This window comes from Sorghum bicolor, chromosome 7 (assembly GCF_000003195.3).
Source record: "Sorghum bicolor cultivar BTx623 chromosome 7, Sorghum_bicolor_NCBIv3, whole genome shotgun sequence".
Lineage (NCBI taxonomy): Eukaryota > Viridiplantae > Streptophyta > Magnoliopsida > Poales > Poaceae > Sorghum > Sorghum bicolor.
Window position 1 is genome coordinate 58,369,785 of NC_012876.2, and position 104,042 is coordinate 58,473,826.

Here is a 104,042-nt window from a genome sequence, read left to right on the forward strand (position 1 = left end):
CTAACCCTGCTTCCCTCTGCGACCCTTCTTCTTCTTCTTGGGGTCGCGTGAGCCCGAGGCTTCGGTGGCCTCGGCCTTCTATTTCCCCTTGGCTGCGTAGTCGGAGAAAATGGCGCCAACTGCCTCTTCGCCTGAGGCAAAGTTGGTGGCGATATCGAGCAGCTGGCTAGTGCTTGTGGGGGTCTTGCGTCCGAGCTCATGTACGAGCTCCTTGCAAGTGGTGTCAGAAATGAAGGCTCCGATAACGTCGGAGTCCGTAATGTTGGGGAGCTCGGTGCATTGTTTGGAGAATCGCCTGATGAAGTCTCGGAGGGACTCATCGGGCTTCTGCCGGCAGCTCCTGAGGTCCCAGAAGTTCCCAGGGCGCACGTATGTGCCCTGGAAGTTCCCGACAAAGATCCTGACCAGGTCAGCCTAGTCGTGGACCATGCGTTCAGGGAGGTGCTCGAGCCATGCCCTGGCCGTATCGGCCAGGTGCAGTGGGAGGTTGCGGATGATGAGCAGGTCGGCGTCCGCTCCACCTAGCTGGCATGCTAGGCGGTAATCCGCCAACCAGAGCTCAGGGTTGGTTTCCCCCAAGTACTTGGTGAGGTTGGCGGGCTGTCGGAATCGCGTCGGGAACTTGGCCCTGCGTATGGCCTCGCTGAAGACGCGGGGACCCGGAGGCTCTGGTGACGTGCTGCGGTCGTGATCGGGGTCGTACCTTCCGCCTCGGCGCGGTCGATAGCATCGAGACTCGGCCTCGTCCCTGTCACGCCGCCTGGCCTCGAGGGTGGCCCGAACGTCCGCGTCAGCCCCGACGCGTTCGTGGACTGAAGGGGCTCTGTTGCCCCCTTGCAGATTAGGGGGCGGCCGACCCTGCACCGTTGGTGCCTTGTGAGGGGGTCGGTCCTCTTGACGTCTCGAGCCGTGGGATTGTGATGCAGAACTCTCCGCGTTCTGCACCACAGCCTGCTCCAGAAGGCCTCGTAGCCCCTGGCGCACTCTCCTTCCCTCAGGGGTCAATGGCTCGGGCATCGCCCTGAGGAGGAGTGCGGCGGCAATCATGTTCTGGCTGGCCGTGCTGAAGACCGGGGCGTCACCCCCCTGGTCCTCGATAATACGGCGGTTGACGTCGCGGGCACGGCGTCTAGCCTCACCCCCGTCTCCGCGGCCGGATGGGTCTCGGACCAGGGCCTCGCGGAGTTGGCGGAGGCGTGTGCGTTCTTCTTCGAGTCTGGCCTCCAGCTCATTGAGCTGCTCGAGGTCAGGGCGGTGACCTCCTACAGGGGTTGATGCTACCCCGCGGGCTCCAGGGTCAATCCCGGGAGTAGGGTTGGGAGGTGGGGTCACATTCTCTTGCCTAGAGGGCCCTGCGTCCCCGTGGGCATTCTGTGGCGTGCCTCCGACTTCCAGGTTGAAGCATTCTCGTGACGGGTCGTAACTCCCATCGTTGGAGCCGGAGTAGCCGAGACAGTAGTTGCTAGCCTCCAAGAAGCGCATGAAGGTCTCCGGGTCGCCACATCCGGAAAAGTCAGCGCCGGTCCACTCGTCATCGCCCGAGGTGGGGTCCTCTGGATATGATGAGACAGGCGGTGTGGAGATGAGGTCCAGGGCAGACCTCAAGTGGTGCCCTGGAAGTTCCGTGTACGCACTTAATGTAGTGCTTACGGAAGAGGCGTAGGTAGTGGCAGCATTCCTGAGCCCGAAAGGGAACTCGGGAGATGCTGCTGTTTCTCCTTCATCCACAGGTGGTGGAGGAGGACGGGATGTTGATGCCCCTTTGTCCCCCTTGCGGGGGACGGGTGCAGGCCGTGCCTTCCCCTTCGATCGGGGCAGGACGGGAGGTCGCGATGATCCTCTGTTGGTCTGGGGAGCGGAGCTTGATGCCCCGCGAGCCCTTCCTCTAGCGCCTGCCGGGCCAGAGGAACGGGCGATCTGATGAGGAATATGCGGGGGGAAGGCCGGACGGATCCTGGCCTCGGCGGTAGGGTCAGAGATCCTGGACCTCTGACGCCCCTGCCGGGGGCCCTCCGTACGGTGTCCCGAACGGCTCCCACGCACTGTCTGTGGTAGGATCGGCTGGGGGCGAGGCTCGACATTGCCACGTGGCGGGAGGAGGACCATGTCGTAGCTGGAACCGAGGGACATGAACTCCAAAATCCCGAACACCATGATGGTGCCGTGGCGGAGTGGGTAAAATCCGTCTGCCATGCAAGCTTTCCCAGTAGGGATAGGTGAATGTCACGCAGAAGGCCCCTACCTGGCGCGCCAACTGTCGGCGTCTAGACTCATGGTCTAGGCACTAACGAGTGTAAGTCTGCGTAACTACCCAAGCTTGGATGGTGATGCAAGTGAGACACAGAGGGTTTATACTGGTTCGGGCCAAGAATGCCCTACGTCCAGTGTGATTGGGGGTTCTATATAACCTTGCACCCAAAGGTGCTTGTAGTAGGGGGTACAAGCAGGTTGCGAGAGAGGGCTAAGTCCAAGGTCTCGGCTTGGTGGTGGACAGAGTGCTGATCGCTGCTCTGCGAAGGAGTGTGGTGGTCGCGTGTGTGAACCTTCTGAACCTGTCCTTAGTTGTGAGCCCTGGCTCCCCTTTTATAGCCTCAAGGGAAGACAGGTATTTACATGAGTAGATTTCTTCTGTTGAATGGTGAAGCCACAGTCCTGACCCTGTTGAAGCTGGTCCACTTCGTCCTTGAGGGATGGTTGACAGCGTGGCTGCTCCTGTAGAGGGTTACCGAGCCCGGTTGGAGTCGTAGGGGTCGGGACGGCGATACTGCGGCCAGTCATGTTAACAGTGAGAGAAAACAGCAGATGGTGATGTTGATTAACCTCTCCCATTCCTCTTTTACTGTGAGGCTGTTCACCACAGTGAAGGAGGTAGGGCTGGACAGTGAAAGAGGTAAGGCTGCAGTGTCCAGGGTGGTTGGAATAGTCGACACCCTGCCCTGCTGCGGTATGGGAGTCATCGCGCCTGTCACGTCGTGGGTATGAGCGTCGTGTGGTGGAAGTCTTGCTGCCCAGGTGGAGTGGGGTCCGGCGCCCGAGCCTAGAAGGGGTCGGGCGAGACGGAACTTGCGTCCGAGACCCTGAGGTGTCGGGCGAGTCGGAACTTGCGTCCGAGGCCCTGGGGGGTCGGGCGAGTCGGAACTTGCGTCCGAGGCCCTTGGGGGTCGGGCGAGTCGGAACTTGCGTCCGAGGCCCTTGGGGGTCGGGCGAGTTGAATGAGCTGGGGCCCGTACCCCGGTGATTGTGGTTAGTATGCTTTGTCTTTTGTGTTTTTTATTGCTCTGATTTGGGTATCCCTTTTTATGGTACCCAACAAGCATCTCCTTGCTCTTCTCTGTCTTTCTGTAGTATTTTCCTGTATTTTTCCTTGTATTTGTCTGTACCGATTCACTGCCAAGAACTCCACGAATAGAACCATGACATACAGAAGAGCTCTAATGACCCCTGCTAATTTCTCTCTAACCATGCATGCGTGGGCCATAAGCATTAACTTCACCAAATAGTACATGCATGCATGCACTACCAGCCAAACAAATGCCCACGTGAAGCATCCATTCCTTAATCATCGTTAGCCTTTTTCGTATGATTAAAGTCTGGCCATTTCACAAATATCATATGCTAACTCTGATTTCAATAATTCTTTTTCCTAAATTCATCTAAAATTATGATCTACCTTTCATATTAATTTCATGATTTTTGGAGCTCATTTAAATTTATATGATTATTTATCTGTGCTTGTTGTCTTTGTCGGTCGTCGCGTATTTTAGCTGACGGAGTGAACGAGACGGAAAACGAGAACGTTGGAGACGAGTACCGCGAGTTTGACGCTGAGGACCCGGACTGTCAGCAGGAGTTTGCTGAGGACGCCGACGGAGGCAAGTCCAACCGATCCCCTTTGATGCATATTGATCCTATTTTTAAACACAACCCGTAGAAGCCGTTTTAAATATTGCATGTACGATATATGTACGAAGTATTTTTGCTGCTTAGTTAAAACCTGTTGAATAGCCATCCTTGAATTGATATTACCCGGTAATTGTCTTGTTCGAACCTAGAAACAAATAATATGCTATGACAGAAATATTATTATTTAGTATGCTTAGGACTTGTTACTCATCCTGGATACTCATCGCTATATTTTTTCAAATATAATAATTTTAAAAGTAAAAGGTGTGAGTGGTGAAAATAAATTGTGGGTATTATGAAAGGGTTAATGAACAAGTTATAGATGTGATTACTATAGAGATGGGGCGGATGGGATCTCTTTTGGGGATGCCCTGGTGTTGTGGCTTATACATTGCGAGGTTAAGCGTGAAGATATCCGTCTTGTCTCGATTAAGGACTGAGTTGATGATTCATCTTGCCTAACTCATTTATCGTACAACCACTCGCCTTGCATGGGAAAGGCTTAGTCTAGATCCCTCTAGTTAGTATGGCAATCACCTGGAGGCAGGTGTGCAACGGGACACTAAGTGATGTATGTGAAATTGTGGAAATGTATGAAAAGTTCTTTGTGAATTATTGTGGTATCATGAGATGCGGCCTTAGTGTTCCCATGGTGAGCGCCATTACTTAGCTATGGAGGGTAATGACTTTGATGGATCTGTGCTTGCACGACGGTGTAAGTTATGATATCCTACTTGTGGGAAAAGTGTACAACCTCTGCAGAGTGTAAATCTATCTGGATAGCCGTGTCCGCGGTCTCGGACGGGTTATGGTTTGGTTTCAACAACTAGATTGGTTGGGATGAGTGAAAACATGAGAGTGAGTGTGATTTTGGAAATAAATGGTTGACTGCCATTGTGTTGTGGGAACAAGGGTTCAACAACACTTAAAATTGTGATCAAACCCCCCATTTTCAGAAATACTATCATATGTGGAAAAGAGGTCTTTTACAACAGTATTTGTGAAATAAAACCTTGCATGTGTAAAAAGACAGCTTTATGCAAATGAAACTAAGCCTCGTCCTTGATTTATCCATATGCATATATATTGTTATTCCCTTCCGTAGGGTAAGGTTGGATTTGCTGAGTACTTTGTACTCACCCTTGCTTTATTAAACAAAGGAAGATCCGGACTTCGATCCCGAAGTGGCGTTCGAGTAAGGTCGTGTCTGCACCCAACTAAGCCTGTGGCATTGGGACTCGTCAGATGTTCGACTGTGATATCGTTTGTTTCTGGGTTCTTTGGACCTATGTTGTATTTTGGTGTCTTATTATTATAGCGTGCCTTCCTTGTCCACGCTTACTGAGACTACTGCGCTGAAACTTATCTGATGTAATAAATGTGTTACTAGCCTTCTGGGACTAGTATTGTATCACATTTGAGTTTCTGGTTTACCAAATTGCGAGACAAATTTTTTAAATTTAGTTACTCTATGATTGAATGTTTGTCAACTAAAAACGAAAGTACTACGGTGTTAAAATCTAAAAACTTTTTAGATGTTAACTTTTTTTTTCATCATTAAACGTAACCGCATAGTAGAGCAAAGGTACGCCCTTCGAGGTTTTGAGCTCAGTGCTGTTGTCAAACCTAAAAGGCCTTGGGCCGAAAATATGTGCCACACAGGCGGCGGACTACTAGTCTAGAATTTGGAGAAATTTTTTTTGCCGCTCAACGTCACAAAACGTGTCCACCGTCCCATACCGGAAAACAGATCTAATTCGATAGACGGAAATCTGAAAAAATTTATAAAACCTTTTAGGAACTAAACAAGGCCCTGGTGAAGAGATTTATAGTTCACCCCAAAAACCAAAAACTTTCTAAGATTCTCCGTCATATCGAATCTTGCGCCATATGTACGGAGTATTAAATATAGATGAAAATAAAAACTAATTACACAGTTTTGTCGAAATTAACGAGACGAATCTTTTAAGTCTAGTTAGTCTATAATTGAATAATTTTTTAAATACAAACGAAAGTGCTACAGTGTAGATTTTGCAAAATTTTTTAAACTAAACAAGGGCTTATAGAAACGAAAGCCGAAACTGCAAAAATCCTCCGATTTGATCGAGTTTGACCATCCAGGCCTTGTTTAGTTCACGATGGAAACTTGGTTTAAAAAATTTATCATAATTTATAAATAAATTATGTAATTAATTATTTAATTTAATGTCATGAAAAATCTTGAAAAAATTTATAAACTGAACAAGGCCTCACTTATCTCAGTGAACAAGTGAACCCCGGAAAAAAAGACAAGAGTAAAAATAACCCCCACACCGCGACTCTGTCTTCTAACGCCGGATCCTAATCCGCCATTAACGCCCTCCGCTCGAGAGCTCGGTTCCTATCGCAGAGGCGCGAGTTCCCCGTTCTGTTATAAACCCGCGCCGCGCCCTCCCGTCCTCTCCCCGGCTCCCCGCCCGTCCCCAGTCCCCCTCTCCGTCGCGGGATCCGAGGGCCGCGCGCTTGCGTCAGCCGTCAGGTCCGTGAGAGGCGATGCTCACGTGCATCGCGTGCTCCAAGCACCTCCCGGGCGGCGCGCCGCCGCTGCGCGAGCCGCCGGAAGAGGAGGAGGAGGAGGACGACGACGACCACCACGCCATCGCCGGAGGCGCCGGTGAATCGGCGACGACGCCCGGCACGAGGCACGCCGTCAAGTCGCTCACCGCCCAGGTTGGTCGCCGTGCTTGAGTTCTTGAAATGTTCCCCCTTTGGTGGCGAGAATTGAAATCCAGGGGGGTTGTTCTCGGTGCCTTTGTGATTTTCTGATCATGAAATGGACCAGGGTTCCAATCGCTGTTGGTTTAGGCGGAGTGGCAAAATTCGTGTTTTTTTGGTGTGTGTATCTGATCAAAATGTACCTTGCCTTGGTCTGGTAGAAGCACAAACTGGTACGAATTCGACATGCTTTGGGGGGTTTTGAGGCGTTGGAATGGTTGAATTTCTCCAAAATCTCATTGTTTTTTTGAACCTTTTGGTAGAAACTTTGTTTTGACGGTGTGGAGTGTGAGTTGGGCACTACGATTGATGGGAGATTTTCTTGGGTTTCAGATCAAGGACATGGCGCTGAAGGCGTCGGGCGCGTACCGGCACTGCAAGCCGTGCGCCGGGTCGTCGTCCCCGGCGGCGTCGCGGCGGCAGCAACCGTACTACCACGGCGCGTACGCGGAGTCCAGGTCCGACCGCTTCCACTACGCGTACCAGTGCGCCGGCAGCTCCGCAGCATCGACGCCGAGGCTGCGCACGGGGGGCGCGATGTCCAGCGGTGACGTCACGCCGTCGGTCAGCGCGCGCACTGACTTCCTCGCCGGCGATGAGGATGAAGAGGAAACGGCGGCTGGCAGCAGCGAGGAGGATGAGGCGAAGGAGTGGGTCGCCCAGGTGGAACCCGGGGTGCTCATCACCTTCCTCTCGCTGCCACGGGGCGGCAATGGTCTGAAGCGCATCCGATTCAGGTGAGGAGGCCTTGCTCTCATTTGTGCCAAACATTTGCTTATTGGTAGAACAACTTGGTTGATACTTGCAACAGATACTACTACTTCAAATTCAATAAATTTGCTTCAGATTTTTAGTTTACTGTCGTTGGATGTTGTGGGCATCACCTTCTCCATTGCCCAAGCAACTGGAGAACATAGGTTTGCATCTCTACGATGCAGAATTTTGTGCGTACTGGTTTGTTTATTTAAGGAAAGTTGTACAATTCATTTGGTTTGTTCCCTCTGTTCCTGAATGATTGTTCTTGAGCTCTAGGATCATTTCATAAGTTTCCATGTGTGAACAGAGGAAGCAAAATGAGTAAGAAAGGTACTGGTCCAGAAAAAAATGAAGCGTCTAATCCTGGGAAAATTTAAACTTTGATCTTGTTAGCTAAATTTGGAGTTCCAATGAACCTTCGATTGAGTATTGGTTTGATCTTTTTAGGTAAACGAGACAAGTATGTGCTTTATCTTGCTTTTCGCCTTTGTTGTTTTGTTCCTTTAGATCTTTTCCATCTTTGCTTTCATGAGAAGTTTGGAATTTGAAAGAGGAAAAGAAAAGGATTTTGTACACTAAGAATAAAATAGAGAAGGAAGGGATAAAGACATATCTACCATTCGAAGAGTTAAATAAAAACTCTGATTCATCATTGTTCTGAACAAGCATAGAAGACATTGCTTTGGGTACTCATATGATTGAGTTAGAATTAGAAGGAATTTTTTGAACAATGCAAAATAGATTTCTAAATTTGGGGGGAACTGTGTGAGAATCTCAACACCTGCAACTTCTGTGCATGAGCTCCAGTCCTTCTGCAATTCCAATATCTCTCTTTTCTAGACATAAGTTATTTGTGTACTTTTTATTCCAAAAAAAAATATTCTACTTGTCTCGGCCACGAAGAAAAGGGACATTTAAGATGTTTTGCCATCAGATTAGTGTTTAATCAGCGCAGGCAGTTATAAATCTGTGTGTTCAATATGGCTTGAACAGATGAGTTAAAGAGCACACAAAAATTTGTTATGTAATCTCTTATTTCTCAAAGCATCATGTGTTGATTTCTGACAAAATTTCCATTCTTCAAATGGTACACTGCATTTGAACTACATAGGTCTAAGGGCATGATTCCTACAAAGAGCATCTAGTTAGTCACTCACATGCCGCAACAGGACAATATCTGGATCTGTCTGCCAGAAAGCTAATAGATTTGTACTTCTAAATTATTCATCAGAGCAGCAATTAAATGTCACTTACATTTGAAACTTTACTAGGTAGAATAGCTCTGAAGCCAAGCTTGCACATTCATGCGTCTATGAGTCTGCCATACATTTCAGACTCAGCTTTTTTCTTCCTACTCTATGATGAGATTATTAGGTTAAGATCGTCTTAACCTAATAATCTCATCATAGAGCCGGAAGAGAAAAAGCGAGTCTGAAATGTAGAGGACCACCATCTAGTAGCCTTAATGGAACAAAATTAAAGGACAAAACTGCAAGTGGTTGTGTTCGTTCATTGTCCTTCTGTAATAAAGAAAGGGTAGCCTTGCTTTGGTATCTCATTATTCTAATGGGGTCCCTCCACCCCCTGCTTATGCGGGGAGCCAACCAACCTAGATAATTGGACTGGTGGCACTTCTTTGGCTATTTTATTTGAAGTAGTGCTGGCTTTCATGTAGATCTTGTAAATGACTCCTAGAAACTTGATACATACACTATCAAGGAAAAAAAGATACTTGTGAAATTTATTACGATATTCTGAACTTTTGAAATGGTTAAATATTTTTTTTTCAGATTGGAATGTATTTCCATACTAAGAATGTTATGAGAGAAGTTCCTTGTGGCACCCTTCTTTGATTACCTGCCACCAGTAATGTTAAAAGATTGTTATTCTATTTGGGAAGATGAACTGAATTTAGAACACTAATATGGTTCACTTGTAGCTTATTTTTGTGGTCTAAAAAAAATCACGAGATTTTCTCAGTGTTGGTGCGTTGTCTATAACATGAATTGTAAGAACAACCATTCTTGTCACATGTGTGGATTAGCTCAGCAGAACTCAGCCAATTATATTCTAAATGGAATACCCACCAATCATCCATTGACAGTTTGTGCAAAGCTGGACTCTGGTAGAGAGAACAATCTTTAGCTGTTTGCCAACAGGAGATTCTAATTCGTAGCTGGGAGAGCAAGTTGGCTAGTAATTTAGTTCTTTCCGTAGTTCATATAATTTGCAGGAATGGAGGGGTATATCTGTATATGAGCATTCTAGCATGGTTCAATATAAACAAAATGCTCACTTGCTCAGTATGGTTTAATATAACAAAAATATGTTGCTACACTAAATAAGAATTAGCTTGCATAAGTTTAATGATGTTGGGACAAAATAAGGAGACCAACAAGTTTATCTTCTGTTGGTCCAGTTCCAGTATGGTCCTTCCTCTTCCTTGCTATTTACTTTACTTTATGCTTGCTTCTTGTTTCAGGTGACAAAAGTACAAAACTAAGTGTTTTCTGTATGATAATGACAACTTACCAATTTCTGTTGTGTTCCTTCATGCATGGACTACCGCATAATAGCCGTGAAATGTTCAACAAATGGCAAGCACAAAGATGGTGGACTGAAAATTACGAGAAGGTCATGGAGCTTTACAACGTTCAGAAGTTTGACAGTCAAGCTGCTTCTCTGCCAAGCATTCCAAGGTCTGAAAATGAGGTAAGAGCCCCTTTGAATCACCTTTCATGATGTTCTGATTATTTGCAGCATGCCTTATTATGTTGTCCCCTGCTGTGTCATGGCTTGCACTTCATGCAGAGCTCCAAAGACGATAACTCAGCTACAGCTCCACTTAACAAGGGGCAACTACTAGATACTTTGCACAGACCACTAAAAGTTAGTGGAGCCATAGGATATTCATCTTCAGATTGTCTTCAGCACCAACCCAATCATCTTGGCAACATTTACCGCCAAGACCGCTACCTTGGGCACCAATGTTGTGATTCAGTTGGACTGGCATCAACGCCTAAGTTATCAAGCATTAGTGGAGCAAAGACAGAAACTTCTATTGATGCATCAGTGAGGACAAGCTCATCTCCTGAAGAGGTGGATCGATCAGGTGAACTTTCAGCCTCTGTTAGCAACGCAAGTGACCAAGAGAGGGAATGGGTAGAAGAGGACGAGCCTGGTGTGTATATTACTATTCGAGCTTTGCCTGGTGGCATCAGAGAACTACGTCGCGTCAGATTCAGGTTTGCTGTTTCTGCTTATGACCATGTTTTTTGGATAGGCTGGTCTTAGTGGGTTTGTGAATAGAACTATTATATCCCTGCAATTATTATGTGCTCATTGAGAACCTGGACAAGGATATTGGTACTCGATTTGCAAACTTTTAACTGGTATCAACAGTATATAGTATGAATGAGATTTTAGTTAACCTTATTCATCAGATTTTAGCTTACTTTTAAGAACATATTGGTTGATTATAAAATCAAGAACCTGTCCTCTTTTGATATGGTTGGAGAACTTACTCTTTTCTTGCTGTTCTTTGTGCAGCCGGGAGAGATTCAATGAGATGCATGCCAGGTTGTGGTGGGAAGAAAACCGAGCGAGGATACATGATCAATATCTCTGAGAGAAGACGTGTCAACTACATTTTACCATTTGCTACTTCTACTTCTACCATCATAGAAACACCTCTGTACATCGGGCACTAACATCGTATCATCAGGTTTGGTCCTTGCAGGCGCAACAATGACCCTGGGTAGCTAGGACTGTTTGCATTTGCATGTGTGACAGGACTGACAGTGGGCTTCGAGGCTTTTTCTTTTCTTTTCTTTTCTTTTCTTTTTTGTGTCTAACATTTGCTCTGTTTGTGTGATATTCACATATTTTCCTTTTCCTGCGGTGTCGTTAGTCAATCTGAGTAGACGGTTTATGTGAGAAAAAAAAGGAGAAATTGTACCTTTTTATCAGCCATAAGTTGCTGTTTTGGAAAACAAAACTGGACTGATGGCTTCATGATAATCACTGAATTGACGCATGAAAAATTTTAAAACTGATGGCTAGTACAAGCATGGGCACTAGTTTCGTGCCTCAAGAACATAAGAGAGATTGTTTATACTCCCTCTGTTCCTGAATAAATAGAATTCGAGCAAGTTTTGGAGAAATTAGTATGACAGAGAAAATACTTACTATACTATCCTTCATCAACTAGATTAGTTGCACACTGATTGGTGATTGTTCTGGTAGCACATACTTAGCATTTACTACACACATCTAATTGCAGAAACTCAACACTGGATTGGGAGATGGGAGAGGGTGCAATAAATGAGAGGAGACTTCAAGGACAACAAATGGGTTGGTGGACCATTCAACCCCTTGGAGATTGATTTATTTGTAGCCAAATTCTTGAGCTAGGAATCTATTTATTTAGGGATAGAGTTGGAGAGAGTATGCATTAGTATACATTAGTCTTAATTTGTATTGGATCTTATATGGTACTCTATTTGACCTAAAGCAACTGCACGTTTTGTTTTTTGAGGAGTGACTTTTTATTTAAAAAATTAACCAGGTATATAAAAAATTATATATATATATATAAGTTTACTATAAAGTATATTATGCTATGGATCTAACCGCCCGCTCTTGGATCAACATCCTGCAGTCTAGATTAGAGTTTGCACAGTTTGCACGGGAGATGAGTTTGCACTAGATCCGTTGCCTAATATCAAATGATACTTACGATAAATATTAATATTTTTATATATTTGGTGAAACATTAAAATGTTTGGCTCATCAAGAAGCAATATATGTGATTATTTTGTGAGAGAGTATAGTCCAAACTAGCATAAATGTATGCAATGTCTTTTGTTTGGTTGTTTTGCACAAACAAACTATATTTGGTAAGGTTGTGTCTGATTACCTATATTGTGTTGCATGTAGTCACCAATCTCTACAACTTAAAATTATGGAGAGGACCCATCTACCACATCCACGGTGAAGCCACAACTCCCCTTTTTACTATGTCATGATAGGTTATCCCATCAACTCAGGCCCCACTCACCCATGCATGCAAAATTGTTTTAGCGAATTAAAAAAAGTCATAACTCTTAAACCGAAAATATAAATTAAATTTCGATTGCACCATTAAATTTCTTATAACAAATCCTTCAAAAGAAGATCACACATGGATATATTTAGATAAAATTTTATTAATGAATATTTATCTTATCAACTAAAAATTATGGAGAGGACCCGTCCACAACTCCCATCTCTTTGGTGGTCTTTTTTACTGCACGATGACACGCTATACTTGAAAATAAGATCACACATGGATATATTTAGATAAAATTTTATTAATAAATATTTATCTCTACAACTAAAAATTATGGAGAGGACCTGTCCATAACTCTCATTTCTTTGGTGGTCTTTTTTACTGCGCGATGACACACTATCCCATCAACTAGGCCTCACTCACCTATGCATGCAAAATTGTTTTAGCGAATTTAAAAAAGTCATAACTCATAAACCAAAGATATAAATTAAATTCCGATTGCACCATTAAATTTCTTATAACAAATCCTTCAAAACAAGATCACACATGGATATATTTAGATAAAATTTTATTAATGAATATTTATCTTATAAAAATAAAATATTTTCTTTTATTAAGTAGAGACAGTATTCTAGGTTCAACAGACAATGTTCTGTCTTTGTAAAAAAATGTTATTGATTGAGAAGAATAGTATTTTGGTTTTAGGTTTATGAAACTGATATTACAATATACATAAAAATACATAAATACATGACATAGATAATAATAATAATAAATTCTAGAGTAAAAAGCATAAGAAAAAATAAAAACACAAAATAAAAAAAATTCAAATAATGTCAAAGGGTTACTTATCAAATATCGTAAATATATTTATAGGACATTAACATCACCAAATACATCATAGAACATCATTAAATATATTATAGAACATCACATCTATTATAGATTACATGTATACTAAGTGAACACTATAAAAAACATCATAGAACATTATATGTATACTACGTAAATATGACATAACGCAACATAGAACACTAAATATATACTACATAAACATCGCATATATATAGAAAATAAAAATAAAAAATAAAATTACTAAGAAGAAAAATATAAAAACAAACATGATTAACAAATGATAAAAAGTGTATAGAGCAAAGAAAATAAATGAATAATTTAAATAAGGATAAAAAGAAGATTAAAAGGAATTAAAATATAAAATAAGAATGAAGAAACATAGAAAACTTGAAAAGAAAAAAGAAAAACAAATAGAAGCAAGGAAGAACAATAAAACTAAAACCAAAAGAAAAAGAAAATAAAAGGTAAAATTAAAACAAGAAAAGAATAAGGAAAGGACTTGAAATAAAATAAAATCGAAAAACGAAAACTCAAAAGAAAATAAAAAAAGAAGAATATAGACAGAAAAAATAAAATAACAATGAAGAAACATAGAGTATGTGGATTTTAAAACCCGTAACAACGTACGGGCATTAACCTAGTATGTTCTAAGAGTAAAATCCACCGCCGGTCCTTGAACTTGGTCGGTGATGTCATCTAGATCCCTAAACTTCTAAAGTGATATATGTGAGTTTGTAAACTTGGCAAGCTGTGTTATCTAGATCCCTGAACTTGGCCGATGATGTTATTTTAGTCCCTAAACTTTCAAAGTGATCACCACATGTCTTTAAACTTAGCAAGCGGTATCATCCCTATCCAAACATAGTCTAACCTACTCTATAAGCTAACCTAAATCCAACATGTGTCAATTAATCAATCTTTATTTATCTCATATTTATCGTGAAAATATAAATTATACAAAATAATTTACATCAACAAAAAACAAATTAAAGTATTAAAATACTTTACAGTAAAAAAATATATTAGGTTTAAACTAAAGTATAAATATAGTAAAATTAATAAAATATTTATGTATCATTGATAGTATTACAAAATAATATTAAAATTCCTATAGTATTAAATTTTTCTCTATTAAAAGTTACTTCTAATTTTAGTATTATTTTAAAACTTTTAAAAATGTTATTATAGAAGGATTAGTAGTAAAATTATGTGTGCAAATAGTTCAACAAGAGATAAACTTAAAAGATACGTATATAAAGATTTGCTAATAATATTTGAGCTATCTCAGACTGCGAATGTTCTGAGCACATTAAAAAAACAGAAAGAATACAATGTTTTAAGAAAGGAGTGTTTTGGAAAAAATATTGGGTGACTATGTAGCAGTACACCGTGGATGATTATGTATGAACACGTGGCACGAATCAATGGTGGGTGTCATGGGTCCCCACCCATTTTTTTCCATTTTAGAAGGCAGCATCTACGAATTGATGGCCTTTTCAATAAAAAAAAAAACTATTGATGGCTTCATGAAAAATAAAAAGAAAACGAAGCCAACCATCTTCAATTTGTGTGCTACCTGCCTACCTCGATACTCTTAAGCCTTCTCACTACCGGCTGCTATACCAGATCTGGAAAAACCGATGAAGCGGAAAAGGGCGAAACCAGTGTGCCCATCCCAATCAGGGGGCGTAGGAGAGAATTTACTTTGGGCAGATTAATCATACTCTAGACCAGCGGATGTCCATCTCTTTGTCAGTGTCATGCACCAGGAAACAAAGATTGTAACCATATGATTGCATTTACTGTTTCTGAGCCATGAAAATTTTCCAGTGTGGCACCTTTCGATTCAGAAGTAGTATAATGTTCTGAAGACAATTCAGAACCAGAGGCCATATGTAAAGATAAGCATTAAGCAGTTTTGCATTGCCAGAATTCATCATCAACAAGATCGTAAATGAGGGACAGCCAAACATCAAATCAGAATTCTAGTCAAGGTATAAGCAGCTGACATGAACAAGACCAAAAATTTGCAATACCTAGGCCTTGTTTAGTTCCCAGAAAATTTTGCAAAATTTTTCAGATTCCCCGTCACATCGAATCTTTAGACGCATGCATGGAGTATTAAATATAGACGAAAATAAAAACTAATTGCACAGTTTGGTCGAAATTGACGAGACGAATCTTTTGACCCTAGTTAATCCATGATTGGACAATATTTGTCAAATACAAACGAAAGTGTCACTATTTATATTTTACAAAAAATTTTGGAAGTAAACATGCTCCTGTTTTCTAATTATACAAACTCTCCTCCAATCACAGCATATGCTATTACAAACCTGATCAGACATGCATAACTTACCAAAACTCAATCAGTGAGGACTGACGACCAAACAAAGAACCACGCCCCAAGCTACAATTTACCTCCAAGTCTATTTGCGCACAAAATGACATTTTACACAAACGTTCCCACGCTGAAAATCCTTTTCTTCTCTCGTCCCGCTTATGGCCGTGATATCTCCATCGGCGCCGCTTCGCCGAACACACGCCCGGAGCCGCCTTTCGCTGTCTCGACGTCGTCGTTCTCTTCGCCGTCGTCATCATCATCATCTTCTTCTCCATGGTCGTTTCCCCTAACCTGCGGCACGTACCGCGGCTCCTCCTTGTAGAGGCTGCACATCCGGTGGTAGAGCGCGACGACGAGCACGACGGTGGCGGACAGGTACCAGCTGAACTGCAGGTTGACGAGCGCCTTGGCGCGGGCGAGCGCGCCGTCGTCGTCGCGGCACCGCGCTACGTCGTGCCCGTCCTCGTGGCTCAGGACGCAACCCTTGGGCAGGAGCGCGGGCGTCCACAGCATGACACCCATGGCCACGAACCAGACGCCCTGAAGCAGCAGGCTCGCCGACCGCACCAGGCTCACCGCGAAGCTCCGGGGCGCGGCGACGCCGAGGACCGTCGTGGCGAGCGTGACGGCGACGACGCCCTGCAGGAGGAGGTGGTACTGGCCCTCCACGCCCACGTGGTCCGCCGAGTGCAGGTGGAACAGCATCAGCTCCTGCGCGAACGCCGCGGCGGCGGCGAGCTGGGACACCGCGTCCCCGGCCCGGCACGGCGGCGCCCGGTGCCGGGCGGCGCAGGCGCCGTCGAGGAGGATGGCGGACGCGGCGTAGACAAGCAGCGCGAGCGAGATGGACGCGTGCTCGAAGTTGTGGAGGTGGTCGGAGGGAACCGTGCCGTCGGAGTCGAACGGCTGGTGCCTCGCTGGGCCGACGACGAGCTCCATGAGGATGGACGCGACGGCGCCGGCGATGACGAGGCTGAGCTCCAGGTGGCGCGCGCCGCGCACGGGGAACCATACGGGCGCGACGTAGGAGGCGGGGCGCAGGAGGAAGAGCCTGATGTGGCTGTAGAGGTGCCATAGGCCGACGACGATGAAGCACACGCCCGGTGCGACGTGGCCGACGAGCGTGCCCATGACGCGCGCCGGCGTTGAGTTGGGTCTCTCTGCTTATTCTCCGGTGTGGGCGCGCGTGTAAGAGAGCAAGGCAGCAGCAAGCGATGGTGTGGCCGTCTTGTGTTTGAGGTCTCCGGGGTTTTAAGAGTCCACTACGGCTTGGAAGGTTTTACACGAGCTTCTTCCGTGGACTTGGACTTGAGGGTTTGGATTTTGTGTATGTGCCGCACTCTTCTCTCCAGAACATTTTTCACCAAATTTTTGTTTAAGCGTTCTTGTGTGGTGTTACGTATAACGCTAATCTAAAAAGTTGTCAAGTACCATTATAAAGACATGTACTTTGCTGGTGAACATTGTAAAGAATATGGACCCTGACAAGAGTGGTGATTTTGATAGTTAATTATGAACTAATAATTTGGACTAACAACGTGTGCTAGTATATAAGGTACATTAGTCCATAGGTTATAAAGATGGACTTGAGCTAGACTAACGTGAAGATCTCAAACAATCATTATTTAGGAACCCAGTATAGGTGCTCACACAATTTCTGCTAGTTAAAGTGCCGATGGACAGCAAGTAACATAACATTTAATATCTTTGTTAAGATATTAAGATTTTCAGCTCAATTTCTCGGAGATGTTTATATGAATATGTAGCTCGACTAAACTTTCAAATTATATGGTTATTAAAAAAAAACAGAACTTTGGATCGATATACAATTATATGGTTATTCCTGCTACGAAGCATGTTTGGCGCAAAGGTTTCAGCTTGGTAAATTCCTATGGATTGGCTTCTTACGTTACTAATTCCATAATTAATAAAAACCTATTTATCATAGCTCAGTTTCACTAGTAAAGTTTTTTTTTTACTTTACAAGTAGCTTTTTCATTAAAGTTGTTTCCCATTTAGCAAAACACCTTCACATGATGGACAAAAAGAATAAAATCACTCCCTCTACTTTTCTTTTGTTCTACTTTTTTCTCACGTCACGGTCTTTTTTCGGTAATGAGATACTTATCATACGTCCGAACAGACGGACGTTGTTCTCATCCGCTCATTCTTCGCTTCTTTCCCTCCTGCGATATCTCCACACCACGCCCGCGACGTTCCTCTGCGGAGCCATGCCCCTGCACCCCCACCCCATGCGCGTCACACGAGCAGATGCGGCCGCTGCTTCCGTCTCCCTCCTCCAGTAGTGCGGCGGCGTCCCTAGCGCGAGTCTCTGGTGACCTCCTTCCTCGTAGCCACCTTCGGCGACCCTTCCTCTTCTCCGACCAGCCACCCCCGGCCTCAACTCCGGTGTGGGGATAGGCAGCGGGCGTAGATCCAGCACGGGCACAGATCCAGCGCGGGCGCATAGCCTAGCTCCGGCAAAAGACGCATAGCTCCAGTACGGGCGACCAACGCAGCCTCCTGCTCCCCTATGTTTCTCGACCTCCGGTGGTTCCTTCCCCCACCTCAGCGTCCTTCCTCCCCTACCCTAGCGACACCCTCCCCCCACACCGACGTCCTCCCCCACTGGGAGCCCCCAATCTCCGTAGATCTGGCGGCCATGGCACTCCCTGCGCTAGGATCTCTCTGCCCACCCTATGTTGCAATTGTATATTTCAATTGTTTCAGAAGGTTCAAAGGTGTGTTGCAATTGAATCAAATGGATGTTGCAAAAGTAGATCGGAGAATGTTGTACATGTTGCCTTTCAATTGTTTTAAAGGCATGTTGTAATAGTATGTTTTTGAATGTTTTAGATGTTTCAGTGGTATGTTTTGTCTGTGTTTTTTCCATAGATGTATGTTTCAATTGTGTTTATTTGGATATTGAATATGTTGTACACATATGTTGTATGTGTTTTATTATGATGTTTGCATATAGTTGCAATGGCTTTCAAGTGTGTTTCAGGTGTGTTTTTCAAGTATTTCATAAGTATGTTTTCAAGTGTTTCAACTGCCTTTAGTCGTAGGTTGCAACTGTTGTTTTTGGATGTTTCAAAAGCAGATCGAGTGTTGTGTCTTCCTTCTCGCTTTTCTGCTGCCTTGCCTTGGTGTCTCCTCCTCTTTGGCGCTGGCATCTACCGTGCCCCAGCCTCTATCTCTCGATGCGGGTGATGTTTGGTGTGGTGCTAGCCCCACGTGGGTGCACATACACAGGCGGGGTAGGTGACTCGGATCGGTCCTCCCCTCATGTGCATATGGGCATGTGAAAGGAAGCGGACTATGCGGGTGCTGCGTCTGGATGGAGCAGGTTTGGGTAGTCCCTATGTATGCTTGAGTGTGGGCAAGCGAACTATGCGGATGTGCAGAGGTGGCGTGGGAGCGGGTGTCCAGACAGGACGTCTGTCCGGACGTCAGGGTGCTAGTACTACCATTTTTCCTCTGCTCGTTTCTTACTGAGGCAGCATTGTCTTCATCCTCTGCGTGTGTCCTTGTCAGCTGCATCCATAGCATCTGCGCACCTGCCCACCCCCTCCTCTTTTCCTCTCCCCCCACGACGAGATGCACCCTCGACAGCCATGCACCCCGGCGATCGTGCTCCCCGGCAGGCCGCGCCTAGGCGAGCGGCGGCACCCCCGGGGATGCCCCCCAACTAGCCACGCCCCTCGGCGGCCGCACCACCTGACTGGCCACGCCCTGCGCGCTCCCTCACCTATGGGCACATGAAGTCCTTTACGCGCAGGTGGGATCCACTTGTTTGAGATCATCTCAACTTATCCCTATGTGAGGAGAAGAAACAACATATTCCATAAAGTTGTTTTGAAAAGAGATATTTAGCAAAAAAAAAACTCACAATAGCTCGTGACGTTGTTGGTAAAGCTATACCAGATAGAGCAGCATAAGCTCAAACCTGTCTTGTTGTTTTTCCTAGGGAAAGTGAAATGCGTCTCTCTGTCTCTCTCCCCCACGTTCATCTCACTTGACAAGTAGAACTTTCCGACGAACAGAATAGCTCGCTGTAATAGCATATTAAAGTCAGATTAAATTCTACATAGATACAGGCAGCGCCCACAGAATTATATACATATATATACACACACGTAGCGATTAGCAATGTCTCCAATGGCGGTGTTGAAGTCATTTGCTCTCTTGATCAAACCAATAACGGTCAAATGAACTAGCCTATATTAGAGCAAATTAAAGTCAGAGGAAACATGGCCAAACAATTGACTTGTGAAATTAGTTTGTTTTCTTATGATAAAATTTATATATGTTCAAGTTCTTGACTACAAGTATCAAATTTAATTACTTTTTTTAGAATTACACATTATAGGCGCTCGGAACGCACACACACTCACCCTTATGAACAAACCCACACAAACTTTACCCCTACTCCCTCCAATTTTCTAAAGAATGTTGTTTTGAGGTTTGTCTTAAGTCAAGCATTTTAAACTTTGACTACAAATAAAATTTTTTGGGTTGAGTTTGAAAATATGAAAGTGACATAAGTAGATTTATCTTGAAATGTAGTTTCATAATATTATATATTGACTATATTTTATAACAAAAAGTAATTGGTCAAAATTATTTTTTGGAGAACGTGTCATTATCTAAAACGATATTCTTCGGTAGATCGGAGAAAGTATGAGCTTCTTCGAAGATTGGGTCGTCAAACCCTCGAGATTGATAAAATCATCATAAATATCTTATTGTTAAGGAAACATCATTTACCGCAGTATATTGAAAGCACAATGGACGACATTATCTTTTTAGTGGTAGACGACGTGCCTTGACCGCAAGGCTTATATGGTGATTCTGTTAATTTTGAGATATGTCAGCTCTATCTTTTAAAGGTAGGTATTAGTGTCTATGTGTGTGATTCGTTAAAAAAATGACTTCTTGGATTGAACGTCTAGAGAGGCCAGGCTCCGTGGGAGAAAAGATCAGGATGCCCGCATACACGGAGCCAATGGGGCTAGGGGGCTCCAACCGTTTACCGCTGCTGGAACAGTGGAGTTTTTAGTGTTTTTTTTTCTAATTTTAAACACAAATATATAAGATAGGATGAGCTGAGATATTTTTTATAATATATTTTTTGAATTTTATTCTCGATTGATGTTTTCAATATAAAACTACTTCGAGCTATTATGTTTTTTATTTTGAGGGATTATAATAATGCTAAGTCGATGTAGCACTTTTGTTCAGCTTTATTTATTTTTTTTATGGCTTTGTCTCTGGATGCCCGCACTTACTAAATAGTATAGTTATATTAATCCTTTTTTACAAGGCCTTTATTTAAAAAAAAACACTTGGTATAAGATTCCTATGTGCTGCCCGAACGAGAGACCACGGTTTCGGTCATCATGACTTTTATTTCCTACCCTACTAGGCTACTACCATCCGCTGCTTTCGCAAGAAAAGGCTCTTTCAAAGTTCAAATTTGGCGTCCGATGGTCTAGCTTGTACCATAGAACATTAAGACCTTGTTTAGTTTCCAAAATTTCTTAAATTTTTTTTAAAATTTTCTATCACATCGAATCTTTGAATGCATGTATAAAATGTTAAATATAGATAAAACAAATAACTAATTGCATAGTTTATCTGTAATTTGTGAGACGAATCTTTTAAACCTATTTAGTCCATAATTAAATAATAATTGTCAAATACAAACGAAAATACTACAGTAGCCAAACCCAAATTTGTCACCACTAAATAAGGCGTCCTGTTTAGATTTGAAATTTTTTGGCCAAAGTGGTAAATATTTTTGTGGTCAGAACACGAGAAAAAATTTAGATGTTTAGTTTGGCAAATTTTTTTAACTTGGGCTGCATGCATTTGCAGTTGTTATTGGTGGGCTTCTATAGGAGTGCGTGCACAGTAGCAGCCCAAAATTTTTGCCCCAAAATTTTTAGCCCCGTTTAGTTTCCAGGCCCCAATTCCACAAAATTTTTTCTCTGTAAGCAAAAAAAATTTAAATCTAAACAGGCCTATATAAATCGGCTTCTTAGTATCGGTTCTAAACTATCAGTTTTCAAATTAGCAGTGAACAAGAGACCATGATAATAGTGTGAGGTAACTCCGAATCCATCACTCCTCAGAGCAACTCCAACAGCTTTGCTATTCTTATTGTGGAAGCCTTTTAGAATTTTTATAGTAGAAAAATAGACTCCAACAGATGTGCTATTTGGTTTTGTAAAATAGAAAGTTTGCTATCTCTTGATTTTCGTTGGCCATATATAACCAACCACTGGCACTAGCTATCTGATAGCAAGGCTGTTGTGAACCTCTTTTTTTAAGAAGTTATCTATTTTGCAAAATGGCTAAACATTAGAATTTAGCTACTAATTTTAGCCAAGCTCTTGGAGATGCTCTCATAAACCCTGTTACCGCAGCCGTCGCTAGGGTCTTTGACTAGGCGCCGCCGCCACGGCCACTCCTATCTCTACTATTACTGGTCTTCCTCCTTCCCTCCTTTAGCATATCACTAGATGTAGAAAGTGAGGATCCATCGTTTTTAATAAGTTTTCCTAGTAGATCTAGTCTTTAAGATTATGGTCTTTTTATGTAAAATTTCTTGGTTTTGAAGATTTTTTTTCTCCTCTTCGGCGACGGCGAGAGAGTAGGGTGGAATCATTTTCTTTTTGGCGGCTCTATTGAAAATGCGGGCAATAACTACGGAGTCAGCATCCTTACTGGTTTGACAATATGGAGACTTTTGTTTTCAAACGACGACATCAAGGTGGAGATGGTGTCGCCATCATGGAATAGTTTTTTCCTGGTCTCTTCTCTATTTTAGGCCTTGTTTAGTTCGCAAAAATTTTCAAGATTCTCCGTCACATCGAATCTTTGGTCACATGCATGGAGCATTAAATATAGACAAAAATAAAAACTAATTCCACAGTTTACCTGTAATTTGTGAGATAAACCTTTTGAGCCTAGTTACTCTATGATTGGATAATGTTTGTCAAATAAAAACGAAAGTGCTACAGTAGCCAAAAACCAAAAAATTTGTGAACTAAACAAGGCCTTATTGTGGTCAGATCTGGCCACAATGAAGAACTAGAGAGAATAAATTTCAGATTAGTTTTCCTTGTTTTTTTTGGTGGCAGAAACGAGAAGGAAGACACCAAAAAGAAGAAGTTTCTCAACTCCGTCTACATGAATGATAGGGTCGTTCGTTGGGCATCTATTCTCAGTCCTTTTGCCGAGTGTTTACCTATGCAGTCATCTATACAACAAAACGTCGTATAAGTTTGATTTTGAGATCTAGAGCTATTCACAATATGGGTATAATTTAGATTAATTTTTCTAGATATTTATGTAATTCAGAGTGCTTGTAACATGTTCATGTATCCAGCTATTATTTAATATAATTCTTAAAAAAGATAATAGTGTGAGAAAAATGGCATTCACACTACCACAAAATTGATTTCAGGCCACAATCTCTTTAATAAACAAAGACGGTCATAATTATTAACCGCCTCCATAAATGATCAGGTGGTCTCCAAGCAAATACTAGTTTACTAACCGTCATCTTTATGTTGCTAGTACGAAATACACGTGCATAATATACGTCGCATACGCGACCAGAATATGTCACACTACCTCCAACATTTTTACTTCTGGTACAACACTAATTTTACTTCTTCGTGGAACATTTTTTTTTGGTTATGCTAGAATACATATGTAGCGGTTCCCTCAGCTCTCGGGTGGTGGGACTTTTTTTATTCAGGCGGGACTTATTGTTGGTCGAACATAAAGATGTCGTAACAATAGATAAATTGTTTCCAAAAAGAAAACATTCTATTCTAAAAGGAGAAATATGCTCGGAAGGGGTGCAAATATACATATTCTTTTTCTCAAATACGCAAGAGCACTGCATATCATTATATTAAAAAGAGAGAATGTCAAATAAAATACAAGAGTGGCAGTTTCCGACCCGACCGATATGACAACCTAGAGCCTCAACATCAACAGTCGAGAGGTTGTCCTTGAAGTAGGACTCGTAGGAACGCTTGGCCGCAGAGGCAGGCGGTGCCGAAAGTTCGAGAAGCCTAAACTTTTTTTTGAGCAGAACTTCGCCGCGCTTGGACACCGAGATGTGGTCCATCTTCTAAGCAGCGATCCGTCTACTTTGAAGGGGAAAGGTCCGCTTGGAGGGTGTCTTATGCTTGGGAGAGGAGCTGAAAGGTTCTAATATGGCTAGAGGAGGGTGAATAATCTATTTAAAAAATCTATAAATTCACTAGAGAAAAAAATTAGTATAACAAAAAGCATAAAGCAAATTTGCTCTACCTCTATAAGGGTTGCAAGCCACCTATCCAACAATTTTAGTTGCTAAGATCACTAGACACACAATGTCTATGTTACTACAAGCTACACTAGTGAACTAAACTACACAAGGCAAAACTAGCAATTAATACTAATTACACTATTTTGAAAGAATGAAAGTAGAGCAGATGTGATCTTTATACCACTGTGTAGACACAAGTGAACCAATCAATAAGATGTAGACCAATCTCCAGGAGAAATCCAATCGATCACAAGAGATGGACATAAATTTTTCTCCCGAGGTTCACGTGCTTGCTGTCATGCTAGTCTCTGTTGTGTCGACCAACACCTCGTGGTTCGGCGGCTAATTGGGGATCCACACCCAAGCTCTCTAAGAGCACCGCAAGAACCTTCCGCAAGTGAGGTAGCTCAATGACATGAGAAATTTACTAGAGTTGCCTTTGGCACTCCGCTGGGAAAGGCACAAGACCCCTCACAATCACCAGAAGATGGCCACGAACAATCATCGACTCGTGCCAATGCTCCGCTGCTCCAAGCCGTCTAGGTAGACGTAACCACTAGGAGTAACAAGAAAACCGCAGCTCAAACGATTTCCAAGTGCCACTAGATGCAATCACTCAAGCAAATACACTTAGAACCACTCTTAATCTCACAAAGATGGTTAATCTATGAGGAAGATGAGTGAGAGGTGTTTGCTTAGGCTCACAAGAATATCAAGTATGTCAAACTGCCAAGAGAGATGTCCTTGAGCCGACCAACTAGTATTTATAAGCATCCCCAATGAATAGAGTCGTTATGCTCTGGGAGCTGCCTCTGTTGGGGGCGTCGGACGCTCCGACGCTGCCCTGACAGCGACCCTTGATCACGCCATGTGTCCTCAGTTAAAAGTGAGTCGTTGATCTCCAACGATCACTTAAACATTGAAGTTCATAGTAAACCGGCATCGGACGCGTCAAGTGCTACGCACAGGACGCTACTCAGGAAGGTCTATAAACTCACAGAGTCATCGGACACGTCCGATGGTTGGCCACCGAACGCTATCAGCGTCCGACATGCACAACTCAGAAACCCTAGCTCCCGGCGAAGGCTGACGTCACACTGCACCGGATGCGAGAACAGTACTCGGCTGGTGTCCGACGCGCACTCCTTGGACGCTCCGACGCACTGCTCAAAAATGTGTCACTCGACCACAATGCACCGAACGTTGGGCCAGCGTCCAACGCATCCTCCGCCAGCGTCCGGTGACACTCCCGTGACTTCTCTGAAACTTTTTTCTAGCGCAATAGAAAATATGCATGACCGGTAGCTAGGAGCCTGTGGTGCCCTGGGACGGGTGACGAGTACGGCAGCAAGTTCATCCAATATCGGGTCGACCAAGACAAGCAAAGCGGGGGCACTAGCATGCTCACAGAGCGCCTCCACTTGAGGGTCAGGCTTGAGGAAGCAAGTTGAAGCACTGGCAACATCGGTGGAGGCGGGTGACTCATCCCCGGTGATGATCGCAGTTGGCTTACTACCAAAACAGCGGCGTTCGCTACGGCGATGGGTCGCCGCGGGACCCCCCCCTGACCCCATCTTCGTCCCATGTGCAGTTGGTGTACTACTGAGGGACGCTTGCTGGGAGGGTGGACGGTGGCTGGCACGAGCGTGGCGAGGCCGCCACCGCCATTTAGTGTTGCCTTGGGCCAACAACAGTCCCTAGCAAGGTGGCCAAGGCCACAATAGCGTAGACAACTGAGGTACCTAGCAAGTCGCCACGCGGCGCGAAAGGGAGAGGCAGTTGAAGCATCTGCCGTGGAAATGTGCAGGAATCTTCTGAGCTTGCATGCGTGGGAGTCATGGTGAGGTTCAACCGAGGCTGATGCAGATCTTCCTCCTGCCGGGATAGAATCTCACGCCACGCATCGGTGCTGGGGGCAGAAACCCGCCTCCGCACGCCAAGGCGCTGGCGGGCGGGTGCCTGACCGTCCATTGGCCAGGCTAGCAGACCGTGCACCAGTTAGAGGCGCGGCCGACTGCGCCTCCTTTGCTGTTGCGCATGCATGTGCCCGGTGTCCACCCCGCAGCGCCCTAGAGCCGTTGCCGGACGAATTTGGGCGCGCACGGGGGACGCAACGATCGGCCATGCCGGTCGATGAGCAGCCTCTAGGTCAGTTGAGGGACGTTCACCGTGAGACTCGTCGTTGCCATTGTCAGTCTGCTTCGTGCGCCCACCCGGGGATGGGAAGAATGGGTCCACGGAATGAGATAGCGCGATCGCGTCGGGCAGTGGCGTCAATGGCCGGTGAGGCGCCCTAGGGGTCGCTGCGGTGGCGGGCTCCGGTGGCAGAGGCGCGCTAGACCTGGCACCCGTGGACGGCTACGTGGAGAGCAGTGGACAGGACTTGTATAAATTTTGGCCCATAACAGAGGCCCGTCTCATGGGCATCAGTGGCGAATCTAGGATTTTGTCTAAGGGTATGCCGCCAAAAAATTTCATATAGAACTTGGTAAATCTATTTCAACAATTCAGTAATAATTATAAAATTGACAACATAATTCGGTATATATGCACTATATAACACAATAAGGCTTAAATTCATGGATTAATTGAAACCATGCACTTAGTATAAATAGTTCAAAAGTCACAATGATAATTGAAATATTGGCTAAAGAGAATCAGAGACTTACAATGCTATTTTCTGACAATTTTATTCGATGCTTTCGAAGGGACATAAATGTCTTGATTATATCACCTTCCTCAACTTCAAAGAAAATATCTCGCTCAATGAAAATGACTAGACAATCATCCAAAAGACTATCTCCCATTTTATTTCTTAACTTTGTTTTCGCTAAAAGAATTGCGGAACCGTTGGCAGTGAAGATGGTTGTGGCGGTGGCGGTGGCGGTGGCGGTGGCATAGGGTTTGCAATTTCCTCAATTTTCTCATGAGTTTGCTCTTTGACCAAAGGTTCAACCGGATTCAGGGGAATGATTAGAAGCAGCAGCAGACGCCTTTTTGGTTTCATGCTTTTGAAAAAGAGATGCAATATTCGAGTTTCTCTTCGTAACTACGTACATAAATATTAAACAATTTGTTATTTGTGATGTTAGCAAATAGCTATAAAATTAGATAATAATTTTCTAAAAAAAACGAAGAACATAGGATTAAATTTTACCTAAGAAAAATAGCCGTGACTGGATAGTCGTGCAAATTATGCAAACTGTAGATATACGAGATCGGAGAAGGGAAGGTAGCAAGGCATAGGCCAGAGGGCGCCGGCCACCAGGACCAGGGCGTCACCGTCCGGCGTCCCTCACGCCTCACCGCGTCGGAGTCGGAGTCCGCGTCGGCGGCGGGGGCGTGAGTACGTGACTCCTCAGCCCCGATGAAGGCCGTGTTTAGTTTCTGATGGAAAAAATTTCACGACACTATAACACTTTCGTTTATTTGTGTTAATTATTGTCCAATTATGGACTAATTAGGTTAAAAAAAATTATCTTGTCAATTTTGACCAAACTGTGTAATTAGTATTTATTTTTATCTATATTTAAGACTTTATGTATATGTCTAAAGATTCGATGTGACGGAGAAATTTTGAAAAAATTTGGATTTTTGGGTGGAAGTAAACATGGCCGAAATGAACGGATCCTGATTATATAGAACTATAAAAGTGGAGTATCGTGTTGGCGTGTATGTACTTGCGGCGTGGGCTGCTTCTTGCCTTTTTGGGCCTTCTAACTTGCCGCTTCCGTGATGGCCTAATCAGGTTAATTTGTTTTCTTTTTTCTTTATACATACAGATGTGTATAATACCTATATTCTATTGGTCAGGTGCCGGTTAGACAGGGTATGCCGGTGCATACCCGGCATACCCTGTGGCTCCGCCTCCAATGTGAAGCAGTTGCACGCACACACTTTCAAAAGCGACACAACCCAAGACGTGCAACGAAATTATCCCAGACAATCGAACAAGTGATCAGTGCTGCACTGAGCAACTTCTTCTACACGTGCTCTTCGACAGGAAAGACATGCTTCTGCGGCGGCGGCGCATCCCCGTCGCCGGCGACAACACCGCCGCTGGGCGGCGACTGAAGCTGCATGTAATCCAAGCACCGGCAGTAGTCCACCCTGAGGCACAGGTACGCCGTGACGACCCACACGGCGGCGATCGCCCAGCTGAACTGCAGGTTGGCCATCGCCACCGCCCTCCGCGCCGCCTCCTCCGTCACGCACGCCACTGCGCTCCGCATCGCGGCGCTCCCCTCCACCTCCACGCCGCCGCGGCAGCCGACCGGCACGAGCGCCGGCACCCACAGCGCGAAGCCCATGACCACGAACCACACGCCCTGGAGCAGCACCGACGCCGACCGAACCACCGCCACGGCGAAGCTCCTCGGCAGGACGGCGCTGGCGGCGGTGGTGACGACGGACGCCGCCACCACCAGCTGCAGCAGCCAGTGGTAGTGGCCCTCGAGGCCCGCGTGGTCCGCGGAGTGGAACCGGAGCAGGAACAGCTCCTGCCCGAACACCGACGCGGCGAGCGCGGTCACCACGTTCCCGACCCCCGCGCCGCCGGGCGTCGAGGTGGCGTCACTGCGCCGGGAGGAGACGTCGGCGGCGAGCGCCACCGACGCGTACACGGCGAGGTGGAGGTACATGGTGGCGTGCTCGAGGCTGTTCGGGTGGAGGCGGAGCGCGAGGATGGGGAGGTCGACGAGCTGGTCGGCGATGGCGAGCACGGAGAAGGAGAGCATGAGGTAGAGCTCCAGGTGCCTCAGGCCCGGCAGCGGCGGCGACGGGAACGGGAACCAGGTGGCGGAGCGGAAGCCGGAGGCGCCGTTGAGCTTGTAGCCCTTGACGGTGTTCAGCACGTGCCACACGCCGAGGATGGCGAAGGCCAGGCCGGGCAGGACGTGCCCTAGGAAGGTGCCCATGGCGTAAAACTTGGCTCGTACGTACGTACGACGTGCTTGTTGTCGCTTGGTGTTCGATCGTGCTCGTTTGCAGTGGCTTAAATAGATCATGGTGTCGGTCACTTGCATCGTTAATTAGCGATAACGTCGCCATTGTTATTACTAGGATTACTAGGATTGAAAGGACATGCATGTTAGGGACCGGCGCAGCATGCAGGAGACAGCAGGCTGGTTTGGACTCCACTTCAGGGGAAAGATGCACAGCCCGCCGGCCGGCTAGTGCTCGCTTGCATGGAAAAGATGAAAAAAAGCTGCAGACAGAAATACGGGTCAACTTCAGGCGTCGTTGTTTGTCCTGTATCTAGCCGAATCTTACAGCCATTTAGCCGCGTTCTCTCAGACCAAATCAGTCAGTACTTTCTATCATGACTTATCAGCCAAACAAATAATTGCCAGCAAAGAAAATTGATGCATAAAATCAAAGATTTTTAATTTCTCATAACAGAGAGGAGGAAAAAACTTACCTCAAATAACCGAACACACTCAGATTCTTCCTGTTCCCAGTGCTTTGCTTCACCACATTGCTCCATCAAACTGTAAACTTGCCACGTGGACACATAAGTGTGTTTTTTTAATACACGTTAAAGGATTTGGCGAAGGACAGAGACATGAATTCGTTGATGTCTTTTGTATGGATATAATCATTAACTCATTATTAGTGGCTGGACCTAATTTTGCTGGAACGGAGAGCGGTCGACGATGCACATGCACTAGTCAAAAGAAGTGCGGGGTGCGTTCGATTCCATTTCACCGGAGTGGTGATTGATGAGTCGTCCAAGTAATTAGCGTTCGCCAGAAGTCGAGTATACCAATTAATTTTAGTTTGGCCTCCATTGATTTTGCATCATTTTGTCCTATATATACACATGACGTACGTACTAGCTCATTTCACTTTACAAAAATAGGCATTGCTTTGTTAATTGTTATTATTAAACTTTCACACGACTCCGCCCCGAGAGCTCGGCGGTATCCAATCGTGCGACCGCGCGATAACGCTAACACGGTGCGGACTGATTTGATGTGAGAAAGCTTCCGCGAACAGGCTCGGCATTTAGCGGGATTATTTCGGGACTTTGGTTCAAACGGCCCCTCTGATAAAAGTACAGCCTAGTGTAAGCAGTACAACAAACTAAATTAACCCCAAATGGTCAAGCAACAACAGTAGAGACAGCGAACCTAATTAAGGAACAATCGAAACAAGCAGATGTCGGCAACACAGTTGGATGGAAAGGAACCACCACATGTGCACAATATAGTCTCACTCACCACTGTTAGTCTGCTACAATAAATCAGCAGGCCTAGAATGTAGAATTGGAAAATAAGCACCCAATATTCTAATCCTATCAACTAACCTAGAATGTAGAATAGAAAGGTAAAGCACACACCAAGGAATACACAATAAGTCATGCAAAAACATAAATGAGATAGAGAATACAAACTCCCACTCGGCTATAGTTTTACCATAGGTATAAAAAAGCTCACACTAATTTCCACTAGTTCTCGTAGGACCCCCACGTAAGGATGCCCTCAAAACGGCCAAGTTCCTAATTGAATAACTTCATGCATAACAAGGTCTTCTCCACGCGCAAATGGTCTTTATGTGGCCTCTCTTAAACCGCTTTCCACAGTCTTCACTATGGAGAACTTCGTCCCTTCGTACAACATTGGCGGCCACATCATAAACACAATTGGTGTAATCTTGCCAGATTACAAGCCTCATGAGTCACAATTACCTAGCTTGTCTTCTTTTATGCCTTCAATGATGAAATCATCAAGATATTTTTTTTAAAAAAAATATTTGTGGCAGAACCTCCTGAATTAAGTGGCCCACATGCACCTATCATTGTCTCGAAGACTTCTGATCGGTTTGCACGAGTTCCAAATGACTCAAGAAGTCTGTCGGGTGTCCTCGGGAAACCCGAATCATCCACGTTTTAACTCATACAGGATCAACATGGAGTTACCACAACATTACAACATTTGTTACAAAAATAACTTAGATCAGAGTGCGGAAGATTTATAACTTAATTTACAACATATGATGAAGTATAAACTTAACTAAATTTCCAAAAGGTCTATAGAGTAGCGGAAGCATCTTAGGTGAAGCTTCTAAGGTAGAAGAGGTGGATAAATCATGTCGCGCCCACCGACATGACCTCCATTAGCAGTCTAAGTCAGCACCTGCAACAGGGGTTATAAAACCCTGAGTACAAAAGTACTCAACAAGACTTAACCGACTAGAAAAGAGGTGAAGACTCAGGTATGCAGGCTATAGGGATTCAAGGTAAAGCTTTATCAAGATAAAGCATTTCTTTTGCATAAAAGCTTACTAAGAGTAAAACCTACTTTCAAGTTTTAACTCAAGATCATCATTTATGACTAACCAAAACTATTATCAAACTTTCATAAGCAAACCACCTCTTTCTTATACCAAAGTTTATTTATCACTACGATGATGGGGTGAGGATTGAGGCTCCATATCCGAGGAAACACGGCGATTCGAATCGATTAAACCCAGCTGGGGATTCAGTACCACACGACATATGTAGAACTTAATCTTGCATATGTCAACCTGTTTCTATAGATCCTCCCATACAAGAACGGGTTCAGCGTCACCCGAGAGTATAGTACACCACCATCCTACAGCCAATCTAGATGTTTCCCGGTCATCTCAGATCCGTAAGGTGGGTACACGCTACTCTCGCCATCTCTCCACTCCCAGTACGCGGTTAGCCGTTCTCAAGTATCGGAATAGCTATAGGTAAGGCTTACCACCGCATGTGGGCTGTACTCAAAGGTCTCAATCACAACAGGCCAACAACGGTACGGTCCTTAATCGACACAGTTGGAGACACTACTTTAAGACTCCATTCTTAAAGCAAGTCCACCGATCGGTCTCAAGTTGAAACATTATTGACCATAAAAATATTCCACAACAACCCTTCAAACTTTCTCATTTGAAAACCTATCTAATAAGCAGGGCTAAGCATACTAAGTATTTTCATAAAACAAGTATCAAGGTTAATATGGAAATCATCAAGGTAGATAATGCAGCAAATAGGATTCACTCAACTCCTATTCACCTAATGCATCATATTAACTCAAGTGATATAAATAACTTTATGAAAATACAAGGATAGGGTTTAATGTCCGGGGCTTGCCTTGACCGGAAGGGAAGTCCGACAACTCAGCAAAACCAGATGGATCCACAAACTCGGAAGCAACCCACTGAGGATTAGATTCCTCCGGAGCGTAGTCTACACGTAGAGGTGCATATGCATGATCAATGAGATGTTCATGACATGATAAAGACAGGTTACAAGTTCTTGGATGATAACAACAAACATAACTGCCTCGAGTACAACTTACCTTCACGGTATAGAAACAAACTAACTTAGTTATCAAAACATAGATTACTACTAAACAAATTTTATCATCTTCATTAAGCAAGGTTGTGTAGATCTCATGCAAAGTAACCACTAGTTGTCAATCAATCCCAAAGACCAATCAAAACCTAAAATGATTAGGTTTTCTATTTATCTTAATCAATTCTTAATTAAATATTAATGGCAGTAATTAAGTATTAACATCAAACAATAATTAAGTGCCAAAGGTCATTAATGTTAATGACCTTAGGTCATCACACAATCCCAAAAGCACTCAAATTCTAATTTGGAAATTAAGCAACTCATTATTTAAGTAAAGGCTAGCTAAAAACAAATAACTCTATTTGCACACATAACCAGGACAGCAGCATATACACAACTTCATTCAACCATAATTAGAGATCCAAACATCCAATAAAGGTGATATTAGACTTTCTGGAAAGCTTAGATAATTTTCTACAACTTTGTTATTATCTTCGAGAACTGATTTGAAAGATAAAATGGCCAAACAGTATGAATAAACAATTCTCTCCAGACCTTGGACAGAATCAGACATTAAGCTTCATACATCTATAACCAGAGTTCTAGATCACCAAAATTCATGATCCATAACATTTTGGAAAGCTTATGAACATTACTAAAATTCATCTTTTATCATGAAAGCATGATTCATAAGTTTAGTAGGTTGAAATTGCACAACTACAGAAACTGATCCAGAATTTAACAGAGAGGAACCATTTCTGAAACTTAACTTGAAACAGGCATAACTCAGAAACTATAGGGCCAAATGCCACTAAAATTTAACACCAGGTAGATACATGAATTATATACAACTTTGTTATAGACAAGTTTCACATCCATCATTATCTACCTAGAGCAATTCATAAGGTTCCAGAAACTGTCCAGAAATCACTAATAACTTAATTATAGACAAATAACATTTCATTTATGTTTCAAACTTGGACCTGGGCAAAACCCAGCTCACCAATAGTTGAAATACATCAAAGAGATACTAGAAAACATCATGGTCATCCCTAAATAAATTCCTTTCATGTTTTTATTAATTTATTTAGGTAAATAGACAAAGCAATAACCATATATCAAAAGTACACAGTAAATTCTGAGAAAACTACAGCAGCTCATATATGCTCTCCAAAGTCTACTGTATAAGTTTAATGCCATTTGGATAAGTATAGCAATTTCCATAAAAAAATAAATTTCCATCACAAGAACGCATGTAACAGCAAGATAAATAAGAAACTCGACATTTTCTACAAACACATAGCTAAATTATGTATCTATATGATATAACAATTTCATATAAAGGCAGAGGAACCATATTTTATATTTATTTATTTTTACTTTAATTGTAAACTATTTAATAAGCATTAAACAAGATAAATTAATAACTTAAACATATATCATCTACTGAACATGAAATTTTTACTGCAACATTCAAATAACATCATGAGAACACCATAAAAATTTCAGGCCCATAGGAGCTACACAGAATGAGATATGAATTTCTCCCTTTTAAACATAATTAAAAGGCATAAATCATAACTAATTATTTTATTACAAAACATGGCCAGTTTAATATTTTTAATAAAAACTAGACATCTCATGGAGCACAACAAAATTTAGTTCACCAAAATTGGAGTTACCAAACTCCAGATATGAATTTTCAAAGATTCAACAAAGCATCTACAAACAAGTCCTTATAGCACTATTCACCTGAGTCACAGTCTATGCAATTAGACCCCTGGAGAACATCAAATTGTCGCGCGAAGTCCCTGGTCGCGAATCCAGAGCAGAGGATGTCGGAGAAAACCTCATTTCCGGCCGGTGGACGCTTGATGGCAGTGAGAGAAAGCGTTGGGGAGCATCCTGAGGCTCGCGCGCTCGCGCTGGTGTGTGTGGCTTGGCCGGAGAAGGTTTATGGCCTCCTGGCCACGTGCGCAGGCTCCCATGGCGGCCATGACGGAGCTCTGTGACGGGAAACCGGCTCATGGCCGAGTCCGACGAGGGAAGCGAGTATTAGCTGGCTTATACGACGCTAAAGGATGCTGCGGAGCAGAGGAAAAGAGCAACGGGGCTGAGGTGGGAGGAGCGAGATGAATTCCATCGGCGTGGCGTTTTCGGTCGCAGAAACGAAGAAACTCGATGTCGGTCGCGGGGGCGCTCAAGAGGACGAGTCGAAGGGGTCGCGCGCGTCCACGTCGCGCGGTGACGCGGCCAGCAAGCAGCTGCGTGGCGGTGGGGCGCGCGCGCGGCTCTGCCCGCTCTGCGGCCGGCGGGACAGAGGAGCCCGTGATCCGGATCACTGTAGCGAGCCCTATCCAACCAATTTTGTGGTTTTGCGAAATTCGCCCAAATTTTGAACTGAAGACAAAATTCCACCAAAACAAAAGTTATTCAGAATTTTACAAACTACAAATCTTCTTTTGGTGACCAAAGCCAATTCTGGGTGGAAAATGACGAATTTGACAAAACAGTTTGAATTTCAAATCCCAAATTGGGGAAATTCCAATTTTTGAATTGGGGCAGATTAGAATTTCCAAAATTACTTTTAATTTTTCCAAACAACTTGAAAAACTCCCAACATGAAAGTTGTTCAACTTTTTGAGCTCTACAACTTTAATGTTGGTCACTTTTCAAAATTCCAAATAGATTTTGAATTGGAGGTTCAATTTGGAAAAGGGGACACTTTCTGGAAATCTGTATTTTCAAAATTACTTTAAATTTTGTATTGAAACTTAAAAAACTCAAAACACCAAAGTTGTACATCTTGACAAGATATACAACTTTGCTTTTGAACTTAACTTCAAATTTTGCTTGGTTTTTAAATTGTGAAAAAGAGGGCAAAACTGGGGTTCAAAAATCAGGGTTTCCCCCCCCCCCCCATTTTCTCGGAAATCTTTCACCCTAGGGATTATACAACCAACACAAGCATCACTTCACAACATAAGCACACTTTACTTCCCTAAGCACAAGCAATCAAAATAAACTTGTTTTAATTTGATGCATAATAATGTGCTTAACAAATATGCTTTGCAATGCTTATGATGACATGATCCAGTTTTAGTATCCGTAACATCCGGGATGTTACAATATTAAACGTCAATAAACAATAATTTGCATCAAAATAACCCTAAGTACCATTAAAGACATGTGCGTTAACTTAAATTTGCAGTTCTATTCTACATCGTCATCTGGTAGAAATAGAATCAGAAAAATATATACATGCCATACTTAAAAAAATCATCTTATTAATTTTTTCGTTGGTCCTAATCAAATCAGATAAGATATATTTAGTTTTCAGCAGAAACGACATTAAATATTTACTAATACTTATTCTTAACTGGTGTATGCAGTAAACCAAAAAAAAAAAGAACCGGTAGAGAAAAGCACTGAAGAAGCAAAAAATTATTTCGCCCATTACATTTTTCGGCCCAACTTAATTAGCACATTGCATGCCAACAGGATTTAAACCTGGGCCTGGGGACGAAAATTACTTAAAGGGGCGCGAGCTCCTACATGCCAACCTGCTGTTGTGTCACCACCGGCAATGCGGAATATATAGAGGGCAAAATTTTTTGGATTTTAACACTGTAGCACTTTCGTTTTTATTTGACAAACATTGTCCAATTATGGAGTAACTGAACTTAAAAGATTCGTCTCGCGATTTACAGATAAACTGTATAATTAGTTTTTTTATTTTTATCTATATTTAATGCTCCATGCATGTGCCGTAAGATTCGAAGTGATGGAGAATCTTGTAAAGTTTTAGGTTTTTAGGTGTATCTGAAGAAGTCCAGAGTCCGGATTAGTTAGGATCCTGCCTTGCAGGGAATTGTCAATGTGATGCTTTCGATTTTCACTATCGTCGTCTCAAAAACTTTTTTCATGGCCCGACATGAAGAAATTCGTTCATACTGTGTTATCCTCTTGCACCATATGTCAGCAGGTTAAACCGCACCGTACGTGCTCGCTATCCTGACCTCATCATTACTATAAGAATGATTTTATAAGACATTCTTTCCGCAGAGGTGGACACACATCTAGATGAGAGAAGTTTAGATGAGAGAAAGTTTTAGCTAACTAAATTTAGCGAGATATATCCATATAAAATAACTGTAGAGACAAAGTAAAAGGATCATTGTTATATACCGAGTATAACTTAGTTGCTATATAGATGAGCTGACTTGTTTTACAGCTAAACACTTAATTACAAGTATTTTATTGGACTCGCTCTAAAGTCTAAGGCTGTCTCCAATGGGAGACCCATTTGGGAACCCAAACCCAAAATGGGTCTCCAACACAATACCTATAGCCTCCAACAGAGTACCTATACAGAAGACTCATTTTGGGTATCAAGAGAGGCATAACCCAAATTTGGGTATCCTCTCTCCTTGAGACCTATTTGCAGAGAGTGTTGTCTTTTAGGTCTTGTTGTTGGAGAAGACTAAAAATAGGTATGGAAACTTTTACCTGTAGCGCTACCCAAAGGACAAATGGATATTGTATTTTGGGTAACAATTGTTGGAGATAGTCTAAAGGTACACTACTTTGGCAAAGTGACCTTGTATGCTGGGGAACTACTCTATAACTAATCATTGATGGCCCCAGGCATGCGTCAAGAAATATCAATAAAGCCCTAAAACATGAGACAAGCAGCACTGCAGCCGGCCGCTTCAACACGGTTGACAATGCACAAGACGAAGACCTCGGTTGGAGGAGAGCAAATGGAGAAAGGAGAAAGAAACAAGGCCTTGTTTAGTTCACGAAATGAAAAGTTTTCAGCTACTGTAGCACTTTCGTTTGTTTGCGGCAAATATTATCTAATCATGGACTAACTAGGGTTAAAAGATTTGTCTCGTAATTTACAGGTAAACTGTGTAATTAGTTTTTATTTTCGTCTATATTTAATACTTCATGCATGTGTCATAAGATTCGATGTGACGAGGAATCTTGAAAACTTTTTTTAGTTGAACTAAACAAGGCCCAAGTCGTGTGATGAGTACGACGGCCAACATCCTCCCAGAAAATGCTTCTCGCACGCACTCGCATGCACAGCGCGGCAGCAGAACTGCATGCAGCATGCTACTAGGGCTTTGTTTAGTTTCGAAAAGTGAAAAGTTTTGGGTACTGTAGCATTTTCGTTTGTTTGTGATAAATATTATCCAATCATAAATTAACTAGGATCAAAAGATTCGTCTCGTGATTTACAGCTAAACTGTGTAATTAGTTTTTATTTTTGTCTATATTTAATGTTTCATGCATGTGCTACAAGATTCGATGTGACAGAGAATCTTGAAAACTTTTTGGTTTTTAGGGTGAACTAAACAAGCCCTAGACTGTAACGACTGAGGGCACTCAGGCCAGTCTCAGTGCATAGTTTCATGACACAGTTACCAAGACTATAAACTAGGTAACCGAGCCATAGGAGTTTCATGGGGATGAAACTCTTCTCTCATCTGATGAAACTCTTTCATTTAATGATCCTGCCAAGTCAGCAATTTTGCTTATGTGGCACCCTATTTAATGTGCATGACACTCTCATGAAACATGCATTGAGACTGGCCTCACAATGCAGACTCTATCATAGAGTCTAAAGTTATTTATTACCTCGAACAATGTGGACTTGGAGTCTAAATAAGACTTGGAGTCTTATTTTTTCTACATCTTTTTCAATAAATATGCTGCCACATCAGCAAAATACTATAAATAATATGTAATTAAGTGTCTTGGACTCTGTGATAGAGTCTTGCATTGTGAGTGCCCTGACGACCTCTCCCACTGCTCCAGAAAATGGCAGAGGTAAAAGGATGGGGTCTTGTCGAGAGATGAAAAGGCTAGCGAGAGCCGAGATCAGTGTCCAGTTTATAATTAAGGCCTGGTTTAGTTCAAAAAAATCTATAAAATTTTTCAGATTCTCCGTCTCATCGAATTTTGTGGCATATGTATAGAGCACTAAATATAGATAAAAACAATAACTAACTACACAATTTGCCTGTAATTTACGAGACGAATCATTTGATCTAGTTAGTCCATGATTGGACAATATTTGTCAAATACAAACGGAAGTGCTATAGTACTCATTTTGCCAAAAAATTTAGAACTAAACAAGACTTAAGACACACAAATGTGCCTGAGTGCGGTCTCTAAAATCATAATAATTTAATAATTTATTTATTTTCTATATTATACTTTTACAATTATAAATTTATATTCATGGATAGTATATTGATTGTAAATTTAATTATATCAAGTTTGCATTGAAAAATTGTTGATCAAACGATAGATTAAAGATTTATCTAGTTGTGCACGGTCTGAACAACAAAGCTAATATACAACCTACTTTTGGTTATATGTATTCATTTTGGTGTTTGTAACGGCTAGTTTTTAGGGTGAGCTCTACATATACCCCCTCCATCTTGTACATTATATATGCCTCTCTTGGCACGATGAAGTTCTAACTACAACATTGGGCATCCAAGAGAGTGCTTTGACCTATTGAAGTGATTGAGATTTTCTAATTAAAGATTAAGGATTCCATTAGTCCTCAGTGAGTAGCATGCGTTCATCCGTTCTTCTTATTAGGCTTGCGTTAGGTCAAATATGAGAGCTCATGTTTGTTACTCTTGGTGATTGGCATCACCTAGTTAGACTGCATGGTGATGCTGAGGACCTTGGTGATCTCTTAATGGCAATTGTGAGAGACCTGAGTCATTAGAGTACACACCAATTGGTGATACATCGTTTCAGAATGGGGAAGGATCAACCACTAGAAAGCACTTAGACCTCGCGCGAATAAAGGGGGAGCAATGACCATGCACAGGTGCTCCAACGAGGACTTGTGGAGTGCCGACTCTCTACCTCGAGAAGTGCTTTGTTCATTTCCTTTATATTACGCATTTACTTTCTTGCAATTTATATTCCTATATATAATTGTCATGCTAGTGTAGGGTTGGAACTAGGGTGTAAAACTTTGCGCTGTAGATGTAGACATCACTTATTAGACACATGGGTGAAGTGGGCTAAGGCCTTGTTTAGTTCCCAAAAAATTTTGCAAAATTTTTCAGATTCTCCGTCACATCGAATCTTTAGACGCATGCATGAAGTATTAAATATAGACGAAAATAAAAAATAATTAGACAGTTTAGTCGAAATTGATAAGACGAATCTTTTGAGTCTAATTAGTCAATGATTGGACAATATTTGTCAAATACAAACGAAAGTGCTACAGTGTCGATTTTGCAAAAAAATTTAGAACTAAACAAGGCCTAAACGGTAAGTTTAGGCCTTGTTTAGATACACCCAAAAACCCAAAACTTTAAAAGATTCCCCATCACATCGAATTTTGCGGCACATGCATGGAACATTAAATATAGATAAAAAAGATAACTAATTACACAGTTTATGTAAATCACGAAACGAATCTTTTAAGCCTAGTTGCTACATGATTGGATAATGTTTGTCAAATAAAAACGAAAATGCTACAATGTCAAAATCCAAAAATTTTTTGAATCTAAACAAGGCCTTAATTTCTCTGTGCGTAACTTTAAGTTGGCCCAATACCCTTGCTCTTTGGCCGGGCATGCATCATATTGATTCATTCACCTGCCACAGCAGGCCATGCTGGCCCGAGGCGCCGTGACTAGTGCAAGCGAGTGTTCATGACCGGATTAATAAATAGAAATTAAACATAAAGCAACTTCAACAGTTTGTTAAAACTTATTTGGCAAATCTATAATTTTGTCAAGTCTCAAAACCAAATGCCAAGTGAAAAAAGAGGTTTTCATTGCTATTTCGGCTTGGCAAAAGAACTTGACATCCTAAGATTTTTGCCAAAATCACAAAATTGAGCCTTCAACAAGTTGGCAAAACTAGTTGGCAAATTAGGATACACGTGATGCCAAGCGATGGAGGACTTGACATATTTGCCAAGTGAAGGGGGAATTTCGCCAAGCTCAGAAAATTGCCAATTAGTTTTGCCAACTTGTTGGAAGCTGTTTTTTTATAGTTTTGACAAAAATTCTAGAATGCCAAATACTTTTAGCAAATTGTTAGAGTTCAGCCGACAAGATTGGCAAGGAGAACCAAGGTGCCGTAGTGCAACACTGCAACATCGTGCACGACACACCAATATCGCTATGTTCGGTAGGAACAAGGGTAAACCAATGTTTTAAATAGCGGGCTATAGAAAATAGCGTTTCCTATCCTAGACGCTATTTGCGCTGTAGCGAACGCTATAGCGGCGCTATAGCCCCGCTATAGCGGCTGCTGTACACAGCAGCGTGCTGTAGCTATCCACGCTATAGCGAGCTATTTATTTGGAAACAGGCAAATTATATAATAGACAACAACAAGTTCAAGCAACCATCATATTTCACAATCACAAATCACAGGTGTTTCACAGTATAAATGTTTAATACATAACTAACTCATAATCATAATGCATGACTGTATAGTGCATAACCACAAGTGCATAAGCACAGTACAACAAATAAGTGCATGACAACATGATCATAGATAAACAGCAATAGCGCGCAAATAGCGGCGCTATGGCGCTATTTCAATTTAGCGGCGCTAAAGCGCGCTATAGCGCCAAAAGCGCTGATAGCGTAAAAATGAGGTATAGCTTCGCGTCGACTTATTCTGGCTCCTATAGCGACACTATAGCGCAAAAATAGCGCGCTATTTAAAATATTGGGGTAAACACAGGCAATGCGTTGTGCATATTGTGAAGTCGACATGTATATATGTGGTGCTTATATATATATATATATATATATATATATATATATATATATATATATATATATATAACGACACAGACGTTTCTTTTTCTTTAGCTGAGTTTGATAGTAGATACTCTCTCTAGCCTAGAATATAGTGCATTCTACAAATTTTAAGATAAATTAAGAACATAAAAGATGTATGTACCCTAAATAGACACTATTCATCAACGTGATTAATGGTGATTGATTGGTAAATAGAAAGTATTTAATGTAAAATTAGTTTTTATCCTCTAGAATACATCATATTTGTGGAGAAAAGTTTGAATACACTATATATATTACAGGATGGAGAGAGTAGATAATAATAATGGTAGCTTAGCTCGAGGCATGTATCAGCGTGTTAAAAGTATAAATAATTAATTCTAGCAGTCGCGTTATTTGCGTGGATCTCTTGAAAAAGTAGGATAATTGTTGCTACATACTGTAGCTAGGTGCATGCATTTGAGTTGCGTCCACTGCTGGATGCCTAACTGTCGGATATATATACACACTCGTACAATTACATTGACGTGCTACTTTCATGCATGTGATGGAACGTATCTTGCACCACTGTACCTAATATTACACATAAAGTGCTAGACCTATAGTATGTCAGTTTGTCGATCGTGCCATCCATCCACGCATCCATGCACAGTACTAGCGACGCTATCGAATCAATGGTTTCCCTCCCCAGTTCCATCATCGCATCGCGTCGGCCGGCCGTCTTTCCTAGACGACGACGACCGCCGTAGGTGGCGGCAGCATGCAGAATGCTACTACTTGCTACATCATCATATCATGTGTTGGATTTGACGACGCGAAACACCAAGACACAGCGCGTGTTTTTGGCCGTGGCTCCCGGGCGCGATGCGACCCATCCCTTTCGCGAACCCCCACCACCACCACTTTACAGTCATTGGAACCACAACGACAGCGAGTAGTCGATCCGCTCCGCCCGCGCGCCCGCCCGGCGTGACGGGCGGATCCGCGTCGTCGATCGCCCGGGTGGCGCGCGCTACACATGCACGCGGCTGTGAGGTCGTGGGAACCACCAGCCTACGACTTGAGGCGCGGAGCCGCTGTGCTGGGCAGCAGTGGAAGAGCCGATCCGCGCGGGCGGCCGCCGTGCGATCACTTGACTTCTCCAGGTGATGCGTGACGGATGGGATGCGCCGGATCGCGGGACGGGACGGGGCCGGGCGCGCCTAGTAGTGTCACTGTTTGGTCCCGTCTCTCGCACCACCACACACGAGGTCCCGTTCTTTCCCGGGAACAGGAGCGCGTCGTCAATCAATCGGCAGACCAGACGGTCGTGTCAGCAGGCCCGGGTGTTTTCTAGTACTCGCATCGGTGTGCCTCATGGGTGTACTGTACTGGTGTGTGGTGCGAGACGGAACTCCTAGTACTAGTACTGCTTGTCGCTTCATCAGTCCAACTAAATTCAGTTTGTACCGTGTGTCGATTGTGCAGACGCCGTGTACCCATCTTTACATTCTCTAGTACGCCGCTAGCTACTCCTGTGATTTGTGATTAGTGTTCTTCCCACCTACTGTAGCTAGTACTATAACCTTCTTTTAAGAGCCTGGGACCATCTCTAAATTAACTTGCAAACCTGCTCTTGCGTTGCAACGGAAATCCAATACATAAAGGAATCAAACTCCGTATCATCATCCCATGGATGTAACGAATTCGTATTGGAATTGGACCTATGTTTAGTAAACACAAGTTATCCTAACATATATAAGTACATAGGTCATAAATTCAGGTCACATACGAATAGCTATATATTTAGGTAGCTATGAGGAGATGAAATAAAAAAAACCTTTATTATTAAGGAGGACAAAGTCATCACACCTCTCACTATAGCATAGCTACAGCTTAATAAATTATGATGTTTCTTCTGAAGTAATAAATACAGAAAAATACTAAGACCTATATGACTAATATAAAGCCTGACTATAGCTTACAACCACAACAACAACAACAACAACAACAAAACTAATAATTCGAACCAAGCACACTTCATGCCTGAAATAGAAGATATGTAAATAAAATTTAGAGAAAATAAAAAGCCCAATACAAGACCGTCCTATCCCTCGCTGGTTGAGATGAACGTAGCAGTTTGGCTGTTATTTTTCCTAATTATTGGTTGGTTGTTTTGAATCACACTAAGTTTTAAAAAAATCTCAAAATTTCCTACCAAAAATCAAAGAAATGAGGTGGTTGAAGACCCACAGTACAGTTTTTGAACTCTGGATTTCGAGAGCATCTCCAAGAGTGTCCAATATTTCTTCCGAATCCACGATTTTTGGGAAGAATGAAAAAAATCCATCTCCAACAACACCCAAACTCACCTCTCAATCTTTTGGCACTTGGGAAAAAACCATTCTTACACATAAAGATATTTTTTCCCCTAGCGTATAAATCGGTCAATCTAAAGATGGAAGGACATGGAAAAGATTAAAGAGTAGGAAAATGTTCATGATGCAAATGTACAAGAGAAAAAATATATAAAAGTGGCTAGGATAATTTAGAAATACTTGGAGATGACCTTCTTTATTCTTGATGTATAGGATTCTTAGATTTTAGGAGTAGATTATTGGAAACCTTTGGAGATGAGCTTCTTTATTCCTCCCAATACTTTTTTGAGAGTTGCAAATCTTCGTGTTTCTAAGAAAAAAATATTGGGTACTCTTGGGGATGCTCTATATTTTAGGATGATGGGAGCAACATAATCGCCATGGGAAAGAAGGTAGTACTTGCCCAAGAGATTTTTTTATCTCTAGCATGTTAGGAATGATTCGATTATTGCTTTGAAAACAAGGATAATAAGGAACCCCTTTATGATTGGATTTACTATATCTCCGTCTGTCTCTAAAAAAAGAGTCATTATCGCTTCTCAAAAAGTCAACAACTTTTAACCTTGACCAAATACATTTAACAAAATATTAATATTTATGGTATATAATTAGTATCATTAGGTAGATCGTTGAATATACTTTTATAATAAACTTATTTGGAGATATAAATGTTGCACGTATTTTCTATAAGAATCTAGTAAAAGTTAAGAAAGTTTGATCAGCATGATTCACATAGAGAGTTATTTTTAGAGACGGACGGAGTATATGTACTCCCTTCATCCTGTAATATAGTACACTTAAGCAACTTAAGCAGTAAAAAAATTATACCAAATACACAAGAGATTTTAGGAAAACAAGAGATAGTTTTGCATTATATGGTAGCACAAATTTGATATTTGTCATTTATTAACCAATCTCCACATGATACTGTTTGATTAGAAAATGGAGTAAGGGAATATGTGTGTTTTGTATTATCTTTTATTTTATCGTAAAATCTATAAAATACACTATATTACATTACATGATAGATAGAAAGGGTGTAATGATTTATTCGTGTGGAACTTCAAACGAATTTGAATTTTGAAATCTAGCACGGGGTGGCATGCAGAAACAGAAGCATGCACAGATTAACACATATACCACTACACATAAGGACACTCACAATGCAAGACTCTATCACAGAGTCCAAGACAATTAATTACATATTATTTATGGTATTTTGCTGATGTGGCAGCATATTTATTGAAGAAAGAGGTAAAAAAAATAAGACTCCAAGTCTTATTTAGACTCTAAGTCCACATTGTTCGAGGTAATAAATAACTTTAGACTCTATGATAGAGTATGCATTGTGAGTGCCCTAAGGGCACTCCCAATGCAAGACTCTATCACAGAGTCCAAGACAATTAATTATATATTATTTATAGTATTTTGCTGATGTGGCAGCATATTTATTGAAGAAAGAGGTAGAAAAAATAAGACTCCAAGTCTTATTTAGACTCCAAGTCCACATTATTCGAGGTAATAAATAACTTTAGACTTCATGAGCAGGACGTAGGACCACGAGTCCACCACACATACACACCACACTTACGTTGTTGACAACCCTACAGCTACATCGATCCCCCTCCAACACACACACACACACACACAGCTGGTCCCAAACAGGAGAGGAGGTGACGACGACGTCCCCACAGCTGTGCACTGCAAAGCAACACACGGCCGGCCGGCCCCTCCTGACCTGCTCGCCTTCCGACTCCAATCCATCGCATTCCATTCACCCCATATCCTGCAATAATAATATTCTAACCTCGCTCGCCGCAATCCATGAGGAGCTGAGGCAGGATCGATCGGAGCAACCAAACGTCGCCTCCAAACGCGCACTAGCGGCGCGCGGGCGCGGCACCTACCTTTCCTCCATCACTTCGCCTTCCTCTCCCAATCAAACCCTAACCCTACACCCCTGCCTGCCTGCCTGCCTGCCTGCTGCTCCCCACCATCCCATCCCTAGCTAGCTACACCACCGAGTCGATCGATTTAGCAGGATGAGCCAGCGAGATGCGCATGACGGCGGGGACGACGACTACACCACCGGCCGCAGCGCGGGCGCGGCCGCGAGCATCGATTCCTTCTCGCAGCTGCCGTTCATCCGCCCGCAGAAGCAGCACCAGCAGCCGCCGCCGCGAAGCTCCGCCGCCGGGACATCATCCGGCATCCGGCTGTTCGGCGTCGACGTCCCACCGGACGCTGCTGCCCCGGGGCCGGCGGCCTCCCCACGCGCCGACGTCGTGGAGGAAGAAGATAGCTCCGTCAACGAAAGCACCGCCAACGCCAACGCCGCTGCCGAGCCGGCGGCAGGCAGTACTGACAGCGGCGGCGGCGGCGGAGGAGGAGGAGGGACCCGGAAGTTCGAGTGCCACTACTGCTGCCGGAACTTCCCGACGTCGCAGGCGCTGGGCGGGCACCAGAACGCGCACAAGCGGGAGCGGCAGCACGCGAAGCGCGCGCAGTTCCAGACCGCCATGGCCATGCACCACAGCCAGTACTACTACCCGCACCCGGCAGTCCCGGACCCCGCAGCCCACCTCTACCCCGCCTTCGCAGCTTACAGACACCACCACCGCTTCACCGCCGCGCCGCCGCCGCCGCCGCCGCACTACCCCTCGTGGGCGGGCGCCAGCCGGTACTACAGCGGACCCGGGTCCATCTCGCAGCCGATCAACGGCAGCCCGGTGACGCCGTCGTCCGGGCTGTGGCAGCAGGTCCCCACAGGCGCCGCCGGCATCGGAGTGGGGACTCCGGCTCCGCCGTTGGCCGCGCGACGTCAAGAACAGCCCTCCGTTCAACCACTTCCGATGATGATGCTCGGAGGCGAGGAACCAGCTGTGGTGGTGCGGGGAGCTGGCTCGGCGCCCTTCTCGCCGTCGACCTCCTCCTCGTCATCGTCGGCTTCGCCTCATGAGCGCCGCCCCGCCCCGCCGGAGTCTAAAGAGAATAATGTGAGTTTGGATCTGAGCTTGTAGTCGCGAGAAATGACAGTCGATCGGCCACAGACTTAAAATTGCTCGTCTTTTACGAAACAAAATTGAGTGCCCTCTTCTTTTTTTTTTTTTGGCCTCCTCTCCTATGCATGCTTGCAATTGTTCAGTTCAGCTTGGTGTTCAATCAAAGATAACAAAACAAATGATTCTCTCTCAACTGTTTATCTGCACTTTTCGAATTGTTCAGTTCCTTTTGAGCATTTCTTTTAGCTCAAATTTCGTATACTGAAAAAATTAAAGGGGTTTGAGTAATTTTATAATTTTAGAACTTGTGCTATCCATAAACATAGGCTTTGCCGAAGTACATTCGGAACTCCGCATGATGCACTTCTCGAAAGATTTGAACTTCTTGTGCGTTAATTAACCTGCACCCATTTAAGATATTCTATAATTCAGAAATCAGTGCATTCATTTCAAAATCCAAACTTCCATGATTTATGAATTCGAATATCATGCCTTATTCTGCGGTGGTGTTGATTTCGCTTTGATAAACAATTAAAATGGTCATTTCACTAAGCTGTGAGGGAAACGAGCATACATGGAGGCTTTTGGAGCGTGTGGCGCTTTGTTTAGCAAGCCTTATTCTGAAATTATAATATGTTTATTTGATCGTCAGGTTTGAAAGTATTATTACTTTCTGAATGGCTACTTATATTAAATGTTTAATCATCTATATATCAGGCCCAGTACCTTCGGAAAAGAGCATGTAGTCGTATTTTCTTATACTGTTAAACACCGATTGACTGTCAACAAATTGCTAGTGAAAAAATTCGGAAAAGAGAAAATCATGAATTTGGTTTTGGCTACTGTAACACTTTCGTTTGTATTTGAAAATTATTGTTCAATCATGGACTAACTAGGCTCAAAAGATTTGTCTCGCAAATTACATGTAAACTGTGCAATTATTTTTTGTTTTCGTCTATATTTAATATTCCATGCATGCCTCCGAAGATTCGATGTGATAGGAAATCTTAGAAAATTTTGAAAACTAAATCAGGCCTTACCTTCTTCGTGGTCGTTCTGAAGTGCGTAAAAACAAACTTTGGTTGTGTCGTCTGCCAAAAAGAAGGGGATGGGACCACTGATGAAAATATTCACTTTTGAGGTTTCTATTTTAGTTATTAGTGGCACCTTGGATGATGGTGAATGACTCTTAATTATCTTGCATGTTGAGTTATATACCTTGGATGATGGTGAATGACCCTTTAGGCATGCTGAGCTAATGATATATATGTTTACATGATGGTGAATGACTCTTAATTATCTCCCTTTAATTCACTACCGTGTACCATGAAACCATAAGATGCAGAACTTGGGTATATGAAATTATATAAACATTCTTATGCATCCCAACAAAAACTGCAATCTGCCTTTAAGGAAAAGTCTGGAAAGCTGTTGTTCAATAATTGCATATTTCTTAAAAAGAGTGCAGCAGTAGTAGAATAATCATTTCATCCATCATCGTATATGGGAAAGTCAGACAATTAAGCCAACTTTTGAAGCTTTTGAATCATATACATAGGACACCTGATTACTTAAACAAATCTCTCTTTAGTGCTCCTTATTATCAGATGCTAGTTTTGAATAACAAGCAGCTAGGTGCAGTGCAGCGAATATATAGGTCTACTAGCTAGCTAGTACAAGCTATTGCATTTCTTGCATGTACCCTATTCAAAGTTGGAACTTTCTATTTGTACTTTGTATTCTTTAGATAGTTTTCAATCTCTCGAAACATACTTACCATTTGAGTTTTGAGTCTATAACTAATGGAAATGCAATGTTGCGCCATATTATAAAACAATATGTACAATAAATCATGGAATTACATTTATGAGCAGTATGCATGTTAAGAGTTTAGTACTGCCAATTAATATTAGTTATCAGCATACTCCCTCCATACCTACAAAAGAAGTCGTTTAGGACAAAGACACGGTCTCCAAAAACTAACTTTGACTCCTTGTTTTTATATAAATATTTATCAAAAAGTGGTATATGTACTTTTATGAAAGTATTTTTCAAGACAAATATATTCATATGGTTTTCATATTTCCAAATTCAATAACTTAAAAGTTATTCAAGATTTATATTCTCAATGTTTGACCCAAATCTTGTTCAAAACGACTTTCTTTATGGGTATGGAGGGAGTATATTGGGTATCATGTACTTCCTTCAGTCATAATAATACTCATGAGTTTTATTATTATGACCGAAGGAAGTACATAATTTCATCTAGGTCGTCTGCCCTAAATCAAACTATCCTTAGTTTTAATTTTGACTATTAAAATATCAAATATCAATGACATTACAAAATGATTATACAATATATACTCATGAAGAATAAGAATACTTATTTAACAATATATAACTATTTGTATATAAGATAATATATTTTTTATAAGTACTCCTATGGCTACTCAAAGTGGGACACTTCTAACAGTCGAGTCGGTCAACTCGCACATATTTCCCATGTCATTTAAGAAATAGCACAAAAAGAAAAGTTTACAATGGCCTAACTCTTTAATTAAGACCTATTTTGGGGCTCACATCCTCTCTCTTCTCCCCAACGACCTGTGTCGATCATTCATTCCACACTGCCAGACTAGTTGTTCCAAGCCGCCACGGCGCCACCATTGCTGTCAAGATGCCTGTGAACTAGCCTCTCCCTCTCAAGCACATTATCGAGGCCATTGAAGCCACAATTTGAGACCGCATGTTCAAGCCGTATGCACGAATTAGCTCATGGTGTGCCCTAAAGTATGCGGCGACATGGTTGCCCATGGACGTGTTCACACCACTGGACATATATATGTGAGGTGACATGTTTTGCTCATCCATGGATGCGTGTAACAAGGTGAACTTTTTATTGTGAGTGTGCTCCATTCGGTGACTACATCAAGGCTAGCATCCCAAGCATGGATCCACAACATCTGAGATGGGCAAATGTAGCTTGTCAACCCATGTTTACACTATGACTAGTGGAGTGGCAGTGACGAAGAGCTTGCACATGGATGGGGCAATGAGATCTTCGTTAGTTTGTGTGTCAATGTGGTTTTCGGTACGGTGGCACGAATAGACAAGGAAAATAGAAGCGAGAGAGCGAGACACAAGGAGGGGGATGTAAGAGTGCGGGCCTAAGAATTGCATCGTTATTAGTCCGAGACTAGCATGGTAAAAGATACCTTTTATCCCTCCTTGTCCTCATCTTCTACTTTTCCATGTATAAGCAAAACATTGAGCTAGATTTTTATGAGCTAGCTAGCTAGTGTGTAAAGTAAAATGTTGAGTTGAATCTATATGAATTAACTAATATGTAACCGTGTCTTTTAATATTGGAGACCATATCAATGTCCTAACTTTATGTCAAACATGGGACAGCTGGTTGGAACAGTGGCGGAGCTAGAACAAATCTGAGGGGGGTGCAATTGCCTTGTGGGTGCGTAGACTTTTATAATAAAGGTACGAATATGGTGAAAATTTAGACATAATCACTTGTTTTCAGTTTTTTTGTGGGTGCGCCTGCACCCAGCAGCTCCTATATACATCCGCCCATGGGTTGGAAACCGTATAGATGCTGAAGTTTGAGAAAGACGAAAGCAAGCTATTAGATACTACTCGGGAGTTGCTTAATTTGTGACTTATTGTCAGAGGCAAATTGTCTCGCACATTTGTAGCGTAATATACTTATAAATCGGTTCAAATGAAAATCCCATGCGTGACCGTATCTAAAGGTTCTTAACGAACAACTTGTTGGATTTTGTGTGTGTGTGTGAGAGAGAAGGGAACCGCCGATGGCCAGAGAGGCGGCTAAAATTCGCTCTGCACGGTGTTGCAGATCCGGTCAGGATGGCAGGTGTTGCTCACGCAAACCGCCAAGAAAGTGATGAAATACACGCACACATATAGTAGCACTGCTAGTACTTTATACTGCTCGTCTGCACCACTCGATAACCAGAGAGGGGCCGCTCGCTTGCTGACGCTACACGAATTTTTTTTTATTTTTAGCCCATTTTTAAAACAAATTTCAATTTTGACACGTTTTTGAAAAAAATTTCAAATCTAGGCCGTTTGGCCCCGCCACCACGCACGGCGGGGCAAAATCACTGCACCCCGCCATGCATGGTGGCGGGGTACACCCTGCCACGTGTACGTTGCATGGCGCCGGTTGCTGACGTGTGGTGACGTGGACCCCGCCGTGGATCATGGCGGGGTAGGGGTACCCCGCCGTGGATCATGGCGGGGTATGCCCGTGCCCTACTTAACCGGCCGAACGGCCATCTTTCTCTCATTTCTCTCCCTCACTCAGCCCGAGGGTCTTTCTTTCTCTCCCTCTCTCACACCCGAGCTCCGCTCTTCTCCGGTGCCCCTTCGCGTCGTCCTTCACCCCCATTGCCCCGCCTCGGCGTCCCTCTCCGCTGCGTATTCCCCACCTTGTCGTTCTCCACGGTTGTTTTTCCGGCCACCCCTCGTTTGGAGAAGGTAAATTTCTTACAACCTTTACGTTTTCATAGTTTAAATAACATCAATTGTTTATTTTTAATATGTTTAGTAAGTCTCTTGTTACGTTACTTTGTTTAGTTATGTGATTTGTGTTGAATTATTTTCGCGAATTTAGATGGAGGACTCGTATCGTGAGTCGATTTGGCGAAAAAAGGGTCGTCCTAGAGAGTTGTACCCCGATGTGTCTTGCAAGGATGCCCCCGTGCCTCCAGAGGAACCTATTCCTAACTGTGATTGTGGACATCCGGCACACGTGAGCCAGTCGAGACATCCGGATACTGCGGCACGTTGCTTCTATACTTGTTATAGTTATAGCGTAAGTCACTGTGCCCTTTATTTTTCTTATTGGTTTTTTATGTTTTTATTCCCCATGAGACAATCGAAACTCTTTTGCAGCCCTACTTCCGGTGCTTTTTCTTCCAATGGATCGACGGGCCGGACAAGTTTGACCCAAGAATTCTGCTTTTCTACCCCGGCGTTGATCATTGCAAACGTGAGTTGTTTACTCGCTGGGTTCCGCCCCCCCCTAACCCTCCTCCTATGACGGAGGAAGAGAAGGCCGTCGCCTCTGCACTTCGGCTCGAGGATCCTCCGAAGTGTCATTGCGGAGAACAAGCCGTGATAAATCCACAGAATGAACTAGAGTTTGTTTGTCCTCTGCGGCGTGAAGTAAGTTTTGATTCAATCTTAAAATTTCAGTTCGTATATGTGTGTTTTAATGTGTTCTTTTTGTAGGATCGTGGTTTTCGAAAGTGCCGTTTCAAGGAGTGGATCTATGGTCCAAAGAGCCATTGGCCAGAGCCTGAGAAGCAGGAGGAGGTTGTAGAGTGGAAGAAGAAGCGAAGGTCTATTGCGCCTCCCGTGATGTGCAAATGTGGTGTTGAAGCTAGCTACGGCCTAGTTCCTTCAGGTCTTGGGATTGGCCACTTCTGTGGCCACATGATCGACTATGATGAGGTTTGCTAGGACTGTGCACATTTAGTACTACTATACTCATATATTTGTTTTTGTACGCTAACTTTGTATTCATATATTTCCCGTAACAGAGCACTCAGAAATGCAAATGGGAATCATCTGATGATGTGTTTAAGTTCAAAGATGAATATAAGGCAAGAGTAGCAGTTCGCAAGACGAGAGGTTATCCTGCAAACTACGTCACTGATTTTGTGAAGGACCATAAGAAGAAAATGCTTGCATTCGCCCAGGAGTTGCGTGTTCGTAACCCTGCGAGTATTGCATGGAAGAAGTGGTCCGAGGAGAGGGAAAAGGAGATAGAGGAGTACCGTGCAAGCAAGGCTGAAGAGCATGCAAGGAAGGCTGCGGAGGAGGCTGAGCGAGTTGAGATGCAATGCTTGAACGATACTATTGCCTCATTATGTGCTAGTGAGTCATTTAATTTTTGAAAGTGAAACTGTTTGTTTCTCTGAAATGAATATGTTATTAATTCTTTAAATTTTGTACTTACAGAGATTGGATGCACCGGAAACTGGCAAGCAGATGTGGGCCGTGCTAAGTACGCGGAGAATATGATATTAGGGCGGGACGGTGCAGTTGGTGGCACTGCTAGCCGTCCGATTGTGGTCGAAGAGGAGGCCGAGGCGGAGGAAGACGACGACACCGGAAGGATAGGCGACCTCATTCGTCTTGCCGAGGAATTGGGGTACCCTGAGGAGAAGCATGACCAGAAGACATCGGTCTACCACTCATGGTGGCCAACAGACATGACCGAGGAAGAGGGACAGTTATACTCTCAGGCGGCAGAAGAGGCGGAGGCAGCTTACTACGAGAGACAGGCTAGTGAGGCCAAGGCAGCGGAGGCGAGCATGGGTAAGGAGGCTGTAGTGGACGATTGGGAGTCCGAGGACGAGTTGCTTACGCAGTGGTGCACGCAGTTTGATTGATGTGGTAATGTATGTGAGTGGCTTAGGGATGAGACTTTTGTACTATGAAACTTGTCATGTAATAATTTGTACTCCGACGTATTTCAATTTGATCGCTCCTCGCCAAAGTCCACAGCTGTCCGAATGGTTAAAAAGATTTTCTAATATGTTTAACTAATATAACAATTAAACTTGACACCGGAAGGATAGGCGACCTCATTCGTCTTGCCGAGGATAGGTGCTATTTTTTTGTATAATATTTAAAAAGCAATAGAGGAAGTCACTTTGATTAGTGCCATGATAGGTACCTGGGGTTCTGGCCAATTTCTGGCTACCCCGCCATGGATGGGGGCGGGTTAGGGGTACCCCGCCATGGTCCATGGCGGGGTACCCCTAACCCGCCCCCAGCCATGGCGGGGTAGCCAGAAATTGGCCAGAACCGTTGCTGCAGTGTCTTTGTTCGGTTTTTGTTAACCGATTGTCCTGGTTCGCAGCTGGTTTGGCAAGACTGAGATTTTTACGTAAATACCAAAGATACTTTAGAACGAACAACTTAAACAATTCTCACTAATGCTTAAAAAAGGTACATCAAATATCTAGAAATATGTCAGTTACCAACGTGCTGGAAATAACAATATGTCACAGGTACTACATGACAAGTCCCAACTGCTAAACAGGTATAATCTAATCATCGCCAGGGGTGTAGCGGTTTCGCGGCTTCCGTCGCCTCCTAGGATTGGTAGGCACCACGTTGCTTGTCCACCCCACGTCCGTGCGGTCTCGCCGCTGCCTCTCGCGCTGCCGCCTATGGATACGCTCCATCTCCTGTGTGGACGAAGTACCCTGCAAACAAGCACCCTAATGAGCAATTTTAATTTTTGAATCATGCAAATATAGAAAAGTAAAAGCACAGCATAGGCACCTGGTGCTCGACGTGTGTGTACTCCTCCTGTGTGTACTCCACCCCCTGTGTGTACTCCTCCGGTGTGTACTCCACCCCCTGTGTACCAATAGGAGCACCGCCTAGCTGTGAGGTACCCATCTCCTCGTGACCGGTGAACTCCCACTGTAACTAAGTACAGTACTACCGAATTTATTAACTATTTTACTAACTAAATTACTATATAATAATAGTAACTAATAACTAATTATTAATTACTAATCACTAAATCTTAATATCTAATTACTAATTACTAGGTAACTTATATGTAAACACACTAAACATTATTAAATAATAATAACTAATCACTAATCACTAAATAACGCTACTAATATTAAATAATAATATTAACTAAAAACTAATTACTACAAAACTAATATCTAAACAAAGTTTAACTTTAACTAATAAAAATAACTAATACAAAATGTAAAATAATAATACTAAATATGTAATAATATGAGTTTAAATAAAAAAAATACCTTCACAACAAGGCGGCCGGATGGGGCAGGGCGCGGAGGCCGGGCAGCAGCGGCGTGCCGCGGCGCGGCAGCGGGGCGCGGAGGCCGTGCGCGGCAGCGGCGGCGCGCCGCGGGGGCGGGACGCGGCCGTGCGCCCAGAGCGACGCGGCCGCGGCGCGCGGCCGGGGGCTGGGGGCGTCCGCGTGAGGGCGTGCTCGGCGCGGGAGGACGTGCGCGGCAGGCGCGGGGGCGGGGTTGGGCGCGAGCGCGGCGGCGGCGCGGGCGCGGAGAGGGCGGGGCGGCGGCGCGGGCACGGCAGCGGGGCGGCGGGTGCGCGGGGTCAGCGTTAGGGTGTGGGCAATGTGCGGGTCGGGCCCCGGTTTTCTTCTGACAGGGGGTAACCCGCCACGATGCGGGGCGGGGTGCGAACCCGCCATGATCCGCGGCGGGGAACCCCTACCCCGCCACCAGCTACGGCGGGGTCCACGTCAGCCGGCCCCGCCCATCTGGGCGCCACGTGGCGCTTCAACCCCGCCGCCATGCATGGCGGGGTGTAGTGGTTTTGCCCCGCCATGCATGGTGGCGGGGCCAAACGGCCTAGTTTTGAAATTTTTTTCAAAAGCGGCCTAAAATTGAAATTTGATTTAAAAATGGGCTAAAAATAAAAAAAAATTCCGCTACACGTACAGGGGGCACAGAGCGGATGAAATACTACACGTACTGGTACAGTGGTACTGTACATGTGCGCAGTAGTAGTAGTAGTAGTATACGATGACGAGCCGATCGAGCACACAGGCCCTGGCACGCGATTAATGCCACCACCAACGCACTACTGTTGTGTACCGCTACTGCTCTACCGTTTACAAACACACATAGACATGGGGCACACTGCCAGTGTACGTGTACCAGCAGCTGCCATAAACCGCCGGACAGCCCCGGCAGCAGATCAGGGGCAGGGCAGTCGCCCTCGCTCTGCATCTGCGATCCTGCATGCATGGCAGGCAGGCAAACGGACGGACGTCCGGATCCATGAATCGATCGGCAGGTGGCTATTGTGCTTGTGCCCAGCCCACAAGTACATACACACGCTGGAACTTGATCTCAGTGGAATGTAGATGTGGGGGGGGGGGTTGGAAATAGATGCGACTCCTATGCATGACTCTCTCGACTGTGGTGTTTGATGGTTCAAAAATATGATCTATTTAAATGCAATCTTGATCCATCGTTTGCATGGCATGCGTGAACTCTTTTCCACAAGTTTTGCATCCATGGCACGTAGGTAGGCGTGAACTCGATCTCACCAGGGCAGCCGCGCGTGGCACCTCGCGTAGGTAGGTGTGTGCCTCCGTGTATGGGAAAAGTGACGACGGGAGCAAAAGCTCTGGGGCACCGTGCATACAGCTCAGAATTGCGTCTATGTGTTATTTCGAACTACTAGCACAGAACACAGATAGGTGGGGATGGACGACACCCGTCTCTGTAATATGGTCGCCTCCAATTAGATTCGGAGTTTCAATAGATCCATCTATGATATGCGCAATAATATAGACAGAAAAACAATTAATAGTCGTCTCTGATGATACTATATATTGTACCATACATCATAGAAGACATAGATGCATGGATGTTTACCGAAAACTCGTTTGTGATGTTCGTAACATCAAATACGGGCCTAGTTGAAGCTCACCTATCATATGACGCTCACCTACGAGGGCACCACCGCGTACATGAGCCACAGCTACACCGACCCCTATATATGCTATCGATGTGTGGAGCTTTTTTTTTTTTGGATTGATCCGATGTGTGGAACCTAGGCTTCACCATTTTGGAACTCCTCATGGGTCGGCCTGCGCCAAGCAGAAGCCCAAGCACCGCTCATGTGTGAGATCCCTAAAAATTTTTAGAGCACTCACAATACAAGACTCTATCACAAAGTCCAAGACAATTATTAATTACATATTATTTATGGTATTTTGCTGATGTGGCAGCATATTTATTGAAGAAAGAAGTAGAAAAAATAAGACTCTAAAAGTCTTATTTAGACTCTAAGTCCACATTGTTCGAGGTAATAAATAACTTTAGACTCTATGATAACGTCTGCATTGTGAGTGTCCGAGCATCTCCAGCAATACTACCTAAAACAGACTACCTAAATGTCTGTTGAGGTACCCACCTATTTTTATACTACCTAAATTTTGCTTCTAACTCCAGCAATACTACCTAAATCATGGCTCCCAAATTCAGTTTAACAGCCAATGACATATGGAGCCCACATGTCATCCCTTTCCTTATTTCTGTTGCCATTGATGAACTCGACAGTAGCGTGGAAGGGATGGGGCACCGACGGGGCAGACCAGTAGCGCAGCGGGTGAGGGGATGGGCTTCAACGGGGCGGAGCACCGCCGGGGGGCGCCCACAGGCTAGAGGATCGACTGCCACTATGGAGAGAGAGAGAGAGAGAGAGAGAGAGGAAGAAAGTAGTGCTGCTGGGGAGAAGCACCGCCGGGGAGGGCCGCCGCTCGGGGAGGGCGAGGCGCAGGTGCGGGTGATGTCGGGTACGAGCACGTGGGGATGAGAGAGATGAAGGGACATATAGGTAGGCACTTTTGTTGGCCCAATAGATCTAGTAGTGGGAGGAAAAATTTGTTGGGCCAATAAATTTAGGTAGTCAGTCTGTTGGAGTGCAGTTTTTGGCCTCTACTACCTACATATAGGATAAGTAGTCTGTTTAGGTAGTCTGCTCGAGATGCTCTTTTATATATGGCGTATAGCCAAGGAATGGGCACTTATAAAAGTTCCGAGGAACTCTACTGGGTTGAGTACATCTATTCTTAAACATCACAAACGTATTCAAAGAGCAATTTGCACGTTTAAAATAGTCATTGTCATAGACAACAGAGTAAAATCAAGTCAAGAAGAACGGTACGTTTAAGAATATGTTAAGCAGTAGAGTTATTTTTTGTTTCTTTTTTTTTTGTCTTACTTTTTGGTTTGTTCTCCCTCCTGCCCTCCCTTTTGTAATCCCTTGTAACTTTGTGTTTGTGCTTTAATAAATTATTATATTGTAGGGACTTTGGTCCCTCCAGGATTTTTAAAAATAGTATCTATTAAAACATGTTTATCTTGTTGGATCCAGTAAATTACTCGCTCTCTACCCTCTAAATTATAAGAAATTTTGGCTTTATTTTGTGGTAACGGATCTAGTGCAAACTCATCTCCCGTGTAAACTGTGCAAACTCTAATGTGGATCACAAGATGTTGATCCAAGCGGCGCGGAGAGATTGAGTAATTTTGCACTTAACCACTCGCTCTTAATCACACTTTTACAAATCTCTCCTTCCACATCTCTCATGTGCCCCTTGGATCAACATAATAAAAGCAATGCATATAGAAAAGATAAGGATGAGAACGACTCTTCAAATAAATACTCGTAGTTCTTCTCTAATATAATTTAATAAACTAAATATACCATTTTTTCCCTCATTTTTTTTAGTTTATATGACCACAGCCTGCAACCGCACGCAGCGTTGGATCTCCGCGGATGGGCCTCGTGGTTCTCAGCTCAAGTAAAAGCCCACACCGGCGTGTAGTAACACCAGCCCAATGAACCAGGAGGCTCGGCCCAGGTTAACAAAGCAGGCCGCAACTCGCATTCGCTCCGAGCTACCAACCGATGCGGCCGGGTCCGAGCGCCAGCACATGGGCCTCCGGGCCCGAAATGGAGATGTATGCATGGTCGCCAGCCCAATAATGTAATGGCCCAAGTTCGCCTCGCGAGTGGTGACATCATGCCTGGGTCTGAACTCTGGGGTCCGGTCCGGACTGGACCCGGATATTTTTCGCCTTCCCCCTCCTCCCTCCCTATCTCCAACACCGCAGCCGCTCGCGTCCCCTCCTCTTCTGGTCCTCGAGCGAGCAGTGCCAATGGCGGGCGCTGGTTGCCATTCGCTCCTCTCGCCGGCCTCACCACTCTCGCCTGCGCTCTTCTCGCGACACCGAGCGGCCGCCGTCGGCGGAGCAGCCTGCCGGGCGGGTAATAAAGGTGAGAGAGCTTTTCTTTCTCTCTACTGGAAGTCTGGAACGTGCTCGCTCTGCTCAAGAATGGCCGGCAAATCTGCAGGGTTCGGCATTGCTTCCCACCCTGCAATATCTTCTCTAGCAGATACAGGACAAATAATGCCTAGTTTGCTGTTTATTTTTAGAGTGACTCTAAAAATAACAGCCCTGGTTTTGAGGTCGACGCTAATACCTTTCTGTTCTTGGCATGCTTGTGCTTCAGTGCAATCGCAGATCAGGTGTCTTGCCAAGGATGAGGATTCAAAGGGATGCGCAGACATGTCCAAGGGCAAGACTGTGAGTGTCGCCTTCTGATGTCCAGTTTAATTAGTAAAGTTTGCTAAACATGTGCCCAACTTCAGTAAACTGAATACAACATTAGTAATGTTCAAGACAAGTCCTCCCTTTCTCAGTGCTTTCTCTGCCATCTCTACAATCAGAGCTAAGAAGGGATGGATAAGAACAGGGAGCATGATTTCATATTATGAGTAGTAGTATGTGGTAGCCATGTTGGTTACTCTAAAAATATATATTTAGAATCTGTACATTTTTGTCATTGATTTTTTAGTAGGGAGCATGATTTCATATTATGCGTGTATATTGTAGCCATGTTCGTTACTATAAAAATATATTTAGAATCTGTACATATTTGTCATTGATTTTTTGTGTCTTATTTAGAAGAACAAACTGAAGAAGCATCTAAATATGTGTTCAATTGAAACTACCAAACATCCTAGATATTAGTGGTTTTGACCTATATGTCCCTATTATGTTGTTTGAGCGTTGTGGGTGGGTGTGACCATTGCAACCATACTCCTGTCATTGAGAAATAGATTGAGATAGATAATTGTAATTGCTCCAGAGGTTGTCTTCATGATCCTCAATATGCATCTCTGTTATTTTATTTAGCATTATTTTTCAGCAGCATTTCACTTATTACCTTTCCTCAGCAAGTGTTCTGACGCACCATCTACTATGCAGGATGAAGAAACTACACCCTCATCAAGACGAAAATGCCTTGTCTGTCTTGGTGCTGTTACCTTAATTAGTGCAACAGGACCAACACTTTGTACACCAAACGGACTCGCTGCAGATATGAACAAGCCTGGGATACAGAAAGCTGTTTGCAGGAACTGTAATGGTAGCGGTGCTGTCATATGTAAGGGTCTCGCGACACTTGTTCACTGTTTCTTCTTGATGTCGAATGACTTCATCACTTCAAAACACCTAGTCCTACCAATAGAGCATTTACCTTCATCAATAAGAAATGGAAGCTATAGAACCAACAATTTTTGTTCATTGGAATAGTTAACAACTTGCAGTATGCCATTTATATGCTAATATAGTGAGTCATGCTCTGCAGTTCTCATTTCACCTCAAGTACCTATCACAATTTATTAGTTAATGTCTACTAAGAAACAACAGCACTTCTAGTTTTGAGGGGCTAACTGGAACAGTATTCTTGGCACAAATGAGTTGATGAAAGCTTATCCAATTTATGTAGCAAATGGTACTTTTCTGTATTTGTATGGAAGTGAAGTTTCATGTCAGGTGCTTCAGTCTTGGCAAAACTACAAACTTATTACTCCATTTTCCTTGGAGTGATAATAATTCAGTTTCATCTATTCAGGTGACATGTGTGGTGGCACAGGAAAATGGAAGGCCCTCAATCGAAAGAGGGCAAAAGATGTTTATGAATTCACAGAGTGCCCAAATTGCTACGGTATGTTTTCTGCCTTTCTAGTGTTTATTTTAAGACGGATGCCCACATCCGTAGAATATTCAACAATTTTACACTTTTATATTTATGAACACACAACATATCGTTGGTGTATATTTGAACATTTCATAAATTTTTTATGTCCATTGGTTTTCAATAATTAATCATGCTGCGGATGTCATTAGGCCGTGGGAAGTTGGTATGCCCTGTCTGTCTTGGAACTGGCCTGCCAAACAATAAGGGACTCCTACGACGCCCAGAAGCCAAGCAGCTGCTTGACAAGATGTACAACGGCAAGATACTGCCAAGGTCGTAGCTCACTCTTCAGTCTTCACCACGCCAAGGATTTTGTTTGTAAGTAGGAATGACATTTGATGATTTGAATCAACGTAGCCCAAGTAGAGTGTAAAATTTTTGTTAGCCGTTCAACAAAGATTATATACACACATATGTATGTTTGTAATGACCTTTTCTAATCTATATATACCAGAAAGTCAAAGCAAGATTGATGTGCTCGTCCAATAGGGGAAAAACAAAACCCAACCAAAAACTAATGGCCTACACATTGTCGGTTCAGAAGAAATGAAATCGATGCTAGAAGTGTTGGACATCGGGATGCACAGACCGCACGAGAGGACGGTGAATGCATGATAACTTATTCCAAGATCGCTATCGGCAACGTACAGCGCTGAATGTGCTACGGGAAGAAGCACATCAGAGACTCTAATTTGTTGCCTTTCTTTCAAGATGCAAAACAACCGCCGTGATAATAACAAAGACAAACAACGGAAAACAAACTACATCGAGCAGAAGGAAGAGATCGATCGATCCGGTCCGGGGCCTCAGAGACAGTTTGGCAAATGTGATGCATCAGAAAAATCAGATGGTACGGACAATGTATCTCCAATCATCATCGGCCCCCGAAACAAGAAAGCGAAAACTTTTTCAGAAACATAAACAAGAGAGCGAACGCGCATTAGAGTCATCCACACCACAAGGGGAGGCGATGGCTTTGGCTTCTCTCACCGTATCGACCAATCAATCTTTGGACATGGCGGAGCGGCGGAGTATGGAACGGCGGCCTGCAGCTGCAGGAGAGGGGCACGGTGGCGGCTTAAATAGTTAGTACTGTCTGTGAAACCCTAGCTACAGTACACGCCTACACTACCCTGTTGGGCTTTGATTTAGGCCTGTGATCTCTGAGTGTGGGCTTCTATGAGAACGGAGATTACGGCATCCTCCGGCCCAGAACGAAGCCCAGCCAGCACAGAACGAAGCCCAAGCTCCCAGTTTGACCTAAATCAAACTCAGAGATTCATCTCGTGAGATTGTGACAAATATTATCCAATTATGGACTAATTAGGCTCAAAAGATTCATCTCGTGATTTACAGACAAACTGTGTAATTAGTTTTTGTTTTTGACTATATTTAATGTTCCATGCATGTGCCGCAAGATTCGATGTGACAGGGAATCTTGAAAAATTTTAAGTTTTTGGGTGAAGGCCTTACTTATTTACCTATTTGGCCTGCATATCATGACCTACAACGCCGCCGTCATGGTCAGTTTTTTTAATAACTCCTTGGAATGAATATATACGCCAGTCTAAATAGGATTTCATGTCTTAGTTTTCAACACATCTGATTTTGAAAATAATATAGAAAACTTTTATAAGAATAAAATTCTCTCTGCTTCTATAAAACTCTTATCATCTATCACTTTATTAATACGATACCATATTAACATATTTAATACCCATAAAACTCTAATGAAATCACATTGAGACTAGCCTTATAACACATGACCAACTACATCAAGAAAATCTCGAGCCGAATTATAACTAAAACTAAGGTGCCATGGAGACGGAAGGACCTCACTAGTCAAAGGTAGTAGAAGGTCGACAAACTGTCGATGCAGACAAATCAGCCAAATCTGTTTGCTCGAGCTTATCAGCTGAATCTATCAATCATTCCGCAGTATATTTTCTGTCATAGCTTATCGGCCAAACGAACAACATTGCTGCGCAGAAAGCGACGACAAAAAGAGTTCTGCCCATCGATGCAATGCATATCACCCTGTTCGCGTCGATGCTATGCATTTCACGTGTTTGCTTGAACCTATGGACGATGAGAATCAGGCCTTGTTTAGATGCAATCTAAAATTTTACAAGATTCCTCATCATATTGAATCTTAGACACTTACATAGAACATTAAATATAGATAAAAAAGATAACTAATTGCACAGTTACCTGTAAATCACAATACGGATCTTTTAAGCCTAGTTACTCTATGATTGAACAATGTTTGTTAAATAAAAACGAAAGTGCTACAGTGTCAAAATCCAAAAAGGTTTTAGATCTAAACAAAGCCTCAGTCGTATTTTTTCAAGTACCTTTCTCTAATGACAAATCAACCGCAAAAACGATCCAACGAACAGGCCGAAAAGCACTAGGAACCACTGGCCGAACCACATGAACCACAGTCGACGAGGAGTATGGAAGGATCGCAGGACATCAAAACGACGAAATGGCAACTGTGTAACGAAACAAGGCCATGGTCGGATCGTTACTGGAAGAAATCTAGAACTCACAGCGAGTAAATTGAAGTCCAAAAGCAACGAAAACATATATAGCCACTAAAACGCTTCGCACTGACACAATAATGTCCAATTTTTAATCACGCAACAAGAGGACCAACCCCATCAGCATCAGCAAAGATCAACGTTGACTCATTTAACACCAGAAATTGGGAGCAAGGATCGTTACAACGCGATGAATAACAGTTGTTTTTAAACCCCCATGATATGCAGAGTTTTGTGTTTTAAGGACATGGAAAAACTGGGTGAGTAAAACATTGGATTGCTATGGCATTCAGGCCTGACCCCATAAAAATTTGAAATCCAACTTCATGCCAAGTTGCCTCTTTAGATTCTTTAGATCCCAAAACCAAACACTCCGCGTATCCGCTGGAATATGAGTTCTCTCCAGCCTCTCTCCGTGTTCTCTACCACAGTTGAGTTCCCATACCTGCAATTGTTCAAAGGCAAACAGATCATAAGTACAAGAGACGAGCATCAACAGATTTGATGTTCAAAGCATAGGAGTATCAACATACTTGTCTTCCTCTGGCACATCGGTTTGTTTGAGCTTTATGATTGTAACTCCAGACTCAGGCTCATCAAACGTCAACCTTACCTGCATTTCACATTTCTCAGCACAGTAAGAAAACCATACTAAGTTGTAACATGGCTAAAATAATTCAGATGATATGCAAGACATGATCATAATTAAAGACACCTTCGCACATAAGCATTTACTATATCATATATCTCAAGTGAAATCCTAAATTCCTACAGCAATAGCCATAGAGCAAATTAGATGGCTAAGTATATATATCCAAATCCACAAGCTAATCACAGCAAATCACAACACAGATTCCAAATAAGATGAACCCACACACATAATACATTTAGCATTGCTCAGAAGTGTTGCATACCCACTGCAGAAATTCAAAAACTTATCTGCTAAATTACTGCTGAAATCAAGATAACAATTATGTGAGCCTCTGGGACACGCCGGACAGAAATATTGCATACTCATCACTGAAGATAACTCACCAAACTGTTGTGAGTGATTACGGATGAACTCAAAATATTGCACACTGCATGATTCCACATAGTACAAGTTGACAGTGTGGCAACTAGAGTACATGCTCAGTACAAAGTGAGAAAATTCAGAAACCTACAAAAAATTAGAGAGACCTAATTGTTTTAATAACAGACACATTATATGGTATTTCACTGGACAGTGCTATGTGCACATTTTAACGGTACTCCCTCCATTCAAACTGCAAATTTTGAACTGCATTTTACTGTAGCGCTAACTGCTGCAGCTGTGAGCAGAAATGAACGCAGATGCAGTAAGTTTGACCATTTTTCTAGAAGAAAAGGATTAAATTTTACAAGTTCAAATAAATGCACTACCAAAAACAATATCTCATAAGGATGTAGTGAAACTAATCATTTTTCTATGAACTTGGTCAAAGTTAGAGGAAATTGACTTGGGATAAAGATAAAGTGAACTATAATATGAGTGAAGGGAGCTACATGAACATTAGATAAAGTGAACTATAATATGAGTGGAGGGAGCTACATGAACATTAACTGATTAGTGATTAGCATGAATCCGTAGTTTGATGTTTGAATTCGAGTTCGAAATGGGTGGAGTTGTGGAAACAACAGGGCTCATCAAACTTGTATTTTCTAGAATAGTATTATTAATCGTTAGTCGTATTTTCTTGAATCTAACAAACAATAATCAAGAATCTAACAATAATCAATAAGAGTTACGTATTCATCACATCTTCCCCATCAGGAAATTCTGGCATCCAAATTTACGTACCTAGATTACTGAGCATACAAGGGCAATAGCAAAATGATTAGCTGGCAAAGATACCCAGCCATGGCATGAGGATCTTACCGAGGAGTACAAGCCGTCCGGCCAGCTTCCAAACCGCCACTTCTGTGCAATCAGTTTCCCTTCCTGCAGCTCCTCGTTGATGCCAGTGATGGACCCATCAAAGAGGCTAAATTCCCCTCCAACCTCTCTGCTGATCCTCGCATTGCTCTGTGTAAACCCTTTCCACCTGTTCTCATCCATCAAGATCTCATATATGTCCTTTGAGCGGCAGTAGAACTTCTCCGTCATCTCAATGGTCTTGAACCCCTCCTTGTCCTTCCCCTTGGCCTTTTTCTTCTCCGCAGCCGGCGCAGGAGCCACCACCTCCTCCTTCTTCGCCGGGGCGGCGCCAGGCGCTGCAGGGGCGACCTTCGCGGGAGTTTTCTTGGACTCCAGCTCGTCCTTGGCCGGTCCACCCTTGGCCATGGCAGCGACGAACTCCCGGATCTTCTCGAGCACCATGGGTTTGCCGCGTGCGAGGAAGGCGTCCTTGGCGCGGCGCGCGAGGGGCGTCTCGTCGCCGCGCACGGTGACGCGGAGCTCGGGGTCCTCGTCGGCGTTCTCGTCGGCGAGGTAGGGGACCTCAGCGGCGCCGGCGACCTTCACGGCTCCGGACTCCGAGGCGGCGGCGGCGGCCTCGGCCTCCCAGGAGAGGGTGAGCGAGAGCTCGTACCCCGGGATGACCTTGCCCTTGCGGATGTTGACGTAGGCCTCGCCGTCGAGCTTGTCGAGCGCGACGGTGCGGAGCGTGAGGCCGCCCTCGCCGTCGAGGACGGTGAGGCCCGCGAGCAGGGAGGAGAGCCGCGCGCGGGACCACTCGAGGCAGTCGCGCTCCGCCCAGTGCCAGTTGTGGACGTTGGTGCCGTCGGCGCGCTCCTCCACGATCCACCGCTTGTCGCCCTCGCCGTACTTCGCCATGGGGTGCGCGGTGGAGTTGGGCTAGGGGGGAGAGGGAGGCGGGGCTTAGGGTTTGGACGGGCTCGGATTCGTTTGGATCTGCGCGAGGTTTCGTGGTGTGGGGGGTGTGGAATGGATGACCGGAGACGAGAGCTTTTTTTAGAGCAGGAGGGCGGCTGCTTCTGGATGGTTCGGTGGTGGATCGGAATACTCTCGAAGTTCAGGGGCAAACAAGGCGCAGGAGTCTGGTAGCTTCTCTTCTACCGGTGGAATACTCCCTCCATCCATAATGGAATTCTCTCTTTTCAAATAGTCAAACAATTTAAATTTTAACTGGATTTATATAAAAATTACTAACATTCATGACATAAATTTAGTATCATTAAATTATCTATAGCATATATTTTTATAATAAATTTATTTGAAGATATAAATAATATTTTTTTTACTATAAATGTGGTTGAATTTGAGCTAGTTTAACCAGCACATATCTTATAGTTATATTATTTTATAAATGAAAAGAGTTAATTTCTAACTAACCAGTGGAATGAATTTACAATAACTCTAAAAGCCTCTATGGTTCTGTTGGGTAAGTTAGAAATTTTTCAAAAGCCGCTAGTATATTCTTCCTTTTTAGTAAGAACAAAACTTTTGATAAAAAAATATCTTCCAACAATCTTTTAAATCAGATCTCTAAATATAGACATCCTTCGCTCTAGGTTTCTCACTATTAAATATGTAATAAAGTGGGATTTGGCTTAAGCACATGAATTTTATCATGAAGAATGAAAAGATATAGAGAATACTTTTTATTTAAATGACTCAATAAATAATAATTTAGATCGCGAGTTAGTGTGAGTTTAAGAAAAAACTCACGAGTGTGGAATTACAAATCTAAAAAATAATACTACAAATGATTAATCTTAAAAAGGAACTTTTATCTATTTATTGAATGACTTCGGTTTTGAACTACGTGTGCTCTTAAAAAGATCCATACATTCTAAATACACATACATATAAGAACATTATTTTGTTTCAGCTTTTGATTGACTTCGGTTTTGAACTACATCATCAGGCAATCTAGGTGACGGATCTCAAGTGCGGTTTTGGAAGAACTCGTGGATAAGGGTGTGTCCACTAAAATCGCTATTTCCCACACTTTTTAATACCGTGAGAAAGAACAATGCATTGGTAACTTCAGTAATGTCTACGATATCGCTAAATGTAGCCTTTAAGAGATCTCTGTCAGGTGTTAATTTGCAAGCATGGCATAATGTTGTGGCCATGGTGACAAATGTACAATTAACTAATCAGAAGGACCGCTTTGTGTGGAGGCTACATCAAAATGGATTGTTTACTGTTAAATCGATGTATAGAGCTCTGTTAGGAACACAAGCTATAATTTTAATACTTCTATTTAGAAACCTCTTAAAATCAAAGTTTTCATGCGGTACTTGTACAAGGGAGTCATTCTAACAAAAAATAATCTAGCATGATGGCAGTGGCAAGGGAATAGTAAATGTTGCTTTTGCTCCTCCTATGAGTCTATTCAACACCTATTTTTTTGACTGCCTTCTTGCTAAATTTATTTGGAGAATTATTTAGATTTTCTTTAATTTATCAGCGCCAAACAGTGTGCACAACATTTTTATAGCCTAGTTGGAGGGGATAAATAGGAAACTGAAATCTCATATCATTGTAGGTGCAAGTGCTTTATGTTGGACGATTTGGTTAACCAGAAACGATTTAGTTTTTAACAAAATTGTAGCACCATCTTACTTGCAGACTATCTTCAGAGGACTTACTGGACCAGGTTCTAATCTTTGTTACAGAAGGAGGAGGATCATCATTTGATGAAGATGAGTTGTAAGACCATTGAGATAGTTGCGATAGAAGTTTTTGCTAGTCGCAGTTGGAGTTTTAGTAATAGACTTACTAGTTAGTACTGGTCTTATTAAGCCTTTGTTTTTGTTATGGTGCAAAACTTTGTCTTTAAGATACCTTAGACCGTTTCTTCCCATTTTGTAATAACGAACAATCATATGCATTGATCGATGTAAAAGTTGAGATATTAATATATTCCCCTTTCTAAAAAAATCTTGAATGAAAATTCCAAATGCGTGTATATATACTTTACACTCTTGTTTTCTAGATCATTATACATATTCAATAATTTAACAATACCCTGATGTTCTCACAATATTTTGAAACTTGATTAGGGAGAAAGATGCAACTTTATAACATCCAAAAATAAGTTTCTTGCTTTATTTAGTGTTCGTTTCAAAGTTCTTGTTTCTAAACAGGTATGTAGGAAAGTTCTTCTTTCCACGCGCGAAGCATCATAAAATGCTAACTATGAAACAATACAACATGTTAACATCACTATTTGAAAATCATAAAAAGGTAGAATCTTTTAGCAATGGCAACGGGGAAAGGTATAGACATGATAGATAAGGGGGTGTTTGGTTGTTTAGTTGAAAGTATTAAAGTTTAATAGGTATTGTAATATTTTTATTTATTTGGTAATTAGTGCCAATTATAGACTAATTAGGATTAAAAAATCTATCTTAAAAATTATCCTTTAGCTGTGTTTTTAGTTTCATAAATCTATATCTCTTATAAAAGATAAACCTCACTAGCTATTCCTCTTGCCATACAAAGTATCTACGTCATCATCGGCCACTAGAACATCTTACTAGCACATAGCATATTTAACTATCTTGACATACAAAATGTCCACAACAGCATCCACTAACATATCAAACTAACACATGCCATTGTTGCTTCATTCAAGCTATTCACATTAGCAAACCATGTTATTTTTTAACATATATTGCTGCATTACCAATACCATATATATATACATCTCCTGATGCTTAGTGATTAATATTCTAACATATTTATATTCCTTCTTCATACCCGCGGCAACGCGTGAAAAATCCTCTTAGTAGTCTATTTTTAGTACTCCATATATATGACCAAACATTTGATTTGATAGGTGTTAAAAAACACGAGCAATCAAAAGGGCCTAAAACGAGCCTCTGGAATTTTTGGATGAAAAATGTTGGGTGTTAATGTTGGGTGTATAGGCTCTCAAACTATGTGTAAATGGTTATATCAAGAGTGCATATGGTTATCTTGTTTTTTCAAAAAAAAAAAGGACACATCTTGGTGACGAGACGAACAAGCCTACGAGGGATAGGCATGAAGTGGCTAATAAAATAAAATTAAAAAATTAACGACGCCTGAGAGATTCGAACTCTCGCGGGGAAACCCCATGTACTTAGCAGGCACACGCCTTAACCACTCGGCCAAAGCGTCGCTGTTGTGAGGAAAAAGGCACACCCTTCTTTGGTCAGAAAAAAAGCACACCCGAAATCCAAAGAACCGCACATGGATCATGGTATAATGCAGGCCTGCTATATGGCCTTGTTGAGTTCCCAAAATTTTAGGTTTTTGGACATAGCACTTTTATTTTTATTTGACAAATATTATCCAATCATGGACTAAGTAAGTTCAAAAGATTTATCTTTCGATTTATAGGTAAACTGTGTAATTAATTTTTTATTTTTATCTATATTTAATGTTCCATACATATACCGCAAGATTTGATGTGATGGAAATCTTGAAATTATTTGGAAACTAAACAAGGCTATAATGTCTCTATTAGCTGACTTGGTTGGGCCTGGTGCACCAAGCTAGCTGAATAAAATTTCATTGAAAAAGAGTAGGTCCACCATAAACGAATGACTAGTTCGTAGAGGCTATTTTAAAATTTGTGATTTTCCTTTTCCGGTGGTGTTTGGATTGTAGGAAATAAGAGGTAGGATAGGAAAATGAGGACTAGGTTAAAACATATATTTAAATATGAAACATGAAGGCTGAGCAATTTCAATAACTTGGCTATTTTTATTCTAGAGGTTATTTTGAAATTTGTATAGTAAAAATTAGGCTCCAATAGATGTTTCATCTAATTTTATAAAATAGAAAGCTAGCTATCTCTTGATTTTTAGTGATCATATATAGCCAACTATGTGCACTTGCTATGTGATTTTGTAAAATAGCAAGACTGTTAGAGACCTCTTCTTTTTTTTTGAAGTGTTTTCTATTTTACAAAATAAGTAAACAATGGAATTTGGCTAATTTTAGCCAAACTTTTAGAATTGCTCTTATAAGGCCTTGTTTAGTTCCAAATTTGGGGTACTGTAGCACTTTTATTTTTATTTGACAATTATTGTCCAATCATGGACTAATTAAGCTCAAAAGATTCATCTCGTGATTTATAGGCAAACTGTGTAATTAGTTTTTGTTTTTTTGACTATATTTAATGCTCCATACAAGTGCCGCAAAATTTGATGTGACGGAAATCTTGAAAAGTTTTTAGTTTTTGTTGTAAACTAAACAAGGCCTAAGTGATATACATATAAAATTGTAATTTTGTCCTTTTGGGTTTGGGAGATAGAAGGAGTATGTTTAAGTATGAGATGTGAAGGTTTCTTTTCCCAAACCTTATAAACAAGGCAGGAGGGTGGGATGCTGAGAGGTGGGTGGGTTATGAGTAAAAGACGTATAAAATCATAATTTTGCTCCTACTTACGTTGTCTTCGATTGATTCTCATCTTCCTTGATTGAGAAGGGTAATAAGGGTAATTATGGTCATTAGATATTTATTTTCACATAACACACAAGGATAAAACCTTTTGAGAAAATTCCTTCATTGCCTTTGAATTGACAATCGTACGTAGACTTCATTGCCATCGGTTTGTAATTTTGGTTCCGTAGCTATGTGTCATTTTTGTTCGTCTTCTGTTAAAGTCCATATATGCATAGTTAAGTCTCACCTTCCTCGCAAAAAAAAAGTTAAGTCTCACCTAGGCAATACCACAAACAATTTGTGTGCAACACTACAAAAATCATTAAGACAGCCAAGGGCATTGCGTGACCGAGGCCTTGTTTAGTTCACTCCAAAATCCAAAAAGATTTCAAGATTTTCTGTCACATCAAATCTTGCGGCACATGCATGAAATATTAAATATAGACGAAAATAAAAACTAATCACACAGTTTGACTGTAAATCGCGAGACGAATCTTTTGACCCTAGTTAGTCTTTGATTGGAGAATATTTACCACAAACAAACAAAAGTGCTACAGTAGCGAAATCCAAATTTTTTTCACATCTAAACAAGGCCCGAGGCTGAACGGTAACCACTAAGCAGCACACGCTGGTGCTAGTTTACACGTGACGTGATAACGACAACACGAGCCCATGTGGTGAACTCAGGGGAGACGTCGTCTTGTTCATTTGGCTAATAAGCCATGACAGAAAGTATTGTTAGCTGATTTAAGGGATGTGTTTAGATGTTCTTATGGCAGTCGAATATTTTTCTTGAAAACCTTATATCTCAAAATCATATCCACCCATTCTTATCCCATTTCATTTCCCTACCCCAAACTCATTACACATCATAATGCCACTTATGGTATTGTCTGTATAAACACATTCTTCATGTGGATTGTAGTGTAGTTTTTTTTAGAGAAAAACAAGAAGAGAAGCCCCTATTGAACTCATTGAAGTCATTTTATAAAGCATATAAGTGTATACTTACAAAAACAAGGAAAACAAGTCCTAAAATGATTTCTTTGAGAACTTGCTCCTAACAGACAACTCTACCTTAAAGTTAACTTTTCTAGCGACCAAGAGGTTTCATGCTGTAAAAAATATACTATCTCATAGTCCAAATCGACCAAGACGCAAGGCGATGTGTCCGTCGATAACGAGACACCTATAATTATTTCATCAATGTCAAAATCTCCTGATCCAGCCCGGTCTATCGAAGGTATCCATAGGAATAGGGTGTGTGTTCACATAGGTGAGTACATAAATGTTCAAGAGAGTCACGTATGTACTGTGTTTCAAAAAAAAAGAGGGACTTAGCCAATTCCACTCTATCAATCACCTCTAAAGAAAAGATGCTCTAACGTTTCTTCAATTGCATTGTTAGTCTATGAGAACACAGTCAAACAAAAGGTACTGAAAATTTTCAGCCGTAAGAATGTTTCTTGGCCCATCATAGAGAGGTACCCGTAGTATAAGACACATGTAAGGTGTGCTCACCAACTTTTAAGTTTTTGAGTTGATGTGAGTGTCTATATCTTCTTGAATATCAAGATTCAACCATGATGTTTTTTTCTAGGCTCCTTAAGGCCTTGTTCGTTTTGGCCGGAACGCCACCCGGATTGAATAGACCCGGTTCCAAGTCAGGCCGGATCAAGAATTGCTGTTCGGTTAGATTTAGCCCGTATCGAAAACTGGTCAATCCGAATCATTTTTCCTCTCAATTCGGCCCGAAATGAAATCGGAACCTCATAGGTCCGGAACGAAACCTGACCGACGGCCCGGTTCTAATGGTCACTTAATCCTGACCTGAATAGGATATGGGCGTGGCACCAATACAGGTGCTGCCGAACAAGGCCTAAGGGAGCCGTTCGGTTATAAAGTAGAATCAGCATAGGAATCAATTCAGGTGATAAAGTCTATACAAATTTTGCTACTAATCTAGCCAGGATTTTTTTTCCAGATGATCATTTCATGTGAAACGAACAAGGACTAAATCGTTGATTTGATGTGAATGTTTGTATTTTTATAACGTTATTTTTTAAGTGATAGACGTGCCCTGAACAAGAAGGCGCTTGTGTTATAGTATGCTGTGGGTTTTTGAAGACAAAAAAAAAAATTAGCGCTGGTTTGGTTGACGACCAAGACCAATTATCGGCGGACCCATCCCAATCGAATCTGATATCTAAGCGAGTGGAGAGAGAGGAAAAAAAGAACCCCAGGCGGACGCCGGGAAACTACTCGCGTCTCCGCCGCATCAGCTGCGGGACAAGACCACGCCGGCGCGGACCCCACCACAGCATTTCCAGGCCCAGAATTTCACGCGCTGACGCGGCTGCGCCGCGCGAAACACCCACAGCCCGCAGGCTACGGGGGGCCCCGCGCCGCCCCGCCGAAGCCAGTCACTGCGGCTGGCTGCGGACTTGCCGAGTGCTCTGCTCCCGCAACAAATCCCGACCCCCAAGTCCAGTCCCCCCAACCACCCAAAGCAGAGGAAAGGGCCGAGGAGGCGAGCGAGTCCTCGGCGACGACGCGGAGGGTCCCCCCTCCGGCCGGACCCGAAGGCGGAGCGCCCCAAGCCACAAAAGTCCCCCGCGAGGGGGTCGGTCGGTTGGTCGGTCCCGACCATGTCCTCGTCCGCACCCTCCCCGCCCGCCGGCGCGACGCCGGAGCCGCCGCCTCCGCCCTCGGAGCTCTACTGCTACGAGTGCGACGCCACGGTCTCACTGCCCGCCGAACCGGTCCCGGCCGCGCGGCCCCTCTGCCCGCTCTGCCACAGCGACTTCATCGAGGAGAACCCTAGCACTAGCACCCCGTCTCCGCCTCCACCACCTCCTCCGCCGCCGCCCCCGCCGCTGCTCTTCTCCGGCTCCTCCTCCTCCTCGCTCTCCGACGACCCCAACGATGACGACGACGACGACGACTTCGACTTCGTCATGGACCCCGACGAGGCGCGGGCTTACCTCAGCCGCCTCGTCCACCGCCACCGCCACCGCCTCCAAGACGACGACGACGACGGGCCCTTCGACGTCGCCGCCGCCGCCGCCGTCTCCGTGCTCCAGCAGCACGGCCACGGCCCCGTCCGCGGCCACGGCGGCGGAGGGGAGCCCCCCGCCACGGCCGCGTCCATCGCCGCGCTGCCCACGGTCGAGGTGGCCGAGCCCGCCGCCGTCTGCGCCATCTGCAAGGACGACCTGCCGCTCGCCTCCGAGGCAAGGAAGCTCCCCTGCGCCCACCTCTACCACTCCTTCTGCATCGTCACCTGGCTCCAGATGCACAACTCCTGCCCCGTCTGCCGCTTCCGCATCCCCGACGACGAGGCCGCGCCGTTGGAGCAGGACCCCGCGCCGCCCACCACGCGGATCACCATCCGCTTCACGACCACCACGCGCCGCCGCGTCCGCGTCGGCGGCGATGCGACGCTGGCGGCGGCTCCTATCTCGGCGTCGCCCACGCAGCTCGCTCAGGCTATTACCGGGGATGGAGCTGGTGGACCTGCCAATAGCGGCGAGACTGTGTCGTCTGAGTGGCCTCCGCACCCCGAGTCCGATACAGTCATGTCGGAGGCACGCGAGGGGGATGCCATTTTTGATTGAGCCAGAGGTTCTGGTAAGCATATGGCAGCAAATCTCTCAACTCTACTCGCTAATTTCGTATTGTATCCTCGGAGCACGAATTGAATTCCTTAGCTTCAGTAAACTAAATCATTTTAGTTAGTGGAGTCAATTGTTTCTGTGATAAGTGATCATTATGTGGTGTAGGTCCTCTTACATTCTTTTTTCTATATGGTTATGTACTGTCTCCTAGTTGATCAGGCTATGTTTCACTTGCTGATTTTTCTTATATTAGAATTCGAATAACCAATCACACAAATCTGAATTCTGTGGATACTGCAAAATCAAAGTTTGTCAATAAGATTTTTAGGCGCTTTATGCTGTTAATTACATGAGTCTTTTTTATATGTTTTATCAAAGACAATGCGCAACTATAAGCATTCTTACAAAATTGATGTTACTTTATGTTAATTTGGCTTGGTGTCCTTAATTGAATTTAAGCACCTGTGCTTATAAATTATATAACTTAATTAAAGCGTCCTAGTCATTTTAAATGTGCATAGGCATGTTGCTGTTATCTTAGTGCTAATGTGAGCCGTAGTTAACCTGATTATGATTCACATTTACTGTGCATGCTCTCTATTTGAAGGGTCAAGTATCATCACCCTTTCTTATATGTTTAAGGGTAGAAGACACCTTCTGTTCTGCTGAATTTGGATTGAAAAAAAGAAATGGCAGAGCAAAGCTAACAATGTCGATGCAGATTTAGGCGCTAGAATGTTCATTTTGGGTGTTTACAATCGATTCCACTAGTTTAATTGACTTTTCTCTAGTATCTTGTAATATTGATTATCTGGATTAATACGGTTCTATTGACCGAGGTGGTAGAAACAGAATTTGCATATCTGCTTTTATTTGATTCAAAAGAATGGTTCTATTTCATGCTCTGTATATCTGTATGTTGATAGTTTAGCAACCTTGATTCCAGAATCCCATTTCTTGCTTTTAGCTCATAAATATTTTATTTTCTTATTGGCCATTTGCTAGTTAGTTCCTTGACACCTCCATTATTTCTTTGTTATGCTTCCTGTTTGATGCATGTGTTTTAGACTTCTAGTACAGCATGAATACATCTATTCCAAAGTCATGTCTCTCTTATTATAACAAAAATTTGCTAATGGCTGCATATGAGTGCATCGTTCTTGCTCTATTGTGAGAAAGCACTGGAACAACTAATTGTCTTATTCATGTATGAAAAAACTGACCATCACATGCACAAGCTTAGATATTTACCTAGTTAATAGAAATTATGTGCATTCGACAGTAAAGAGGTTGATAAAGTAGGATCCACGCATGACTGTGCTTGGGCACCTTACATGCCTATCCACCTTGAGATTGTTTTTTTTTTTCTTTCAAGCTTTTATTCTTTACCTCACCCTTTAGAAGAAGTTAGTGAATTGCTTCAACAGATACATGCTGCTATTTGAAGTAATGGTGGACTGCTTGATTTGGGTTGCTCATGTGAGCTTGTATTGAGAAAGCTGAAGTGCACTGCTTTATGAGTGATTGAGTGTGCAACCTCACTTTACACATCACGGAAAGTACCTTTATACTGCCAGAATTAGTTGACACAAATAAATGTCTATCTTAATTTCTATTTTGGTGGATGAGGCATGTAGTGGTGGCAAACTTGCTGGGCAACCAAAAAGCAGGGTTTCTCTGGTTGTGCCATTAGTCAACTTGTGTAATGAATAAATCCTTTCATCTGGAACTGAACTGATATTTAAGAGAATAAAGCTGTAGGCGATTGGTTCTTAAAGTGCCACCCAATAGCATCTTTTATTTAGACTTTACGATCCTAAGATCCATTCTTATGTGTTACGGTTTTGCTGTTACTGTCTATTGTTCCTTAATAAAGCTTGTAAAGTCTTTCAGTTGTCGTGCTCATATGCTTCTGCCCTTTTTCAGGTGATAAGGTAGCTGTTGTTAGCTGTCAGCCAACAAGAGTGAAAGGAGGCCACCATATGCTTCCTGTCTTTGTTTGGACGAGGTTTCTCGCAAGATGATGGCATGTTGTTACAGCTGAACTAAGTTGTCCTGTTAGGAGAACAAGAGCATTCGTTGCATGGGTTCTCGGTGTCTTGTATATTGGTGGTTAAACATATTTATTCATAATAAATATAGTCATGTACAATATGCAGTATTTCGCTTCCCCGTTACCCTGCAACTTGACCTGCATTGGTAGGTAAATATGGGAATGCATTGGTGTCCAGTGGATGTGGATTATACTCTGTCGATGAAGCTGCCTTCTTGGTCGAAGGCGAGTTAGACTGGGAGCCTGGGATTGTAGCAATGAAGTTATGACCCCTGAATTCTATGGTTGTTTGATGGAAGGTAAGGTTCCATCTGGTCGAATTTACGACACATTTCTCTGCATACAATGATATGCCTTATTCTTTTGATAGTTACACCTTTAAGGGTGGCCAACAGATGTGAGGATTATACTTTTCGCTGCTATGTGCCATGAGAATTGAGGACTGCATGCATTGGATTGGAATCAAATAAAAGGATGTGTTGCTGTCTCGGCTGCACTGGTCTGTGCATACCATACATCTGAAATCAGCACAAGGATATCCCTGCAAATATCATGCCTGCCAAATCTTGTCTCCTCAACTCAAATTATACATCAGAAGTAAAAGAAATACAAATTTTGTTGAAAATGCTTCACCTGGACATGCAGCTGTTTCAACGAGCCATGGCTGTACAGTATTGATCACTCACCGCACTGAATGACCGTGCTTGGATTTCAGAGAGCTAAATGCAGGAGGTTGGTCAATGCAGCAGAGTCCGTGTGGAGGACCTTATTCTCTGCATATAGCTTAAAGCTAGGGAAGACTTGGGGCAGCAATGAACCAATCGAGTCATGGCCGAATCAAACAGCCACAGCGAACAAAAAACGAGGCCCAACAAATCTCTACAACTAAAAATTATAAAAAGGATCCGTCTACCACATGTGGTGAAGTCATGACTCCAATCCCCTTTGTTAACACATGGGCCCCATCGCTGACACATGCACATAACCAACACGGAAGTCACCTAAATTTGCGTGTAGTGACCATGTTTACAAACTTAAAAAATCATAACCGCAAAACCAAACATCTAAATTAAATTTCAATTACACCATCAGATTTCTTACAATAAATCATTCAAAACAAGATCCTACATGGATATATTTAGATAAAAATATTTAATGAACATTTATCTTATAAAGCATTAATTACTGTTGTTAATGAGTATGTCTAACCTTGTGGTTCTGTTTTTCAGTGGAAATTCATAGAGTATTAAGGGGACCTTGAGCTTCGAACTAAAAAAAATAATCGTGTACCTTTTTTCAATCTGATTCTATAAGGGGACCTTGAGCTTCGAACTAAAAAAAATAATCGTGTACCTTTTTTTCAATCTGATTCTATATATTTAGTGTCTCACGAAGTGTTTCTTCCTTTGTTGGATGGTTTGATTTCAAGTGTCATTGGCCTCACTACAACCTATTTATAGTTTTAGTGATGCCCTTTAAATTTGCATGTCAGGCAATTTGTTCTTTATTGGCTGCATGCATGGGGTGAATAAAAAACTAATAGAAATAAGAAGAGAAAGGTTGGACGAGCGTGTTCAGATGTAAATTGCTACCAATCAAGAAGAAAGTGTTGCTCTTGCATGTCTTCCTTGAATTTAACAAATCATTTATGTCTAATAAATCAGTTATTTTTAGTTGATTGATTATGGCCCACGTAAGGGCACTCACAATGCAATGCAGATATTATCATAGAGTCTAAAGTTATTTATTACCTCGAACAATGTAGACTTAGAGTCTAAATAAGACTTGGAGTCTTATTTTTTCTACCTCTTTCTTCAATAAATATGCTGCCACATCAAAAAAACTATAAATAATATGTAATTAATTGTCTTGGACTCTGTGATAGACTCTTGCATTGTGAGTGCCCTAAGAGCAAGTATTATAGTGGGCTGTAAGCTGGCTAAATGCTGAGGTGGAGGAGAGAAAGAAGAAGAGAGAAGAGAAGCAGGTTGTAAGCTTACAACCAGCTTAGGCAGTGGAACCAAAAAACTTTATGAGAGAGATAAGTGGACCATGTATCAATAGTGAATAGCTAACTATTGTATAGGTGCGCTGGTAGAAGGCTACAAGGAATCATACAGCCAGCAAGTGGGCTGCATTATTAAACTTGCTCTAAGAGATCATAGCTTACAGACTAGACTTACTTGAGCATTTATGTCTACCCTCCATCCATTTATCGGCGTCATCTTACCAAAAAAAATTTCTCCAAGAATCAGAGCCATCTAAGCTAGGGACCACTATTTTCATCTTTTTCCACATGCGGCTCCACACATTGGTCTAATTAATTCAACTGTCTGCATGCAACTTCATTCATTGGCCGAATTAATTTCCTCTTGGTCACTGCGCACGACCCTAAAATGACTCCCATAAATAGATGGAGGGAGTATAACATTGCATGTCTCATGTATTTTACTTATTACTTGAGTATTAAATTTTGAAGATTAGATTCCGAAGGTTTGTGTAACATCCTAAAAATTCACATTCAAAAATCACTCGCATTAAAAATTATTTTCAAAATATATTTCAAAAACTATAAAATAATTTGAGCTCTATAGTATCTCCATCTAATTCTTTTTCCATCCATTCTAATTATCCATCTTTAAATATAACCTGCACCGCATGGCATGAGCATCATATGTCCGCTACTTATCCCTCTTGCTCGCTCGCTCTGCCCGATACCCGGCAACGGCGCGTGCACCGACCCCACCACCATCAGCGCCGCAGCGCACTCACGCCCGGCCCCCTCGCCGAGCGCACTCGCTCGCGCGCGCACCGCGGCATGCGGGCCCCACCTCTTGCCTTTTCCCGCGCCTCTTTTGCTGTACAAAAAGATAGCAAGTCGCAACGTACAATTAGGCACCATTTATATTTTCGCGCACAAATAACAGCGAGTACCAGCAAGTTTACATGCAAGAAAGCATAGCAGTGCACCCACACATATGAATATATCTCATACATGCATGCATGCAGGACAAGCATGCCACCGTCCATTTGCATGCACCTGCATGCAAAGGACATGGTGATTAGGCACCGTCCATTTGCATGCAACGTGCATGCAAATGGGACATCGTTCTTCGCATGAAATTAGGCACCGACCATGCGCTACAGTAGCATTTTTAATGGCACGCAGCTGAGCGCTTCGGCCTATAAAAAGCCAGCCTCGGGTGCTCACTCTCACCACCCGAGAAACACGTTCACTCACTCGCTCACTCGCTCTCACTTCGCGTATACCGTATACGGCCATACGCACAAGCCGAGCTCGACTGTTGTCGCAAGACGAGGTGAGCAGCTCATGAGCATCTCCTTGCTCTTCTCTGTCTTTCTGTAGTATTTTTTTGTATTTTTCCATGTATTTGTCTGTACCGGTCCACTGCCAAGAACTCCACGAATAGAACCATGACATACAGAAGAGTTCTAATGACCCCTGCTAATTTCTCTCTAACCATGCATGTGTGGGCCAAGCATTAACTCCAAATAGTACATGCATGCATGCAACATGCACTACCAGCCAAACAAATGCCCACGTGAAGCATCCATTCCTTAATCATCGTTAGCCCTTTTCGCATGATTAAATTCCGGCCATTTCACAAATGCCACATGCTAACTCTGATTTTAATAATTCTTTTTTCTAAATTCATCTAAAATCATGATCTACCTCCCATATTAATTTTATGATTTTTGGAGCTCATTTGAATTTATATGATTATTTATCTGTGCCTGTTGTCTGTATCGTTCGTCGCGTATTTTAGTTGACGGAGTGAACGAGCCAGAGAACGAGAACGTTGGAGACGAGTACCGCGAGTTTGACGCCGAGGACCCGGACTGTCAGCAGGAGTTTGCCGCGGACGCCGACGGAGGCAAGTCCAACCGATCCCCTTTGATGCATATTGATCCTATTTTTAAACACAACCCATAGAAGCCGTTTTAAATATTGCATGTACGATATATGTACGAAGTATTTTCGCTGCTTAGTTAAAACCTGTTGAATAGCCATTCTTGAATTGATATTACCCGATAATTGTCTTGTTCGAACCTAGGAACAAATAATATGTTATGACAGAAATATTATTATTTAGTATGCTTAGGACTTGTTACTCATCCTGGATACTCATCGCTATATTTTATCAAATATAATGATTTTAAAAGTAAAAGGTGTGAGTGGTGAAAATAAATTATGAGTATTGTGAAAGGGTTAATGAACAAGTTATAGATGTGATTACTATGAAGATGGGGCGGATGGGATCTCTTTTGGGATGCCCTGGTGTTGTGGCTTATACCTTGCGGGGTTAAGCGTGAAGATATCCGCCTTGTCTCGATTAAGGACTGAGTTGATGATTCATCTTGCCTAACTCATTTATCGTACAACCACTCGCCTTGCATGGGAAAGGCTTAGTCTAAATCCCTCTAGTTAGTATGGCAATCACCTGAAGGCAGGTGTGCAACGGGACACTAAGTGATGTATGTGAAATTGTGGAAATATATGAAAAGAGCTTTGTGAATTATTGTGGTATCATGAGATGTGGCCTTAGTGTTCCCGTGGTGAGCGCCATTACTTAGCTATGGAGGGTAATGACTTTGATGGATCTGTGCTTGCACGACGGTGTAAGTTATGGTATCCTACTTGTGGGAAAAGTGTACAACCTCTGCAGAGTGTAAATCTATCTGGATAGCCGTGTCCGCGGTCTCGGACGGGTTATGGTTTGGTTTCAACAACTAGATGGGATGGTATGAGTGAAAACATGAGAGTGAGTGTGATTTTGAAAATAAATGGTTGACTGCCATTGTGTTGCGGGAACAAGGGTTCAACAACACTTAAAATTGTGATTAAACCCCTATTTTTAGAAATACTATCATATGTGGAAAAGGAGCTCTTTTACAACAGTATTTGTGAAATGAAACCTTGCCTGTGTAAAAAGATAGCTTTATGCAAATAAAACTAAGCCTCATCCTTGATTTAACCATATGCATATATACTGTTATCCCCTTCCGTAGGGTAAAGTTGGATTTGCTGAGTACTTTGTACTCACCCTTGCTTTATTAAACAGAGGAAGATCCGGACTTCGATCCCGAAGTGGCGTTCGAGTAAGGTCGTGTCTGCACCCAACTAAGCCTGTGGCATTGGGACTCGTCAGATGTTCGATGGCGATATCGTTTGTTTCTGGGTCCTTTGGACCTGTGTTGTATTTTGGTATCTTATTATTATAGCGTGCCTTCCTTGTCCACGCTTTCCAACACTACTGCGCTGAAACTTATCTGATGTAATAAATGTGTTACTAGCCTCCTGGGACTAGTATTGTATCACATTTGAGTTCCTGGTTTACTAGGGGCGCTTCAGGTGGTATCAGAGCCGTAGTTGGCTGTAGGACGCGACCTTAGGCTTTTCTGGACCAGTATTTTACTAAATAAATATATTTTACAAAAGTTCTTACCCTCTTCCCTCTATTTGAAAAAAATATTTACTCTCATCTATTTCTCTCAGATGGCAGAAGGTGTTTGGACCAGCAGTTACTGTCTAAGTGTAGAAGGCTTTCCCAAGCTCTTGTATGCTACCATGCAGAAACTTGGAATCAAGGATCGCCCAGAATATGAAGGCAGAGAATATGAAGAGCATGAGACCGAGCGGTGTGAAGTTACCGTATATATTGGGAAAAGTGAGGACTTCCCTAATATAACTGAAGCTTGGAGCATGACTGCGACCAGATTTCGGTTTGCAGATACATATCAAGCCGTCGCCCGCAAAGCCTTGAGGTACCTATGCCAGATCTACGAGAAGCCCATCACCCGTACACCCATGAGGTTCTTTCCACCCGACGAAAAAGACCGACCAGTTTGGAGGACCCGCATAGAGCTCTTGCAGGGACGTTACTCACTTGAAGATGACCCAACTGTGGTATTCATGACCACATACCTACTTGCTCTAGATAAGCAATACGATGAGCAGGCCTCAGAGTTAAGGAAGTGCATCCATCGTGCGGAGGAAGCCGAGATCATAGTTAGAAAGCTCCATGTGCAGCTTGCGGAAGCTCAGGCCCAAGCAGCTGCAGCCGAGAGTCGTGAAACTGCCATTGCTGAAGTCTTGAAGGCAGCTGAAGACCGCCATGCTCAGGAGTTGAAGGATGCCTACCTTATCACTAGGATCAAAAGAAGGATGTTAGCAGAGGAAGACCAAGAGCCCATAGTCCTAAAAGGTATCCCAATCATGTCCCTAAAAACCAAAAGCAAGATGGACATAGAAGGGCCATCAGCTCCCCCACCCACAGAAGCCTCTCATGAAGCTTTAGAGTTGGAGCCCAGTAAGGAAGAAGGATTTCCCCTCCTCACCCAGCCACCACCAAAGGAAGACGGTGACCCACCTCTTAGTCCAAAAGAAGAACCACAAATGCCGAAAGCATGATCCTCCTCAACACCAAGGGAATGAAGCCGTTCTGTCCGAAGAAGTTGAAGAATAGTAGCACCTAGTTCCTCCTTATGTCTTAGGGAAGTGAAGTTTACTTCACTTTTGTTCAACCCCCAAAGTAGATGAACCGTATTGTAGTACGCTTATTTCCTCCATTACTATGTTGTAAACCGCCCTCTTATTCAAAATATATATTTGTGCTTGTTGGTTGTGCTAAATAATTGAGTGCTCTATGTTGTTCCCTTACGGGATAGCAAGTCTTAAGACTTGCACCTTTTTAAAATATAACGCCTTAACAAAAAAACAACATCACTCAATAGATCTAACCCTTATCTAATGCTTTCTCATCTTAACCAACAGATGCCTCCCAACCCAGCTACCCGCTCTCAACCAAGTGGTCATGCAGCTAGTAGACAAAGCCAAAATCCAAATGGAAGTCAAGCCAATGCAAATGTGGATGGTATTCATGAAGATGAAGTGAGTCAGACTAGGAACCATAATGAAGGAGATGACTTGCCCCCTCCTCCAGTAATTGACTTGGCACAAGTCATGGCAACTCAGACTCGCCTTCTGGAGACCTTGGCTTAAGGCATGAACCGCCCTAGGAACAACCGTGGAGCCGGAGTCCAAGACAAGATGACTGAGTTCACGAGGCTTAAGCCACCCACCTTTACTGGATCTGACAACCCCATGGAAGCAGATGATTGGCTTAAGGTGATTGAAAGAAAGTTGGACACAATCCACTGTGATGGAAGGGATAGAGTTCTGCTAGCATCTCATCAGCTGACAGGAATTGCCCTTTCTTGGTGGGAAGCCTATAGTGGAGCTGTGGACAATGCCAACACGATCACATGGGAAGAATTTGTGGATGAATTCCGCCGGTACCACATTCCAGATGGAATCATGAAGCTAAAGGCTGATGAATTTCGCAACTTGAAGCAAGGAAATAAAACCCTGAGTGAATACATCTTCCAATTCACTGAGTTGTCTCGCTATGCCCCAGAATTGGTCAACACTGATGCTAAGAAGCAGACAAAGTTCATAGAAGGATTGACCTATGAGCTTAGAACCCTCATGACCCCACAAATCTATCCAGACTTCAACACCTTGATGAACAGGACCATTCTGACTGATGTGGCCAAGACTGAAGAAAGGAAAGAGAACAAGCGCAAGTTTCTAGAGCGTAAGGTTCAAGATGGTGCTAGATCCCAGAGGCTGAAAACCTTTAGCCAACCAAGCCAGCGGACTCAAGCCCCAATGCAGTTTCGCTCTCCTGCTAGTGTCTCCAATAACCAAATGCAGTCATCATATCAGCCCAAGACAACCTATCAGAATCAAACTTCTGGCAAGACTCAACAGAACAGCATTGGTCAAGTCACAAACAATGTTAGGACTTGCTTTAATTGCCATGAGACTGGACACTACATCGCCAACTGTCCCTACAAGAACAACCCACCTGCAGTATCCACTCAGTCCCACACTGTTAATGGACCAAGACCTGCAGTGTCTGGAGTCAACCGTGGTTTCCCTCACAACAATAGCAACACCAACAATAATAGCCAGATGATGAAGCAACCTCAACAATCCTATGGTAGAGCCCGTGTCAACCATATTCATGCTCAGGATGCTCAGACTGCTTCAGGAGTGGTACTTGGTGAGTTCTTAGTCGATTCAGTACTTGCAGCAGTATTATTTGATTCTGGAGCATCACATTCATTCATATCATCAAGTTTTGTTGAGAAGCATCAAATACCCACAGTACTACTAAAGTTACCCCTAATAACCCGAACACCTGGGTCTGACATCAAATATCATCTAGGTTGTTCAAATGTAAGAATCATTCTAAGTGGGGTAGTTTTCTTAGCAGACTTAGTAGTGCTCAAGTCCAAAGGAATAGATGTTATCCTTGGAATGGATTGGTTAACCAGACACAATGGAATTATTAGTTGTGCAACCAAGGAAGTATCATTAGTTAACCATGAAGGGATTAAAGTGAAATGCCAAACCCGAGGGTCTAAAGTTAATCCAATGGTCTTCAACTTGGATGCTAGGACCATAGAGGAAGTACCAATAGTGCAAGAATACCCTGATGTATTCCCTGAGGAACTACCTGGGATGCCACCAGACAGGGATATAGAGTTCATCATTGATCTTATCCCCGGGACTGCCCCCATAGCCAAGAGACCTTACAGAATGACTCCAGCAGAGTTAGCTGAACTGAAAGAGCAGCTAAGAGAATTGCAGCAGAAAGGCTATATTAGACCTAGTTCTTCACCATGGGGAGCCCCAGTTTTGTTTGTGAAGAAGAAAGATGGAAGTATGAGGATGTGTGTGGATTATAGGTCCCTAAATGAAGTCACCATCAAGAATAAGTACCCCCTGCCAAGGATAGATGATCTTTTTGATCAGCTTAAAGGAGCCAAATATTTCTCTAAGATTGATTTGAGATCAGGGCCTTGTTTAGTTCCGAAAAGTGAAAATTTTTCGGAACTGTAGCACTTTTGTTTGTTTATGATAAATATTATTCAATTATGGACTAATTAGGATCAAAAGATTCATCTCGTGATTTCCAGCTAAACTATGTAATTAGTTTTTGTTTTCGTCTATATTTAATGTTTCATGCATGTACCACAAGATTCGATGTGACGGAGAACCTTGAAAATTTTTTGGTTTTCAGAGTGAACTAAACAAGGCCCAGGTTATCACCAGCTCAAGATCAAGAATAGTGATGTTCCCAAGACAGCCTTTGTAACCAGATATGGACAATATGAGTTTACAGTGATGTCCTTTGGATTAACCAATGCCCCTGCCTATTTCATGAACCTCATGAATAAGGTATTCATGGAAGAGTTAGATAAGTTTGTTGTAGTCTTCATTGATGACATACTTATCTACTCTAAGAGTGCTGAAGAACATGGGCAACACTTGAGAGTAGTGTTGGAAAAGCTAAGAAGACATAAGTTGTATGCTAAATTCAGAAAGTGTGAATTTTGGCTTGAGAAGGTTGCATTTCTAGGCCATATCTTGACAGCTGAAGGAGTTGCAGTTGACCCTGAGAAAGTGGAAGCTGTCTCCCATTGGCAGCAACCCACCAATGTGAGTGAGGTTCGAAGTTTTCTTGGATTAGCTGGATATTATCGAAGGTTTATAGAAGGATTTTCCAAGATAGCCAGACCCATGACAGAGCTTCTTAGGAAGGATAAAAAATTCACTTGGACAGAATCATGTGAGAAGAGTTTCCAAGAGTTGAAGAAGAGACTAACAACAGCACCAGTGTTAACCTTGCCAGACATTCACCAAGATTTCATCATATACTGTGATGCCTCAAGACAAGGTTTAGGATGTGTTCTCATGCAAGGAGGAAAAGTGGTTGCTTATGCATCTCGTCAGCTTAGACCTCATGAGCAAAATTACCCTACCCATGATTTGGAGTTAGCAGCTATAGTACATGCTCTCAAGATTTGGAGACACTACCTTATTGGAAACAAGTGTGAAATCTACACTGATCACAAGAGTTTGAAGTACATCTTCACACAGTCAGACTTGAACCTAAGGCAAAGAAGATGGTTATAATTAATCAAGGACTATAACCTTGAGATTCATTACCACCCAGGAAAGGCCAACGTGGTAGCAGATGCCCTAAGCAGAAAGTCATATGGTCAGCAGTTGGTGCCTAAGAACACTCACCTACAAGAAGAGATAGCACAATTGAACATGCATATAGTACGCCAACCTCAAAATGGCAGTCTAATGGTGCAGCCAACTCTTGTGGAAGAAATCAAGCAGACACAACATAAGGATAAGGATCTGATGAAGATTCGTGAGCAAACTGGAGAAAATAAAGCTCCATACTTTAGAGTGGATAACAAAGGAGTATTGTGGTATAAAAACAGGATTTGTGTGCCCAAGGAGAGAAAGTTTCAAGAATTAATCCTTGATGAAGCCCATAACTCAGCTTATTCTATCCACCCTGGTGCCACCAAGATGTACATGGACCTAAAAGAAAGATATTGGTGGAATGGCATGAAAGCTGATGTGGCACGATTTGTTGCACAATGTGAAGTATGCCAAAGGGTTAAAGCAGAGCATCAGAAACCAGCAGGCTTGCTTCAGCCATTGCCTATTCCTGTTTGGAAATGGGATGAGATAGGCATGGATTTTGTGAATGGATTACCCAAAACTCTGAAAGAAAATGATTCAATATGGGTAATAGTGGACCGCCTTACCAAGGTTGCTCACTTCATACCTGTACGCACCAAATATAGTGGAGACAAGTTAGCCCAGCTATATGTGGATAACATAGTCAAATTGCATGGTGTGCCAAGTAGGATTGTATCTGACCGAAGTACCCAATTTACCTCTAAGTTCTGGAAAAGTTTGCATGAAGCTATGGGAACCAAGCTAGATTTTAGCTCAGCTTATCATCCTCAAACAGATAGTCAGACTGAAAGAATAAATCAGATTATGGAAGATATGCTAAGAGCATGTGTGCTCACGTATGGTAAAGATTGGGAGAAAAGCCTAACTTATGCAGAGTTCTCCTATAATAATAGTTACCAAGCTAGTTTGGGCATGTCACCTTTTGAGGCCCTATATGGAAGAAAATGTAGAACCCCATTGATGTGGTCAGAAGTTGGAGAACGAACTTTGCTTGGACCAGCCCTTATAAAAGAAGCAGAAGATCGTGTAGCTGAAATCAGAGAAAAATTGAAAGAGGCACAATCACGTCAAAAGAGCTATTCTGATAAAAGAAGGCGGAAGTTAAGTTTTGCAGTTGGAGATTTTGTGTATGTCAAAGTCTCTCCTATTCGAGGAACTCGAAGGTTCCAAGTTAGAGGCAAGCTAGCACCACGGTATATTGGACCATATCAAGTATTACAGAGGATTGGAGCTGTAGCCTATCGTGTTCAGCTACCTGAAGAAATGTCAGATATACACAATGTGTTTCATGTCTCTCAATTGAAGAAATGTCTCAGAGTACCAGAGGAACAAATATCGCCAGATACAGTTGATTTACAAGATGACCTAAGATATCAAGAAGTGCCAATAAAAATCCTAGACACAGTCACCAAGCAAACTCGAACGACCACAGTCCGAATTTGTCGTGTTCAATGGAGTAGACACAGAGAAGCAGAAGCAACATGGGAAAGAGAGGATGCTCTGAGAAAAGAGTTTCCCCACCTATTTAGGACCCAGCCGAATCTCGAGGACGAGATTCCTTTTAAGTGGGGTAGGTTTGTAACATCCCAAAAATTCACATTCAAAAATCACTCGCATTAAAAATTATTTTCAAAATATATTTCAAAAACTATAAAATAATTTGAGCTCTATAGTATCTCCATCTAATTCTTTTTCCATCCATTCTAATTATCCATCTTTAAATATAACCTGCACCGCATGGCATGAGCATCATATGTCCGCTACTTATCCCTCTTGCTCGCTCGCTCTGCCCGATACCCGGCAACGGCGCGTGCGCCGACCCCACCACCATCAGCGCCGCAGCGCACTCACGCCCGGCCCCCTCGCCGAGCGCACTCGCTCGCGCGCGCACCGCGGCATGCGGACCCCACCTCTTGCCTTTTCCCGCGCCTCTTTTGCTGTAAAAAAGATAGCAAGTCGCAACGTACAATTAGGCACCATTTATATTTTCGCGCACAAATAACAGCGAGTACCAGCAAGTTTACATGCAAGAAAGCATAGCAGTGCACCCACACATATGAATATATCTCATACACGCATGCATGCAGGACAAGCATGCCACCGTCCATTTGCATGCACCTGCATGCAAAGGACATGGTGATTAGGCACCGTCCATTTGCATGCAACGTGCATGCAAATGGGACATCGTCCTTCGCATAAAATTAGGCACCGACCATATGCTACAGTAGCATTTTTAATGGCACGCAGCTGAGCGCTTCGGCCTATAAAAAGCCAGCCTCGGGTGCTCACTCTCACCACCCGAGAAACACGTTCACTCACTCGCTCACTCGCTCTCACTTCGCGTATACCGTATACGGCCATACGCACAAGCCGAGCTCGACTGTCGTCGCAAGACGAGGTGAGCAGCTCATGAGCATCTCCTTGCTCTTCTCTGTCTTTCTGTAGTATTTTTCTGTATTTTTTCATGTATTTGTCTGTACCGGTTCACTGCCAAGAACTCCACGAATAGAACCATGACATACAGAAGAGTTCTAATGACCCCTGCTAATTTCTCTCTAACCATGCATGTGTGGGCCAAGCATTAACTCTAAATAGTACATGCATGCATGCAACATGCACTACCAGCCAAACAAATGCCCACGTGAAGCATCCATTCCTTAATCATCGTTAGCCTTTTTCGCATGATTAAATTCCGGCCATTTCACAAATGCCACATGCTAACTCTGATTTTAATAATTCTTTTTCCTAAATTCATCTAAAATCATGATCTACCTCCCATATTAATTTCATGATTTTTGGAGCTCATTTGAATTTATATGATTATTTATCTGTGCCTGTTGTCTGTATCGTTCGTCGCGTATTTTAGTTGACGGAGTGAACGAGCCAGAGAACGAGAACGTTGGAGACGAGTACCGCGAGTTTGACGCCGAGGACCCGGACTGTCAGCAGGAGTTTGCCGAGGACGCCGACGGAGGCAAGTCCAACCGATCCCCTTTGATGCATATTGATCCTATTTTTAAACACAACCCGTAGAAGCCGTTTTAAATATTTCATGTACGATATATGTACGAAGTATTTTCGCTGCTTAGTTAAAACCTGTTGAATAGCCATTCTTGAATTGATATTACCCGATAATTGTCTTGTTCGAACCTAGGAACAAATAATATGTTATAACAGAAATATTATTATTTAGTATGCTTAGGACTTGTTACTCATCCTGGATACTCATCGCTATATTTTATCAAATATAATGATTTTAAAAGTAAAAGGTGTGAGTGGTGAAAATAAATTGTGAGTATTGTGAAAGGGTTAATGAACAAGTTATAGATGTGATTACTATGAAGATGGGGCGGATGGGATCTCTTTTGGGGATGCCCTGGTGTTGTGGCTTATACCTTGCGGGGTTAAGCGTGAAGATATCCGCCTTGTCTCGATTAAGGACTGAGTTGATGATTCATCTTGCCTAACTCATTTATCGTACAACCACTCGCCTTGCATGGGAAAGGCTTAGTCTAAATCCCTCTAGTTAGTATGGCAATCACCTGAAGGCAGGTGTGCAACGGGACACTAAGTGATGTATGTGAAATTGTGGAAATATATGAAAAGAGCTTTGTGAATTATTGTGGTATCATGAGATGTGGCCTTAGTGTTCCCGTGGTGAGCGCCATTACTTAGCTATGGAGGGTAATGACTTTGATGGATCTGTGCTTGCACGACGGTGTAAGTTATGGTATCCTACTTGTGGGAAAAGTGTACAACCTCTGCAGAGTGTAAATCTATCTGGATAGCCGTGTCCGCGGTCTCGGACGGGTTATGGTTTGGTTTCAACAACTAGATGGGATGGTATGAGTGAAAACATGAGAGTGAGTGTGATTTTGAAAATAAATGGTTGACTGCCATTGTGTTGCGGGAACAAGGGTTCAACAACACTTAAAATTGTGATTAAACCCCCATTTTTAGAAATACTATCATATGTGGAAAAGGAGCTCTTTTACAACAGTATTTGTGAAATGAAACCTTGCCTGTGTAAAAAGATAGCTTTATGCAAATAAAACTAAGCCTCATCCTTGATTTAACCATATGCATATATACTGTTATCCCCTTCCGTAGGGTAAAGTTGGATTTGCTGAGTACTTTGTACTCACCCTTGCTTTATTAAACAGAGGAAGATCCGGACTTCGATCCCGAAGTGGCGTTCGAGTAAGGTCGTGTCTGCACCCAACTAAGCCTGTGGCATTGGGACTCGTCAGATGTTCGATGGCGATATCGTTTGTTTCTGGGTCCTTTGGACCTGTGTTGTATTTTGGTGTCTTATTATTATAGCGTGCCTTCCTTGTCCACGCTTTCCAAGACTACTGCGCTGAAACTTATCTGATGTAATAAATGTGTTACTAGCCTCCTGGGACTAGTATTGTATCACATTTGAGTTCCTGGTTTACCAGGGGCGCTTCAGTTTGTAGTTCATAGAGGTGATATCTTCACTACTGTCTAAACAACTTAGGTGTTGATGGTAGACTTTAAATCATTTATTTCGAAGCGGCACTAAGCTAAAGTGAACTATAATCTTCGCTCACAATTTACTTGTCCATACAATGTGTTTTAAGATGTTTGACTATATAAGGTGTTTGGTTACCCAAATTGAAACCATGATACTATAGGATTTTTTTTCATATGTTAGCTGAAAATTACTTAAAAGTATGTGGATTTAAAAACCCGTAGCAACGCACGGACATTAACCTAGTTTAGACAAACATTGGAACTGGGAAAATTCGTCAGGCTTCCTGAGATCTGAGCAGTAGCTATTGAAACGATTGCAGCGGACCAAGAACATGGAATCGTTTAAGACCGCACGCACACGCTTTTAGAAGCATATGGAACCTTTACACTTATCATGGGCATGGAGTAGATAGATAGATAGATAGGTAGATAGATAGATAGAGTAGAAGTGATGCTTTTTTTGAAGATTCCCATGCCATGAACAAGGGTCCAGACGCCTCTGTCAAGTTGCCTCATTTGTAGTTGTACTAGTGCCATAAACTTTAGGTTCCCTCAGGGTCACCATTTGTCTTTCCTGGAGTGTAATTCGTGGGTGTCCAGTTTCCTTTTCAGGCGATGCGAAAAGATTTTGTATTTCGCTATTGTAGCACTTTCATTTGTTTGTGGAAAATATTGTTCAATTATGGACTAACTAGGATCAAAAGATTCGTCTTGCGATTTACAGGTAAACTGTGCTGAAAATTCGATGTGACGAGGAATCTTGAAAACTTTTTTGGTTTTTGGGGTGAACTAAACAAGGCATGATATTGGAGTGTTTTTCAGGCCTTGTTTAGTTTACCCCAAAAACCAAAAACTTTTCAAGATTCCCATCATATCGAATCTTGCACCACATGTATGGAACATTAAATATAGGTGAACACAAAAACTAATTGCACAGTTTGCTTGTAAATCACGAGATAAATCTTTTAAGTTTAGTTAGTCTATGATTGGACAATATTTGTCAAATAAAAACAAAAGTGCTACATTACCTGAAACCAAAATTTTTTTGCAACTGAACAAGGCCTCAATCATATATTATTGGGTGTTTCTGTGTGTGTATTGGGGAGGCATACTTGAATTTCAAGATCCTGCTGACATAGTTAATGTTAATTCAAACATTCTCACATTCGTACCCTTGTCCTGCCACTGGCTATAGAGTCTGTTCTTATATGAAATTTAGAAAGTTATGAAATTTCAAATTTTAAACTAAATAACCTAGTTTATTAAGTGATTGTAATTTTCGTTGGAATCCAAACGGCTCCAAGACGACCCCTCAGTGACTTCATCGAGGAGAGCCCTAGAAATTCTCCGCCTCCACCTCCAGGGCCAGGGAAAGAAAAATAACATACGCTTATTTCTCCAGAGAAAGAAAAATAACATTCACATTCACAAAATATTATAAATATTGAGAATACAAGGATTTTAACCTAACACCCATGGTTAGGTTGTCATTCCCTTACCACAACAACACATTAATGTTTGTGATTGATATAAAATATTTTCATTATTAAACCATATACAATCAGCAAAAATGAATAAAAAATAAAAATAAAAGAATAATGAAAAATACATGAGCAAAAAATAAAAAATATAGAAAGGAAAAATAAAATTATACTATGTCTAAAATTAAAAATATACTATTTAAGTCTAAGAAAAAAACATTCCAACATATCAAAAATAGGAAAAACATTAAAAAATACGTCATATTATATAACACTAGAATATATACCATGTCAAAACCATAATTAATATTTATATCATACGAACATCACAAAAATCATCATAGATCATCACATGTATATTACGAGAACATCAAATGTATAGTACGTGAACATCACAAAATATATCGCGGAACATTACATATATACCACGTAAATATACATGTATACTATGCGAATATTATAAATACATCATAGAACATCATACGTATATCACGTGAACGTGAAAAAATCACATTTAGAACACGTGAAACATCACAAAAAGTTATAGAACACCATATGTATAACATGTGAACATCAGAAAAAATACATCCAGAACATCACATATATACTATAGCAACATCACGAAATAAAACATATAATATACACATGTATAGTACAAGAGCATCATATGTATAATATTTAAACATCATAAAATACATCATAAAACATCACATGTATACCACGTGAACCTAAAAAAACATCACATGCAGGGCCGTCTCCAGGGGATGGACAGTCGATGCGACGGCCGGGGGCCCACGGCGCTAAGGGGCCTATAAGTATATATGTAATATATATAATACTTAGTATATAGATTTATCTTTTTTTTGGAGGCTTATACAGACATTATAGAAATCCATCAATTAATCTAAAAAAGAAATCCATTAATCAGCATGTCATCCACATCCACCTATTGTTGGTGTTGCTTTATATTCTCGCTTGATCGATTAGTTGAGCAGATCAATGTTCCTCTTTATCGTCTTCTCGTCCTATTGCCCAATCGTCCAATACAACGATGTGGCTCCATGACACGCTAACACCACACGTCCGCACGTGATGTCACTACTAGACACTAGAGCAGGAAGAGCAAGGGCATAGCTGATCGAGACTTCACCAATTTTATTATTAGTATTCAGTCATAGGGTTCTAAATTTCTAATTATATTCTATTTATTTATTTATTGTACTATAATTACCTTTTACAAACTAAAACATATGGTGCAAATTAATTCTTTTTAGTTGTACTATATATTTTATATATTTGACATATCAAAAAAAAAATATTTGATGGACCCTTACCCTTTTGCTTGCACAAGGGCCCTTAAAATTATAGAGACGGCCCTGATCACATGTAAAATACATAAACATAAAAAACATAAAACGTTACCTTTATACTACAAGAACATAAAAAAACAACTTGGAAATTATAAAAAATAATAAGAAAGAAAAAAAAGAAAGGAATAAAAGAAAGGAAATATAAATTTTTTTTGAAAATCTCTACTCCTAAAAAGAGTCACTAGGACCCGTCTACTACTAGCATGGTGAAGCCGACCACCTTATGCCTCCCTGTAAATTTTTGGCGCTTAGCTAAAATAAACTGTAAGTGGACTGCAAGTTGGGCTTACAAGATGTTTTGACTATTTTCTTTCAGTTGCCTATGTCTGAACTTGAAAAGATACCATAATGCACACAAGGCATTTTTTCATATGATAACTGCAAAATACTTAATTCATCCTAAATTATAAGATGTTTGACTTTTTTGACACTAAGTTTAGCCACTCTTCTGATTTAAAACTTCGCGCAAATATCGCGTCTTTTATCGTGGCTTGGTTTATTAATAAAAGTTATTCAGAAATGGCTTAATCTTGACTATGTTTACATAATTTTTTTGAATGGTCAAAGATAAAAAAAGTGACACGTCTTATAATTTTGGATGGAGAGAGTATGAAGGATGATTTGGATTTTAACACCCGTAGCAACGGACGGACATGGTCCTAGTAATATTAAAGATATAAAATGGAGAAGAAACAAAAAAAAAGAATGATATATTAAAAAAGTATAAAAAGGAAAAAGAAAAAGAAAAAATTAAGAGAAAGATAAAAAAGAAAACAAAAAATGAATGATGCACCCGAACAAAAAGAAGTAGAAAAAGAAAATGAAAAAATCAAATAAAGATAAAAAAATAAAACCGTGAGTCAAAGGAAAACATAATTATAAAAGAAACAAAATAAAATAAACAAAAAGAAAAAAAAGAGAAATCAATCACAAGAAAAAAATAAAAAGGAAAAAGAAATATATTAATAAAAGGCTCCGCGCTCCCGTGTCTGGAGACCGCGATGCTCTGATGCTTTCCGCTCCACCTCCTCCGCCGCTCCACCGCTGCTCCTCTCTAGTGTTAGGCATCCACAATGCAAGACTTTATCATAGAGTCCAAGACACTTAATTACATATTATTTATAGTATTTTGCTGATGTGTCAGCATATTTATTGAAGAAAGAGGTAGAAAAAATAAGACTCCAAGTTTTATTTAGACTCCAAGTCCACATTGTTCGAGATAATAAATAACTTTAGACTCTATGATAGAATCTGCATTGTGAGTGCACTTACGTGCATGTTAATTACATACTCCATAGTTTAGTACTGTACTTTAGTGGGCTGTACTGCAAAGCCTAGTGCTAGAAGATGGAATGGAAGGTGTACCATCACCACCATTATTATTATTCCTGTTGTAACTTACGTTTAGTGACACTATATAATGATGATGATGATGATGAGAAGACAGGGCACTGGATTATTCACGGCAAGAATTCTGGAGTTTCACTTCCAGCTCCTCCTAGACTTCCGACGACTCCGACAACTTCGACTTCGTCATGGACCCCGGCGACGCGCGCGCCTTCCTTAGCCGCCTCGTGGTTGTCGACATCAACCGACCCCGCCCCCGAGCTCCAGCAGCATGGCCTCGGCGGCGGAGGGGAGGGGCCGGGAGCCCCCCCGCCACGGCCGCGTCCATCGCCGCGCTGCCCACGGTCGAGGTGGCCGAGCCCGCCGCCGTCTGCGCCATCTGCAAGGACGACCTGCCGCTGGCCTCCGAGGCAAGGAAGCTCCCCTGCGCCCACCTCTACCACTCCTTGTGCATCGTCACCTGGCTCCAGATGCACAACTCCTGCCCCGTCTGCCGCTTCCGCATCCCCGACGACGAGGCCGCGCCGCCGACCACGCGGATCACCATCCGCTTCACGACCACCGCGCGCCGCCGCGTCTGCGTCGGCACTGATGCGACGCTGGCGGCGGCTCCTATCTCGGCGTCGCCCACGCAGCTCCAACAGGCTATTACCAAGGATGGAGCTGGTGGACCTGCCACAGCCAATATCGTCTGAGTGGCTGGCCTCCACATCCCGAGTCCGATACTGTCATGTCGGAGGCACGCGAGGGGGAGTCAAGCATATATATCGCGGCAAATCTCTCAACTTTACTCGCTAAATTCGTAATTAATTGCTTAGCTAACAATGGTTTAGATATTTTGTGATAAGTGCACTCCCAATACACAAACCATCATAGTTTCTATAGACATTAATTATGGTGCTATTTAAGCATTTTGCTGATGTGGCAAGGTGGTTATTGAAAAGAGAGAGCAAAAATTATAGAAACTGGGTCTAACTTAGAAACCATATCTACGCGAGATCCAAGACATGAAGTGATATGATTGGTTGAGAATGGAGAGAGAATGAATGTGATTGGATAACAAATTATTGTATAGAAACTATCCATTGAGATCATAGTTTCTATACATAGTGTTTATAAACTACATATAGTTTCTAGCATTGGGAGTGCCCTAAGTGATCATTATGTTACGTGGTGGAGGTCCTGTTACATTCTTTTTTTCTATAGGTCTTGTATTCTCTCCTAGTTAATCAGGATATGCTTCACTTGCTTATTTTCTTCTGTTAGAATTTGAATAACCAATCACACAAGGGCAATGCTAAGGTACACTTTTTACCTAAAAGAAGGTAATATCTCAAATAGATCTGAGGTGTTGTTTTTATAGATTTATGAATTAACTAAAAAAATAAAAATTTAGAAAAAAAATAAAATTCCTCTCACTTCCCACAATGATGTGAGTAAAGATGGTAGGGAATCCTCCTTCCTAAGCAAGCCTCCCGATTCTTCTCTAATATTGGCAGATTTCATGGGACCGTCTAGCTTGACAAGTTTTAAAATATGCTTTAAAATCTTTTATACTCATATTTTAAATCTCTACTTGTACAAATATAATTTGTTCTACTAAAATAATGAATAAAGCAAATAGATATTGTATTTCTTGTGTTCAAAATTAAAGTTGATATTAGGAAGTAAGTATAAATTCAAACTATCTATATCGGTATTGAAATTTGAACTAAACTCCTTCTTAATGAAAAATGTGCCAAGGCATGACCTTAAAAAAATTGAACTAAAATAGGGTAAATAGTTCTATCTGAATTTAATTTCACACGTATTTGATTTGAATCTACTCACGGTCTCAGACATGCACACGCACATGCAAATCATTGAGGTCAGCACACATCAATCAAATCAATTAAAAGATTGTTTATATCTAAACTTCTCTTAATTGTCTTATTTTACAAAATAAAAAGATAAAAAAAATATGTATTCCACATATTACCTCCTATGAGGTAAAAGATTATTGTAACCGTCGGATCAAAATATATGAATGGCTCATAGTTATTTCTTATTTGGGAGTATCATAGTAAAGCGCATCACATAAAAATTAAATCTGTGGATACTGCAAAACCAAAGTTTGTCATAAGATTTTTAGGCGCTTTCTGCTGTGGTTTTTAGGCGCTTTCTGCTGTGGATACGGTTTTTTCTCAAAGACTATGAGCAACTATAAGCATTCTTACAAATTTGATTCTAATTTGGCTTGGTGTTCTTAATTGAGTTAGCATTTGCGCTTATAAATCAAAGCATAATAGTCATTTTAAATGTGCATAGGCATGTTGCGGTTATCTTAGTGCTAATGTGAGCCATAGCTAAGCTGATTGTGATTAGTAATTATTGTGCAATACTTTGCATGCTATCTACTTGGAGGTTTAGGTATCATCGTCCTGTCTTATATGTTTAAGGCTAGAAGATACCTTTTGTTCTGCTGAATTTGGATTGAAGAAAAGAAATGGGAGTGCAAAGCTAACAATGTCAATGTGGATTTAGGTGGTTTGTCACATTGTTTGATCGAAGGAATGCACCTGTTTCATGTGCTACAATGTTCATTTGGGTGTTGTTTGCATTCGATTCCACTAGTTTAATTGACTTTTCTCTAGTATTGATTATCTAGATTAGTATGATTTTATTGACGAGATGGTAGACACAGAATTTGCAGATATTCCTTGATTTCATTCAAAAGAGTGAAACTAGTTCATGCTACTGTATGTTGATAGTTTAGCAACCTTGATTCCTGAATCGCTTTTCTTGCGCGGTCGACATTTACAGCATGAATATGTCCACTCCAAAATCACGTCTTTCTGATTATAATTTTTTTTTTGCTCATCTCCTCGTATGAGTGCATCGTTCTTGCTCTATTATGAAAAAACTTTTGGAACAACTAATTGTCTTATTCATGTATGAAAAAACTGGCCATCACATGCACAAGCTTAGAGCTTTACCAGGTTAATAGAAACTCTGTGCATTCGACAGCAAAGAGGTTGAGAAAGCAGGATCCACGTGTGACTGGCCTTGGACACCTTACATGCCTATCCACCTTGTGATTGATTTTTCTTTCAAGCTTTTATTCTTACATCACCCTTGAGAATAAGTTTGCCAATTGCTTCAACAGAAGCATGCTGTTATATGAAGTAATGTGGACTTATTGACTTGGGTTGCTCATGTGAGCTTTTTTTTTTTTTTGCGATTCGTTGCTCATGTGAGCTTGCTATTAAGAAAGCTGAACTACACTGCTTTATGAGTGATTAAGCGTGCTAGTACTTCACTTTACACATCACATAAAGTACCGCCTGATTACACACAAAGAAATGTCTATCTTAATTTCTATTTTGGTGAATGAGGCATGTAGTGGTGGCAAACTTGCTGGGCAACAAAAAAGCAGGGTTTCTCCTGTTGTACCATTCACCAACTTGTGTATTGAATAAATCCTTTCATGTGGAACTGAACTGATATTTTAAGAGAATAAAGCTATAGGCGATTGGTTCATAAAGTGCCGCCCAATAGCATCTTTTTGACTTTCTGATCCTAAGATCCATTCTTATGTGTTACGGTTTTGCTGTTACTGTCTATTGTTCCTTAATATAAAGCTTGTAAAGTCTTTCAGTTGTCATGCTCATATGTTTCTGCCCTTTTCAGGTGATAAGGTAGCTGTTGTTAGCTGTCAGTCAACAAGAGTAGAAGGAGGCCACTATCTAATTCCTGTCTTTGTTGACGAGGTTTCTCGCAAGATGATGGCATGTTGTTACAGCTGAACTAAGTTGTCCTGTTAGGAGAACAATAGCATTCGTTGCTTGGGTTCTCGGTGTCTTGTATATTGGTGGTTAAACATATTTATTCATAATAAATATAGTCATGTACAATATGCAGTATTTCCTTTCCTCGTTACCCTGCAACTTGACCTGCATTGGTAGGTAAATATGGGAATGCATTGGAGTCCAGTGGATATGCATTGTATACTCTGTGGATGAAGCTGCCTTCTTGCTCGAAGGCGAGTTTTGCTGGGAGCCTGGGATTGTAGCAATGAAGTAATGACCCCTGAATTCTTTGGTTGCTTGACGGAAGGTAAGCTTTCAACTGGTCGAATTTACGACACATTCTATATACTCCCTCCATCTCCAATTATAAGGCATTCCAAAAGCTTGGAGAATCAAAGTATCTTAAGTTTAAGCAAAATTATAGACAAAGTTATAAGGTTTGTGACATTAAATAGATATACTACGAAAATATAATTAATGAAGAACCTTTTGATACTTAGTTAATATTATAAACGTTATTATATTATATCATATAAATTTGGTCAAACTTAAAATGTTTTTCTCTAAGATTCTTAGAATGCCTTGTAATTTGGGATGGAGGGAGTACATCCGAAATCAGGAGAAGGGGATATCCCTGCAAATGTCATGCCTGCCAAATCTTGTCTCTTTTTTTCTGAAGATTCTCATGCCATGAACAAGGGTCCAGACGCCCCGTCAAGTTGCCTGATTTGTACTAGTGCCATGAACTGGGGACAAGAGGTTCCCTCACGGTCACCCTCGTGGATGTTTCAATCAGCGTCCAGTTTTATTTTGCATACTGCAGTGTTTCTTCAACGATATGTTCGGGTTTTTCTTGTTTGCTCTAAGCAAAACTTCATCCCCATTAATCTTGAACTTTCTTTGTCGTTAGAAGATCCTGCCGACAATAGTTAAGCAGTCCATGCACCTTTGCTCTGAATATTTCTGACGGATGATACGAGTGGGTCCTGTAAATATTTATATGTATCTTTTGAGCTTATCAGCCGAATATGTTAACTATTCGGTAGTGTTTTCTCTCAAAATAAATCAACGAATATTACTTTCTGCCATGTGGCTTATCAGCCAAACGAACAGGGCAGCGCAACAGCAGCACAGGAATCATGAGCATCATGATTTCAAATATTCCCGTTGAACTCCTTGTGATCTCTTTCTGGGGAGTGAGAAGCACTCTAGCGAGTTTTTCTTTACTGTTCAACAGTCCAAGGTCTTTGTTGTTAGTTCTGTACATGTTCTTTCTGTCACTAAAACCTCCCACAGAAACACTTGATGTTGCAGTACCAAATCTGTCCTATATACTCTACACAACTGGATGTTCAGTCTCACTGGGCTTCCATGCGGTGCCAATTTTTTTTTTTTTTTGAAAAAAGGGCAATTTCCTGGACCCGGAGGCAGGCCCAGCAGCTCAGGAGACAGCGATTTGATGGCAGAGAGGGGGTCTGGCTCGGCTCGTCTCATGCAGGCATTGTTTACATCTATTCAAAACCTAAAAATTTTCAAAATTCTTCGTCATATCCAATCTTTTAGATGCAGTATTAAATATAGATAAAAGTAAAAACTAATTACACAGTTTAGTCGAAATTTACGAGACGAATCTTTTAAGTCTAATTAGTCCGTAGTTGGACAGTAATTACTACAAACAAACGAAAGTGCTACAGTGTCGCAAAAATTTTTCCTTTAATTTTTTTACTGGGCCTTGTTTAGTTTGAGAAAAATTTTGGATTTCGCTACTGTAGCACTTTCGTTTGTTTGTGGCAAATATTATCCAATCATAGACTAACTAGGATCAAAAGATTCGTCTCGCGATTTACAGGTAAACTGCGTAATTAGTTTTTGTTTTCGTCTATATTTAATGCTTCATGCATGTGCCGCAAGATTCGATGTGACGGAAAATCTTGAAAAAAATTTTAGAAACTAAGGCCCTGTTTAGTTCTCCAACAAGAAATTTTTCATCCATCCCATCGAATCTTTGGACATATGCATGGAACATTAAATGTAGATAAAAAAATAAACTAATTACACAGTTTAGTTGAGAATCGCGAGACGAATCTTTTAAGCCTAGTTACTCCATGATTAGCCTTAAGTGCTACAGTAATCCACATATGCTAATGACAGATTAATTATGTTTAATAAATTTGTCTTGCAGTTTCCTGACGAGCTATGTAATTTGTTTTTTTATTAGTTTCTAAAAACCCCTATCGACATCCTTCCGACACATCCGATGTGACACAAAAAAAATTCATCCACAATCTAAACAGACCCTAAACAAGGCCTAATAAACACGGCCGCAGACGGCCGGCCCCAAATTCGAATCAAACAGTTGGACGGAGGCTGTGGCAGCGGCGAGTTGGGCATCATCCAGAGATGGATGACAGAGCGAGGCCGGGGACACAACACAACATGCCAGGCATTGAAGATGCAACATTTTTTTTTTTCATAAGGAAGATGCAACATTGATCGGCAATCATGCAGCTCCACCACTCCCCACGGTGGGCGTCCTTGCTGCCCTCATCACATCACCCTCTGCCCGGCGAATGGGCCATGATGTCACGTGCCGCCGCGGTGCCAAACCAAACGAGGCACAAACCTCACCTCCGCTGGATGAGCTCATATGCGGAGGATATACTACCTAGGCCTAGGCCTTGCGTAGTTGGCAAAATTTTTAGATTTTAAAGCCTTGTTTACTTTCACCCAAAATTAAAAAACTTTTCAAGATTCTCCGTCACATCGAATTTTTAGACGCATGTATGGAGTATTAGATATAAACGAAAATAAAAACTAATTATACAGTTTCATCGAAATTTACGAGACGAATCTTTTGAGCCTAGTTAGTCCATGATTGGACAATAATTACCACAAACAAACGAAAGTGCTACAATGTCGTGAAAAAATTTCGGACAGAAACTAAACAAGGCCAGTATGGTAGTATTTTTATTTATATTTAATAATTATTTTCTATTTATAAATTAATAAGTTTAAAAGATTTATCTCATAAATTATAAGTAAATTGTGTAATGTACCATAACATTGGCCTTGTTTAGATGCGAAATTTTTTTGGATTTCACTATTGTAGCACTTTCGTTTGTTTGTGGCAAATATTGTCCAATCAAGAACTAACTAAAATGAAAAGATTCATCTCGTGATTTACAGTTAAACTGTGCAATTAGTTCTATTTTCGTCTATATTTAATGCTTTATGCATGTGTCAAAAGATTCGATGTGACAGGGAATTTTAAAAAAAATTTGGTTTTTGGGTGAACTAAAACCAGTGGCTTGGGAGCAATTGTCCTTGCTTGGGAAACAAAATGATGGTAGCAAGATGAGAACAGTGTCCTCTTGCACTGCACTGCACTGCACTGTGCAGAGTGCAGAAGGGCGCCGCTGAACCTTTCCACAGTGACAAGCCAGGCAAGCCCCATCAGTCATCTCATCTGGCAACTAGTTGGACACACTGTGCAGCGCTTCAGAAGAAGGCCTTCCTTGTCTACTGGCCACGGCCCACTGGTCAGCCCTACACAAACCTAATCACATCATCCATAATAAAGCCCAGACATGCTTAACGGCAGTATCTTCATCATTTGGTGGCCTGGTCTCATGTGTCAGGTCACTCTCGGCTTAGGGCCTGTTTAGATTGGGAACCAAAATTTTTTGGTGTCACATCGGATGTGTCGGAAGGATGTCGGGAAGGGTTTTTAGAAACTAATAAAAAAACAAATTACATAGCTCAGAAAACTGCAAGACAAATTTATTAAGCATAATTAATCTATCATTAGCATATGTGGGTTACTGTAGCACTTAAGGCTAATCATAGAGTAACTAGGCTTAAAAGATTCCTCTCGCGATTCTCAACTAAACTGTGTAATTAGTTTATTTTTTTATCTACATTTAATGTTTCATGTATGTGTCCAAAGATTCGATGGAATAGATGAAAAAATTTTGGGTGGGGAACTAAACAGGGCCTTAGGCTTTCTTTGGATCAAATGTTTTTTAGTTTAGCAATTTTATTTTTATTTGATAAATATTAACCAATCGTAACTAGGTTTAAAAAATTCATCTCGCAATTTATAGGCAAACTATGCAATTAGTTTTTGTTTTCATCTATATTTAATGATTCTGTGCCGCAAGATTATATGTGATGGAAAATCTTAAAAAGTTTTTTATTTTCAACAAGGCCTTGATCACCGGGTCGGCTACCAAAAAATATGGATTATCGGGAATGTCACCCATGATCTATTGACCTCAGGCCTTGTTGGCAAAAATTTTAGATTTTGAGTACTATAGTATTTTCATTTGTTTGTGGCAAAATATTGTCTAATCATAGACTAATTAGAGTTAAAAGATTCATCTCGCGATTTACAGCAAACTGTGTAATTAGTTTTTGTTTTTGTCTAAATTTAATAGTCAATGCATGTGTCACAAGATTCAATGTGACGGAGAATCTTGAAATTTTTTGGAAACAAGCCTTGTTTAGATGTGAAATCTTTTTGGATTTCGCTACTGTAGCACTTTCGTTTGTTTGTGGCAAATATTGTCCAATCGTAGATTAATTAGGGTCAAAAGATTCGTCTCACGATTTACAGGCAAATTGTGTAATTAGTTTTTGTTTTCATCTATATTTAGCGCTTCATGCATGTACCGCAAGATTCAATGTGACGGGGAATCTTGGAAACTTTTTAGATTTCGATGGGAACTGTTTAGTTCCGAATTTTTTTTGGTTTTCGGAACTATAGCACTTTCGTTTTTATTTGACAAACATTATCCAATCATGGAGTAATTAGGCTTAAAAGATTCATCTCGTGATTTATAAGTAAACTGTATAATTAGTTTTTATTTTCTTTTATATCTAGTGCTATATGCATGTGCCGCAAAATTCAATGTGACGGAGAATCTTGAAAATTTTTTAGTTTTTGGAGTGAACTAAACAAGTCCTGCTTCTCACTCCCCAGAACGAGATCACAAGGCCTCAACACCACCCACCGAGTAGAGGCGTGAGTCTATAGGTCAGTTGTACTACTCGATAATGTTGTGCTACTCTTTCGTTTCTACTCCCACCCTCCAAAACAGTAACTAAAGTAACTAAAGTAACCAAAAAAATACAACTATAGAATCTGTACTAATCAAAGTAACTAAAGTTTAACTAAATTTATAGTAAATAATATTAACATTTATGTCTCTAAACAAAGTTTATTATAAAAATATATTCTATAACTAATCCAACGGTACTTATTTTATAGCATGAATGATAATAGTTAGTTTTATATAAATTTAGTCAAGCTTTAAACTGTTTGATTTTTCAAAAAACGAGAATTACATTCTTTTTAGACAGAGGGAGTACTAAAATAAATAAATATATTTCTGTATATGTATCTCTTTTTAGAATGGACTCTTATACAAGTTGTAGTATCTAAACACTACAGTTTTTATAAATAATCTATATATTTTCTTAGATTTTGTTAATTTATATTTAGTTAACCTGTATTCATATGAAGTCCAATTGAAGGGAGTTTAGTTTTGTACCCAAATTTTTTTTCACATGTCCCATAGAATATTTGGAGAGATGTAGGGAGCATTAAACGTAAATAAAAAATTAATTGTACAGTTTGGTTGTAAAATCGCGAGACGAATATTTTAAATTTAATTAGTCCACGATCAACCATAATTGCTACAATAACTTACATGTGCTAATGCCATATTAATTAGGCTTAATAAATTTGTCTTGTTATTTCGAGGCGAGCTAGGTAATTT

At 42.1% G+C, this 104,042-nt stretch overlaps 8 protein-coding genes and 1 non-coding gene across 10 annotated transcripts; 5 read left to right on the plus strand and 4 right to left on the minus strand.

Annotated features, from left to right (window-relative positions):
* On the plus strand, window positions 6,199-11,949 carry LOC8080652 (protein Brevis radix-like 1). Of its 2 annotated transcripts, XR_002454655.1 has the most exons (6): window positions 6,199-6,612; window positions 6,991-7,394; window positions 9,990-10,125; window positions 10,225-10,658; window positions 10,963-11,137; window positions 11,696-11,949. XR_002454655.1 is itself a non-coding variant. In XM_002444432.2 (5 exons), exons 1-5 carry the CDS (start codon window positions 6,436-6,438, stop codon window positions 11,039-11,041), a joined length of 1,230 nt encoding a protein of 409 aa, XP_002444477.1. In that variant the 5' UTR covers window positions 6,199-6,435; the 3' UTR covers window positions 11,042-11,464. The 2 variants fall into 2 exon arrangements, 1 of the variants encoding a protein (XP_002444477.1); XM_002444432.2 differs by lacking the exon at window positions 11,696-11,949 and having other exon boundaries at window positions 10,963-11,464.
* On the minus strand, window positions 15,604-16,830 carry LOC8083510. Its single transcript, XM_002445566.2, has one exon. The coding sequence runs from the start codon at window positions 16,791-16,793 to the stop codon at window positions 15,819-15,821; it is 975 nt and encodes a 324-aa protein (XP_002445611.1). The 5' UTR covers window positions 16,794-16,830; the 3' UTR covers window positions 15,604-15,818.
* LOC8080653 lies at window positions 27,743-28,947 on the minus strand. The gene has a single exon (XM_002445567.2). It carries the CDS (start codon window positions 28,908-28,910, stop codon window positions 27,978-27,980), a length of 933 nt encoding a protein of 310 aa, XP_002445612.1. The 5' UTR covers window positions 28,911-28,947; the 3' UTR covers window positions 27,743-27,977.
* On the plus strand, window positions 45,240-46,702 carry LOC8080654 (zinc finger protein 8). Its single transcript, XM_002444433.2, has one exon. The coding sequence runs from the start codon at window positions 45,521-45,523 to the stop codon at window positions 46,496-46,498; it is 978 nt and encodes a 325-aa protein (XP_002444478.1). The 5' UTR covers window positions 45,240-45,520; the 3' UTR covers window positions 46,499-46,702.
* On the plus strand, window positions 50,828-53,001 carry LOC110437362. Its single transcript, XM_021465803.1, has 6 exons — window positions 50,828-50,992; window positions 51,129-51,329; window positions 51,410-51,682; window positions 51,749-51,970; window positions 52,060-52,396; window positions 52,481-53,001. The coding sequence occupies exons 2-6, from the start codon at window positions 51,129-51,131 to the stop codon at window positions 52,912-52,914; spliced, it is 1,467 nt and encodes a 488-aa protein (XP_021321478.1). The 5' UTR covers window positions 50,828-50,992; the 3' UTR covers window positions 52,915-53,001.
* On the plus strand, window positions 58,111-60,570 carry LOC8083511 (protein EMBRYO SAC DEVELOPMENT ARREST 3, chloroplastic). Its single transcript, XM_021464407.1, has 5 exons — window positions 58,111-58,333; window positions 58,571-58,644; window positions 59,329-59,506; window positions 59,978-60,070; window positions 60,253-60,570. The coding sequence occupies exons 1-5, from the start codon at window positions 58,216-58,218 to the stop codon at window positions 60,381-60,383; spliced, it is 594 nt and encodes a 197-aa protein (XP_021320082.1). The 5' UTR covers window positions 58,111-58,215; the 3' UTR covers window positions 60,384-60,570.
* LOC8083512 (activator of 90 kDa heat shock protein ATPase homolog 1) lies at window positions 62,666-65,630 on the minus strand. The gene is made up of 3 exons (XM_002445568.2): window positions 64,544-65,630; window positions 63,180-63,259; window positions 62,666-63,091 (listed from the first exon to the last, which is right to left on the minus strand). The coding sequence occupies exons 1-3, from the start codon at window positions 65,438-65,440 to the stop codon at window positions 62,998-63,000; spliced, it is 1,071 nt and encodes a 356-aa protein (XP_002445613.1). The 5' UTR covers window positions 65,441-65,630; the 3' UTR covers window positions 62,666-62,997.
* On the minus strand, window positions 68,659-68,740 carry TRNAS-GCU. Its single transcript has one exon. It is a non-coding gene; the product is annotated as a tRNA-Ser (tRNA).
* LOC8080655 (E3 ubiquitin-protein ligase RING1) lies at window positions 72,460-76,056 on the plus strand. The gene is made up of 2 exons (XM_021465824.1): window positions 72,460-73,643; window positions 75,557-76,056. Exon 1 carries the CDS (start codon window positions 72,662-72,664, stop codon window positions 73,628-73,630), a length of 969 nt encoding a protein of 322 aa, XP_021321499.1. The 5' UTR covers window positions 72,460-72,661; the 3' UTR covers window positions 73,631-73,643; window positions 75,557-76,056.

Excerpts from the sequence above, each read along its gene's own strand:
- LOC8080652 (XM_002444432.2), top strand. The coding sequence starts at position 6,436 with ATGCTCACGTGCATCGCGTGCTCCAAGCACCTCCCGGGCGGCGCGCCG. Across the intron at positions 6,613-6,990 it reads TCAAGTCGCTCACCGCCCAG|ATCAAGGACATGGCGCTGAA; the intron begins GTTGGTCGCCGT and ends CTTGGGTTTCAG. Across the intron at positions 7,395-9,989 it reads CTGAAGCGCATCCGATTCAG|CCGTGAAATGTTCAACAAAT; the intron begins GTGAGGAGGCCT and ends ACCGCATAATAG.
- LOC8083510 (XM_002445566.2), bottom strand. The coding sequence starts at position 16,793 with ATGGGCACGCTCGTCGGCCACGTCGCACCGGGCGTGTGCTTCATCGTC.
- LOC8080653 (XM_002445567.2), bottom strand. The coding sequence starts at position 28,910 with ATGGGCACCTTCCTAGGGCACGTCCTGCCCGGCCTGGCCTTCGCCATC.
- LOC8080654 (XM_002444433.2), top strand. The coding sequence starts at position 45,521 with ATGAGCCAGCGAGATGCGCATGACGGCGGGGACGACGACTACACCACC.
- LOC110437362 (XM_021465803.1), top strand. The coding sequence starts at position 51,129 with ATGGAGGACTCGTATCGTGAGTCGATTTGGCGAAAAAAGGGTCGTCCT. Across the intron at positions 51,330-51,409 it reads ATACTTGTTATAGTTATAGC|CCCTACTTCCGGTGCTTTTT; the intron begins GTAAGTCACTGT and ends ACTCTTTTGCAG. Across the intron at positions 51,683-51,748 it reads TTTGTCCTCTGCGGCGTGAA|GATCGTGGTTTTCGAAAGTG; the intron begins GTAAGTTTTGAT and ends TTCTTTTTGTAG.
- LOC8083511 (XM_021464407.1), top strand. The coding sequence starts at position 58,216 with ATGGCGGGCGCTGGTTGCCATTCGCTCCTCTCGCCGGCCTCACCACTC. Across the intron at positions 58,645-59,328 it reads ACATGTCCAAGGGCAAGACT|GATGAAGAAACTACACCCTC; the intron begins GTGAGTGTCGCC and ends TCTACTATGCAG. Across the intron at positions 59,507-59,977 it reads TGGTAGCGGTGCTGTCATAT|GTGACATGTGTGGTGGCACA; the intron begins GTAAGGGTCTCG and ends TCATCTATTCAG.
- LOC8083512 (XM_002445568.2), bottom strand. The coding sequence starts at position 65,440 with ATGGCGAAGTACGGCGAGGGCGACAAGCGGTGGATCGTGGAGGAGCGC. Across the intron at positions 63,260-64,543 it reads CGGACGGCTTGTACTCCTCG|GTAAGGTTGACGTTTGATGA; the intron begins GTAAGATCCTCA and ends TGTGAAATGCAG. Across the intron at positions 63,092-63,179 it reads GATGTGCCAGAGGAAGACAA|GTATGGGAACTCAACTGTGG; the intron begins GTATGTTGATAC and ends GAACAATTGCAG.
- LOC8080655 (XM_021465824.1), top strand. The coding sequence starts at position 72,662 with ATGTCCTCGTCCGCACCCTCCCCGCCCGCCGGCGCGACGCCGGAGCCG.